Source organism: Vanessa atalanta, chromosome 29, assembly GCF_905147765.1.
Source record: "Vanessa atalanta chromosome 29, ilVanAtal1.2, whole genome shotgun sequence".
Classification (NCBI taxonomy): Eukaryota; Metazoa; Arthropoda; class Insecta; order Lepidoptera; family Nymphalidae; genus Vanessa; species Vanessa atalanta.
Genome location: NC_061899.1, coordinates 5,255,111 through 5,374,056, shown reverse-complemented (window position 1 = coordinate 5,374,056; position 118,946 = coordinate 5,255,111). Strand labels below are relative to the sequence as shown.

At 34.9% G+C, this 118,946-nt stretch overlaps 6 protein-coding genes across 11 annotated transcripts in view; 4 read left to right on the top strand and 2 right to left on the bottom strand.

Moving 5' to 3' along the window:
- Nucleotides 1-5,518: 5,518 nt before the first annotated feature.
- On the bottom strand, nucleotides 5,519-16,389 carry LOC125075101 (tRNA pseudouridine(38/39) synthase). The gene is made up of 9 exons (XM_047686716.1): nucleotides 16,116-16,389; nucleotides 15,912-16,039; nucleotides 14,282-14,483; nucleotides 11,598-11,767; nucleotides 10,707-10,915; nucleotides 9,994-10,141; nucleotides 8,995-9,141; nucleotides 6,894-7,075; nucleotides 5,519-6,370 (listed from the first exon to the last, which is right to left on the bottom strand). The coding sequence occupies exons 1-9, from the start codon at nucleotides 16,200-16,202 to the stop codon at nucleotides 6,285-6,287; spliced, it is 1,359 nt and encodes a 452-aa protein (XP_047542672.1). The 5' UTR covers nucleotides 16,203-16,389; the 3' UTR covers nucleotides 5,519-6,284.
- An 11,344-nt stretch (nucleotides 16,390-27,733) lies between these two features.
- LOC125075084 (anoctamin-4-like) lies at nucleotides 27,734-69,753 on the top strand. 2 transcript variants are annotated; one of them, XM_047686689.1, is made up of 25 exons: nucleotides 27,734-27,884; nucleotides 45,633-45,914; nucleotides 47,586-47,710; nucleotides 48,768-48,911; nucleotides 51,652-51,807; nucleotides 52,312-52,497; nucleotides 53,220-53,354; nucleotides 53,590-53,766; nucleotides 54,106-54,257; nucleotides 54,510-54,612; nucleotides 55,162-55,269; nucleotides 55,789-55,994; nucleotides 56,503-56,669; nucleotides 57,242-57,318; nucleotides 57,980-58,120; nucleotides 59,138-59,302; nucleotides 61,162-61,305; nucleotides 62,033-62,202; nucleotides 63,124-63,263; nucleotides 64,584-64,743; nucleotides 65,299-65,344; nucleotides 66,065-66,170; nucleotides 67,557-67,732; nucleotides 67,807-67,984; nucleotides 69,469-69,753. In XM_047686689.1, exons 2-25 carry the CDS (start codon nucleotides 45,641-45,643, stop codon nucleotides 69,567-69,569), a joined length of 3,537 nt encoding a protein of 1,178 aa, XP_047542645.1. In that variant the 5' UTR covers nucleotides 27,734-27,884; nucleotides 45,633-45,640; the 3' UTR covers nucleotides 69,570-69,753. The 2 variants fall into 2 exon arrangements, with proteins under 2 accessions (XP_047542645.1, XP_047542646.1); XM_047686690.1 differs by having other exon boundaries at nucleotides 69,445-69,563.
- Nucleotides 69,754-73,932: 4,179 nt separating this feature from the next.
- On the top strand, nucleotides 73,933-84,931 carry LOC125075089 (cullin-2). Of its 2 annotated transcripts, none has more exons than XM_047686696.1 (14): nucleotides 73,933-74,079; nucleotides 74,869-74,951; nucleotides 76,323-76,447; nucleotides 76,891-76,986; nucleotides 77,808-77,901; nucleotides 78,705-78,779; nucleotides 78,934-79,101; nucleotides 79,247-79,394; nucleotides 79,780-80,084; nucleotides 80,155-80,505; nucleotides 81,302-81,466; nucleotides 82,220-82,652; nucleotides 82,734-82,846; nucleotides 83,544-84,931. In XM_047686696.1, exons 2-14 carry the CDS (start codon nucleotides 74,889-74,891, stop codon nucleotides 83,703-83,705), a joined length of 2,298 nt encoding a protein of 765 aa, XP_047542652.1. In that variant the 5' UTR covers nucleotides 73,933-74,079; nucleotides 74,869-74,888; the 3' UTR covers nucleotides 83,706-84,931. The 2 variants fall into 2 exon arrangements, with proteins under 2 accessions (XP_047542652.1, XP_047542653.1); XM_047686697.1 differs by lacking the exon at nucleotides 73,933-74,079 and adding an exon at nucleotides 74,215-74,273.
- A 2,844-nt stretch (nucleotides 84,932-87,775) lies between these two features.
- Nucleotides 87,776-92,804, top strand: LOC125075085 (coatomer subunit gamma-2-like). The gene is made up of 2 exons (XM_047686691.1): nucleotides 87,776-88,413; nucleotides 90,274-92,804. Exons 1-2 carry the CDS (start codon nucleotides 87,868-87,870, stop codon nucleotides 92,320-92,322), a joined length of 2,595 nt encoding a protein of 864 aa, XP_047542647.1. The 5' UTR covers nucleotides 87,776-87,867; the 3' UTR covers nucleotides 92,323-92,804.
- Nucleotides 92,805-93,058: 254 nt separating this feature from the next.
- LOC125075083 (protein PFC0760c-like) lies at nucleotides 93,059-106,517 on the top strand. Of its 4 annotated transcripts, XM_047686686.1 has the most exons (16): nucleotides 93,059-93,131; nucleotides 93,210-93,350; nucleotides 94,941-95,721; nucleotides 96,680-96,771; nucleotides 97,441-97,576; nucleotides 98,214-98,348; nucleotides 98,898-98,983; nucleotides 99,761-100,636; nucleotides 101,141-101,282; nucleotides 102,063-102,142; nucleotides 102,475-102,625; nucleotides 103,110-103,201; nucleotides 103,623-104,215; nucleotides 105,020-105,139; nucleotides 105,444-105,539; nucleotides 106,328-106,517. In XM_047686686.1, exons 2-16 carry the CDS (start codon nucleotides 93,210-93,212, stop codon nucleotides 106,464-106,466), a joined length of 3,660 nt encoding a protein of 1,219 aa, XP_047542642.1. In that variant the 5' UTR covers nucleotides 93,059-93,131; the 3' UTR covers nucleotides 106,467-106,517. The 4 variants fall into 4 exon arrangements, with proteins under 4 accessions (XP_047542642.1, XP_047542643.1, XP_047542641.1 ...); XM_047686687.1 differs by having other exon boundaries at nucleotides 93,084-93,350; nucleotides 96,698-96,771; XM_047686685.1 differs by having other exon boundaries at nucleotides 93,084-93,350.
- A 2,114-nt stretch (nucleotides 106,518-108,631) lies between these two features.
- LOC125075091 (scavenger receptor class B member 1-like) overlaps nucleotides 108,632-118,946 on the bottom strand; it is a 23,427-nt gene continuing 13,112 nt past the window's right edge. Inside the window, exons 3-11 of the mRNA XM_047686699.1 lie at nucleotides 118,556-118,700; nucleotides 117,059-117,200; nucleotides 114,833-115,033; nucleotides 113,305-113,424; nucleotides 112,301-112,424; nucleotides 110,886-111,026; nucleotides 110,103-110,221; nucleotides 109,763-109,894; nucleotides 108,632-109,034 (exon numbers count right to left, since the gene is read on the bottom strand). Of these exons, the coding sequence (XP_047542655.1) occupies nucleotides 108,771-109,034; nucleotides 109,763-109,894; nucleotides 110,103-110,221; nucleotides 110,886-111,026; nucleotides 112,301-112,424; nucleotides 113,305-113,424; nucleotides 114,833-115,033; nucleotides 117,059-117,200; nucleotides 118,556-118,700 (1,388 nt within the window). The 3' untranslated portion in view covers nucleotides 108,632-108,770. The remainder of the gene's footprint in view (nucleotides 109,035-109,762; nucleotides 109,895-110,102; nucleotides 110,222-110,885; nucleotides 111,027-112,300; nucleotides 112,425-113,304; nucleotides 113,425-114,832; nucleotides 115,034-117,058; nucleotides 117,201-118,555; nucleotides 118,701-118,946) is intronic.

Below are 118,946 nucleotides of genomic sequence, written 5' to 3'. Positions count from 1 at the left end.
CGCATTCATTTTGCTTTTGTTTGACCTACCTTTTGTAAACCGCTCAACCTTTTCACATTGTAAAATTCAACAAGTAACGCTTGGATAATTTCTGCATTTCTAATGTGTTTACAAAACAAGTTTGATAAAATATACCCGTTGTTTTTATTAATCTGTAACAAAGCAATAATTTGGCACAACTGTTTTTTTTTTTTTTTAAATCGATAATAATCAACGTGGCTTTTAAACCACCTACCACCAGAGCGAGTGGTTACCACCGCCAATAGATATTGGAATCGTAAGAATTAATATTAATCATTCCTTGGCAATTCAAATGCTATGTCCCTTGTGCCTGTAGTAACAATAGCTCACTTCAAACCGGAACACAACAAACCTAAGTACCCAGACGTGCTTGTACAAAGGCCTACAAATTTTATCAATAAAATATAAATATTACAATGTTAGTTATTAACATATCACGATAGAACAGCCCTGTATTTGAATCAGATTGTCCTGTCAGAAGTTTGTAATTAAATTTAATTAATTACCTACTTAACCGATTACCGATTATAAATTATAAGCGCGAGTCAAATTATCGTATTTATTTGTAATTAATGCGTCAAATTTATTAAGTTTTTTAGAACTTAAGCCATCATTTTTTATAGCTCTTAAAAATAACCAGTCAACTGGAAAATTTATGTAATGGCGAGTATTATATTCTTTGTAATAACATAAATAAATCTTGTCTAAAATAGGTACATCTCTTGAAATTGTTTTGAAATATGTTTTTTTTTTTTTATTTATAATATAGACATCAGTAACAGTCTTGCCGACCGGCCTTCTTTGTGAAGAATTGCGTTTTTTTCAGAAAAGATATTTAAAATAAATAATCTTAAAAAAATATATCTAATTAAAAAATTTAAGCCAAACCGTCTCTTTCCAAGAGACATGAACTACATATATATAATATAAATATATATAAATTCATTGAAGCATACAGCGCCACCTAGTATCAAATAGCTAAAGTTATTATTTATATATGCATTTTCAAATATTATTTCGACAATATTCTTAATAATAAACTTACCTCACGTTAATTAAAACGATTCACAGAATCCGAATTACCTTCGTACATTTTAAATATGCATTTATTATATTCCAAATGTAAGGATGAAGCTAAATTTACGTTTCGATACAATAAAGTTAACATAGCAGTTTGAAGCGACAGTGAATCTCAACCGGCGCAAGGGACATAACATATTAGTTCCCAAGTTTCTTGTAGCAATGGCGATGTTATGTATGGTCAATATTTCTGATAATGCCAAGTTATGGGCAAAGATTCGGGTTTCTTCTTAATAATAAAATTGATCTATCCCTAACTGATATAAAATATCATCGTTCAAAATATCGAAAATTTTACGACTAATAGCCTGGAAATGATCCATGACTGTGCCGTAGTCTCATCTGAAAGTAGCCTTTAACTGCCTCGTTGCTGTAGTAGTAGATCTCAAGGTCGAGCAGATAAGAAGTCATTGGATTTTTCTGTCACAGAATTCTCAATAAAAGCCCTTAGTCTGGAAGTTGGAAGTGTGTACGCTCCCATGGCTCGGGATGCACGTGAAGTTAGACCTGAGTTTGAACTATTTCCGTTGAATTTGCAGTCTCATCGGATTATGAGAGCGTGAGTGTACAGAGTGGACCTGCATTTGCACACGTACCTGTGAGCTACATGTCCTGCGCTGGTTGGTCTCGCTCGAGATTCGGGAATTCGGTCAGGAAGAAATGTTCAACATTATAACAACATTAACAGCCTGTAAATTTCCCACTGCTTGGCTAAGGCCTCCTCTCTTCTTGAGGATAAGGTTTGGAGCATATTCCACCACGCGGTGGATATATATGTGGCAGAGTTTGCAGGTTTCGTCACGATATTTTCCATCACCGCCTCATTCGCTTCGAATGATAAACACAAATTGAGCACATGAAAATTTTTAGGTTTGAATCCGTAATCATCGGTTAAGATGCACGCGTTCTAATCACTGGGCTATCTTGGTTATCGAGATGTTCATCATGGTTTAAGGGTTTAGGAATTATTCCACCAAACTCCTTGAATGCGGATTAAGATACTTTAACCTGACTTGCACCCCACACATACAGGACTCGGTCGCTGTACGTCGTAAAGGTCACAAACATTATTGAACCTTTACGATTGCGTCGAGAGATACCGCTAAGCGTTTTCCTTCGAGTGAGTGCTCTGACGATTTATTTTCTCTAATTCCTGCTTTCCCTTCTAACCATGACATCGAAACCATGGCGCTCGAATGAATTTGACAACTATTTCCTTTGTCACACCGCCAAACAATTAATTCTCTACCAACACACGTGTTCCCCACCTCAAATAACCTGGGTTCTCTTAAACGAGGGAAGAAATCTTGCGGCCCGGCGAATTCAATAGCAGTTCATTCTGCACTCCATGTGGATTGGAGTGGATTAGGATTGATATTATTGTTTGGAATATATTTTATTAGCATAATGTCTACGTCTAAATCTCATTGCCTTTGATGAGATCATATTTTAATATTATTTCTTACATCGCTAATGCGCTACCAACCTTGAGAACTGAGATCTTATGTCCTTTGTGCCTGTAGTTACAGTGACTAAATCACCCTTCAAAATCGGAACACCGTATTGGGTGCCGTCTTGGCGGTAGAATATTTGAAGAGTGGATGATACCTACCCAGACTTGCTTGCACAAAGTCGTATCACCAAGGAGTTTTTGCTGTATCTTTATATTATAATACAAGGACAGAATTTGCATTAAAGACCGTTAGAAAATATTAAAAAAACTTATTTACAAATAAACGATCCCTCAATTTTACTTACAAACTGTTAAATAATTATAAACACGATGGATTTTTTTTTAGTGTTTTAGGATTTTCTCAAGTTTACATAAGGCTAAAAGTGTAAGATCACAGATAACAATAAAAGACCGATGGGGCGCGGAAACGACGCGTCTTTTTGTTAATACGTCAAAAGTACTGTCACTTTAATCATTGACATATTCAAGTTAGCTCGATCTTTTTGACAGACGGGCGAGTGATGAGAAACAGAAAATATAACATATATAAGTCGATGGAACGTGTAATTTAAATTCAATTTTTTTTAACTTATTTTTCTAAAAAGAGTTATACCAGCTAAAGAGACACCAACCACTAGCCAAAGAGACCCTAATCAAAAGGAACAATAACTTAATATGGATTGCCTGTTATTCGCGTCCCTACCGTCCGACCGATTTAACATTGTACAAGCGTCTATTATTTTCAGTGTTTCTATTTAAATTTTACTTTGAAGCAATAATATAATAATAGAAGTCTTAATATTTTCGGATAACGCTTGAATCTTTAGAATCTTTCGTATTTTATGTATTTTTCTAAATATTTTTACAATTTTTAAAATCATTAAATTAAGAAAATAATATGTAATAAGTTATGTCGATCAGAAAAAAATACATCTGTCAAAAAGATCAAGCTATCTTGTACGGGGTATACCAGGAACATGCATGTAACAATAATTGGGTTTTGACGTTTAACTATAATGTTCCGTGCGTTCTATCCTCCTTTTATAATCTGAGTTAATCGATACATATTACAATTAGTATATTTTTTTAACTATCTTTTTAATTAGAAAATATATAAACATTAGAAAATGGGTAATAAAAAACATAACACAATCAAATGGTTTATTAATTAAATGCATTTAATACATTAATCATATCTTATATAATATAGTAAAATATGTTCTTTTAATCTGTATGTACAGGCTGTTTTTTAATACGATTTTCCGCTAATCCGATTTTATCTTTCGTTGAAATGTTGCTCACAGGCCCGATTTAGCACAATAAGTACCAGGACGCAAGCAGTATTACGATACCTAACTCCTGGAGCACTTCACAAATGGTGCACATGCTTACATGAAACCGAATCGATCAATATTAAAAGTGAAGTGAAGATTTGAAGATCGCTTTTGTATATTATTAAAATAAATCATAATTAAATAAAAAAAAAAAACAAAAAAAAAATCGTAATAAATGTAAAAATATAAAACACAACGAAGGATATAGTATACGCGCCACGCACACACAAGAGGCACACCGCAGCGACATGCTTAAGAGAACGTCACACCGTTTTCCCCCACAGCAAACGAGTCAGTCTGAACGCGCCAATCAAGAACATAGCCTCTGAATCTTGCAGTTCAAAAAACAGCCTCCATATTTATATCAGATTATCGAACATCGACACTGAGACCGGTCACGAATATAGACGAATATACCTTAAAATTACTATGACTGAAAATATCGATAAGATAAATAAAATATTTACCATGATACTGATATACTTCATAGACACACACACACACACAAACAGACACAGAAGATTACATTTGTTGATCTAAATTCTATTAATGTAGTACTGAGCAGGATATTAAAACTACAGGAGTAAAGACAGATGAAGAACTTTGACCTTGATTTGACGCGATGTCATTGGTCGAGATCTTGCATAGTCTGTGGTATACAATCGCGAAGATCTTTGGGAGTGAAATTGATATAAGTAGTTTAGTAGAATAGTTAAATAAATATATATTAAACAAGAACTGTTTTAGTGCTTAATATAGCAGCACTATTTTTTTTTCTTCACTCCTTCGATTAAACCTGTTTTCTTTGTATAATAGATTAAGAAAATACATATGTCAATAAGAGCCGAGATGGCCCAGTGGTTAGAACGCGTGCATCTTAACCGATGATTTCGGGTTCAAACCCAGGCAGGCACCACTGAAATTTCATGTGCTTAATTTGTGTTTATAATTCATCTCGTGCAAGGCGGTGAAGGAAAACATCGTGAGGAAACCTGCATGTGTCTAATTTCAACGAAATTCAGCCACATGTGTATTCCGCCAACCCGCATTGGAGCAGCGTGGTGGAATATGCTCCAAACCTTCTCCTCAAAGGGAGAGGAGGCCTTTATCCCAGCAGTGGGACATTTACGGGCTGCTTATGTTTATGCTTATGTATATGTCAATATATGAAAGGATCACGTCCCATCAAAAGATACTCGCTTAAAAGCCGACCTCGACCACAAATACTGTTGCACCAAAACTGTTTTTTCTTTATGCCATATAAAGAATTTTCACTGAGCGAAAACTAATTAATATCAATTACTATTATGTCTAAAATTTGACACATATTTTGTTATTTTTATAGAATAGAACAGGCGCTGTAAGAAATATTAACCATTCCTTACATCGCCAATGTGCTATCAACCTCGGGAGCCAAGTCCCTTGCGGGTTTAGTTACACTGATTCACACGTCAAACCAGAACACAACAATACTAAATATTTCTGATTGACGGATGAATATCTGATGCTTTTGTGGTACCCAGACGGGGCTGCATGAAGCCCCACCACCAAGCGATATTTAGTTTCTCATGTAGGAAATTGAGATTTAAAAACTATACAAGATTCGATATATAGATGATAAAAAACTTTCAGACAGGATTTATTATATATAATTGTATTTAACTGACATAACTCTATACATCCAATGTTAGAAAAGAGTTACTATAGAGTTTCTTGCCGGTTCCTCTCGGTAGAATCTACATTCCGAACAGGCATTTTAACGTTCAATGCGTCTGTAAAATGACGATTCAAACGTGCTTGTAAAAGCCTATGTGAATAAAGTATTTTTTGGTTGGAACTGGCCACTAGATGGCGCTGTAAGACATCAACTTTGTACTAGACGAATAGGGAAGGGAAGCGCGCCACTTATCAACAGATTTTGGCGACAACTACTACGTCACACGTCGCGCGATGTCGGGTGTGCTTCGACAAAGTCGTGGAGCTATAGGTCGGTTGAGTTCTACACACCAATCTGCTATAAGCGTACCAAGATTGTCTTGAAGTTTATTGGAGGGCGAACGGGTCCCTGGGGTCTCATAAAACGACGTGTTAACAATTTTAATGTAATATATGTTTAGATATCTAGATATAGTCAAACTATTAAAGTCTATTGTATTAATCATTACTTGTACAAAGAGTACACATATTTTTGACAATCCTGAATAGTAAAAATGACAGTTAGCAAATTAGTTCATAAAATAATAATTAGGGCTGCCACCCTCCACTCCTTTACGGCCCCAGAGCCTCATAACCATATAATACCCAGTAGAGGCCACAACCCTCATGTCTCTAGATAAAGATGATGCGAGACCCCCCCCCCCCCTTCATATACATACAAAAAGGTTATAAAAATCCATTTAAGTCTTCATTTCAACATCTGCATCTTCGACTGGAGTTAATTTTTGCTTCTTCGTGTAATGATCGATTCTATTCTCTATACTTGCTGTAAAGGAAATGTTTAAATCAATAAAAGGTCGTGCTTAATTTACATACTAGTGGTCGCGCGCGAAACTTCGCGTTATTCAAAAGATCATTTTGGATTTTCGAAATATATGGGTAGTACAGGTTTACAGTGTAATACAGGTTTTATTTTGATTTTATTTCATTGTAAACTGCAAGTTACTCATTTAAACACTTGGCGCCAAAATAATAAAAAAATCTTTTAAATGAATTTTTTTATATATCAAATAATATAAATTAGAGTTCATATAGAATATTTACATTAGCTTACTTAAGCTAGCTAGCTAAGCATTACTTAAGCAATTGTAGTACCGCTCTCTAACTCTATAAAATTAATTCTTTGTTAAATTGTAACATTTTTATAAATTTCAATCAAGAATCCTCTTTTATTCTCTGCGCATACGGCTGGAGCTCCTCAAAATGAGAGCATAACCGTTTTATTATGTGCAGCTATCGTCCCATAAACACTATAACACTACACAGAAGATAGCAAGAGGAATACTTACAGCACAGTTGCCTCTTCATCAAGGGCTTGTATACCTTAGCTTTAGACCCTTGGAGCAGACTGTCTATGTACGCGCTAACGACTTTATCGCTCTTCACGTATATCGAATCGTCCGTCGGTCCCTCCACGAATTTTTCATACATACCCTCCAAGTTTCGAATAAAATCCCTTATTATTGTTGTTCTGGAAGCAAAAAGTTGTTAGAAAAATAGTAGGTGGGGGGGTTAAGTTTTTGCTTATAAAGTAACTATAACCTATTCCAATCGAACTTATATTGGCGGCGACGTCAAGACATATAATGATACTCATTAAAATAAGGCTGACAATATTATCGAAAAAACAAAAGACGACACTAAAAAAAGTGAAATTATCAAACAAAATATTTTACGCAAAATTAGTACCCACTCGCCCGCTCCCCGCGCAGTCCCCTTTGACGTCAGCCGACATTAATTTATGTTCATAAATTTGTGAACGAATAATTCGGAACGGCAACGTTTGACCCATTTTAGCCGTAAGTTTTTGACCCTCTAGTATATCCATGTAAAAATATCTCTGACAGTTCTGAGTATACGTTTGGCTGCCAGTTTGTTAATCATAGAATAAGTCTCATCTGATTGGTTTGTCAAATTGGACCAGCTTGAATATTGGCTTCCCACGAGGAGGTTGGCCCAGTGGTTCGAACGCGTGCATCTTAACCGATGATTGCTATTTCAAACCCAGACAAGCACCACTGAATTTTCATGTGCTTAATTTGTGTTTATAATTCATCTCGTGCTCGGCGGTGTAGGAAAACATCGCGAGGAAACCTGTTTGTGTCTAATTTCAACGAAATTCTGCCACATTTGTATCTACAAACTTTTGCTCAGCGTGGTGGAATATGCTCCAAAACTTCTCCTCCAAAGGAGAGGAGGCCTCAGTGCAGCAGTGGGAAATTTACAGGCTGTTTTTGTAAAAATATCTCTGATAATGTTATAGGGTGTTTTAAATAAGTGAAATGAAAAAAAATAATGTCCTGTGGGTTAAATAATGAACGTATTCGATTGGTTTTTATGTTTGGTCTTAAAACTACATATATTATTAAGGGGTATCATTTAATTCGTTGACGTCACAGGAACATTGTATATAGATATTACGTATATCAAACGATTTGGTAATATAAGATTTTAAATTAACATGGTTATTCTCATTACTACAAGTATTTAAAACGGGATATTTATCATGTTTTAAGTTTTTATTTTGTGGAGATCGATATTTCGACATTATCTACGAATGTCTTGTTCACGAACAAGTTTAAATTGCTTGTAGATTTGTTGATAGCTCAGCTATGTAATGTTATTTTGTTGAATGTCAATTTTAAAGCATTAAGAAGTTTAATTGGGATTAATTTTGATAATTTATTGTGTTCAGCTGGCAACGTTAAGCTGGAAGCTAGATAGAGGACGCCACTATGTCAGTCTGACGTAACAAACAAGTCTCGTACAGATTTTGGTGACATCGGTCGTAAAACGGATATTTGGATTAAATATCGATGTTGATATCCGATTCCAGATATCATCCCGTCTTTGTTCAACATTACGGTAACCCACCTGTGAGAAAGAGATGAAACGGTTTTTATAACGAAATCAGTTTCCTATTCGCTTCATCTCCTTCCCACAGATAAGTTACCGTAAAGTTAAAGAGAGACAGGACGAATGTGTCATGACATAACGATGTGTTTCAATATTTTCACAATTGAATCGTCCTCCATCTTGTTAATCGTGAAATATTTTAAGGTTATTCTGATTTAATATTATAAATACATTACTAACGTCAACGACTAGAGTTTTATTTCGAAGGTCACCATGTCTGATGACTTGACGCCGAGTTGACGGCGGACCCCCATTCAAAATCAAAACATACTTTATTCAAGTAGGCTTTTACAAACACTTTTGAATCGTCATTTAACAAAGTATATTAACTGAAGCTACCACCGGTTCAGAATGCAGATTCAACCGAGAACGACCGGCAAGAAACTTATATGACGACCTCCGTGGTCATGTTATATATGTATGTAATACAAATTACATTTATATTAAAAGCCGAATTAATATATTTTGACTTACTTCACGTTGTATTCCGTCCAAAGTTTCTGAGCGTTTATGATAACGTTCTTTATTTCGTACTCATCATAAACCCAGAGATCCTCAATGTCATACGTGCACTTATTGAAGTTCAGAGGAGTATCCAGAGCAATATTGTATTGAGGTTTCCTGTAAATTAATTGTTTTATTCGTAACAGGAAAGAGGATTGTCAATTAGGTCAATTTTTATGGTATCGGTTGGCGGACGTCAAATGTGCCATTTGATGGTCAAGGCCAAGCGGTCACCGCCCATACACAATGGCGCTGTAAGAAATATTAACCATTCCTTACATCACCTATGCGCCACCAACCTTGGGAACTAAGATGTTATGTCCCTTGTGCCTGTAGTTACACTGGCTCACTCACCCTTCAAACCTGAACACAACAATACTGAATACTGCTGTTGGCGGTAGATATCTGATGAGTGGGTGGTACCTACCCAAACGGGCTTGCCCTACCACCAAATAATTTGGCAATAAATTAATCATACCTTAAATTGGTGCAATTGCAATAAAAAATAAAGCTATAAATCTACTTAAACTAAATATGTGCTGACAATAAATAAGAACAGTATCTTAAATTTGATTATAAATCATCACAACGATTTGATTTCATTTCCACGTGATTTCCGCCAGTTCATTCAACAGTAAACATTCGTCCAAACCATGGAAACTAGGATGTTATATCTCTCGTACCAGTTACGCTGCCTCGCCTATCAAACCGGAACACAGGAATACGAAGAATTTCTGTTTGGCGGTATAACATCTGATGAGTTGGGTTACTTGACCAGATAAGCTTGCACAAAGCCCTACCACCAAGACGCATATAAAGATTCTTTCCGGTTACGTTTGCTGTCCTACAGAATAATGAGAATTCGTTGTGTTTTTACACACACATGTGCACTATATATCCCGCACAGTTGTCTTTGAGATGGTATCTAACGAAGTCAACAAGATATTCAATCTATTAACTTAAACTTACCGTGGATTACCGTCAACGTCTAGGAGATACTGTACGATGCCAGGCGATTCTAGACCTTGCCCCACTAACAATAAAATACTCATAATGCATCTTATTTGATGCCAGAGGAAAGCGTTGCCCTCTATTACGAAAACGTACATCGATGTTCCTATAATAGAAAACGTACCATTATTATGAATTAGCTATTTAGATATTTATACATAATTAGTAGTAGCACGCGACTCTGCTCGCGTTTTATGGGTTCGAAGTCAGATGTTAGGTATAAGAAAGTATAGTTCTGCGCTCGGTTAAAATAAATAAAAGTAAACAAATAAAAATACAAACATACTAACTACTGTACACGAAAAACGTCAATTTGAATTTCATGGATATCGAAATATCTCGACTATACGAATTTCGCAGATATATGTCTTCGACTAAAAAATCAATAATTTTTTTTGGTCTATCGTTGACCTGTACAAAATTATTAATCACCTCCGAGGCACGGGAGTGTACACAAAAATTTCTAGAGTCCGGGTTGTTACTTATAACTTTTTTCAGTATCTGCGGCCTTATATCTATCACTTATTAATTATTTTAAGCATTAAACAAAAAAATATTGTTAGTGACGTTATTTTTCAAACGGTACTAGTAATTCCCTATGACGTCAATGTGACCGGGTTGTACTGTCAGAAAAAAAACACCTTCAGCCAGTTATGATTATAATAACTTACGTTCATCGGTATCCTTTTCATTAAATGGTACAATACACGCAGAAAATACTTCACGCATGTGGACCATGACGCCATTGCCGACGTCCATTTTACAAAAATTGCGGAAATCGTGAACGCCGATCAATTGTCCGCACGCTTCGGTCATCGCTTTCAAGTCCAGCGTCGATTTGGGAAAATAATATTTATATTGACGTAGTTTGCAATCGAATCTAAAATTTAAAAAAAGGTTTTAAGTTGGGTATGACATAAAATAAAGACGTCAAAAATCTTTATTAAACACCGAAGCGATCACACTTGCTTATTGATATTCAAAAATCTACCACCGGTTCGGAAATTAGTACCTCGGACCTGAGAAGAACCGGCGAAAGAAACTCAGCGAGATTTTATTATTTTTTTTTTCATCTTCACATGTATAGAAGTCATGTTTTCATGTACAATAATAACAAAAATATTATCGTCATTTGAAACAGCCTAGAACAATCAACTAAAGTCATTGGTGTTATAATATCCTTTAGCACACCAACGCTCTAACAATTAATGCGATTAGAGACCTTTTTTTTCCAAACTTGTATTAGACACCCCTTGGATGCAGTTTAAGGTCAGTTTCAAACGCTGTTTGCAAAACCAGCTCATTTGGTTGACTGTCATTTAATAACTATTTTAATATGCTGTCATAACGACTGACGACCTCCGTGGTCGAGTAGTGTGTACACCGGTTATCAAGGATACGCAACTTCCGGGATGTAGAAAAAGTTCATTAATTTTCTATGTTGTCTCGGGTCTGGGTGTTTGTGTTACCGTCGTTACTTCTAATTTCCATAACACAAGTGCTTTAGCTACTTACATTGGAATCAGAGTTATGTATGTGATGTTGTCCAATATATTTATTACCTTGCGCTTAATCGAAGATGGTCGTCGGGGAGAGGCAACCAGGTTATAGCCCTGATTTGCTTCGGCAGCAACCGGTTCAACATCTTACAATATGGTAACTCAACCGATAAGGCGCTGGGATGATTTTGATCGGATGGTGGATGCCTGCTGCGGACTGTTATTGATATAACCTGGAAGTTATACATATATATTATTTGGTTTCTATAAAAATATATGTCTATATATACATATTTATGGAGTGATATAAATAAACGATGTTCTTATCCTTATCTTCTATACATATAATAAAATTGCAGTGTCTGTTTGTAATATTAAAATAAACGCTTTTTACTAAATTCATATTAATGTATACACGGTATATATACCAAAATAACATCTTTATCAATTTTTGTATGTTTGTTCTGTTTTTTGTAATCTCTGGAACGGCTGGACTGATTTTGACGGGACTTTCGCTGTTAGATAGCTGATGTGATAAGGAGTAACTAATGCTACAACAATAAACAAATAAATTCGACAAATATATTGAATTTCTAATACAATTCAATTCTTAGTTAAATAGTTTTTAATAGTGCCACAGATTATTTCGCCAATGTCACGTAGGATTTAATTTCTAACATAAATTATTGGATGTCATCTGTCAACTGACTTTGACAACTATTTCTAAGGTTATGTTTACAGTCCGTTCACAGTTATTTTACCTCTGACGTTTATCAAAGAGGCTGCGCCAACGCTCTTTGGCTAGTGATTGGGGTCTCTATACATGGTATAACTCTTTTCAGAAAAATAAGTTAAAAAAAAATAATAATTTTGATTTGAATTATGCATTCCATCGTTCCATCGACTGTTACATATGTTATATTATCTTTTTCTCATCACTAACCCGTCTTACAAAAAAATCAAGCTAACTTGAACAGGGTATAGTGTGTGTAGTATTCAAAATATATTTAATATGTCAATGATTAAAGTGACAGTACTTTTGACGTATGAACAAAAAGACTACAGTCCGTTGACAGTTATTTTACCTCTGACATCTATCAAAAAGGCTGCGCGTTGGATTGGCATTACTGACCGTCTAATTGTTCAGAGCTTCTCAAGTTATATCATATATAAATTCAGTGATTAATTAAATTTAATCATACTAAAAAGAATTATTACAGAGTAGTGGGAGAAAGATCATGCTAGCTGTGCGTGAATTTTGCGAAAAGGAAGAAGCTAGTAAAGGTCCTGTAATTCCGTTTGAAACGGGTAGCTGCCATGACAGGTATGTAAAATAATGTTACCTGCTATTAAACATTTCCCGTATGTTGAAAAATAATTCTCTACTTTAGTGAAATGTTATATTAATGATAATTACATAAAATTACAATTTTTACAAATAGATTTGTACCTATATTGGTCATGGTATTATTCGCCTTCCATCCACGGCACGCACTATATGTAGTAAAAGTATTTTCTAAGTGCGTACAAGTGAAATCATTAATTTAATATTAAACGTTACATTTGTGTGTGAGTGTAAATTAAATGTTATAAGTTTATAAAAGCTTTTTAAATTACAGGTTTTTCTGAGAAAACCATCAGCACCATTACTAAAGAAGGTGAAATAGCTTCCACGTCTCGAAAAATCTCTACACCGAGGAAAAATCACATTTAATATAAAGTAAAACAGATAAACGATTTTGAATCAATCAAAGTCAATCCGTACTTGTTTTTATTTGTTACCAAAAAACATTATACAACATTATGTAGTTAATATATATGAGCATTCGTATAGATATAATTATATAAGTATATGTATAACACGCCACGCCATGCCTACATCCATCTATAGCCCAGCCCAGCAGAACCCAGCTATAGCAACACATTGCACAAGTTAGCCAACTTAATAGCCAGAGGTAAAATAACTGTGTACGGACTATATGCACAATTTAAAATTACCGCTTTTTGATTTTGACGTTTGAATTAAAAATATATGCATTATAGAACTAATTGTGATTTATTATATTTATATCTTTCAGATGATCTTTCAACATTACACGATGCAAGACAACAGACAGGTAACCGAGAGGTACTACGGCTGTTTATGAAAAAAGAAAAATCTTAAACAACATTAAAGTACTTTCCACAAACTCCAATTCTAATTGTACTAATGCATACTATTTGATATTAAAAAAAAAAAATTTAAAAGAGGTTTCATCATTTTGGCGCCAAATATTGACTTGCAGTTTACAATTAAATTAAATCAAAACAAAACCTGTCATAAGTTTTGAAATTCTATAAAATCTTTCTTTTATGTTATCGGTAGGCGGACTAGCAAATGGGCCAACTGGTGGTAAGTGGTCACCACCGCCCATAGGCAATGGCGCTGTAAGAAATATTAACCATTCCTTACATCACCAATGCGCCACCACCACCTTAGGAATACCTTTAATTGGTATACCTTTAATCAGTCACTCTAACGAACTGACTGACAGTATCTGACACAACCAAAACAAGACCATCACCTAGAGCTAGAAGACCGGCAGTAGCTCTGAGCAATAGAACTCCAATGAACCGCTCCGCATGACAGTATCACAGAACAGATTTTCTCATAGCTTTAGAACCGATTGCACATTACGCAGAGAACATCACAACAATAATTCTTCACCAACATTGACTAAATAATCTTATTAAAATACATTTAATACCTGTCCATATGAACTGACGCCTCTGTCTGTACGTCCGCATCTATTATAATTTGCTTTCTCCCTCGATTCGATCAGGCAAGCTTTGATCAATGCTTGAAAAAGATGGTTTTCAATGGTGTTAGGCGAGTCATCCTGGACAACATAACCGTGATAATCCCAGCCGAAGTAGGATATTTGTAGGAAAATCTTACGATAGTAACATCTGTAAACATTTATTTATCGATATACATTTTTATTGGGCTGTCGTTGAGCTTAAACAATCAAAGTAAATTTTTGAGTGGAATGTATGTTTTTGCTATTTCCTACATCATTTTAAATATACTACACTTATTGAGCTTAAACAGTACAAGCATAATATTTTTAATACAGACAATTTTATGCAAAAAGGTGTAAAGGTAGGTAAAATGAACATCCATTTTGCTGTTTCTATCCTGACTATATCAACCTCCTGCCCTTATCCCAATTTTATCTGGGCTCGGCGCGTCATGTCTCATGTCTTGCGCACGGTGGAAATTGCTCCAAAAAGCTTCTCCTCAAAGAAAGAGGAGGCCTTAGCCCAGCAGTGGAAATTTACAGGTTGTTAATGTGCAGCATGTTTTCTTCTATACTTCTCTGTCTGATGTCTCACAAGTAACATTCTTTATAGGCATGTCTTTCACACAATCTTAGACTATACAGTATAAATTATATACTAAGATACTAAGGGTTAAGGGCCAATATCATTGGCCGTTTTAGCATCAGGATTTAAGAATTATTGACAAATATTATACAAGCATATGACTGGCCATTTCAGTTTCAAAAGTAAAAGGTTGTATATACTCCACTGCTGGGCTAAGGCTACTTATTTTGAGGAGGTTTGGACCTTCTTACACCAACATACGTAAACATAGTGCATACACAAGTAGCAGATTTTCATTAAACACGTCAAGTTTCATCGATAATTCACGACCATCAAGCATGAATTTATTTATAAACACAAATCAAGCATATGCAATTTTTAAGGTGCATAATCTTGTAACCTTCCATTAAGATTCACTTGTTTGTAGTCATCTCGGCTCACATTTAGTATAATTTTACAATATATGTATGAATTCATATTTAACAATGTCTATACTACAATGTCACATACAACAATCCAATATAAATAATGTTGGATGGTGGAATAATGGAAGATTTATTTTAATTTAAAATCTACAGACACTAGAATTTGAATCCTTGTGATAAAATTTTACAAAGTGTTAGATCTATATAAAGGTGTCGAATTTTTTTTTCGATGATGCAATTTTGCTTTCTGCTTAACTTCACTATCTAATAGCAAATTCAAAATAAACTTCATTCAAGTAGGTTCTTATATGAGAACCTACAGAACTAAAAGGAATAAATATAGTCTACATAAATCATTTAAAGACATATATGTAATCTTTCACTCAGTAGCTTTTAATAAGACATCGCCAGCTAAGAGAAAATCCCATATCTAGAACATATGCCAATGAAAAAAGAACAAAAGAATTTATTTACTTATTATATAGCTGCAAGCAAGTTAAGTCAAAAGAAATAATTTAGTTTTTTATTTAATCGGTGGAATTATATTTTTGTTTCTTAGTCTTAAGACGAGAAAAAAATGTCTTACTTTGAAAAGTCGAATTCTCTCTTTTTTACATTCGTAGGTACCACATTTGAAGTGCCGGTTGTTTTATTGATAATATTCTTTAACTGTGTATTTTGGGCGTCTAGTGATATTATTTTATCAATTAATTCCTGTAATTATACCAAAGAGGTTAGAAAATCAATATCAATTTTTTTTTTTTTTTTCATGTATTTTTTTATAAATTACATTTTTATCCAATAGTGAGAGTTGCTCTCTTGTCAGGACTATTTTGGTTTTTCTTTTTAAAAAGGTTTTGCTTAATTTTTCTGTCATAATTTACAATTTAATATTTGTTTTTTTAAAAAAAAATATTTGTTGACCACTTGTAAAATATGTACTTCTAATGTTATGAAGGATATACTAAAGATGATTATCGGTAAATGATATGACTTTGCTGATCAGTAAGTAAGTATCAATAAAAGTTAGATATTTATAACAATACGAAGAGAATCAACATGTTATTCAGAAATGTGAACATTTTTAAATGACATTTGTCAAATACAAAATCACAAATTATTGATTTCGTTCAAATGTCAAAAGCTGTGTGTATCAATACATCAATTTATTTAGTAATATCGATTTTTTAAATTATATCACAATTAAAAACATACGAATGACGTCTTTAATACATTTATTAATTTCTTCTAAATTTTCATCGTTCAATCAAAGTTAATTTCTTAATAGATTTACATTATTATATATATTCATAAATATATGATTCTTTCTTTAAATAATAAATGAAATTTTTTAATCGATCAAATGAATACTCGATTATCTCGCAATATTTGACTGCTATTTAATTGCAAAATCTATTAAATATCGTGATTTGCTGTGCTATATTCGTGCCATCAACCGATATAAAGACTAACATCGATTTTATCGTCAATCACTTCAAAACACGTAATTAATGAAAGCCAGACAACGTAATAATTCGCTGATAGCACCAGCCTCTGACTGACTGAGCGTCCTATGTACGCCCTGATAGACAAAGATGAGAATACTACCTGTTCCTGTCGTTAACTCGTGGTGTAACTAACAGAAGCGCTGCCATCCCACTAATAACATTATCCTAAGTCGAAGTGGAATCTTTTATTTTTTTTTTATTCTGGCTTTTATTTGTGCCAAGAGGGCACAGATTATTTCGCCAATGTCACGTGCGAGTGGAATCTTTTACGAGATACCCCCGTTATGGATGTCACTCAGAGCAATAGTAGACTCAAATGTCAAAGCGGAGTTGTGGCGCTGTAAAGGTCATTATGGCTAACCGCATTATAACAATCAAACAAAAAAGGATTCTGTACTAAAAAAAAATAATCAGTAAAATTTTCTAAAGATAAAGAGAAACTGATGGGGCTTGGACTTTGGTAATCTTATCCACTTAAGCCCTAGCGGTGGCCGTCCTCGACATGGATCGGAGAGGTTGCGGGATCTTTTTCACACAGACATCCACTGCCTCTGATGTGGTGTGCTCAACTTGTGGTTCAGCTGAGTTCGTCTCTTCAGTTGTCCTCCTCGCTCATATCTTCGGCAGATGAGGAAATAACGTTTACTTCCCTCCTTAGGGCTACTTGAAATAGGAAATCCAAGAAAAGCTATATTGTTATCATTTCGGCTACCAATATTCGGCAGAACAACCGACGCACGTCATTACCTGCATAAGTCGGAAAGGGACAGGTCATTATCATCATAATCCATGCTTCAGAAGCCAGCGCGATGGTTTCGACTCATCCATGTCGACAGTCTTAAAGGACTTTGTACTCGCTCGCAAAATACAGGCATAAAGGCGGCGAACTTGTCCCCCTTGTCTTTTAACTGCGCAATTGATTTGCAGCTTTTGTTAAGCATTGCGGCAATAGTTTGCCAGTAGAACACCTACATCAGCGTATAAGAGACCTGCGGGTGTGATGAAGCTCAGTTTTGAGGCTGTAGTTTTTCTTCCAAGACCATATTTATAAATAGTATAAAATAAATCCGTTGTCTGCCTTTGTCTTTATCTCCGTCGACTTCTTCTAAGCAGAACGGATTTTGATATAATGTTGTCTTAGATTTTCGCGATTATTACACATTGAAATAAAACTAGTTTTTAACGGATTTAATCGCTTAAATTAATTATTTTAACATCCCGACGTTTCGAGCACTTTGCAGTGTTCGTGGTCACGGGCAGACTAAGGTGACATTTGTCTGTTCGAATTAAAAAGAAATATTATTTACAACTACCGCCAACGATTTCTTAATTGGTATCTTGAGTAGCGTTCCGGTTGCACGCATATATACATAGGCCAAACAAAGAGGAGTATCGGTACTAGGGTCAAGGAACATATAGGAGATGTCAAAAATAGGCGTTCTTCAAAGTCTGCAGTCTGCAGACTTTGAAGCATTTTTTTTTTTTTTTTAAAATGCTCAGCTTTATCAGTCCTCATACTTAAATTACTTACTTGTTTCTTAATATGTCTAGATTTTTTATAAGCTAATGATCCTTATGATTTTATCGTGACATATGACGTATAACTTATGTAGAAATTGTTGTATTATTTTATCGCACGGGATATTGGCAAAATAGTCTGTGCTCTCTCGGCACAAATAAAAGCCTCAATTAAAGAAAAAAACGGTTTTTGCGAGTTTGACTCGCGCACGAGTGGTTTCGTACCATTGACGAGGTAAACAACATTTATTGATATCGAGCAAAAATAGGTAAAAATATCGCATTTGTTTTATGGGAACGACCCTTAATTTTTTTTAGTGTTTGTTGTCATAGTGGCAACAGAAATGCATGATTTGTGAAAATTTCAATTTAGCTGTTGCGATTCTTGAGATACAGCCTGGTGACAGACAGACGGACGGGCAGACAGCGAAGTCTTAGTAATAGGGTTCCGTTTTTATCCTTTGGGTACGGAACCGTAAGAAAGAAGTACTGTTTTATCTTGTCAAATATCATATATTGTCACTTAATGGCTTTAATGAGTACAGTTCTTTAAGTTCATTAAAGGCAGGTTCTCTTATGATTTTGACATTTATTTATCAACATAAGTACTATTTACATAATAACTAGCCAGCAGCTTCACACCTTTTAGATTGAAGAACAAATAAAAAGTCCGAGGAAGTTAAAAATTCTCGGCTTTTCTCGGCTATAATGTATTTGTACCACACATATAAACCTTTCTCTTGAATCACTACTTATTGATGAAAACCGCATTAAAATCGGTCGCGTAGTTTAAAAACTCTAAACGTATAGACGGCAGGAAACGACATTGTTTACCATGTAGATATATATATACTAACTGTTGCCGGCCGTTGTTCATACGAAATTTGTACCCGTATTTCACCCCTTTAGGGATAGAAATTTCAAAACAAGGAAATAAGGATACTTGGTGGGTGTCTTCTCAATAAGACGACCCTACTCACTAAATTTCATGGCTCTAATCAAATCAAATCAAAATATACTTTATTCAAGTATGCTTTTACAAGCACTTTTGCATAGTCATATTTAACAAACTATTTAAAGTAAAGCTACCACCGGTTCGGAATGACATTGAGTATTCAAAACTAAATTATTTACTGTAAACCAATCATGTATCTGTGATAATGCACCGTTTACATCATCATAGGCAGTTTTTTTCTTGTCTACCTTAAAAATCCGTGAAGTATCGTCAGCAAACAACGCTATATCACAAAAACCTTTAACATAGAAAGGAAGATCATTTATATATACTAGAAATAGAAAAGGACCCAAAATTAATCCCTGTGGAACACCCATTTTTAACGTAGATCCAGAAGACTTTATACCATTAATGAAAACTTGCTGGACTCTAACCTAACTTTAATAGTTTACACTCGGCGATGATGAATCAGTCAGTCAGGACATGCTATTTTATAAGATAAATATATAAAAACGCAGGGCCTTTTATATGACCAGAGTCGGCCAGGGAAGGTCAAAGACGACTCTTCGAAAAAACACATGGAACGACCTCTTTTTTTGACCTTTCGTAGCGATTGCAATTGCAGTGTGATAGAGGACCGACTCCAACAATATACGTATGGTATTGAGGGTATGTAGGATGGGTGCAGGAAACTCCAGATCTCGCCCCCCCATAATTTGGCACCCTGGGCCGTCGCCCCATCACGCCTCCCCACGCCGGCACTATAAAAGAATACATATATCACGATATCTTTGTCTCATTTATAATCTAAGTTTATTTTTAACCTTTCAACAGTATATCCATCGATTTATACAACCACAAATAGGTTGTTCGTAATTAGTAATTAAAATTTCACCCCGAGCGTGTGACGCCATCGCGTATTACTAAATATTGATGAAATAAGCCGCGTAGGCGATGGAATTGCCTTATTGGGGTTCACTGAAGTGTATTACTTTTAAAAGTATTTGAAATTCGAATGTCAGAACATTAGTAATGTTGCCATTATTTAGTTATTGTAAAAATATGGATTATTTATTTTAAAATTAAAAAGTTCGTCCATAACAATAAAAAAAATGTATTTAAATCTGCAGAAGTAGTGTCAGAACCAAATCGATAACGGATTCAAAGCCAGAAGCCAGAAGTGTTTATATTCCATCTGGTACTCCATGAAGGAAAACATCGTGAGGTAACCTGCATTGAGGCAGCGTGTTATAAGCCCGTAACTTTATCATCAAAATAAAAGATAACCATACTCCAATACTGGAGCACACGCCTTTACTTTAGTAGTAAAATAAAAAATAAAAAACTGTGAGAAAATAAATCATAAGTTTTTTTTTTAAATTATAAATAAACGAACCAAAGAGAAAGTATACGCAACCAAACAACTTTACCTTTTTTGTTTAGTAGCGTATATTTTCTCTTATATTAAATAATAAAAAAAAACAACAACCGATTAGAGAACCTCTTTTTTTTCCTTCCATTTGAAGTCGTTTAAATAATCACGGTGAGCCGAGATGGCCCAGTGGTTAAAACGCGTTCATCTTAACCGATTATTTCTCGTTCAAGCACAGGCAAGCCCCACTGAATTTCATGTGCTTAATATGTGTTTATAATTCATCTCGTGATCGGCGGTGAAGGAAACCATCGTGAGAAAACCTGCATGTGTCTTATTTCAACGAAATTCTGTATTTCACCAACCCGCATTGGAGCAGCTTGGTGGAATATGCTCCAAACCTTCTCCTCAAAGGGAGAGGAGTCCTTTAGCCCAGCAGTGGGAAATTTACAGGCTGCTAATGTAAAATGTAAAAAAAAATTACGTATGTAGGCAGCCTTAACGTAAATTAGTCTAATGACTCGCTCTACACATCTATAAACTCGAGTGATATCATCAAACGATTCATATGGATATCATTTTAATTTTAGCAATTTTGTTTCGTATCATAATAAAATACAAACGTAAATTGCTCGTCGATTACATATTTAAAGTTGTATTAATACGTTGATCGAAATTGTTAAATTTTAGGGTTCCGTAACCGAAGGTGACCGTAATCAATATCAAAATATTCTTTATCCAAGTAGTCTTAAAAAAGCACTTTTGTATGGTACACTGTTAAATTAAATGCAATGTTACCACCGGTTCGGAAAGTAGATTCTACCGAGAAGGTCTGTCGAGAGACATGAACGTTTTTGTTGAATAAGGGGGAAAGTGGGCAAGAGAAACCAAGCTTTTTGCCGCCTCAACATAAATAAAGACAAAATATAAATTCAAACTGTCTATCTTTAGAACTTCTAACAATTTGATGTATATGTACGATTTGAGGAGGCGGTTCGTGACCCCTACGACGCCCCCTCGGACCACACCTCCTATTTATAATAACAAAATATTAATCAAACTTTATTGATTGAGGCAAAGATATCTTATTTATTAATAGCGTAAGCCGATTTTTGTCCCAGTGATTGTGGGACTATAGCTGCTAATAAAAAATCAGTTATGGTCTCATTTTGAAGAGCTCCAGCCGAAGACGTGCAGAAAATTAAAGAGGAACCATCATTGCAATTTACTAAATTGTTACGATTTAACAAAGAATTAATTTTAGAGAGCGGATAAAATATTCTGGATGGTTAAACAGCAGTGTTACGGCTGAAAAAATCATTTAAAAGAGCATTCATCATTTTGGCGCCAAATGTAGGTGAGTTACTAGCAATTAACAATGGAATGAAATCAAAATAACACCTATCAAAAGTTTCGAAATTCCTAAAAAATCTTTTGAGTAAACGCTAAGTTTTCCGGGAGACCCACTAGTTATTTTATAATGTGGGACTTTCAGTAAAATCACTAGAAACATAGAATAATATCCAGCGAAACTTTACAACATTTCAACGAATTTAAAATTAATATCCCGATGACGAGCGAAGACGTCGCTGGTATTGAATTAATAATAGGATTCATAAGGTCAGTTGTGTGCTATCAGTTTGTTCGTCACTTTTAACATCATTGAAACTTATTACACTGAACTGGCCCAGTGGTTAGAACGCGTGCATCTTAACCGATGATTTCGGGTTCAGACCCTGGCAGGCACCACTAAATTTTCATGTGCTTTATTTGTGTTTATAATTCATCCACCCCATATGTGTATTCCACCAACCCGCATTGGAGCAGCTTGTTGGAATATGCTCCAAACCTTCTCTCCAAAGGGAGAGAAGGCCTTAGCCCAGCAGTGAGAAATTTACAGGCTGCTTAATAATGACACTGAAATTGATACAACTTTTATGTCGTTTTACAAGAATCAGTCATTCAAAGAGGACTAGTGGATCGATTCGAAACTTATTCAACAGATTTTTAGGAATTTCGAAATCAATGACAGTTTTTGTCTTGACTTAATTTCATTGTACGATTGCGACGTCTGTTCACACGTATCATTAGTTTTTTCAATACAGACATAGCGCCGCTCTATACCCGGCCAGTAACTTATTTCCGCTCCCAAAATTTTTTTTTTTTTTTTATCGTAACAATTTAGTATATTACAATCAAGAATCTGAAGAGTTCTTTAAAATGAGACCATAACCGATCTTCTTTGTGCAGCTATCGTCCCATAATAACTGGAACAAAAATCGGCTTACGCTGTTAATATACGGGTGTAAGATTTGAACCATCGGAAAAGACTTTCTATCACTTTGAAGCAACAGAAATTGAAATAGAAAAGTGTAGGAATTAACCTACACTTTACTTGCTTCAAATTACCTAAATGCAGTTTTTTTATGATATCGGTAGGTGGACGAGCAAATAGGCCACCACCGCCCAAAGACAATGGCGCTGTCAGAAATATTAACCATTCCTTACATCACCAATGCGCCACCAACCTTGGGAAATAAGATGTTATCCCTTGTGCCTGTAGTTACACTGACTCACTCACCCTCCAAACCAGAGAACAACAATTTCGCCAATCCATAATGAATATCATAGATTATTCAAGGCTCTACGATTTGTCTATTACCGAAGAAATTTCATACACCACCACATCCCAAAACTCAATTTTTTTTAGTAAAAATGAGTTTCGGATTTAAAGTAAACGAAGTACATAGTACGTGTACCTACGTGTCACGCTGTCAAAGTAGAGGCCGGTGTCGGAGTGGCAACACGCCGGAATGAGTATCATATTGCGTGGTCTGTTCATGGCTTTGCGCAGCTGGAGAGATATCTCGAGACCGGAGAGAAACCAGTGGGGTTATTACCGCTATAGCATAGCAACTGTTGATATCAAATCCAAGACTTATATATCAGTATTATGGACCTTTGATAGCAACAGTTGCTATGTTCTAACCGTAAAAGCGCCACTGGGCTGCTGCCGAGCCAACAATAACCCTAGTGACCTTAGAATCCACAGTCATATTAGGCATTATTAATATCAGAGCCGTCTCAAGTTATGCTGGGGCCCTTGGGCACCCATGAATTTGGGTTTGATATTTACTACCATGTACAAATAATTTGCTTATAGCCAGACCTTATGTATAGTTTCAAATAAACGGTGAGGTACTTTTCGTAAATTCGTAGGAATCTGATTGGTTGTACAATCTTTTGGCTATAGTATACTCTTTCAATCATGAAGAGCACGTCTATAGCTTTAAATTTTTAATATCGACTATCGTCACTAGCCTTTTGATAAATATGTTAGTTATTTCTTACTAATATGACAATTTCGAAAATATAATGTATAGCAGTCAACGTGAGCATAAACGTGTGAAACAAAATTGTTGGTTCTTCGGGGCCCTCTCAGGATGGGGGCCCTGGGCACGTGCCGTATGGTAAAGACGGTAATGATTAATATACTATTGTATTATAAGCATATAATACCAGCTATCCTCCCAGGTTCACTTGAAAACAATAAGGGTCTACATAAAACTTTTTTATTGAAGATCAAAAAGAGTAAGTAATTCCGGTATTATTTTGGGCCAGGAGCTTCATCGCAGAGGCTCGCCATATAACACACGCAAACGTACGAACCTTCATATTTATTAAAATTGAAATCAAAATTATACTTTATTCAAGTAGGCTTCTACAAGCACTTTTGAATCGTTATTTAACAAACTATATTAAATAGAGCTACCACCGGTTCGGAACGTAGATTCTACCGAGAAGAACCGGGAAGAACCGGTTTGTTGAAATTGGTCGTTAATATTTCATTTGCAATAGATTTAAGTACATAGTAAAAACTATTAATGTGTTCCTATTACATAATACCGTGACAATAGGATCTACCATATAGCTTTTTGGGCTTCAGCCCAGGGCCCCGTGGATTCAAGGGGGCCCCAACTAGGTCAAGTCAAAGTCAAAAATAGATAATGCGAAAGATTTCATAACTTTATTAAATGAAACAGATCGTATGGTTTGCAGCCCTGCGAGTTGCAATTAATCAAACCCATTCAATTTATTGGATTCGAATCTACGTTCAGATATGTCTTAGGTGGGCCCCTAAGTAGTGTTAGCTCAAGGCCCCCTAAAGTTACAGTCCGGCCCTGGACAATAGTAAATAATATTAATGACATTTAAGTTATACAAAGCGTGTTAAAATTATATATAGTTTTTATCAAGATTTAACAACCCTTACATCGCCAATGCGCCATTCTTGGGAACTAAGATCTTAATCCCTCGTGCCTTTAGTTACACTGACTCACCTTTCAAACCGGAACACAACAAGTACTACTGTTTGACGGAGATATGTATGGGTTGTACCACATGGTCTTTCACAAAGCTACACGCCCCTCCCCCCACCTCTAATTTGCTACTATTTGTACTGGAATGTTATATGTAATTAAAAAAAAAAAACAGTTTTTAAATATATATTGTCACTGGCTTTTATTGAGGGAAATACAGTGTGTTATAGTTGTAACATGTTCTAAATTACACGCTTGTCCGCGAAGAAAATCGCTAATTGCAATTTATCGATATCGATAAAATTATTTTATTAATATATTATGTTTATTAAGTAAACTTAAATATATTAAATAAATATACGTATTAAGTAAATTGTTTAATTAGATATGTTGATATTATTATTATTTTTTTCTGGCTTTTATTTGTGCCAAAAAGGCACAGATTATTTCTATCATTCTATTATATATATATATTCTATTCTATCATTTCTATCAGATGGAGAAGACACGGTAGAGATTGATCGGTGCGGTCGAGATTACAGGCTCAATTTAATTTTGAAGGCATAATAGTAGTAGACGGAATATATTTTTTATTTATAACATTTGAATCTATTAATCTTCAGTAATGTCCACCTTAAGTAGGGTTAGACTTAATTGCTCTAAGCTTTGGTGGCCGTCTGTGAATACATTGTAATCTGTGTTTTTATTAATTTAAATAAATTTCCCTTAAATATATAGATGTATATCTTAGCAGTGATCACTAGAAAACTATTAGTGCACCCTTTTCAGATTACTTTGACATAACAAGATATAAAAAACGCTACCAACATTCGCAACAAAAAACAAATTAAGTCCTTATTTAAATTGCAATTGAAAAACTTGGAATTATAATGCAAAATAGCAAATGAATTTCTAAAAATATGTAACACTGGTTCAACAAGAAACCTTATCGCTCCACTGATAATTGATTGGTTAATTTTTCGGCCAGAAAATCTAAATAGCGATTCAGTGGCTCAACGCTGCACACATCCTTGTTACCACGCAGTCGTACTTAGCGCGGTGGCTATTTTTAATTATTATCTGTTTATACTTATTTAAATCTTCAATGTAAATATACGTTCAATATTTTAAAGTTTTATTTAATATATTTCAACACTTACACAAATACTGAACATATAAACACATATTTCATCGCATAAACAAGGATAATGCGTTTTCAATTTTTAAAAATAAATATGATTGTTGATGTTGCGAATAAAATGTAACACTCAATTCATTTAATCTTAATTCAATAACATCAATGCACCAGCAGTAAACTATACGGATATCTGGGAGGAGATACGTAATAGAATTCAAACAATAAAGTATAAACTGTTGGACTAGAACTTGAAGCTTTACACCTCGATATTTGGAAATCCCTAACAGCACGATTTTAAGGCATATTTTGTCTCGAGCAACCATTCTGTGGAACCAACTCTCGTCGGCGATTTTTGTATACCTACTCATTATTAAACCAGCGCCTGCAAGCCGACAGAATTGCAGATGTCCATGGGCGGTGGTAGCCACGTTACATCAGGTGAGCCTCCTGCTAGTTTGCTCCCTGTGCCTAAAAAAAAGCAAAAGAAGTGGCGCAATTCAAAGGTTACTTGTTTATAATACATAAGGTAAACAGTTTAAGTTATTACAAACTAATTGTCGCTCGCGGCTTCATTTTAAGGGGTTGGTTGTCATGTGTTACGCAAAAAAGTAGCCTGTGTCCTTCCTTGAAGTTGCTTCATATCAAATTTCATCAAATTCGGTTCATTGTTTTGGCAGTGAAATAGTAACAGACAGACAGACAGACAGAGTTACTTTCACATTTATAATATTAGTATATTTTGGAAGTATAGATTATAACTTAAGTCCATGTCGATATGATTTCGCGTATCGTTCTAATCGTGACGATCGTTTTCTGTGGTGAGTTTCGAGTTTGTTCGTATTATCTAATATAGTCCTAATCCGGGAAGTTCGCTACGACGTATCTTTTTATTTTTATAAATTGTTAATTAATACACACACTACCTTTTGTTTATTTATCTGTGTTTAAGATCATATTACTTGTAAATCTATCGAGAAGCACTCACAATAAACAAAACATATTTCAATCAATTGTATGAAAAACGTGATTCAATAAAATACTTTTTTATCATCTATATTTTTTATATACATAGTTCTTATAATAATTTGCTTATTTGACTAAAGTCACCAAACATTTTTAATCTTTCATACGAGCGTCGAGTAACTAATCTTTAAATTTGGAATTTTGGCAGCCATCAATTATTCCCCCCGTTTTCTTTCACCTGCCAATACTACAACATTTTAATAATAATCACCTACAACGTAAAGGCACACTTATTTTTTTTATTAAAAAGTTATCGACTTAACAAAGCAAAGCGTAGAATACCATAATGCCTAATACAAAATTAACAAAAAAAAACATAAAATTAATTATTATTATAATCACATATGAAACATATAAATATATTACATTTAAAGTAGTACAAGTAGTTTTCAGGAAGTATGTTAAATAAATAAAAGCTATGTATCACGAATAATGTTTACATTACAGAATAAAAATAAAAAATAAATTATAAAACAAAATGATCGCAAGTCGATATTTTCAGGCAGCATTACATCACTTCGTTGTCATTCAGCGGCCATCTTGGATAGTTATTTGAAAATCGAAAGCCGGCGGAAACGCGCGCGATTACAGCGCGGGAAATATTCAATAAAAATAAATACATTCCATACGTGAACGTTTGAACAATGACACGATGATGTTCTATTAAAGAGTTTAATGTGATTGTGATTATTTTTTTTTAAATTAATGGCTGTATAATTAATTCGGGTGAGTTTTCCGATTTCACGGTACGATTTCGACGTGATTTTAAATCTAAATTCGTGACGACACGTATGTATGTAGTTTATTTTTAAAACGTACACTATCGAACAGATGTTTTATTGAACACCAATATTATTGATGTGTGCTTATGTAAATAATATGTACTTATTCTTAATGAACAATAGGGAGGGAGTGTAAACATTGCATGAATTTTGATTTGCTTGTCAGTTTTATTATTGTATGTATTTTAATGTGGTATTTAATTTATGTTGAGTGACAGCGTCCTTTGTTAATATTGGTATCGTGATTTAAAAAGTTATGATTCTTAATTTAAATATTGACGTATTTTCACATAATGGGTACGCTTTTTATATCACACTAGATTCGTCCCGGCTTTGCACGGGTAGAATATCTACGTAAAATAAAATGAAATGAAAATGAATTAACAATTTTACATCGCAAATAATACGTGTATTAAATTTGATAATTTTAATTAATAAAAATTAACGTGTCTATGTGTGTCCTCAGTGCGTTGTTAAAACTTTAATCGATTATGACAATACTTTAGTTGAAGTTCTGTGCCCGTAAAGGTTCAATAAAAAAAAACAGTTCATAGTTTATATTGATAAACGTTTTATTTATTGTGTGAAACCGGAACGTATTCACTATATTTGTAATATTAAAAAAATCGAATAAAACTATGTTTATTATTAATGTTAACAATGCAATTTGTTTTAATAAAATCCGGTCACAGATTATTATTGCATTTATCGTTTTGAATTATTGTTTTCTCGGTCACAATAAATATGTAAGGCGTGTGGACAATTAACATTCCAAGCGCCATTAATTCCGCAATGAAAAACTATGAATTATATCTATAACCTAGAACTTTTATAAATACTAGTTCGCTCTGTTATCAAACCATTGAAATGTAGTCTTTGATTATTTAAAAGAGGTAATAACTCTTTTGTGTGACAATGTACTTACTTAACATCTTGGTTTCAAGCCTCAGGTCGGGCCAACAAAAAGTTATGGGGTTTCTCTATCAAAAAATTCTCAGTAACAGCAGTGGCTTGGCTCTCGTAAGGCCAGGTGGTGCAGTGCACCAGGGCCCCGGAGCTCATGGGGCGCTTTAACCTAAGCTTTGAAAAGAGCTGGTCAGCCAAGTCACCAACTCCTGAAGCTAGAAAACCTCGACCCTGTTCACAAGATTTTTATTCCTATCTGTAATTTTGAAGGGCAATAAAAGTTAAAGAGGGGATGAAGGCCCGATTCTTTTCCTATGCACCGGGGCATTTTCTCACCTAGCTACGCCGCTGAGTAACAGTCCGGAGTCTGGAAATTGGATTTGTGTACAGCGCCGTGTCTTGGTAACGTAAAGCCGTCGGTCACACGCTTGAACTTTTGCCGGCTGTGTTGGATTTGTGGTACCACCGGATTAGGAGCGTGGGAATAGAGAGTGATGTGTTTGCGCAGACATTTTTTTATGGTACGGTTGGGGGCGAGCATATAGGCCTTATTACCGGATGGTAAGTGTGACTACCGCCAATAGACAACGGTGCTGTAAGAAACATTAACCATTCCTTACTTCGCCAATGCGCCACCAATTTAGGGAACTAAGATGTTATGCCCCTTGTGCCTGTTACACTGGCTCACTCACCCTTCAAACCGGAACACAACAATACTGAGTACTGTTATTTGGCGGTAGTATATCTGATGAGTGGGTGGTACTTGCCCAAAGCCCTGCCACCACTGTTTTGCTTAATTGGTTCGTCCGTTGTGATTGGACTCCGTGACTGAAATCGGTCAGGACAACATCGCGTTTTTACAACAGGATCCCAAAACACGTTCAAAAATATTCAATTGGAAAAGTTAAAAGAATCACTATAGAGCGTTTGTGACTTGTGTGTTAAAAGATATTACATAACGAATGGTTTTTTTTTTAAGTGATTGCAAACCTTATAAATGTAACCATCGCCGGGTTATGTCAAATAAGTAAAAAATGAATATTGTTATTGTAATTTAAAATTGTTCAATTTGATATTAAAAAAAAATGTTATCGGACTTTTGGATTGGATAGTCATCTTAAATTAAATACAAATTTATAAAATTAATTTTTAATTTTTTTTTTAATTTTGGCTTTTATTTCTGCCAAGAGAGCGCAGATTATTTCGCCAATAAGGAAATTAATATTAGCATGTTTTTTTTTCTTTAACTTAATATGTCAAAGTCATATATTCCGAATCGTTTGTCAGACTAAAAAAAATATACTGAACTGTTTCGTTTGTTTTTGCCTACTTTTATATAGATGTTAAAACAATAGATAATTAATTTTGATTCACACGCAAACATCTTAAAGAATTTTTTTTTTAATCTCCACAGACTAATGTCATGTCCTTGTTTTTTTTTGATTACTCACTGTCATTTAAAAACAAAGATGATTCTAATATTATATCTGACCATCGTAAAATTTTCAATAAACGTTTTCAGGGGTACAGGAAATACGCGAGCGACGCCTCGGGCGACTAGTTACCGTCAATTATATATCGGTACTTAATTTGAACGTTGATTTTTATACAGGATGTATAAATATAATTGTATACGATTATTACATGTAGGTATTTTTTGAATAATTTAAATCACAATCAAAATATTCGATATTCATGTACATAAACCCATAAAAACAATTTTAAATGTTGCATTGACAAGTTACAGTATAGAAAACTTTACACAAATCACTAATTATTATAAAAAAAAAATTAACGCACCGATCATATTGTTTAAATTTTTCTTGGAAGTCGTTATATGCAATACGTCATATGTACGTCATAAGTTATATAAAAACTAGACAAAGTATCAAAACGAAATTGTAAACATCATTATGAAATCTTAGGACCTCATTATTAGAAGCTCTGGCAAAATGGAGCGATTTGTGTTCCAAACGTGAAATAGTATAAACAAGGGCATGGGCATTGGTCCAGCTAGCTTATGATGCTGCGGACCCCGAAGAGCTAGACTTAAAACCCGACTTGGGCACCTAAACATTTAATTGGATGTTTCTGCCGATGTTTCCTTAATAGCTATAGATTCCTGCGTACAGATCTGTACAGATCGGATCTCATTTGCCATCGGATTATAAGACCCTTCTCAGATAAGGAGGGATTAAAATATATCGCTGATTGGTAGTCTCCCTCGAGAATAGCGGAAAAAACCTTCCCAAAAATAGTCACAAATACGTCTAAGAATCGACGTAAAAGGTATATTATTATCGGCGGCATAATTTTTTCATCCTTATAGTGTGTATTATATGTATGAGGTAGGGTTTTTATTTAATTTAACAGGGACTAAACAAAAAGTATATCCTGAATCATAAAGCAATAATTTTCCAAATCAGTTCATAAATGATAGAGCTATAACAGACACAAACGCCGAAATTGTCCTCTGCTTAGGGCGCTCCCAAGTTCTCAAAGGAGAAGACTTTAACACAGCAGACTACAATAAAAAAAAAAAACAAAATCCAATCGAATTTCGAACGTCATTTTTTAAATCGTTTAAAAAAAGAAAGCCGTTGTTGGTTCGACTTTTAACCTGACATGAAGAGATGAGCTGCAATCGTCGAAGTCTATTGACTGTCGGTCTTGATTAACATTTAACGTGCATTACAAAACCCTACACACAAAGGCATGACATGATGTTTTATAAAGGGATAATAAATCTATCGAATAGTTCAAGGAACATAATTATCCCATCAGATACTATAAATATAAACGTAATTTTTCATTTATATCAACTACAATCCCTTTCAACTTAGTATTTGATCGATTGAAATTGACTCGCGCTATGTTGATTTTAGTTTTACAAATATTGGAGTGAGCTGTGTTTCAAACGTCAGTTTTACTTCGTATAAATCGCAAAGGTCACTTAACTAAACGATGATCTCGTTTATTTGAGCTTATAATTGTAGGTAATTTAATAAAGGAAGAGCCGAGATGGCCCAGTGGCTAGTACGCGTGCATCTTAACCGATGATTTCGGGTTCAAACCCAGGCAGACACCACTGAAATTTCATGTGCTTAATTTGTGTTTATAATTCATCTCGTGCTCGGCGGTGAAGGAAAACATCGTGAGGAAACCTGCTTGTGTCTAATTTCAACGAAATTCTGCCACATGTGTATTCCGCCAACCCGCATTGGAGCAGCGTGGTGGAATATGCTCCAAACCTTCTCCTCAAAGGGAGAGGAGGCCTTTATCCCAGCAGTGGGACATTTACGGGCTGCTAATGCTAATAATAAAGGACGAAAAACTAGAAAATCAACTATTTATACTAATACACCAGATATTTACAAAACGTCAAAGACTTGGTAATGGTTTTCGGAGTACTAATATCTTGAAGATCAGTCTTCGAGAATTAAATAATATAATACATAAATAATGTAATATAATTAGTACCTATTAATGATATATATAACATGGTTCATTAGTATTCATCGTATTATTTGTACCCGTTTCAAATGCCCTCAATCGCTGTTTCAATGGGGACCGTTGAACCAAAACGTAAACTTAAATTTCATATATTTATAAAAATAATAATCCGTCAACCATAACGATACAACCATATTGTATCTAAATGTATACCTTTGAATTTCACGTGTCGTAATCGTCATTTGGTTACTAAAGACCAAAATTATAAGCTAAATTGTTTCAACCGTACCCGGTCTACCTACAGGAAAGTTTTATCATATAACCAATTTCAATCGAAGACGGAATACAGATAAACAAACCATAGATTTAAATATTTCATGCGATTCGCTAATAGCTCTGCAATATAATTCACTACGCAATGAGCCGAGATGGTCCAGTGATTAGAACGCGTGCATTTTAACCGATGATTTCGTGTTCAAACCCAAACAAGCACCACTGAATTTTCATGTGCTTAATTTGTGTTTATAATTCATCCCGGCGGTAAGGAAAACGTCGTGAGGAAACATGAAACGTGCATGTGTCTAATTTCAACGAAATTCTGCCACATGTGTATTCCACCAACCTGCGCTGGAGCAGCGTGAATATGCTCCAAACCTTCTCCTCAAAGGGAGAGGAGGTCTTAGCCCATCAGTGGAAAATTTACTAATGTAATGTAATATTATTCACTACAAACAGTTCTTGATGAATATATCTGTATTAAGAATACACTACTATTGCACTAAAAAAATATATATAAAGTTTAATTTTACTTCCAAAGTACACATAATAACATCGCTGACATTCAAGGCGTCATGTTTTCGCGCCTCATAAGTAATATCATAGACAATTCAAGACCTCGACCAATGATATCGCGTCATTTCAAGGTCAAGTTGTTTATTTGTCTTTACTCCTCTAGTGGTAGGACTCCTGAACCGATTTAGATGAAATTCGGTATGCAGATAGTTTGAGTTCCGTGGAAGGACACAGGCTACTTATTCGCCCCTTAGCCGATTTAAGCGCGAACAGTTAACAGAGTTACTTTCGCATTTATAATATCAGCATAGAGTCCATTGCCCAATAGTAATGCTTCGTTTTGATTCGTATCATTTTATGAAAACTGTCCGAGAATATCCGAACGTTTGGTAATTCCCCATTTGTACTATAAAGTACAAATTACAAAAATAGCTTGCTGCTAAATACCGACTGGAGACGGTGATGTAAACAGTCCAACAATGATTTCCACATATCGTCAGCGCCCGTTTATTTCTTTAAAGTTTCCCCCCGCGTGGTGGGGGTTAGGTGTTAGTTACTAATGTCTTTTTCGTCTGTGGAAAATTCCATGAAGGCCCGTTGGGTTAAGACGGAAAAACGTAAGAAACGATCTGAGTTTTTTTATTATTAGTTTAAAATAAGTTCTTATATAAGTGTTTATCCTGTCTGTCTGTTAACTAATAAGTGTAGAAACCTGTAATTTGTAATATAAGTTTAGTTTAAGGCAAGTATCCTCTAAGAAAGGATTTTTGAATATTGTTTTTTTATTTAAGGTTGGGTCTCTCTAGTGAGCGTGAGACATACTCTTGTCAGAGGGACTCTTCCATAACATCACGTGCTATATAAGCAACTAAATAATAAACAAACTTTTACTTAATATAAATAAATTAAAGAGAAAAAAAAATAAAGATAACTGATATTAATAATTATTACAAAGTGCATGTGTGTTTGTGTGAGGCGAGTGTGAAGTGGGTGTGTGTGTGTGTGTGTGTATAAATCATTGATGTGCATGTAGTGTGTTTTGGTTTATAAAATTTTAACTTCAAGGAGGTATGTACAATAGGCAAGGGAGGGAAAGAATGACGTCCGACAGAGAAGTATGGAAGAAGAAGACATGTTACGCCGACCCCAAGTAAAACTGGGATTAGGGCAGGAGGATGATGATGACAGTTCTTGATTAATATATAATTATTTATAATGCAACACTTTTCCACTTAACTACTTATATACACTATAATTTAACTTCCAATACCCAAAGTTTCGGTGACAGTTGCGTGAAAATTTTTTTTTTTTTGCAAATCCATAATGAATATCATAGAATATCCTCTCTCATAGATTAGCTCTCGACCAATGATATCGCGTCAATACGATGTCAAACGTTGCCAAATGTCAAATATTTGCCGTTTATCCCCTTGTGATTTGAATAGACTATATAGAATTTAATTAGTAAAAAGGTCTGATATATTTATAATTGTAAATTGATTCAATTTTTTTTATTGTGTATAGTAATATATTTATTAACATAAGAATTGATAACATTGGGTGCTTAAATGTTTATACAAATATGAGTTAAAAAATACATCTTGACCGCGTGGAATGGTGGCAAGAATGCTAGCAGCATTTTTCCGTTGTCCCGAACCAGCCCTCCTGTCAAAAATTGGAACAGCCTATTACTCAAGCTGAGCCTAGCTAATATTATATTTTATTGTTACGCCTTCATTATTTAAATTACTCAAACTTCACAACACTTAACTTTACACTATAACCCTCTAATTATCAACGTTAGGATTTTAATTAGGTATAGTAAAAAAAAACACTTAATATTTATTAGTTAACGCTTCTTTCTCGTTTGTGTCCAGTCAAACGAATGGCTGGTTGTCCAACTCTAATTATAAGCTTAATTTCTAGTCAAAATAAAAACCGTATTATTAATCAAAATAAATATTTAAATTAAACGGAAAGAATCAATTGAAATACTAAAATATTTTAAGGATATAGTTTGTGATCTATTAAAGTATCGTATATTTCCGCAATGTATTTAAATCTAAATACCTAAAGTCGGTAACGTTATTATATTTAATTTTTCATATAAGGTTTAGGTTATTTTAGAAACTATATTAAAGCTTAAAATGTTTAATTATTCCAAAAGAATGTTACAATCATTCACTAAAAGGAACTTACCGGTTAGCTTACCGGTTAGCTACCGGTTAGTTATAAGCGTACAGAGAAATCCAAACATACATAGATCAGTTTCCTCTATAAGATGGTAGCATTATTAACAATAACATATTTCTCTAAAGTGGGTAGTTTTATTTTACATTGAAGCACTAGCATACCAAACTAAGTACCAACCTAATGAGAGAAAACGTAAAGATGCGTCATATTAGTAATTTTTCATATAATATATTAAGTCTAAAGTCTTAACATAGATCATATAATTAATCATACAGTCGTGCTATTTGCATCTCTTATTATGAATACGGCAACGTTCCTATACGTAACGTTTGAATGAAAATTATCTGTGTCATGGTTCCATTGTGGTCACTTACACTAATTTGAACTATACCAAATTTTTACATATATTTTTAAAGTAAACATGAAAGTGGTTTGATCGAAGTTTATCAGCAGACGTACAGTTCCAATTGTTCCAGTTCCAATTGTTGTTTTATTGGCAGACCAATACCAATTTTATTAAATCTATATGCTATTTATTACCATACAATTTATAATAGGGATTTCTGCAAGCCCGTCTGGGTAGGTAGGCCCTACTCATCAGATATTTTATTACATTACACTTATTTTTTGGCTTCCGGTTTGCCAGAGCATTCTAGTATCCGAAGTTGATATCGGACTTACAATGTAAGAGACCATTAATATTAACATAGACCATTATAAAACTTATTGCTATATGTTTACTTAAACTGGCTATCGCCTGGCAGACGCAAGAAACCAATCCGTTAATGCCAATGTAATAATATACATAAAAAAACAACACCAAGTGATTATATACTTGTCCTGACTTAAATATAAATGTATGGTAACCCTACACGTAACAGTTTAAGTAGAACCTTGCGTGACCAATCGGCTGTTAGATTAGGCTTCTGATTGGTTTTGTGTATAATCCGTTAGTTCACTTGCTCAGGTTACCATTAATATGTTATGGTGTCCGTCTGTTTGTAGCAAAACGTATAACTCCAATCAAAAATACTACGAATTTCTCAAATGTTTTGTTATTATTGTTAGTAATTTTTTCCTCTTTTCTACAACATATAAGAAAAAAATTTTGTTAGGTTAATAGATACAACTGTCATTTTCCTTGCCGTGATAACTTTTAATTGAAACAACACTCAGCTAAAAGTTCAATAACCTTTATTTTAAAACCTATAAATGGTGTGTTTTGCAAGTAGCCCTTAATAAAAAATAAAAAAAATGTCTTAAGTGATAAATATGACGATGCTGATGACGTAAACAGCAGGCTGGTAATTGGGTTACCTGATGGTGAATGGTCGTCAACGTTCATTTACATCGGCACTAAAGGAAATTACCAGATCCCGGGGCAACAAAAGATTGAGGGCCACGAATTATTTCCAAAAATTTTTTAACAATTTCTATGAATGGAGTTTTTAAAAAACGTACATCGGTACAATTTAAAAACCAATAAATATTAGCTACATATAGAGTTGTATTTTTATTTTAATATTTCGTCATATATATACATATATATGTATATATTAAAATTGTTAACTCGTCGGTGGGTCTCGGTATTTTGTTCTTCTAAAACATCAGTCTTGTTAACTAAGATGGCGATAGAGTAAATATACATTGGCGCTGTAGGAAATATTAACCATTCCTTACTTCGCCAATGCGCCACCAACCTTGGGAACTAAGATGTTATGTCCCTTGTGCCTGTGATTACACTGGCTCACTCACCCTTCATATTGGAACAGAATATTACTAAATATTGCTATTTAATATAATATAAATATTTGAAAATAATACCTACCCTTAATGTGTTCCTAGACCACACATGGAATCTTTATGAAACTAGTCCATGAAAACATATTTTTTGTATGTCCATCAAATCAAATCAAATCAATTTTATTTAAGTAAACTTCACAATGAAGCGTTTTTGAATCGTCGATATTAAAACACTACCACCGTTTCGGAAAGCAGCCTCCAGCGAGAAGAAACGGCAAGAAACTCGCATAGTTGCTCTTTTCGAATAAACAGATGTACAATGTTGTTTTTTTTTCAATAATTAGTGTCCTGTGATGGAACCCGAGCCTAAATCCAGGCGTTTTTTTTTTCTAAAATGTACTCTTTTAATGAATAATAAGATTTATTCATTAATTGAAGTCTTAATAAACTTTTTAAATATAAATGTCCTATGTAAAGCCTTATTCTTCACGTGCGAAGCCGGGACGCGTAACTAATATGAAATAAAATACACATAATCCGTTGGGAAGGCAACGTGACACGCATGAAAGAGTTAAGGGACTGACTGACGAGGCAATCACTATAAACATATAAAAGCTACCCCCCGACTTCCCTTGAGTAAAATTAAGATTATATATTTCAAAAAATGACCTATAAACGTACGCCTACCACCATTTTTTCACGCAGTTACCTTCGGAAAATACTGGGAGGGAGGCCCTGGGGGGAACCAGGGTATTTGGGATTTTTAACCAATGCGATTGCCGTCTTTGACACGGATCAGAGAGGCTACGATATAATTCATCCGTGGCCTCTCTCGTGTTGTGCTCCACACGTGGCTCGGTGGAGCTCTCCCCAAGGGATAAAGCTAATATCATTCAGCCAGACACGTGAGATCCTCACCTCACGCGTTCACGGGCCCAGGATCACGCCCTATCTTTTAACCCCGTCGCCAACCTATCGATTTCAACACTATCAAGTATCAACACTGCTCGCGTCTTATATTCAATTTAATTAAATATTTTGTTCTACAATTAAAGCGATTTTAATATCGAACTACGAAGTGTAAAAGGCAATATTAATCTACATAAAACATTTTTAATTAATTGTTTTTGTGACAATTAAGTTAAATTATAGCCGCCATTTGTTTACCATTTACTTAAAAATAATATTTATTCTGAATCTATTTAAAAGATAAGTCTGTATCACTTTTCCGTAGCCATTATGGAGATATACAAAACTCTAATACAAAGTGTGTACGAATCGATCGTATTTGTTTTGGCAACGTTCGCTTGGAAAGCTCGACTCTCTCATCGACTACGTCGCTAGGAAAACATCAAATCAGTTCAACGAAAAAATAATGAAAAATTTAACAAAAAAAAAACAACGACACCTCGTTGGATAGTTGGAACGAAGTTGCTTTCGTTTAATATTATTTATTAACACTGACAACACATAAAAATGTTATCAAAAGTTCCGTGTGAATTAAAATAAATAACAAAAAATAAATCCATAGTATGTATGTATATACTCTATTCCAACCAAAAGAGGAGAAAAGTCAAATAAACAACATTTGACAGGAAATTGACGCGATATCATTGGTCGAGAGCTCGATTAGTCTATGATATTCACTATGGTTTTGCGAAATATTGCGTTTTGAACGTCTACGAAACTGTTATGGGAATTTCGGAAGTAAAATTAAAGTGGGTATAAGTAGTTAAGTGTAATAAATAAATATATATTAATCATAAACTCTTAGTAGTGCACAATATAGCTGAGTTATTAGCGAATCGCATGAAATACGTAAATCTAAGGTTTGTTTAACTTTATTCCTACTTCGAATGGAATAGGCTATACATTTCGATTCACGGCTCGATTCCCGGCCGAGTCGATGTAGAAAAAGTTCATTAGTTGTCTTGTGTCTGGGTGTTTGTGGTACCGTCGTTACTTCTGATTTTACATGACACAAGTACTTTAGCTACTTACATTGGGATCAGAGTAATGTATGTAATGTTGTCCAATATTTATTTAATATTATTATAAGTGAAACAGAAAGAGTGGGAGATATTGTCTAGATCATTACACTTCTTATTGACGTGACGATTTCTGCCAGTACACTCTATTGTGTGCCGCGATAGAACTAAAAAACGGGCAGCTTACGCAAGACATACTATTCAACTTAAGGGCTTTATGCAAGCCACGGTACCACCAGGTACCACCAGCTCATCATATTCTACCACCAAGCATCAATCAAAGTATTATTGTGTTTCGGTTTGACATGTGATTGATCCAACGTAAAGGCACAAGGGTCATAACATCTCAGTTCCCAAGGTTGTCGGCACATTTGATGGATATAATGTCTTCGGGTAGTGGTGACCACTTACCACCAGATGGTTTGCAAAACCGCCTACCAATGACATCATTACAATAAACGACTAGTATTATGTACACGTGGATCATGAAAGTTTGATTTCCGAAGAAACCGTGGACTCATTGTGTATTAATATGAATTGTTAATATTTCTTCGAGGTTCGTTTAACAATAATTGTCTACAATCAAGCTCTACATGGAAGTCAACGAATATATTACTTTAGAGAAGGCTAGCAAATCTACCCGTCACGTTCGTTCAAAGAAACTTGAAACGCAACATATTTTTATAACAATTGACTGTTAATACTAGATAGGTTTTTGTGCAAACCCATCTGGGTAGGCACCATTCACTTTTAATTCTGCCGACAAAGAGCAAAGTTTTTACTATTGTGTTCCGGTTTAAATTGTCAGCCAATGTAACTACAGGCACAATGGACATAACACCTTAGCTACTAAACATAGAGTCGCATTTTCGGTGTAAAAAAATTATATTACAGCTCCAATGTCCATAATGACCATTTAGCATCAGGTGGCCCATGTCCCCTTCAGCCAAAATCAAAATCATCAAAATCAAAATATACTTTATTCAAGTAGGATTTTACAAGCACTTATGGATCGTCATTTAACAAACTATACTAAGTGTAGCTACCGCCGGTTCGAAATGTAGATTCTACCGAGAAGAATCGGCAAGAAACTCAGTAGTTACTCCTTTTCAACATCTATATAATCTTGTACCGATTAATATGCCTTCTTTACAAATGTATCTTTTACAAATAATTTGAATTTATGAAACGGCAAAGTTAAAAATGTCTGCGGAATTTTATTATAGAAACCACTGAAAATCTCGCGACAAAACCAAATAACTGTTAATGAATTAAGCTGGGGCTATAGGACAGGACTTCGGGATCTAACCGCAAGAACAAGGAGGCGGTATGTCAGGATATATGACCTTATATAAAAGATTTTAAATCGTAAAGCGCAATGTAATTTTATACAAACGCCTATCAAAGAAAGAGCCACAGGACTATGATCGATACGACATCATTAATTCAGGCGCCCCGCGTGTATCCACGTTGCTATTTTCACACGGACACAATTTTATAGATATACATAAATATTTAAGTCAAGTTTCTTGGCGGTTCTTCTCGGTATCTACTTTCCGAAACAGTGTTACCATTACATTCAAATCAAGAGTGTAACATGACGATTCAAAATTGCTTTTATGACCAAAATCGAAATCAATTTTACAAGCACTTTTGAATCGTCATCTAACAAACTATATTAAGTAAAGCTATCGCCTGTTCGGAATGTAGATTCTACCGAGAAGTACCGGCAAGAAACTCAGTAGTTATTCTTTTTCAACATCTAAAAATACAGTCATGTTAGTTAAATACAATTATATATGCATGTTATGTCTCCTGCCTGGAAGTCAACAAGCATTAACTCCACGCTTTTTTATCATCTATATAATCTTGTATCGAATGATGTGCCTTCTTTACCAATGTATTTTTCATAGATGAATTTATGAAACGGCGAAGTTTAAAATGTGACCCTACTTGAATAAAGAACATTTTGATTGTGATTTATTTTGATTTTGCCAAAATCCGTTGTCCTGCTCTTAAAAAAAATCCAGTCAAAGTCTTTTTCCGTCCCATCGGATTATAAAAATGAGAGCTTAGAGTTCTTGAATTTGCACAACCTTGTAAATTATAATATGCTTTGCACAGTTGGCTGATATTTTTAGGGTTCCGTTCCGTTTCTGTGGATATATATTTATATGATAGATTATCGTCCAAGACATGCAAATGACGACCTCCGTGGTCGAGTAGTGTGTACACCGGTTTTCATGGGTACGCCACTCCGAGGTCCCGGGTTCGATTCCCGGCCGAGTCGATGTAGAAAAAGTTCATTAGTTTTCTATGTTGTCTTGGGTCTGGGTGTTTGTGGTACCGTCGTTACTTCTGATTTCCATAACACAAGTGCTTTAGCTACTTACATTGGGATCAGAGTAATGTATGTGATGTTGTCCAATATTTATTTATTATTTATAAGTGTCCTCACGACGTTTAGCTTCACCACTAAGCACGAAATGAATTTTAAACTCCATAAAGCACATGAAAATTCAGCGCACTTTGAACCATAATCTTTGGTCAAGAAGGAGGGTGTTCTACCCACTGAGCCAGCTCATTATCACCGCTGATAACAAAGTTATATCATATATTTCACATCGATACAAAATTGGTCATGAATATTATGTAAACCTTTCACGCCATTCAGTAGCAGATTGTGGCATGTACCTACTACAGAAATTCAATCATTTTTATTAATAATTGAAGCGTTGCATTTATTTATTGATTGTCAACATTTTATCACCAGTTCGGAAACACCTCAGACTTGTGGAGAACCGACGAAATAAGCTAAGAGATTGAAGAAGCTTGATGAGATCTCTTCTTTCCATGATGTGTAATCTTACAAGTATCTAGTTTTGTAAAAGGCTTTCGAAAAATTGTAACATCATTGTAGTGTACACAGATATATGATAACATATTCACTAGCATTAGATTTATATTTTATAAAAATATATATTGTCTGTGTGTTTATGCATCTGTCATCTCGAGTGACACACGCGAAAGCGCGGGAAAAGAGGTTATATAAAATATGGGCGCGCGGTGAAGACGGTGTGTGTTCACAGCGAGCTGATATTTAAATATAATATGTATTCATTTTATTTAATTGGTAGATCGACTTTACATGTAAACATTACAATCATAATACAGTTCTGTAAAATGACAATTGAAAAGTACAACATAACAAAAGTACCCGTAAAATACTACACAGTGAAGACCCAGCTTCAAATAATCATTAACGTCAAATAATTAACAATATTTAATATCGTTTACAATATTTATTTTCCACAGTTTTTGTTACAATCATCCGTTATCTTCCGCTTACCCAGTTCAACGATTCCCTTGTCAAATTCAAAAATATACTTCTACGACTTTTATTTATAAAAAGGCCAAACCAAAAAGTATTCATTACATTTATATAATTATGTGATTGAATATAACTCAATAGTTAGAAGCTATATAACCTTTAATGATTATTTATAAATAATTTATATGCTTACAATTATTTATAGAGATTCGGTAATAAGCACGCACTGAAGTAAGTTCGTTTATAATAATAAATAAGATATAACACTCAATGCATGTCTGTAATGTATATGTCTTAGGATGATTTCATTGATAAGATTTTTAATTAACATGGGTACATCGTTTTAATACTTGTAGATTTACGAGATTATTCACGAGACTGAGTCTCGTGAACAAGACATTCGTAGATAATGTCGAAATATCGAGCTCCGCCAATTAAAAATAAAAAACATGGTAAATATCCCGTTTTAAATACTGTTAGTAATAAAAATAACCATGTCCATTTAAAAACTTGTAGATTTTATTAATAGCGAGAATCCTAGGCGACCTAAGCGAAAGTACTAGTTATTACGAGTGGATACTAGTGAAAACATATGATTCTGCAAAAAAGACTCAAAACCGACTTTCAAATCATGAAATTTCGCATACATACAGACAAAGTCTACCTAACACCTGATCCCCGTCACATCAAGCGGCGGAAACTGGTGAAATTTATTTTGATATAATTATGCAAGTCTGATCTCTTATAAATGTTAGTGTCTTGCGTGGTTATATTGAATTGGAGCCTTTGAGAATTAATCGCCTTCAGACTCGAATGAAAAAGTATCCTGCCGAGTTTTTATCGCCCGTCTTCACAAGTCTGACGTGTTACATTACTTTAATGGTAGATGTTTTATAAACAATATGCTAGTATGATTCTTATTGTATAAATATTTAGACATTTTATTTAACGGGCGCATCGAGCCTGTTACCTTATTCTATGTGGTCAACGACGCCCATTGAAATTGCCAGTGTAGGAAACTTTTCCTTACATCGCTAATGATACACCAACCTTAGGTGCTGAGATGTTATGTCCCTTGTGCCTGTAGTTACACTGGCTCACTCACCCTTTAAACCGGAACACAAAAATACTGAGTATTGCAGTTTGGCAGTACAATATCTGATGAGGAGCCTCCTCCTCCTCATCTACTAACACAGTTGTAATATCATACAGTGATAATGTCATGTTATTTATTATTGTTTGTTATACATAACGGACTTTATTGAACTTTTTTTAAATAACTGGACCAATTTTGATTAATTTTGTGTGTCAGGAGTCAGTAGGTAGTAGTGTGACCGATCTCCAGGATAATTTTTAACGAATTTCATAATAGTAAAAAATATAACATCCAAAAGACACCATAAGTCGTCTACATATCGAAAGTGAGATACTTAGTGAGTAATGTCACTAGGTTTTCGATATAAGAACATGCTTACTCGTTGATTTAATGACATAAATATTGCTAGCTGTTCTAGCGACGTACGGTATTGATTGGGCCATCGTGACATCGGTCAATATGTCCCAACCTATCATTTCAAATGCCCTATTAATATTATACAATCCAATTCACCCTACTTCGCTTGAGATTATCACAATATTACTGTTGCGTAAGTTACTCTGTCTGTTTGTCTTGGTCAAACTTTTATGTGTTTCGGTATGAAGTTTGAACTCCAATGACAGGTTACATTTTTATGTCTAGCACATCGAACGCGAGTAAAGCCGCCGGTGACAACTAGGTTTTATATATTACTTTAAACAGTTTGTTAAATGACGATTCAAAAGTGCTTGTAAAAGCCTACTTGAATAAAGTATATTTTCATTTTGATTTTTCGATATATACATTGAAGTGGCTTCCGGTTACGAGGCTTATGATGGGAAGTGACTACGTCCGCAACATCAGAGGACTTGTTGAATAGCTGTTTTATTATTATGTAAAATATATGTTTTTTTTACAAACATTCATATTTAATATCACTTTAGTTTCGATATGGAACTCTTATAAATTCGTCATGTCTGTCTGTCCGTCTGTATATCACAGAGAGACACTTCCAAATTTGGAAAATGTGCCCCCTGAATATGAGAATGATAAAATTAAAAAAAAAACATATCATGTACATTACCATGCAAACCTCCACCGAAAATTGGTTTGAACGAGATTTAAGAAGTAGATTTAAGAAAAATAAAAATAAATAAATATTGGCCAACATCACATACATTACTCTGATCCCAATGTAAGTAGCTAAAGCACTTGTGTTGTGGAAAATCAGAAGTAACGACTGTACCAGAACACCCAGACCCGAGACAACATAGAAAACTAATGAACTTTTTCTACATCGACTCGACCGGGAATCGAACCCGGGACCTCGGAGTGGCGTACCCATGAAAACCGGTATACACACTGACCACGGAGATTGTCAAATACACAAATACACTATTTTAAAAAAAATCTATCGAAGTTACAAGGAACTACAACAACTTTTATAGTATTTTACGTGCTGCTACGTTAAAATCGTTTCGTAAATAAGCCACTATTTCTCGTAAAAAGTAAAGGATAAAAATTGGTTATTGTGGGTTATCCCTAACAGATAGACATATACTATCGTTGAAATCTTTTAAAAGGGTCTTAATAAAACTTTTTTGAAGTACAAGATAAAAATAAAAGTTCCTATGTATTATAAGACGCATGTATTATACATATAAACCTCCCTCTTGAACTCTGATTATAACTTTTTTAACTTTGCCGTTTCATAGATTCAAGTCAATTGTAAAAAATACATTGGTAAAGAAGGCATATTATTCGATACAAGATTATATAGATGATAAAAAGCGTGGAGTTAATGCTTGTTGACTTCCAGGCAGGATGTATTACATACATATATAATTGTATTTAACTAACATGACTTTGTATTTTTAAATATTGAAAAAGAGTAACTATTAAGTTTTTGCCGGCTCTTCTCGGTAGAATCTTCACTTGATATATTTTGTTAAATTATATTCTTATAAAAGCCTACTTGAATAAAGTATATTTTGATGTGATTCGATAAGTAAAGGTTCTAAACGTACAGACGGTGGAAAGAGAATTTCTATTATACAATGTAGAGGTACTAATAATGTTTCAAATCTGTCGTGCTGTTATGGTATTTTTTTAGAAACATATTTTTAAGTGTTGTGTTCTTTTAAAAGTTAAAATAACTTTAAAGTTATTTTGTACAGTAAAAAATAGTAAAAATTCCACTATTCGTTTCAGAAAAGACGATGGACGATGGCCGAGAAATAAACGAAGAAATAACAGTCAAGAAAATTATATCAAAACTCAATCAGCGAGCACCAAAACAGTTCGACCTCTTAACCAGAAACCGTCATAAAACCGGACAAACAGCTGGCTCCGTGCCAACACGAAATCTTTTGGATCGAATTACGTTCGAAAGTGAAAATTTAAAAGGGAGTCACAGTGAAAACTCTTCCAGAAGGAACAGCGACGATGGTGGACGAGCTAAGAAGGAAAAGTGCATATATGACGGACTCCCAGGTACCATATTGTTTTAAAAAATAATGACGTCAGAATTGCTGACGTAAACTTTCCATAGTAAGTAAAACTTCTTTAAAATAATTGCTTTATTTAGATAAAATAGACAGTAGAGAGGTCTGTCCTGTTCGGCTACTCATGACAGACCACTTTGAGACATCACACATTCAGAGTATGAGGCAATCTTATGATAATTGTTTTAATAACCCTACTGTTTACATCCGAAATACTTATTCATAATAATTACAATTAAACTTAACTAATTTTAATAATAATTAGATAAATTAATAAACAAAGCAATCACTTTATGAGAATATGATTTTAAAACGTAATTGAAATGATTTATAACACATTAACAAAAGTATATATGCTGTTGCGCCGATATTGAGATGGGCCAGTGGTTAGAAAGCGTGCATCTTAACCGATGATTGCGGGTTCAAACCCAGACAAGCATCACTGAATTTTCACGTGCTTAATTTGTGTTTATAATTCATCTTGTGCTCGGTGGCGACGAAAAACATCGTGAGGAAACCTGCATGTGTCTAATTTCAACGAAATACTGCCATATGTGTATCCATCAAACGGAATTGGAGCAGTTTGTTGGAATATTCTACAAACCTTCTTCTCAAAGGGAAAGGAAGGCCTTAGTCCAGCGGTGGGAAATTTACAGATTGTTAATGTATGTATGTTATGCCGATATACATGTATAATTCATCTCGTTGGTGGTGGTGAATGTAAATTACATGTACAGAAAAATCTATCACATCTGCAAATACTGAAAATTATCGAACACAACCTCCACAAGTAGAGCACGTTTGAGGATGATTAAAGCCTTCGCCCAGCTGTGGGTTTGACAAATACTGCTAATTTATTATAACAATATATGATGACTTTAAAGGATATATATATAGAAAAAGGATATCACCGTGAGACAGTTGTTAAATGGTTTATTTTGGCAACTAATTAAATCAGTAGTTTATCTTAAGACATTTAATATAAACGCATAAAATTCGCCTCAAATATTTCAATGAAATTTTATTACATGAAAGTTAATTAATTAGTCAGTATTTAGTACATATTTAAATATATTAGAATTGATCAAGAAAATATATTTTGTTATTTTGTATCGAAATAATAAAATCAAAATTTGCCAAGTTGAATACTAATTAGATCGGCCTGGAAAACCAGCATCTAATTAAACAATAACCTTGAAGGAGTCAAGGATGAACTGGCACTTAGCTATTAAATAATAACTTTAATACAGCATGGGAAAGTACATGCAGGCACATCAAACTACTAAGCTCAATCAAAATACCACACGCGTCACGTCTAGAGCCGAGATGGCCCAGTGGTTAGAACGCGTGCATCTTAACCGATGATTGCAAGTTCAAACACGGAGCACCGCTGAATGTTCATGTGCTTAATTTGTTTTTATAATAAACACATCTTGTGTTTATGTTATATCTGGTGAAGGTGAACATCGCGAGGAAACATCCACGTGTCTAATTCTAATAAAAATCTGCCACATCAACCAATTTGCATTGAAACAATAATGATCTGATCCCAATAATGGGACATTTAAAGGCTGTTGCGTTACATTACGTCTATGAAGATTTAAAAGCTAAATTTAAATAAAAATTCCCTGCTAGTATTATTTTGTTCTTGTAATTCCAGATGGTACCAGCTCAGAGCCACCAACAGCTGGCATAACTAACTACAACGCGTGGAACGACATAGCCAGTTCATCTTCAACTACTAGAACGGAGCTCAGTACATCTGATGAAGCTGTCAACGATCACGTAAGCTTTGTCCTTGGAATTATTGCTTTAGAAAAATACAAAAGGTTATATCATGTAGATGTACGAATTTGTGATTCCAAAAAGGTAGGTAACATCAACTCATCATACTTTACCAAGTAGCAATGTTTAGTATTCCAGTTTGAAGGGTGAGGGTCAGTGTAAGGCAGAAGGGATATAGCATCATCAGTTCCCAAGGTTAATAGCGCATTAGCGATGAAGTTGTTGGTGCAAATCTTACGGTTTCAATGTTTATGGATAGTACCCACTGACTAGGTAGTCAATTTTTCCGACTTTTTTATATTGTTTTTTTTTTTTATATCTTACAGCATCAATGTGCTGATAATGGCACACCAACATCGAACTATCTGAGAATTTCTTGAACAAAAGAATACTTAACAATTTTAACGAGCCTGACCTAGACATTTGAAACCAGGATATACCTAATAGGCTATTTGACAATACGAAGAATAAAGTGTCCATTATTGTAATCAGTATATATTTCGAGTTTAAAAATGGTTATTTATTAACGAAAATTGAAAATAATAATTAGTTTATTCAAAAATCCATAAAGAAAATGCATTTTTTTAGCCGTTTGTCACGTGATACAAAACGCTCTTGATTGGTCGGGCTTATGATGACGTGACTTGCTTGTTAACCTCGTTTGCCTACTGTATGTGGATTATATGGGCCACAAATTACAATACAGGCAAGTGACGTCACCGACCAAATTGCAGCGCCATATTGTCAAAGTAGCGTTCGCGCGCTATTTAAATATGGATTTTTTTATTTTATATTTTTCAGCAAATATGTAATAGAATTAAAAAAAAAACAACTTTTACTGGGTTCCTTAACCTCTACTAAATAATATAAAATTGATTGAAAAACCAGTCAAATAGCCTATTACATAGCCACTAAACTAAAGACGCAGTTCTGTAATAATTATTATGTTGTATTTTCTTACACCATTCAGATTCTGCTCCTGGTCTGAGCTGACCATTAGGTGAATAGGAACTCCTTACAGTCCAACCTACAATTTTCCGTTTCGTTTCGGGTGTAGATACGAACACGTCGCCAAAGCCACGACTCCGCTCTACCCAGCACCCCAACCGACCGATCAGCTTGGAGATCTACTGACAGTCTCGCTCCGGATTCAGCTTTTGGAACATCTCTTGCAGATATCATGGAGAGTCCCGCTAACAAGGTATCAAGTGTTTTAAGCAAAGTATTTTAGTAAATCCGCTTAAGTTTTACATTTAAGATTAAATTAAGATTTCGATAAATTGTAATTATTTGTTTTTTTTTTATTGTTGGTTTTACATTAATTCATCGAACGAGCTAATCAACCTATCAACCCAATCTGAAAAAAATATTTGCAATGGGTTTGGTAGCTATTTTATTACAAAAGGGTTTAAGTCTATACCATCAGATCTCTTTACGTCGTTACATACGGGGGCGGAGTACCGTAAGGAAAAGAGAACTTTTACTGTTCCTGAAACTTTTGCTAACTATATTTCAGTTATACATTTAGTATATATATTATAAAGCTTAGCCTTTTGTATACCGAAAAAAATATGACCCGTCTATGACCTTTGATTTGAAAATTTATTATTTTACCACGTGGATTCCAATAAGTACTTTATCAGGGAAAGTTAAAATATTCCTATTGCGAAATGTTATATTAGCAGAACATTGTTAGGTTTTAGTTAATGGCTAAAGAAACCATTGACTGTGTTTGTTTGTTTGTGTATAATATCAGAGGATATGAACTGCCACTAACTCGATAGAAATGAGTCAAAGTGAAAACACTGACTACGTAACTAGGTATCTTATTGGGATATATCTGCTTCCGTACACTTCATATAGTTAATTTTACGGCTTGAGTCCGGCTACAGTTGCCGTTTCCAAAGAAGATTAGCCGTCTGCACAAGTCATAGTACAGGCGTTTGTGCGCAAACACAAATTGACTCTGTACCTCACTCTCATAATCCGATGGGACGGGAAAGAGTTCCAATAATCTCTGTACTTTCCGAGGCATGGAACTGTAAAAGCCTATCAAACTTCGGGATATTACTGAGAAATTCTCGACGGAAAAACGAAATAGCTTTCAAATTGGTCTGGCTTCAATTTTTCAACCCAGGACTATATGTACAGAGGTTTATAACAACAAATAAATAACAATAATAAAAATACGTATCGAAAACTCAATCGGACCAAAACATTTAACCTATTTATTGAATACTGATGGAGATGTCTTTTATAATAACCTTTTATTGCTATTTTCAGAATGTCCGTTTAAAGAAGACCAATAATCAGGTTTAATATTTTAAAATCCTATTGCTGTTTTGTGATCGTTCTATAGCCGAGATGGCCCTATGGTTATAACGCGACAACAAGCGCCACTGAATTTTCATGTGCTTAATTTGTGTTTATAATTCATCTTGATCTCGGCGGTGAAGGAAAACATCGTGAGGAAACCTGCATGTGTCTAATTTCAACGAAATTCTGCCACATGTGTATCCGCGTGGTGGAATATGCTCCAAACCTTCTCCTAAAAGAGAGAAGAGGCCTTAGCCCAGCTGTGCGAAATTTACAGTAATTAAATTTGTATGTATGGTTGTATGTATGATCCTTCTATAAATTAATTATATAAATGTAGCCGGAATGATGTCTAAGGAGATTTTACACAATATATTTTTATAAGTATTGGTTATACAACAGCACAGCACATGGTCAGATTTACTATCAGTGCACTGTGCACCAAGCGTGCTCTCTCTCTGTCTAAGGGTCAACAAAGATCCGTGCCTCTGTTTTACTTCATTGCTATTTATTTGTTTATTTTTTTTTTATTTATGATTTTTACCATTATCATTCTAACATGGACATACAATTATATACATCCATAAATAATCTTTTAAAATATATAATAAAATCATTTAAAAGCAAACACTACATCCTAGTTGAACGATTAATTACTTTTGCTTGAAACGACAACAAAAGATTTAAAAAAAAAATACAAAACACAAACGAAAAATGAGCAAAACGAAAAAAAACAAAGTTTGTACATCTTTCAATTTAAATATGACTGTAATACACACACACACAACTAAATAAGCAGTAAATGTATTCAAGCAAACTTTAACTATCATTGCTTAAGTGTTATTCGATGATCTTCACGGTTCAAATCTCCTCCACCACGTAATCGATTCCACAGTCCATCACTCTACGTATTGCCATTTTGAAGATGTAATTCTCTTTACTTGTTGATGCTATCTCCTCTTCAAATAAAAGGTTCCTCATTCCTGTTCTCATTACCCTGGCTTATCTCTGATCTTCACGGTTCAAATCTCCTCCACCATGTAATCGATTCCACAGTCCATCACTCTACGTATTGCGGTTTTGAAGATGTAATTTTCCTTACTTGTTGATGCTATCTCCTCTTCAAATAAAAGGTTCCTCATTCCTGTAATTACACTGGCTTATCTCTGGTTCTTATATTTAAGGATTTTTTATAGTACACCATTAATTGATCGCTTTTGAGTAGCGTGTAACGACCATTAAAGTCGTATTCAGAAGGTTTTACGTCACATACTCGTACATGCGACTTTGAACCTTAAGAAACCTTTTTTATATATATATCCGATGGTGCTCTCTAAACAAATCCCTCATCATCCTTCAATACGTATAAACTATTATTCTTATTTGTTCCAAGGGATTCTTTCTTATTGAAATTGTAATAGATACTTACCTTAAGTACTATTCGACTAATGACCTTATTTTCCAATGATAAATATTAAATTTTTTTAGTATTGTATCTTGTTAAGTCATCACAGCACAAAACCACATTAAAATGTAAATCAACTTAAAAAACTGAGTCAATTTCATCAATTTTATTTGATCGTAAATAAGATTCTTTTTTTCTTAAACGGATTGATGATCTCCAGATACATCTACGAGAAGACTTAAGATCTAGAGACAGTTCAGAAGAACGGAGAGCCAGAATGAGTTGGAGGTTAGTGAGAAACGTCACGTCTGCGGCTGGGGCTTTCAATAAACGAGAAACGCTCGCCTTACCTGGCACGCCGTTACCCAGTTTTCAGGTAAGTAACGATTATAATTATTTTGTAAAAATATTAATTTTGAAGTTTATTTATTGTATATTTTTTATTTTATGTTTTGTGACAAGTTTTAACTTAAGGCTTTAACTTAAATAATTTGAAAAGAATATAATGGTTAGAACGCGTGCATCTTAACCGATGATTTCGGGTTCAAACCCAGACAAGTACCACTGAATTTTCATGTGCTTAATTTGTGTTTATAATTCATCTCGTGCTCGGCGGTGAAGGAAAACATCGTGAACCTGCATGTGTCTAATTTCAACGAAATTCTGCCACATATGTGTTCCACCAAGCCGCATTAGAGAAGCGTAGTGAAATATGCTCCAAAAATCTTCTCCTCAAAGGGAGAGGAGGCCTTAGCCCAGCAGTGGGAAATTTACAGGCTGTTAATGTATGCTCAATTTCGCATAACGTCAAATCCATCGTGAGAAAAACGTAAATTCTATTGCGTGTAAATAATCTTTAACTTCCTTTTTTTATTTACAGTCAACATCGAACAGCCAAAACTCAAATTACCCAGAAGAAAGGAAACCTTCTGTTCCAAACTCCGTGCCGAACAATTCTGCGCACAACTCAACTGCGCACAGCTCGGCGCATGATTCGTTTACCCAGAACCCTTCTGAACCAAATAATAATAATGAAAAGGATAATATCGGTGAAACGAGTGCAGAGGTATTTATCGTATTTTTCATATTTATAATTTAAGCAAAAACTGGCAGGCTTCCTGCCTACGTGTAAATACAAATTGTCATATCGTATACGTATTAGTATCGAAGTCTAGTCATTTTCTATGTATTTAAGAATATTTACTAACAGTCAAAAATACACAGACGAAACTTTTGGAATAAGAATTCTTTATCAAAGCTGTTGACTTTGTGAAGGGCTTAAGAGGAACCGTCACGGTAGCATGCGAAAGCGATCCCGTGGCGCCCGGCATATTCGGTGTACTAGTCATCTTGGAAATCCACACAGTCACAGGCGAATCCCACATACTCACCCACTTCACGTGGGAGAAACGCGTAATGCGTTCTTCCAACGCAAAAAAGGGGTTTATTCTAGTTTGAATAGACACAATCAAGGGACATGACATCTTAGCTCCCAACGTTGGTGACACTTTGACGATTTAAGGAATGGTTAATATTTCTTACATCACCAATGTCTATTTGTAGTCGTGATCACTTACCATCAGGTCCAACAATATATATTTAAAAAAAAGGTTAAGTACTTAATAGCTTACAACTTTTTTACTAAATTAATCATCACACTAATATTTGCTTCTATAATATAGGCCTCCCCATTATTCCCCCTTCTATTTCTTTCCACTTCTCCCAGTCTGGTCCTCTCAGTCATCAGGCATTAGTTAGCTATCAATCAATATATTTTTTACCTTCAAGGGCTTAGATCCTGACTCACTCATGTTCCGAGATGGTAGACGTCGCATAGATATGGTTCTGGCGTACGAGGAAGAGGACTTCGGGGTGATGACCGAAGCAGAAGCCAAGAAGAGAGATCACAGGAGAACTTTTCAGGTACGTTATCGGAAATAAAAAACATTTTTAATAACTAAAATTTACTCAATGTAAGTAGCCTCTTACAAGATTTTGAATCTACATTTTCCAAGATTATAGGTATCACCAGTTTCGATGTATAGTAATGTTCTAGTGACCAGAAATAACAAGAAGATCAGTCAGAATATTTTCCGTCATTCACGACTCCAAATTCAAAGGTTTAAAAAGGAGTTCCTTCATCACGATATTTTTCCAGGAAAATTTAGTAAAGGAAGGACTGGAATTAGAATTAGAAAACAAATGCCTATCCTTCGACGGGAAGACTTGGTTCCTTAAGATCCACATACCGTGGAAGACTGAAATGAGGCTGGCTGAAGTGATTGGAATGAAATTGCCGACGAAGAGATTCATCACCATTTCGGTTAGAGCGTGGGTGAGTTGTGATACATGAGATTTTATTTATTAAGTAAATAATATATATCTCTTATATTGAATGATAATTTTGGTATCAATAAAGTAGATAGATGTATCTACGATCCACGTGTTCTATACTAGGCCATTGCTCATATATCTAGAAAATAGGTATTTTAAATATTAGTATTAATACTAAACTATATTAAGTGAAGCTACCACCGGTTCGGAATGCAAATACTACCGAGAAGAACCAGCAAAAAACTCAGTAGTTACTCTCTTTTAACATTTCACAAAAATACAAAATCATGTTAGCTAAATATATTTTATGTGGATAAATGTTTGGTATTCTACTCCTCAGAGCGACGAAGCACAAGCCGAAAGAGACAAAACATGGTACACAAAATGGCGAAGAAAATGGAAGGACCTCTACGAATATGAGCACACGAGAATCGAACCGGAACCCTCGTTTTACACGTCCACTGAAAAGCAAGGTGTGAAGAGGGAAGAACAGTAAGTATACTTAAATGACCTTCAGACTTTTAAGTTCTATCCATGCTTCCCCCGGTATCCGGTATCCGGTAAGTTTGATGGAATAAACTAGTTGATTTGAAATTTCTATTAACTTTTAAGGTATTTTTCATTGATATATTTTAGTAAATACAAGATATAGCTGACAATATAATATTATTAACATTTTAAAATAATTGTATGTAATTAATTATGTCTTATGTTACAAAAATTGTACTAAAAATTTTCTTCCAGATTTTTAGTAAAAGACAGATACACGCAGTTCTCGCCCGCGCAGCGCAGTTACCTCGTTATGCAAATACTCCTCAGGGTTCGATACGACAACAACGAGATTAAGGTAGGTTAATTTTCGGGAAGCAAACACTAAAAAAAGAGCCTAGACCTTTCTTAAAGGCCGGCAACGCACTTGCAAGTCCCTCGGTGTTGCAGATGTCCATGGGCGGTGGTAGTCACTTTCCATCAGGTGAGCCTCCTGCCCGTTGGCGTAATATTAAAAGACAATAATATATAAACTAATCAAGTTCCCACCAATATTAATAACACTTACCTTACCCTACCTAACGTAAGGGTTGAACTCGCCATGGAAATGTATTATCAATGAACTTTTTTTATTTATTAAATATGAATGATTAAATCTTTGTATATCTATTTTATGAGATCATGGCTCCTATTTGTTGCTTAGTGCCTTTAAACTGTTTTGACGCTACCCAGAATATCTTTATATTATATTTTTGTTATAAAATCGTTGATACTTTTGCTTGCACAGTTTAAATTGTATATATAATTTTGTCTTTTTAGTGAAATACTGTAATTCGTATGAGAATAAAGTTTATTTGGCAAAAAGAAAGTTTTTGACGTTCATAATATTGTTTTGATAATTTTACAGATGGGTATCCGAAGGCTACTTAATGACGGAACATATTTAGCTTGTTTTCCTCTACACGAAGGCAGATACGACTTGGATATGGAAGACAAGATGCAGACGGATCGAAGGGTGAGTTGATTTCTGACTACAATGACAAAACTTGACAAAGAAACGTTGTTCCACGACATCATCTACTTCTAAAGCAGCTTCTAATTCTGGGAATATTTCACTACCGGACAAATATATCATCTTAATTTGATTTGAATAGAGATGCTCTATCCAACACGACCTTGTTCAGGCGCAGAATTCAATGTCAATTTTACATTAAAATATTTTTATGCAGTTTGTAAATATCTTCATCGCGTGCTCGCATCTTGACAAAACCTGCGTGTGGCAATATTCACAAAAAATAACACCTGTGGAATAAGGTCCAAAGCTAAAACCAAAAAAAGAAGACTAAGCTTTAATCCATAAGTTGCAAATTCATGGGCTGTTAATTTTTAAATGTCTGTTTAAGAGATGCCCTGTTAAAAAGCAGAATTATACGTACAATTATACATAAAATATGTAAACGATAAACTAATAACACTAAAGTGTAGTATGGTCTTTTTAGATCGTTTTTAGATCTGTGTTTTATTCTTTTCTCAGTTACTATACTTAGAGTGGGCACGTCCTTGCAAATGGTATAAAAAGCAACCGCTATGGCTTATCAGACGATACTTCGGCGAGAAAATCGCGTTATACTTCTGTTGGCTCGGCTTTTATACGAAGATGTTGTACGCGCCGGCGATCGTCGGTACCCTGTGCTTTTTATACGGCCTGGCCAGCATGAACTCCAGCGATAACATTCCCAGGTAAGTTTCATTTATGTATAATATAATTGACTCACCAGTCTCCCTTCCCTCCTTTATTTCATTTCATATTAACAATAGATAAAAGAACTAACAGTTAATTTACATATTGATTTTCGTAACAGGTCACAAAACTTATTAAAAATTATATATTCAATGATATAATATTGGTAAAATCAAATGTCAACATGAAGTATACAGGTAACTGGTAAATTATAGGAGACTCAGAAAGCCTAAAAAATAACTTAAGTAAAAATTGACAAAAAATACTCTATTTTAAAAAATCGGTACTACAATCGCAATCTACTACAACTAGGAACCTCAATTTAATATTTCCAACGTTTGGTTCTAAATATTAGTTCACAGATCATTAGCAGATAATATCAATCTAGATTCATTATCTATTAAGCAGAGGTATCGTGTACAGACTTTTGAGCCCTAACTGTCCACACTTCACGTCACTGAAACTTACCAAAGGTAAGGTAAAAGTCAATTACGATTTAATTTTTAGCAAAGAAATATGTGATATAACCGGCCCAGGGAACACGACACTGTGTCCGCTCTGCGACAAGGCGTGCCAGTACCAAAGCCTCTCCGACTCTTGTCTCTTTGCCAAACTGACGTACTTATTCGACAATCCAGCGACCGTGTTCTTTGCAATATTTATGTCGTTTTGGGGTAAGTATACATTATATTGTTTTTATCGTAATTATTTTGTGGCATACGTTACATATCAATAAAGTAGACTATGTCAAACTAAATATAGTATGTTTTTTTGTCTTAAGTTTAATGTGCAGGACCGGATTTGGAGACTCTGGAGACCCTGGGCAACTGAGGAGTGGAGGCCCCTGATTATTATTTTACCATTAAATTAATTTGATTAATAATTTATTTAATCTTTGTATCAGTGTCTTTTAAAACAATAATAATTAATATTATTATAATTTGAGTATATCCAGATATCTAAACATATATTAAATTAAAATTCTTAACTCGTCGGAACTTTTATTATGGAGGCACCAGGCGAGTTGCCCTGGTTGCCCACCCTTAAATCCGGCCGTGCACACACAACCTGCATGCACAGTAGATTTTTCACCTAAATAGTGAATTTCAGTTTCTGAAATAATAAGAAAACTCGTCTTACTAATCTGTTTAATATAGTATTTCGTTATAAGAAGTATTTTTTCATCTTGCCTTTTCTCCATCGTTATCTGTATTGTATATTTAATCTATATGTCCAAATTTTGCAGCAACAACGTTTCTTGAACTTTGGAAAAGGAAACAATCGATTTTGCGTTGGGAGTGGGATTTGGGAGGCGTCGATCAAGTGAGTATCATTCAGCATCGCTGAACTCCGGCCGCTGACAGAATACATGTCTGTCACCTGGCAGTTGGTAATGGACTAGACTACAGCAATAAACAGTTGACAATAAACAACACCTTAAAAGCGCTGTGTGCATTTAAATTGATTTGTCTGTTTTCCAAAAGTCATAGATCAATTTAAATACGCAGATTTCCTTTAAAAAATCAATTCGAATAACAATGATGGTAAATATTTGTTTTCGTGTTTACCTTTCATTTTTTCACTTATGGTCTGGATTCTGATATCCCTGTACGTTAAGTCGTAGCGTTTTTTAAAAAGTGTCCCGTAGATTTTTTTTTCACCGGCTTATATAAGGTGCGTGGTGGTTCTTTCCAAGAAAGTGGTAAATATTTTTGACAGTTAATAAGTAAGTCTAATGCTTCTATATTGAACCACTTACTGATTTTCAACCACTAATCAAACAGCATAGTTAACAGGGTAGTTTACAAACCCCGTAAGCGTTGCGAAGACAAGGTAACCTCTCTGTGACCTTTTTCCAACGAGATTAAAAAAGGGTAGTTTGAAGTTTAGATAAAACCATATCCAATTTCAATTAAAAAGTCATTAAACAGAACTTACATATTAATTACATGATAACATAAAGTCATACGTAATATAATTACAGGATGAAGATCCACGTCCAGAATTCGAGACATCAGTGAAGACATTCCGAACTAACCCAGTGACCAGGGAAAAGGAACCCTATCTCCCCGCTTGGCAGAAGACCATGAGATATGTCGCGACAAGTTCAGCTGTTCTGTTTATGGTATTCTTTATTTATTAATCTATTAATTAATTAAGTATATTCTATTCCAATCATAACAGAAAAACGCCAAATAAACAACATCTGACAGCAAATTGACGCGATATCATTGGTCGAGAGCTTCATTAATCTGTGATATTCACTATGGATTTGCGAAATTTTTTGAACGTTGACGAAACTGTTATCGGAATTTTGGAAGGAAAATTAGAGTGGACATAAGTAGTTAAGTGTAATAGTTAAGTATAGTAGTTGTATTATAAATAAAGATATATTAATCATAAACTCTCAGTAGTGCACAATATAGCTGAGTTATTAGCGAATCGCATGAAATACGTAAATCTAAGGTTTGTTTATCTTTATTCCTACTTTCATTGGAATAGGTTATACAATAAATATGTAAAATGTGTCTGTTTGTATGTCTGTTATTCAGTCATGCTAAAATGGCTAAGCGAATAATGACTTAACAAATACGCTGTACACCTGACCCTCCCATAACACGTGATCGAAGAACAGTAGTAGACGAGAGGGTACACTGCAAAGAAAAAGCGAATCTATACTAAAGGGCACAAAGTCCAAAATGCTAGACCACTGAGATTTGGACTATAGAAGAAATCTGCTAGTATTGAAAAAAAAAAAACTAACATAATATGTTTTTAATAAACAAGTAAGGAGTAGCGTCATGGTATATGCTCCTAATCCTTTAAGAAGAAAAGGAGTCTTAAAACGAGATTACGTAACGTAACAGCTTGTAAATGGTCTGATCTTTTCCTCTTGATAATAATGGATTCTTATACGACCACGTCGATCCAGTGGGGTGTCCAATCCGATGATTTCCTTACGATGTTTTCCTTCACCGCAAGCAAGAAAGAGAGCAAGTAATCTCGACTGTAACGTACTCGTAGAACATAATAGTTATCGCCCGCGGCTTTATTTACGTCTTAGAGGTTGGTCTTTAAGTGTAAAATGAACATAGGTCCTTTCTAAACATTAAAGCTTGCTTAATATATAATACTCTTATAGATAACCATAGTGATGGGAGCGGTGCTGGGTACGATCATATATAGAATATCGATGGTATCAGTTATCTACGGTGGCAGCGGCTTCTTCTTAAAGAGGCACGCGAAAATATTCACCGCCATGACAGCGGCGCTCATCAACTTGATCATTATTATGATTCTGACTCGGGTAAGTTCAAATTTTATTCGCATACATATAATATTTATTCCCTTGGTGGTAGCGTTTTGTGCAAACCCGTCTGGGTAGGTACTCATCATATAATCTAACGCCAAGCAGCAACAATTAGTATTGTTTATTTCCGGTTTGAAGGGTGAGTGAGCCAGTGTAACTACATGCACAGGGGACATAACATCTTAGTTCCCTAGGTTGATGGCTCTTTGGTGATCTGAGGAATGTCTATGAGCGATGGTGTCTACTTACCAAGGTAGATGGCCCATTTGCGCGTCCCCCTACCGATATCATAATAAATAAACATATAATACTCGCTTGTCTACTACATTAAAAGTCTAAATTTAAAGTAAATGAAACTGAGAACCACTGCTCTTTATATAGTTATATTATGTACTAAAACCGTCTCCGAAACGCCTTGCATCTCCTGCTGTAAGTTTTATGTAAATAAGCTTAGTAGTTTTTTTTTTTCAATTAGATTTTTAGCTGATCTGTTCAAAATCAAAATATACTTTATTCAAGTAGGCTTTTAGAATCACTTCGTCGTCGTCATTTTGCAGAACTATATTAGGTAAAGCTACCACCGGTTCGGAATGTAGATTCTACTGATAATAACCAACAAGAACTCAGTAGTTAATCATTTCCAACATTTAAAATACAACGTTATCTTGGTTAAATAGACCAAGATTTTTATTTATAATATATCCTGGCTGAAGTCAACAAGTATTAGCTCCACGCTAGTATTCCACTAGTGAATTATTTTACTAACTAACCAATCAACTGCAAAACTTTGCAATACTCTGTGAGTTAGTAAGTTACCGGAACAAGGCATATACAAACACAGTTCTCGTGTATATTTATGTAACGTTCTACGAGCCACTTAGTCCCAATAACATCGACCAATCTGCCTTCCTGTTAGAAATTAATAACATTTATATTTGTCTAAGTAGTAAGTTTAATTGAATAACCAAATTGTTGTTATAAGTAAATTCATTACAAAAATTAAAATCAAAATATACTTTATTCAAGTAGGCTTTTACAGGCACTTTTGAATCGTCATTAAACAAATTATATTAAGTAAAGCTACAACCGGTTCGGAATGTAGATTCTACCGAGAAGATCCGCAAAGAAAGTCAGTAGTTACTCTTTTTCAACATATAAAAATACAGTCGTGTTAGTTAAACACAATTATATATGTATGTAATATATCCTGCCTGGAAGTCAACAAGCATTATCCTGTCTGTGTACAATGTACATGTACCAATAGTCATAATGATTTTAAATATCATAATTAATATTAGAATTGTCAAAGTTTGTTTGTTTGTTCGTTCACAAGGACAAAGGGTACTTAACATAACATCGTTCTGAACGACTTCGGTTGCGACCAAATGGAGACCAGCCAACTACAAAGGCCATATTATCGTGCACAAACACAGGCGTACTCTCTAATTCCTCACTCTAATAATCCGATGAGATGACACGCGCAGGACCAAAATCTTTACGTGTTTCTTAAAGCACACTTACTAGTTAGTATACAGACTTCCAACTTCCAGACTGTTACTGAGATTTTTCCGACAGTAAAAACCCAATTTTGACACAAGAATCTCGAGATAGTCTTAAATCTAGCCACAAGACCAACAAGATAGTCTTAACAAATAGAAAATGATATAGGATGTTTAGATTTTTGTCGGTTCATCTGGATAGAATATTCTTGGTACTGGTCGAAGCTTTGCATTTGATTTAACACTAATATCGAGACGATTCATAAGTGCTTTTATGAGCCTATTTTTATAAACAATATTTTGATTTTGAAAGAAAGTCCCTTGAGGAATTATCATATAGATAATGTATTTTTTCAGATCTACTCTAAAGTAGCAGTTTATTTAACAAATGTGGAGAATCCGAGAACACAGACGGAGTACGAGGACTCGTACACGTTTAAAATATTCTTCTTCGAATTTATTAACTTCTATTCCTCCTTGATTTACATCGCCTTTTTTAAGGTAAGTAATAAACTGTTGATATCCCACTTCTGGGCTGAAATCTTATATTAGGAACTTATTTCATACTGCACTAATACGGGTTGTGAAGTATGTCGCATACATTAACTCATATATTGCTTACGGTGTTTCCAACGCCAAGCTCACATCAAATCACAATCACACTGAGAACTACAGGCACAAGGGACATAACATTTGACACCCAAGATTGGTAATGGTGGTGCATTGGTAGTGTAAGGGATGGTTAATGTTTCTTAAAATGCCAATGTCGATGGGCGATGACCATCAGGTGGGCCAAGTACTTTAAAAATAACGAAAACTTATCTCCAGTTTTGGTTCCGCAATCAACGTTTATGTTTCTCGCTTAGTAATCTCATGACTCCTCTCTTCTTTAAATATTATGCGTTATGGTAAATGAGCTATAATGTTGAAAATAATAAAAAAGTCATGGCAGACCTGTACATCGTTTGTTGAGGAGCTTCGGGAGTTATTTCACCACGCGAGTCCAATGCAAGTGGAGATAACATCCGACACGTTCAGCTTCCTTTACGATATTTTCCACCACTGAGTACTAGACGAATAAAAAGGAAGTAAGCACATGAAAATTCAAAGGCTGTCACCAAAGCGGTGTCGAACCTCCAATCCTCGGTCATACCAGCCATCTTGGCTTTTCAAAGTATATGGAGTAAGAACTATATATTAAGGAATGGTGATATAAATATGATTCCAGGGTCGCTTCTTCGACTATCCAGGTGACGATCAAGCGAGGAAGTCAGAGTTTTTCAAACTTAAGGGCGACATATGCGATCCAGCCGGATGTCTCTCCGAGCTCTGCATCCAACTCGCGATCATCATGATTGGGAAACAGTGTTTCAATAACTTCGTCGAGCTGGGCTACCCGTACGTATACTGATATCAAAATATCTTTGATTTACCAAATATTTATTGAAATCTTAGAAACATCATCGGCAGATTCGGCACTCGGTTGGAAAGAATTTGTTTTCGCTATATTACCTATATACGTATTAAATAAAAGACACATTGAAAAAAGTTAACAACGACAATATTATGAAAATCCTTTGTGAATTAAAACGGTAACCATGAATGAGCTTAAATAATCTCATATAAAGCCATATTAAATAGAAAGAGACAAGAGATAGAGAGAGAAAAGTCGCGTGGAGGAGGAGTAGTTTTTCCTTTCATGACGACATTTGGCAGTTCACACCACTGTGCCGCGTAAAAGTACCAAAATTCATCGTTCCAAAAATTACAACAATAGTAGGCTAGTGCAGTGTGATACACCATTAAATGCATATTGCAACAAAACAATTTATTGTTGAATGACAAATTAGTGAAAGGAGAAGAATAATAAGAGTTCAAATTCCATATTATCACCTCTACGAATGTTGCTATAAAATTATGCGTCTCCGAGACATATTCTAGAATAAGCTAATAATAAAACAGTTCTCCTGATGTTCTCCGATCAGTCAGACCAGACAACACATAATATATGGTACAGGGGTGTGTGACCAACACAGTTGAACTCTCTCTTCACTCGTATAATCCGATGGGACGGCAATCCACCACAACCGCAAAGAGTTTACGTGCAGATCCTCCGGCCTTACGCGTTGAGACCGACAGCTACCAAGTTTTGGCACTTTTTCGCAACTCGACATGCAGCTTTAGTAGTCAGCCAATTGACGAGGCAATCAAATAATAGAAATACGAGTGTGGTAGCGTGGTAGGTAGTGTGTGGTGGTGTGGTGGTGTGGTGAGTAGCGTGAGTAGCGTGCGTACTGAGCGGAGTCGTGGCGTGCGCAGCAAGTTCCACAACTGGTGGCGGCGGCGCTCGCACCGCGCCGTGACGCGCGACCGCAGCAAGCCGCACATGGCGTGGGAGCAGGACTACCACCTGCAGGACCCCGGCCGCCTCGCGCTCTTCGACGAGTACCTCGAGATGAGTGAGTGCCCGACCCCCGACCTCCGACCTCCGACCTCCTCACTCCTCACTCCTCACTCTAACCCACCGAAGTCGTCATTTCCAAGTCTTTGTCTAAATAGGCCCCTTTGGAAAATTTTTAATTGTAATATTATTGAAATATTATTGGAGTCTTGAATTATTTAAAGCCCACTGGTTCGGAATATAGATCTTATATTTAAAATTTGCCATTAAATAAAATTTAACTCGTATTAAATAAAATAATAAATAAATATTGCTCTACATTACTCTGATCCCAATGTAAGTAGCTAAAGCACTTGTGTTATGGAAAATCAGAAGTAACGACGGTACCACAAACACCCAGAACCGAGACAACATAGAAAACTAATGATCTTTTTCTACATCGACATTACGGCATTACGGCATTACATTGGCAACAAACAAACAAAATTAAAGTAAATTGTTATCGACAAACTCCAATTCTAAAAAAAAAGCATATAAATTAGGTTTCATTATTTTCGCGCCAAATATAGATGATAGATTTACAATGACATTAAATCAAAACAAAAAAAGTTTCGCGCAAAACCGATTTGTTGATTGATAAAAACTAATAAGTACTGACTTTGTTGACATTTTACTATGTATAAGCCTTAGTCCAGTCATTAATATTAATAAGAAGGCATATTATTCGATACAAGATTATACAGATGATAAAAAAGCATGGAGTTAATGCTTGTTGACTTCCCGGCAGGATACTGAATTTCTTGCTGGTTCTTCTCGGTAGAATCTACATTCCGAAACATGGTAGCTTTACTTAAAGTAGTTTTTTAAATGACGATTCAAAAGTGCTTGTAAAAACCTACTTGAATAAAGTATATTTTGATTTTACTTAGTATATACATTTGGAAATTCAAAAGAAACAGCAGGCTAAATTTGGATATGGAATATGTGTGCGTTCACCGCTATCTAGAATATAGGGTTGATTTTCATTTTTTTGCGAAAACTCTGCCGTGCGTTGTGATACAAGAATTATGATAAGATACTTTTTGCTTCATTTACGTTCTAAAATTTAGATCCTAAACATTTTTAACTTACCGTTCTCAATAACCATCAACGGTTCTTCTCGTTAGAATAGATATTCCGAACCGGTGGTATACTTTGGTATATTAAGTTTTTGGTATATTGGTAGAAAAGCCTTTGTCTAAAAATAAGTAAATTTTTAGACACTTAATTTTTTTTTCACATAAAAAAACTGTTTGTGTATTGAATTAAATTTCAATTGCTTTTCATAGTAGTCAAAAAAGGATGACAATTTCTAAGTATTTCTTTTCTAACCTTCTAGTCCTGCAATACGGTTTCGTGACGTTATTCGTAGCTGCCTTCCCCCTCGCCCCACTCTTCGCCTTGTTAAACAACATCGCGGAAATCAGACTCGATGCCTACAAGATGGTCACTCAGGCGAGACGGCCTCTCGCGGAACGAGTCGAGGACATTGGTGCTTGGTAAGTACCAAGTTTTAATTTTATAGATTCGCGGACTGGTCTTACATAGTCCAAAATACTACTAATTTTGCCAACATAAATGTTTTAAGTAACACTTGTAACCGCAACACAATAATACTAAGTATTGCTGTGTTTAGGTAGAATATGTGATAAGTGGGTAGTACTTCCTGAGAAGTTACCGTTAGAACGCGTGCATCTTAACCGATGATTTCGGGTTCAAACCCAGGCAGGCACCGCTGAATTTTCATGTGCTTAATTTGTGTTTATAATTCATCTCGTGCTCGGCGGTGAAGGAAAACATCGTTAGGAAACCTACATGTGTCTAATTTCAACCCGCATTGGAGCAGCGTGGTGGAATATGCCCCGAACCTTCTCCTCAAAGGGAGAGGAGGCCTTAGCCCAGCAGAGGGAAATTTACAGGCTGTTAATGTATGTAATATACCGTCAAGCCTTCTCATATAATATATTTAACTATACAAAATAAATTCATCAGATTTGTTGAAGCATAATGAACACACAAATTAGTGCATTTGATTTAGACATCTTTTTTTTCAGGTACGGAATATTACGCGGTATAACGTACGCGGCGGTCGTTTCAAACGTAAGTTTTATGTGATCTAAATTATTTGCGAAGTGAATAACTTTACGATGACTTTAGTTAGTATGGAAAGCTTTATTCAATTTAAATAGAACTAAATATAAACATTTTTTTTATGGCATTGGTTGGCAGACGAGCACATGGGCCACCTGATGGTAAGTGGTCACCACCGCCCATAGACAAAGGCGCTGTAAGAAATATTAACCATTCCTTATATCACCTATGCGCCACCAACCTTGGGAACCAGGATGTTATGTCCCTTGTGCCTGTGATTACACTGGCTCACTCACCCTTCTAACCGGAACACAACAATACAGAGTACTGTTATTTGGCGGTAGAATATCTGATGAGTGGGTGGTACCTACCCAGACGGGCTTGCACAAAGCCCTACCACCAAGTAAAAGTACAAACCTTAGATAAAAATATTTCATGCGATTTGCTAATGGCTCTGATATGTGATGCACTACAAACAGTTCTTCATTAATATATCTTTATTTATAATACAACACACAACTTTAATTATACTTTCAAAGTACCAATAAATACATCGTAAAGTTACTTAAAGTAATTCACGAATACCACAGAATATTCAAAACATCGACCAATGACATCGCGTTATGAATATCATAGATTCTTCTCGACCAATGATATCGCGTCAATTCAAGGTCAAATTTGTTTATCTGTCTTTACAGCGATTTCTATTGATATATTTGTATTTTTCAGGCTTTTGTGATAGCGTACACTAGCGACTTCATACCACGTATGGTATACAAGTACGTTTATTCCCCTGACAACACGTTGGCTGGTTACATTGACCATTCTTTGTCATGTAAGTAAAGGCAATAACACTATTTATTTGCAAGCACTTATCCCATGTCCTGAGCTGTCATTCAAACTATATGTGTCCGATGTATCGAAACCAATCTAAAACCGAATATCCGATGTCATCGATTTGATGTTGACGAGTAACCGTTTTCACCGCATCTAAAAACTATAATGTCGTTTTGAATAATAACATGAAACACATGATATATTCGCCCTGTCTCTCTTTAGCTTTACAGTAACCCATCTGTGGGAAAGAGATGAAGCGAATGTTAAACCGATTTCGATATCACATCCGTTTCATCTCTTTCTCACATATCGTACAATATTAAGTTGAACAAAGACAGCGACATCTGAAATGCCTATATACTGTTCCCAGTGATCGTAATGTTACCATAATCGTTGTTGAAAATTTAAAGATAATATTCACAGGTCTGTTCTCTCGCGAACTCGCTCTTTATGGGTCGTTGTAAACATGACTTTATATTATGTTCACGTTTAACTAATTCTATATTAATCTCCGCTTACTGATTATTTTTAAAAACTAGATTATAACCCGTATTCATTCAAGTGAAATAAATAAACCTAAACAAATACGGTTTATCATTTATTAATAATTTACTATGGACAAGTTTACATTGAGTTTACTGTAACATACGAAATTATTATTTGGAACATACTGAACGCACCCATAAACGTCAAACATGGCCGCCCGTTGAACTTCATGTCATTGAATTTTATGGATTTAATATCGATATATCTCATTTCATCAAAAATAATTATTTTTTAACGATCTATAATTGTGGAAAGCTTCCGATCGAGTCTAACATAGACAGCGAAATAATTATTATAGATAAGGATTCGTTTTGTATTGTCAATCACAATGCACGCCAGTAACTTAAAGGAGAGGGCGTTGATGAGGGCAAAGGTGCCACCTGATGATGTGGCTTCGCTAACTTAGGTACTAAGATGTTAAGACAAACCGGAACACTAAAATACTAAGTATTGCTGTTTAATGGATATGGGGCGAGTTTTGGGCACCTACCCAAACGGGCTTGTACAAAGTCCAGCCGCCATGTTTTGGTGATTTAAAGAAAAGTTAAATTTTCTTACGGCGCGAATGTCCAAGACATTTACGAAAACTAAAACAATTTCCACAATTTTGGTATTATAGACATATTTTACAAGCACAAACCCGATACTAGTCGCAGGACACATTCGTGGAACGTCAAGAATTGATACGCGATATTGACTATAATAATTGCTATATTTAAAGGATCTTAAGATCAAAATAGCGTATCACTCTAAGTCGGCTTACTACATTTTTCGATTGAGATGCGAAGCGACAATGACATTTATTATTATTATTTTAACAAATGTGATATGATTACAGTATTCAACACATCCGATTATCGTGAAGAGTGGGGCGCTGATGAGAACGAAGTTGACCCCCCCGTCTGCGCATATCGGGGCTACCGCAACCCCCCACACCACACCGACCCCTACGGCCTCTCACCACACTACTGGCACGTATTCGCCGCGAGATTAGCTTTTGTAGTCGTCTTTGAGGTAAGTTTTCGATTCATTACGGGATGTGACCAATCACGAAACAGTTCGTATATAAATTTAAATTCTTCAATCAGCACGTGGTATTCGGTCTGACGGGCTTGATGCAGCTGTTCATTCCTGACGTACCCACGGAACTGAAGATACAAATGCAAAGGGAGACCTTATTGGCCAAGGAAGCTAAATACGAGCATGGCAGGCGACGCCTGTCCACCGAGTACAGACAGCTCATCAGCCAAAATAACGAAAATAACGGTAAGATAGCGTACAAATTATTATTCCATTCTAATGGCATCTCTCTCAAGCGCAGATGATCTTTTGAATCTGTAGAATACCTAACATGTTCCAAGAAGGTTCTAGAAAATAAAGTCTCGGCACTTTCCCAAGCAGTGATATAACGATGTTAACCAATATGGCCAAGTGTCCCCTACACTTTGTGGTCATCATGTCCAAAATCACCTTGGGATTTGTTTAATCTATCTATATAATAGCTTGGTTTAAGCTCCCATTGAAGGAGTAGAAACAAACATAATATAAACTGCTGTAGTATGAACTATAAAAAGTTCTTGATTACCATATCTATATTTATAAATTTATAATACAACACTATTCCAATTTTTTAATGATATTAAATTTATTTTATTTCTAACTTTGCCGATTTTTTAAAATGTCATTTTTCGCAAATGCATAACGACTACCATATTATGTTGCGTCAATTAAATGTCATTGTTTTTTTTTTTTCTCTACTCATCCTCTAGTTGAAAATAGGCACGAAAATTTTTTTAAATCATAGAAAACAAAGTCTTTTTATTTCTTATCTATGACATATAGCCAAATTAAAAGGCAAATCTCCATCTCTAATAGGATAAGCGATTTGTTTATTATTTTCTTAAGAATTTACAATATAAAAATTATGAGGAACAAAAGCGATTCGTCGCAGACGTGGTAGCTCTTGCAGTTGACTACCCCACAATAATGGCGGCGTTCAAAATTCCCGCCAACCATCGATACGACGCTACACCAGACCGACTGATTGTCAAATCTTATTTCCTCGTAATTTAAAAGATGGCGCTAGCTTTGCGCCGTATTTTTTAACTGATAATATATTGGCTCCACTAATAAACATACAATAAACATTCACATAAGAACGTAGAAGATATTCAATGTTGAGTAGTAAGGGAAATTGATTTTTAGGATGCTTACATATAATAATAAAACAACACTCGCATACGTGTTCGCCCGCACACACAGTCACGCACGCATACATGCACATACACTATAAATATGAGAAAATTTTAAATTGGAATTTTCATTAGTAAATCGTACTTGGTGTAATTGATGACGTCATAAATCTACAGCCAAGCATCAATACTTATCGTGAATAATATAGGGTTCTGGTTTTATGGGTGAGTGAGTCAGTGTAACAACAGGCACAAGGGACATAACATCTTAGCTACCAAGCTTGGTGTCGATTTGGCGGTATATGAAAATGAATTAAATTTCTTAAGTCTATGAGCAGTGCTGATCACTTACCATTTGCCGTCCACCCACCAAGAAACATTTAAATTAAATTAAATGTGTAATAGCTTTCATAGACAATTTCAAATAAAGGAAACTATATTCACAATAGAATTTCACGATTGTTTAACCATATAGCAGCAGTGAGTATTTTTGGCACGTTTGGCAATTCCTTGGCATTTTTCTGGCATTTCAAGGTTAACAGTTGCTCCTCTTCCCAGCGGACTCGAGAGCTGGCAGCCTGCCACCTCGCTGGCATCGACGCACTTCTCGCGCCTCTGACGCCCTTGATGCACACGTGCCTCTCACACCAACTACTTAAAGTTGTAAAAACATTTATAAATTATTTATTTTGATTTATGTTAAATATAAAGAGCCGGGCTTAAAAATCTAGACTACAAAGGACAGTCTTGAATTTTATATTTAATTATTGATGTACAGACGGCCTTTTTTTTAATATATAATAATTGATAAACGTAAAAATATAACATTCTTTGCCAATAAAAACGCTGAAAATTTACACAAAAATAATAGAATTATTTAGTAAAATTTTTCGATTTAATATAAAAATAGGGTCCAATTTTTACTCTTAAGCTTGTATTCTCTACATCCGTCTTATCAATAAAAGCTTGTCACTCAAAACATAGTTTGAGAGACTAGGAAAGAAGATAACATATTATATGTCAGATTATTGTATTTAAACAAAAATACGTCTTAAGTGTTTATTAATAAGGCGGTATTTTCTAGTCAATGTGAAATAGTTAATAAATATTATAATTTAAGTTGTAAATAAGATATAATATTAATACTAATGTTAGATTCGATATTTAATCAAAAGTTCGACCGTTGAGAGAACGCGTTTATGTCATCGCCGACTGTCACTGTCAGTTTGACGGCTAATGTATTGACCACAGATTTAGAATACGCTAGATACCGCATGTTGTTTAGATAGAATGACAACCGTGTGTATCATATTTTTAATGCCTACGATGACGTCTCCCCAGCCTTGAACATCATAAAATTATTAGTGCTATTTTAGCAACAAATTTACTAATCGATCGTAGCTAATACATTGAATTTGAATTTAATTTACTATCCTAAAATATTTTTCCAATTTATAACAGCAAAAATAATACAAACTTAGTGCACGGTTGCTCGGCTTGTGGTATCTAACCTACTTGAAATCTGTAGTAGCGTCGCATAACAATAAATATTGAAAGAGCGCGGCGTAGGTTGTAAAATATTTTATTTTTAATAGTGTTATCTTCTCGCTTTTCTGCAATATAGGAATGATTTCGTTAATATGGACGGAAGTGTGTAACAGAAAGCGCGCTATTTAAATTGGCCTAAACCGCGCGTGGTTTTGGCCGTCAGATGATACCAACCCATATTCCGAGAGTATATAAGGTTAATGTTCCTTATTACTAAGGTAAGATGTTAGATGTTATACCTACGCGACTACTACGATGGCTTACTCGTTTAATTTTTAATTAAAAATTTAACACATATTATAAGTTGACATAATAATAAAGTTTTTAATTACATAATTCTTTAGTGAGGCATTCTCTGTTTTAAATTACACTGTCGATTTCAAGAACGCGTTCACTCAGCTTGCAGACTTTAATTACTGTTAAATTAACTCCTATCGCTGCATGAACTCACCTTAAATCACAAAATATATAATTTTGTATGTTATTCGGAAAAATAGATATTAAATCATTACATACTCATTGAAATAAATGTTAATATTATCATTAATTTAAAGAAAACATTCCATTCCGTTTCGGTTTTTTTAGTTCTGTATTTAGTTTTCTTTTTTTTTAACATTAAACCGCTCTGGATGCGTATTTTTTTCAGCCTTTTAGTCGTACCAGTGTAGAGATTTGTTTAATAAGGAACTAAATATGTATTTATATATCATGAATACAATTTATAAAGGTGATTTTAATTACTGTAAGTAAGTAATATTAATTATTAACCAACTTCACTCTGAATCTGAAACGACCGGCGAGGTATCCGGCGCAGGGCACGTGGCTCGTGTTATCAACCTAGGACCTTAGGATCTACAATATTATATCTTCGCCACTAAGCCAAGGAGACTGTTAAGAGAGATTAAATATTATGAATTGACAACACATATTGTTTTAATTGCAACATAAAATACGTTTCCTAAATATTTGATCTTTCGTCACATGATTCGGAATTCAAATATTTAAGAGAACTGACTGGTGACACTTAGTGGTACAATCCCACCTTCACCACTAACTACCATTCACAAACAGTAATTCTTTATATAGCAGTATACGTGAAGGATGAGTGAGCCACATCATTTAGCCAAGCTTGTAATATATGTTTCTTATATGATTTTATTTATTCCACTTACCAATAATATACCCACTTACCTGAGTGCCTGTTATACTAGAGTAAATATAATATAGAGCTATTCTGTGTATTTTTGAAATACACAAAAAAAAAGAAATATATCAATGAATTTATGTCACTTAGTCATAGAAAATAATCCTAGTAAAAATAATTGTAGTAAAAACTCCACCATGTCCAAATGGTTTTCATATCCACAAAAAGCTTGAAAGCGCATCACTCAAAAAACGCTGAATTTTAACATGATTTTGGTAACATATATACAGCGTGTTTTAGAAAAGGTGATTAGACAAACATAACATCACAATATCATTTCACTTATTGTCTTTTCTTTGGACAACCAAAAAATTTGATCGAATTTATTAATATCTAAATAAACTGTAATGTATGCAATTTGCCTTAAACCGTTTACAGATTTTTATTTATGACATTAAAATCTCTACTCGATCGTATATATTAAAAACCTTATGTTACGCTATTCTAATACATGTATTCATTGGATATTTTTATTATTGTAATAATTACCCCATAATATTACATTCTGAAATTTCACGGCCGAATTCTACGTCATCTGATAATTGTATAAGTATTAATGTCATCGCTAAATTAAAATAATCCTTAGTATAGTTTATTCAAGTGTATTTGTGTACAAGTATGATCTTGTTTTTCTTATTGTGATACTCGGATGTTATAATAAAATGTGTCGATTAATAAATGTGTTTAATTTGAAATTAACAAATATAAAGTTCCACTAACCCATAACGGCCACAGCGGCTGTTCTCAACGGACAGACTGCAAAGAAAACCGTCCTGCTAACCGATTTTGGGTACAGTGTCAATTCTCAAGAGTGGTTATTATTGTCTATTGTACTGTTACTTAAATTATAAATAAATTAATGAATAATGCATAGGTGCGTTTCGTTGCACAAATACAGGTACAGTATTTCCTCGCTCCAATAATTTTGTGAGACGGCAAATCCAATACTACCTACCTACAATAGTTCATGTCCAGGAACAAAGTCTTTGTGTGCTCTCCGAGTCAAGAGCGTGTAGACTCTGCAACCATATAAAACTGTCTCAGTCAGCCCTTTCACCATAATAACTATTTAAACAGCCCTATATCTAGAAAAATAGGGGAGATACTTACATTTTTTTTTGTTAAGAAAATAAAAGGTACAAAAAGAAACTTTATTTCCTTTTTGTTCAAATTTTTAAATACCAATATTTAGAAGTAAAGTATTTCAGTTATTGGCGTAGCTATCGTCATATCGCCCTGGCCTCGGAGCTCAGAGGGCCCTCTAACCTATGCTTTGAAAGAGCGGATCAGTCAACTCGTCAGGTCCTGAAACCCTCAACCCTGCTCATAAGATTTTTTTAATATCTAAAATTTTGAAGGGCAATATAAGTTGAATTGAAAAAAGGAAGTCAGGGTTCGATTCTTTTCCTTTGCAACGGGGCTTTGCCCACCTAGCTACGCCACTGATTTTAGAAGAATATTTAAATGAGACGAAAACAGATACGTCTGTTTTTTTTTTATGGCTTAGGTGGCAAACGAGCACGAAGCTCACCTGATGGAAAGTGACTACCACCGCCCATGGACATCTGCAACACCGGGGGGCTTGCAGGTGCGTTGCCTGCCTTTCAGGAAAGAGTACGCTCTTTTCTTAAAGGTTCCCAAGTCGTATCGGTTCGGAAAAACCGCCGGCGAAAGCTGGTTCCACAGAGTGGTTGTGCGAGGCAGAAAATATCTTAAAAATCGCGCTGTTGTGGATTTTGTTATATTTTTAATTGTTACTATATGCGTATACTTTTAGGTGAAGGTTTTGTTTGTTTTAAGATGGTTTGAAAGGTATTAGACAGGTATAATTCATACCATGAATCTAAAAATTATTTTTGGGTACAGAGAACCTAATTCTTGAGAAAGGCAGGAATTATATTTATTTAATTTCACACTACGACCCCCAAGCACTTAATGAGTACAAAATCAGGCTGAGCAGCTAATAAATTAATGAATCAGTTATTGAATAATACAAACATCACTTATTATATTAATTATTGAATAAGATTATTTCGTATTAATTATTTTACAACGATTTCATGTTTACAACGAAGGTTTTTTAACTTAAATATTTAAAATAAATAGTAACATTAATATTATATGTGATATTCATATTATTCAATTATTTATTTATTAGCTGCATATATTGAGAATAATTAAATGATTACACAATATTTTGTCTATCGATATTTTTTTTAATAGAAAAATAACCGGAATCAAAGCCGAACATCTGTCAAAGTTCGAATCCGATTAAAAAATCAAAATGTCAAACCTAAATTATCTCGAACTCACAAACTTCACTAATTATTTTCATTTGATTATGTTTTACATATAACGAGAATAAGATATATTGGAGATCCTATTAGAGCTGCTGAATTTAAGAAAACAGCAATAGAGTGAGTAATTACTTTTACGATAGTGTGAATTTTATAAATGGCGTAGTTTTATTGATGCGAGATGATTTCGCTGAGTAATTTCGATCTGGTCACTGTGTAGCTTTGTTCGTTGTTGTCACGCTGCCAAGTTTGTTTCGAGACGCAAGCCGGACTGCGTGACCCTCGAGCTAACTCTGAAATCTTCATACAACTAAGTATATTGCTATTAAACTACCTTACGTAGGCCTACACATCTTCCATGCAATCCAGTTAGAATGCTCCAATTTAAAGCAATGCACCGCTTGTATATGACCTATTTCGTGTTTGTTATTGTTTTTAAGTCGGTATTTATTGTCAGTACCATTTGGCTGCTTATTAAAATATATGTAAATGTGTTCTGTCCCCTTTTCAACAGAACAATCATCATGAGCTTTTTGCAGTCTATATATATTTGAAAATATATTAATTATCTACTATATTTTGTTGTCTGTTAATATTTCAACTTATGTGAAATAATTCTTCTGTAAAACTTCTGTTTACATATAAAATCTTGTCAATTTTGTTTCAATAAAAATGAAAACCTAAAACTTTTGTCTATTTAATGGTATTTCTTATATTAAACCAATGCTAACTGTAATATTATTTAATTTGTTTTGTTTTTTCAATGAATTATAATAAAACATGTTAATAGATATCAAATATTTAATTAAAATACTATATAACCATTAAAATAAAACCTTTTTATAAGCTGATCTTTAGGTAAGCCGAGATTTTCATTCTTCATGCATATTTTCATTTTTATAATTTCAGGTACATGAAGTGTTCCCCAAATGATGTCTCTTAAGCCTAGGAATGTGGACTTTCAGGAGACTTGGGCCAACCTTAAGGAAACTGTTAGTAAAATAGCCTGAGAATACTATTTTGAGACAATATTTATCCATATATTTATGGATAAATATTGTCGTTGGGTTGTGGAGTGGGTTGGGGAGCGCAAGATTTACTTCTATATCCTTTTTCTTTAACCCTGACAATGAGTATGCAAAATCATAATCAGAGAAAAGCATGGGTTACAAACCTTTTTTCACATTTATAATATTAATTAGGATTTAATTACTCTTGTGAATCATTATCTTATAGGATTAACTTAATTCAAGCAAAAAATGGTTAGAAATGTCGATTCTAGATAGAATTTGTAGTCTATATTACTAGTAATATAGTGTTTTCTGCTTGATAATCTCTTATACACGAGCAATTTTTAAATCTTAAAAGAAATGACAACTAGGTTAAGAAAAAGTTCTGTAAACATTTCTGTGTGAGAGAAGAATGATAAAGTTATTGTTCTTGTATAATATAATATATATATGTGTGTCACTTTTTATATGTGAAAAAGTATAAATGACAAATTCATGTTTCTTATGGCACAAACATTAGAAATTTCACATTGAAACACCAATTAGTTAGCGGACTGGTCGAGATTATTGTGACTTGTAGCCCATTACCAACTACCACACTATTTAAACAAATTGCTTAGTTCTCATCTCATATTCTTATTTTGTATAGTGCGTGATTACCAAATTAATGTTGTTAAATTAACACACAAAGTTACTCAAAGAGATTTACGCAAGATAATAAAATTTGACTTCCATTCGTTCCAAATATCAATGAAATTGGGACCACCTTTGAGCTATACCGAACCCAAAAACATATCAAAACGTACAGTTCTGTTCATAGACAAATATCAATACTAGAACATACTTAGATATATAAAAACGAGGGAACATGTTCAATATAAAATGTTAATTAAATATTCACTGGTTATTGTTAGAAATATCTTTTAAAGTTTAAGATGAACTTTTAGTTAGTTTCCTTTCAATTTTATAATTAATTTGTTCTACCATTGAGTGAAGGGTGCTCAAGTATTAGGTACCCTATTTTTTTCTGTACTCTAGCAATGTTTACTTCACAATGATCAGTTGAGTAGTTAAGTCTTGAAACGAAAAGAAACAAAATAACTATTGCATTTATAATATTACTAGCTGAACCTGAGGCTTTACTCACACAAACTATCTCCCTCCATTTTACCCCTAGAGCTGATATAAAAAACTAGCCTATGTTCCCTAATCACTCAATCTATCTCCTTAAAAAATTTCATCCAAATCGATTCAGCTTAAGCGTGAAGTAACAGACAGAGTTAACTTCGCAATTATAATAATTAGTATAGATTAATAAAGTTGTTGAAAGTCAAATCAACGATATGATTCCAGGTGGCGGGAGTAGTAGCTCTCCGTGCGGTTGAACGAGCGGTGTGGAACACTCGTTTTTCTGACGTCTATGCACTCTGCGTCGCTCATCCGGAACCACTTGCAGACCGACTGTATGATGAAACAAAGTAAAGTATTAAGCACTTCGTATATTTATAAAATAAGTTTTCAGTACTATATTAAATACATCAGTAGAGCAGATATAGCTCGGTGAATGTAAAACATACAGCTGATTCTAATTGCAAGAGTAAAGAATAACTTTGATCCTGAATTAACAGGACATAACTGAGAGATCATAATTATTAATCCGTGTTTATCATGTAAAATTAAAGTGTATATCAATTATATTGTATTATGAAAGATATATTATTCAAGTAAGTGTAATATTTAACAATAGTCATACTTATTTTGTAAACTTATATATATAAGCTTCTTTTGTAATATTAACTTCTGCACCAATAGATTATAAATGCAAATGTTATAAATAAAAATATGTAGATCTTAGATTTGTTTATCTCTGCCCCTTCAATTGGAATTAGATGAGCACGCCATACTTGCTTTTTTATTCTAGAAATTTCTTGGAGGAACATGTCGGTGGTCTTCTACAAAGAGTCAAAGGATCATCTGTGCTTGAGAGCAGTGATTACAATGATGGGCTTCTTACAAGGTAAGTTATTAACTGTCAATCAATTAAATATATTCATGTCTATCTGACGTGCACGCAGCGATCATATGGAGTTTGTAGTTTCTCCTTAACAGAGATGGGTATTTGTCCAGAAGTGGGACACTACTGGCACTGATGACTGGTTATAACTGGAATAATGTTCGGGTTTATAAGGAAGAATCATATGAAATATTAATTTGAAGGCTTGAAATTGGTTATGTAAATGATAATTTAAATACTTCCATTGCTCATAAATATAGTTAAAATTATCATAACTTGTAGCTTTATTGTAAAATTATAAATCCTGCTCGAAGGACCAATTTTTTGCAAACGGTCATAACTCTTCTATGTTAAGTTACATTATAACTTATAACTTTTTTGATGGTTAAATAGTCATTGCATGTGAAAAATTTGATCATTAGCGAAATAAGGAAGATTTCAACCCCGTTTGTATACACGTAGCGGGTGCTAAAACAGTACACACTAATTATTATCTTTACCACTATGTCATGATATAATTAATATATGTACTCAACTTTCGAGGTAAGCAAAGTGATCCATTTCACGGTCCCAAAATGTATTAATCTTAATTACCTACATTTATATGTATATATAAAATGTTTTTTGTTGTCGCCCGCGTTTTACCCTTTAGTCGTCAGGTTAGGTTAGGTATATAAAAGTTCCATAGCCAAAAAGGCCACGGGGTTCAAGTTTACTTCTTTACAAATTCGGCTTGATGGTGTGTCATTGAAAGATTAACTCACAGATACACAGAGTTAAGTACGCATTTATAGTATTCTTGAAACCGTTCAATGTTTGCACAGATACGTGACGGCTTGGCACGAGTTCAGTCAGGGCGTGGCGTACCTCAACTCCCTCTACTCCTACCTCAACCTGCAGCATGTCAAGAGACAAAAGGTAATCTTTATTATATGCACAACCATACATAATCTTTTTTTTATGTTACAACATAATATCTATAATAACATATATAATTGTATTTTTTATGATATAGGTAGGTGGACAAGCAAATAGGCCGGCCACCTGATGGTAAGTGGTCACAACTGCCCGTAGACAATGGTGCTGTGAGAAATATTAACCATTCCTTACATCGCCAATGCGTCACCAATCTTGGGACCTAAGACACAAGCATAAGAAACATAACGTTCCTTGTGCGTGTTATTACACTAGCTCACTCACCCTTCAAACATATAAAGTATTGTAACGCCAACCATGGCGTTACAATATGTGGTGAATGTGTAGTACCTACCTAGACGGGCTATCCCTACCACCAAAAGAATGTATGTATGCTATACATATATTCTGAATTTATGTTCTAAAAGAAACTCAGTAGTTACTCATTTATCATTGATTAAAGTGGACACACAAAAAAATTGTCACAAATAAAATTAAATAAATACTTGTTAAGGGATTATGTTAGTTGCAAATGATCATATTAACTTTAAATATGGGAATATATTTTTAAATCATAGATAAACATGTTGATTTTATTTATTTATACGGTCTGTGAGTAGAAGTTACAATCACACTATGTAAAAAGTCACAGGATCGATCCTGACCCCTTGGGCTAATATCGTCCCCACTCCTGACACAAGTGATAAGTTTAAAGGGAGGGATAAATAGGAATATTAGTTATTCCTTAATTCGTTTGGGGTATCGCTACTATTATTTAAAAAAATATATATAATTTTTTTCTTCAGGTATCAGACGCAGAGATAATATATGGATCAGCTGCCACCGTCAGCTGTCCAGAACACGACACAAGACAGCTGGAGGTACGTTTCTAATGAGTGTCACTAGATGGCGTTGATTTATTTTATGGTGTTCCTAAAATGCATGTCTAGATTTTTTATTAAGATATTTGTAGAAGATTATTAAAATCTATAACATAGATACATATGCAATGAACTAATGTAATGTCCGGTCTAGGTCGGCGAGCTGGGCCTGCTGACGTGGGAGCGCGTGCTGGTCCGGCCGCTATCGGGTGCGCTCAGCTCGAGGCTGGTGGCGGCCCTCAGCGCGGCGCGGGACTCCGCACCCGACCCCGCCGCCGCCGACGCGCTACGCAGCGCCGTGCACAGCGCCGTGCACGTGCAGGTACCGATACACACTTACAAGTACCCCCACATACGAGTAGGTACTGACTCACAATTGCCAGTATTGACACAGGGGCAGTTACCTCACACACTATATTGCTGTTCAAAAGATGTTTATGTCATTGACTTCTGTGTTCTGTTTGCAGGCGTTTCGCGTGCGAGCTCCACTATCATTGTACCAGCAGCTGGTTCTGGAGCCGTTTCTGGCAGCGGCGACCACCTACCACTCGCGTCGAGCCGCGCGCCTGCTGGCCGAGGGGGACGTGTCTCACTTCATGAAGCACGTGCTCGATGGTACACATGATTGTGACGCTCATGACACCCTGTCCTCAGATATTAGACCGCTATGACTGTCTCAACATTAGTAATTTGAGAGACAAGCTATCAAGCTTAATATTTAAGCCGGGGTATCCTGGTAAAATACGAGGTTATATTTTAAAGTAAACTAAGCGTGTGAAAAATGGCTATTTAGTGCCATAGTTGATGCAAATTGTATTCATAACAGAACAAATAGTCAGCCATGACGAAGTTATGGACAAACCATTGGGTATTGACGCTTGAAATTGATTCTTGGTCAACTATTATTCACAATCTGGCCAGTACGTTTAAATGCTAATCGATTTATATGAACTATCAAATTTGACTCCCTCGCACCAACTGCCTCACTGGCCTCCCCCAGGGCTGGAGCGCGAGGTGTCGCTGGCGCAGCGCTTCCTGCACTCGTCGTCGCTGGAGAGCGTGCGCGCGTGCTACGAGCGCGCCTGCGTGGCGGCGCACCTGCCGGCGCTGCACGCCGACGTGGAGCGCCTGCTGCGCGAGGCCAGCGCGGGGGGGGGCGCGGCGCGGCGCGACGACCTGCGCCGCATGTACGCGCTGCTGCGCCCGCTGGGGGGGCCCGCGCTGCGCCCGCTCGTCGACGCCGCGCACCAGCAGGCCGTGCGCGACGGGCTGGCGCTGCTGGACGCCGAGCACCCGCGCGACGAGGTGCGGCCTCCCCCGACCCGAGCGTATTATCATGACATTCCCGCCCTGAGACGAGCCCTCCCGCCGGCAGGCGCACGCGCACTTCGTGCAAGCGATGCTGTCGCTGCACAGCAAGTACAGCGCGCTGTACGGCGACGTGTTCGGCGGCGCGCAGGCCTTCGTGGGCGCGCTGGACAAGGCGTGCAGCGCGGTGGTGAACCGGCGGCGCGCGGGGGAGGCGTGCGCGCGCGCGCCCGAGCTGGTGGCGCGCTACTGCGACGCGCTGCTGCGCCGCCGCGCCGCCGACGCCGACGCCGACGACAAGCTGGCCGCCGCCATCGTCGTCTTCAAGTACGTCGACGACAAGGACGTCTTCCAGAAGCACTACGCGCGCGCGCTGGCCCGCCGCCTCATCCACCAGCTCTCCGCCTCCATGGAACAGGTCCGCCACGTAGTCCGCCGCGATGCTTGAACGTTGCATGAATTATAAACTAACTCCCTACACGTGTCAAAGTAAATTAGCAAGTTGTCATTAAGTAAATGTCTGACATAACGTTAGATGCCCAAAGGCTCTGAGCGCATTCACGATGTGAGAAACATTAAAATTTCTCGAGAGCTTTCTACAAGATACGGTGACCAATTACCATCAGGTGGTACCATCAGTTGGTTTGGTGGTAGGGCTTTGTGCATGCCCGTCTGGGTAGGTACCACCTACTCATCAGACATTCTACCGCCAAAAAACAATGCTTAGTATCATTGTGTTGCGGTTTGAAGGGTGAGTGAGCCAGTGTAACTACAGGCACAAGCGACATAACATCTTAGTTCCTAAGGTTGGTGGCGCATAGGTGATGTAAGGAATGGTTAATATTTCTTACAGCGCCTTTGTCTATGGGTAGTGAACCACTTACCATCAGGTGGCCCATATGCTCGTCCGCCAACCAATGCCATAAAAAAAAACTCATTAGAAACGAACCTCCAGCTGTCTTGTGTCGTGTTCTGGACAGCTGACGGTGGCAGCTGATCCATATATTATCTCTGCGTCTGATACCTGAAGAAAAAAATTATATATATTTTTTTAAATAATAGTAGCGATACCCCAAACGAATTAAGGAATTACTAATATTCCTATTTATCCCTCCCTTTAAACTTATCACTTGGGTCAGGAGTGGGGACGACATTAGCCCAAGGGGACCTATTTTATAAAAACGTAACCGATATTAAAATAAAGCTAATTACAGGAGGAGGCGATGATAAACCGTCTGAAAGCGGCCTGCGGGTACGAGTTCACGAACAAACTCCACCGGATGTTCACCGACGTGGCGGTCTCGGCTGACCTAAACGCAAAGTTTCAGCAATACTTGCGAGATAATAATTTAAGTACAAACACAGGATTTTTCATACAGGTAACACTTTAATAGCGTGCACCAATCACAGGACGAGTAAAGGCAAACAAACAACTTTGACCTTGAGATCTTGATTAATATAAGAAAATCATTATGGATGAATAAAATAAGTTTTTATCGAAACTTGAAGTTAAATTAAAGTCGATTAGAGTCTGTCTGGGTAGGTACCACCCACTTATCAGATATTCTACCGTCAAACAGCAATGCTTGTTGTGTTGCGACCAGAACTACAGGCATAAGGGATATAACATCTTAGCTCCAAAAGTTGGTGGCGTATGGCTAATGTCTGGCTCATGGCCCATTTGCTGGTCCATGTAGCTATACTATATAAAAAGCACCTATGTGGAATATTGTTGTATTATAAATGAAGATGTTATATTAATCAAGAACTGTTTGTAATGTACAATGCAATACGTACATCCAAGGTTTGTTTATCTTTACTAATTCTTTGATATGAATAGAGCTTACAAATATTATAAATGATATGATAGCAATAATTTGTGTGCTGATGAGAGATGAGATTAGCTAACTGTACTGTTACTAGCCTAACTTTAAACCGAGGCCAACGTGGTTTTTTTTATTTATTAATAAATACGTAATAATCAAATATATATATATTATAACTTGGACGAAGTATCGAGGAGAATGTTCATTCAAGTGATCCGTCGGTTCAGCATATTCACTACGCGGTTGTATCGCCGTGTCGGTGGACGCGCACAGCCGACGCACGTAGCCACTCCCACCCCGCCGCAGGTGCTGCAGGCCGGCGCGTGGCCGCTGGGGGGCGCCATGGCCCCGCTGGCGCCGCCCGCGCAGCTGGAGCGGCCGGCGCGGCTGTTCGAGGCGTTCTACCGCGCGTCGTTCAGCGGGCGGCGGCTGGCGTGGCTGCACCACCTGTGCACGGGCGAGCTGCGCACGCGCTACACGGCGCGCGTGTACCACGTGAGCGCCAGCACGCCGCAGTGCGCGCTGCTGCTGCTGTTCGAGGAGGCGGACGAGCTCAGCGCGCGGGAGGCGCGCGACGCGCTGCAGCTGGCGGGCGAGGCCTGGGCGCGCCACGTGCGCCCGCTGCTGGACGCCGGCCTGCTCACCGGCGACGCCGACGGCACGCTGCGCCTCAACCTCGCCTTCTCCTGCAAACGCACGCGCCTGCGCCTCACGTGCGCCGCCGCGCCGCCCGGCCAGGGTGCGTCTCGCTCCGCTGCCCGTTGACCGTTGTCGATGGCGAATCCGATCCGACGTATAAATACTGTGCACTCGCTTGCAGGGGGCGGGAGCGGGTCGGGGTCGGCGTCGGGGGGCTCGGAGTCCACGCACTGTGACGACGACCGCAAAATGTACCTACAGGCGGCGCTCGTGCGCATCATGAAGCAGAGGAAGGTGAGCGAGCATAAACACAAACGTATAGTCGATTCCAATGGCAGGAGGAGTAACCATAAACAAACATTTTTACACTCTGAATTAACCGAAGTTAACAGTATGAAGTAGTCAGTGATTTGTGAAATGATGATGTTTTTAATGTCGGCGAGGTTGTTATTGAACTTTGGAGGTAAAATTAAATTGGATAGAACCAGTTAAGTGGAATAGTAGTGTATTATAATAGCTGATATATTAATCAAGAACTGTTTGTTTCGTATAATATATCAGAGCTATTAGCAAATCGCATGGAATATGTTAATCTAAGTTTTGTTTATCTTTACTTGTCCTACCATTGAAATGTACAATACGCTTACGCCACACGCAAAATGAAAACGCACGAACGAATGAGCACGCACCTACATATATTACGTTCGTACAAATTCATATAAATTACAATAGCACAAGAATCTATACTAATATTACAAATGAGAAAGTTGAATCTGTCTGTCTGTCTGTTACGCCTTAAGAGCTAAACAGATCGGAAATTAACCAAGCTTAGTTTGATTCAAGCTTGAACCCCAAGCATTTAGATTCCCAACATCTACGACGGCATAGGAAAACCGAAGCAAGCGAAGCCGCGTGATACTAATTTCTCACATACAAGTAAAGCGTGTATAAAGTAACACCCTGTAAATGTCTCTGTTGTTTTGTGAAACAGGTGCTACGTCACACGGAACTAATACAGGAGGTAGTATCTCAAGCGAGGGGTTCGTTCGCGCCCTCTGTAGCTATGATAAAAAAATGTATCGAAGCACTAATAGACAAGCAATACCTGGAGCGAGCTCCGGGCACCCTCGACACGTACTCGTACCTCGCGTAGGGCGCACGACCCGGCCCGTCTCGGCACGTCCCGGCACGACCCGGCACGTCTCGACACGTCCCGGCTCGTCTCGCCACGTCTCGGCCTCGCGTCACGATACTGGAAATATTTTTTTAAAAACATATTGTAAATAAATATTAAAAACAAATAATATAAAAACAATGTGCTTTATTATGATTTCGCTTCCATTTTAATATTGTCGAAGTATAAACGTCACGCTGTCGAAAATCGTTATACGATGTTAAGGAATTAGACATTTGGAATAAAACGGAAGATTAAAAAAACGGTGTCGGTAATGATGGTGTTTCAAATAAATATCAGCAATCTTGAAAAGAATGGCTTCATAATAATATTTTAAAGTAGATTTAAGTTTAAGAGTTCTTATTTTGAATTTGAATACACACAAAGTATTGCCAGTTAAAATAATATTACGTGTGAAAATGTAATTTTTCGAATGTGTTTTTTATAATACAAAGGTGATGACTAATTTAATCGACTTCAAATAAAGAAAGATATCAATGCGGTTATATTTTTTAAGTTTTTTAAGAACTCAGTAATTTATAAAACATTTGAAGTATTCTTGATTTGATTTTTTTTTTACAAAATCGACCGCGATTAAGCGATCTAAAAATAAAATGAATTTCCGATCTTTAATATGTTAGTATAGATTAAGCAAAATGTTACCAATATGTTGAATTCAAAATTTATTTGTCGCAAAAACTAATTAGTACAACTAACGACCAACAGGAACGTATAAAAAACACCATCTTTGTTAACAACTTAGCGTAGTTTAACTTTGTTGAGAGTTGAGACGAAACAACGAAAAATTACATTTTCACGGCTAGCTCTGTTATATAAATAATAATCGAGCTCATAATATTTCTACTTTTATTAAAAAAAAATTCTTTAACCTTTTTTTATTTTAAAATTTTATATCATCTGTGGTCTAAACTCTGTGACGTCACTTTTGTCTAAATAATTGTTTCTAAGAATAACTACTTTGTGAAATCAATGAAAAATTAAGTAAGGCATATCACAGACAGATTGTATATTCAAAATAGATTGAAAAGTGTTTCATTCGACATATATTTGAATACATAGTTGGCAATATTTTAAAAAAACTATATGTTGCCATTATATATCTTGATTAACGTCACGCTAGATCGAGTCAGAGATAAAATATGAACACACATTTTCACTGTTTCTTAAGAAATATTAGATTGAGATAAAAAAAATAATGAACATAAGTATCTCTTTTTCTAGATAATACGAAGTCTAGTCAATAAAAACCCTACCAATACTGAGCGTCCAAGCGAAGTTGCATTAGAGTCTTGTCAAATATGGCCCATTCCACTAGTAAAACTCCTAGGGAAGTAAATACTCGCACCTCATTGGTAGATGCGTTTTGCTAAAGGTGAGCGAGACCAATCCGTAGACATGAAATGATTTAACAATTAAAAGTTATCCAATGAACGCACAAAGCCAATTTCTTTTAGCATTAAGGTAAATTTTGTACAGTAACGTCAGTAATACACATTTTGGATTTTAAAAAAAAAGATATAATTGTCGTTATTATTTGTATGTTTTCATCGCTGTCTAATTATTTTATAATTTAAACAGCATACTTTAGAAATGATCTAGATATTCATCTCCTTTGATGCAACGCAAGCCCGAGCCATAACTTCGCTTGGTCGTATTGCCATTTTTATAAACACGTATAACGGTTTGGAATCTATTAAATAGTGAGCTAAATAGAGTTTTGACTTAAATATATAAAATGACACAAACTACAAGCAATAATTATACATAATTGATATGAATATCAATATTATAAGAAATTCCGCAGCACGCAGGATATTTTTATATGTTTTGTAACGATACCGTCACGCTCTAGAAAACATTTCAATCTTAAAATATTTTTTCTAATTTCCCTTTTCTTTTAACTGTCATATTTAATTTCTTAATTGTTAAAGATTATTCTTAATCATAAAACATTATATATATATTTTGTATTTTATTTATTTAATTAAAAAATATTATAAATTTATGTAACTAAAAATAAAAACTTTGGTGTTCGTTCATTTGTGGTATTAACTTAATAAAATAAAAAAAAAAACGATATAAGTGAAGTGCAATTGTTACACGATTATTTTTTTTTTAATTTATCATTTTTTTTCAAATTCCGCACAAAAGCGAAAATCATATTTAAAAAATGTAACTTTCAAAATGACAGTACAACATGTTTCTTAAGTATTAATTTAATATATTAATATTCATTGTTCATTTTCGACATGACTTTATTTCGATTCTTAGTCATATTATTTTTTTTTTTAAATAAAAATAAAATGCAGTGTTCTCAATTTAAGCTTTCGCAAGTTTAAATTGAAAAAAATGTTGTATATTTTAGGTTATAAGTAAAGTTAGTTGTAATTATTGTTACGTCATTGTCGATACACAATATTTTTAATAGTTGAATCTTAAATTAAAAAAATTGTTTTGAATTGTGTTATTAAAAAAAAAAAAGATTTAATTAATGAAAGAACGGTTTTGTTTTAGTTTATCGAAATTTTTTATCTGTGAATTGTTAATCGTGTGTCGGTAAGTGTGGTGAACGCTACGGTAACTTAAATGAATTATTATCAATAAACATTGTACGGATGCCGTTAATCGTTGTTTTATTTGAAATATTTATCCGAATCTCTAAAAATCATACAAATGTTAATATCATTTATGACGTCATTTGATCTGTAAGATATATTTAAGTATATATTTTTTAATTACCATTTCTAAGCTAAATTAGCATTGGCTTCTTTCAAGATTGAGTTTAAAATTTTTCAGTAATACATAATTTCTTTAACTTCACCTAGTCACTGGTTCGCTCACTGAACGACGATTCATTATCCAGCGCTGAAATGCCAGTACCACCAATGGAATTATGTAAGTCGGCGCCTCACAGGTTCAACAGGTCAATAGTCAGCTTTCACGTGGCTATTATAATGAAATATGACCTTTCCGACTTAACGATAATAGCACTTGTCATTTACAAACTACAAATGTTACATCCATAGAAGATATAAGCTAAATACCTGGAATGCAACTATTAAAAATATATATAAAAAAATGAAATACAATGAATATTTTTGGTATTTTTCCATAAAACATTTTAATGGATACCTAGGTAAATTTTAACCATAATATTTACACTTATTTCATTCCTCCCTTATTCAAAAAAAACACCTAACTACCCGTCATTCAACTTTTGTCTAATATTTTAAAATAGATAATTTATGTGTTAGTATATAAATTTAAAATATATGAGTACACAAACATCGAATTACAAAGATGAACTATATACAACTTAAAAGACTCATGCTATATAAAAAGTGCACGGAAGTAACCGTCAATATAAAGGTTTACTTGTTTTTCAGAATAATGCAATATATACAAATAAATAGTCAAAATAATAATTTAAAAAAAGAACTATATATTTTTAATAATAATATTTTCTATCAAATAGTAGTAGTAGTAATAGTAGTTATTAAATGTAAAAAAGCTGCGTTGAATTTTTTTAATTGGAGTTACATGTCCTTATAGAATTACAAGATTTGTTGAACGCGTATTTAGTCAAACACTGATTTCTCTTTCTGACATCATTGTTTTGACATTCGAGATAAGGAGACAGATTTGTTTAAAAAAACTTACATATATACATTAATATAACATTTCACATTAGAAACGGGTTTAGGCCAAAAACATTTTTTTTAAATACATCAAATGTAACGTTGCCTACAAAACGGGCATTAAAAAACAAAAGTTTCGTCGTCTTATATTCGTTCGTAAGGCAACCGTAGCCGTATTATTGTAACAGCTAGGTATCAAAATACCCAAAACTTATACCAAAAATATGACTCGAATAATAAGAATATTTTTTATAAGGCAAATGCAAACTTTTCATCTGTTGTATAAATTATATTTTTGTTTGCTATTAATAATTTGTATTGCTTACAGTTTAATCTTGTATACACATAATAAAATTTCCGAACAGAATTAATTTGACATCTGACAACTAAACTGATGTGACGTGTACGATGTAAATTTAAGTCGAAAGCTGTATTCATCGGCTCCTCACAATTTCCTAATATCATCGAAAAAGAAGCTCAAAATGAGCTCTTTTAAGCGCGATAAGAAAGAAGAAGAAGATACCGGCGGTAATCCATATTTGAATTTGGATAAGACAATCGTCTTGCAAGAGGCGCGTTATTTTAACGAAACACCAGTGAATCCGAGAAAATGTTCTCATATTTTATCGAAAATCCTCTTCTTGCTGAACCAGGGCGAGAAGTTATCAACACAGGAGGCTACGGACGCGTTTTTTGCTACTACCAAGCTGTTTCAATCGAAGGATGTTATGTTACGTCGAATGGTTTATTTATGTATAAAAGAGTTAAGTAGTCTTGCTCAGGATGTAATTATCGTGACATCGTCATTGACAAAAGATATGACCGGTAAGGAGGATATGTATCGGGCTGCAGCGATACGGGCTCTATGCAGCATCACAGACAGTACCATGATACAGGCTATAGAAAGATACATGAAACAGGCCATAGTGGATAAAAACCCAGCAGTCAGTTCAGCGGCATTGGTTTCCGCTCTGCACTTGTCATCGACAGCACCGGATTTGGTGAAGCGTTGGGCTAATGAAGCTCAGGTACGTAACATTGTTTATTACTGGTTGTCCTTTCTGTACCAATTACAATCTGTAAAATTCTATGATGGTTGATTGTGTAGTAAAAATGTGATGTGAATAAATAATCAGTTTCCTATTTATAATATTAGGATAGGTAGGCTAACAAGCTATATAGCCTATGAAGCTATTTACTCATGAAGGTCCTCCCTAACTTTAATTTATTATTGGCTTACTGGATGTCTTAATGTGTGTGAGCATTCCTAAGAGTAAATCCTGTAAAAAATATGTTAGATTATATTTGTTAAGTTTATTTCTTTTTAGATTATGCCATGTACAGACAGAACACATAAATACCATAAAATGATCTCTCAAATAAAACCTGTTGTCTGCCTGTCAAAAGTTTTATAGGAATTGAGACATTCTTTTTTGTTTTTTATTTCAATTTAAATTACACCGACACTAAAAAAGCTTCTTATAAATTGTTTAGGCAGTCTGACTTAAGCTTAGTGATTTTTTTAATTAGCATAAATTTAAATATGTTGAAAAGTAGGTCTCGTCAAGTAAAATAGATAATAATGTAAATCTTATCAATATATCAATTGATCGTATCTATAGTAAAAATGTTAATGTTTTTTACTTATTTACAAACAGATAGCGCATGTGTAATAGACAGACTTAATGCCATGTAGGCAATCTTTGTACAGCTTTGTTTAATCAAACTCAAATTCCTTTATTAAATATAGAAGCATTACACTTTCTTATTGATGGTCAAATTAAACACTACCACCGGTTCGGAAAAGGAAACACCCCAACCTGAGAAGAACCGGCGAAAGAAACTCAGTCGGTCTCTTTTTTTTCGTCAAATTAATTATATACATAATTGTATATGAATAGAAACAGCCAGGAGGAGATCGTTTCATTCCCAAGGTGTGCTATCAAACATAAACTCATTAATTGTATAGTAACCTTTCGCAAACAAGTGTTCCTTAACAATTTTTTAAAATTTCGCAACAGAAGCATTTTTAACGCTTTCTGGGATCCTGTTGTAGAAGCCTATACATAGCCCCATAAAAGAGTTACTGACTCTATGCAGTCGAGTAACAGGAGTAACAAGATTGTGTTTGTTCCTTGTACCAACGTTATGAGAATCACATTTCCTCATAAAAACATTAATATTTTTCCGTACATACAAAACATTACAGAATATATATTGAGAAGCAACAGTCAATATCTTAATTTCTTTAAATTTATACCTTAATAATTCCTTGGCTCCTAGGTTATAGATTGTAAAAGAATTGTGAATCAACAGATAATTATAAAAAAAATATTTATTTGTACCAACGAATTATTGCATGTTGTAAAAGGTCTCTGACCAGTAGGACCTTAACCATAATAAATATTAAATTTATCAAATAGGCATATCATATTCGCATATCACTGTAAGTTGTCCACATTTCACAAATGAGATACTCAAATGTATTATTATAGAATCGCACTGCTGGCACTCTGATGCTGGCAACACCTTTGTGAGAGGAAGACCTATCAAATGGTTCTATTTTTTTGCAGTTTGGCTTATGTTGTTATATCTCAGAATTTGTTCTATTTCTATAATAAAAGTACTAAAATTTGTATGAGATTGGTACTGTAATTCAATTTACTTATGAAAATTATACCAATTTAATAAAATATATGGACAAAGACAAAACAATCAATATAAATACATTTATTATGTCTTTAAGACATAATACTGATAATCAAAATACTCTCAAAATTAATTTTGTGACAAATTACATATACAAAGGCAGAGGCCCTTAGAAATAATCCCCAACTAATTAAAATGTAATTTAAATTTTTGATAAGATATATTTTGTTTTCTTACAGGAAGCAATCAACTCTGATAATGCCATGGTTTCCTATCACGCCCTGGGCATCTTGGCGAGTACGCGTAAAAACGACAAACTTTCTACCGTAAAATTGGTGACTCGTTTGGCTAAGTCGCCTCTAAAATCGCCTTATGCGCTGTGCCTCTTGATCCGTTTAGCCGCTCAGCTAGTCGAGAATGATGACTCAGATGCGTCTCAACCCTACATCGACTTCATAGAATGTTGCTTGCGTCATAAATCGGAAATGGTCATCTATGAAGCAGCCCATGCTATTGTCAATTTAAGAAAAACTGCAAGAGATTTGGCACCAGCTGTGTCAGTCTTACAGCTATTCTGCGGATCATCTAAAGCTGCTCTCAGATTGGCTGGAGCAAGGACGTTAGCTAGATTGACTACCAAGCACCCAACGGCCGTAGCAGCGTGTGCTGTTGATCTGGAAAACCTAATTTCCGATCCAAATAGATCCGTAGCTACTTTAGCAGTAACCACGCTATTGGCTACTGGTGCTGAAAGTTCGGTTGATAGATTAATGAAGCAGATATCGAGTTTCGTCTCTGAAATATCGGATGAGTTTAAGATTGTTGTTGTCAAAGCAATTCGTCGCCTTTGCCAAAAATTCCCGAGAAAACATCAGTCATTGGCCGCTTTCTTAGCTGGCATGCTCCGAGATGAAGGTGGCCTTGAATACAAAGCAGCGATAGCTGATGCTATCATAACACTGGTGGAAGAAAACCCAGAAGCGAAAGAGACAGGGCTGGCACACTTATGCGAATTTATCGAAGATTGTGAACACACGACTCTGGCTGTCCGTATCTTACATTTATTGGGCCGCGAAGGGCCCAAATCACGCCAACCATCGCGATACATTCGCTTTATTTACAACAGGGTTATACTAGAATCTGGTCCGGTTAGAGCCGCTGCGGTTTCCGCTGTGGCACAATTTGGAGCTCAAAGACCAGAATTGCTCCCAAATATAAGAGTTCTCCTTGCCAGATGTGAACTAGATGATGAAGATGAAGTTAGGGACCGTGCTATTTATTACAATGCTATTCTGGACTCAGGAGATCAACAATTGATCAACGATTTCATTATAGATGTGCCTAAACCAAATCCAGTATTATTGGAAAAAGCCCTGCGAGACCATATCGCTACAAATCCAGATGAGCCATTCGATATTATGACAGTTCCAATGGAAGAAGAGAAGAAGGAGGAGAAAGAAGACATTGCCGCGATAGAAGTGCGTAAACCGAAGCAGATGACTATCGAGGAAATTTATTCAGAGCAACTAGCACAAGTACCAGGCATCGAGAAACTTGGCTCGATCTTCAAAACCAATATGCCGTTAGAACTAACGGAGGCTGAAACGGAATACAGGGTGCGTCTGCTGAAACATGTATACGTACGCCACATCGTATTACAATTCGAATGTATCAATACCTTAAATGATCAGATTTTGGAGGAAGTTCACGTAAGATTGGAATGCCCGCCCGAATACGAGATAAAGTCAATCGTACCATGCCAAAAACTTATATACAATCAGCCAGGCAGCGTTTTCGTAGTTCTCGAATACCCCTCATCCTATTTAGACAGCTTGGGCACATTCGGGGCAACACTAGAGTTCGTAGTTCGTGATTGTGATCCTAATACAGGAAACCCTGACCCGGGAGAAGGTTATGCTGATACTTATCCCCTGGAAGAATTTTACATGGGCTGCTCAGATCAGATAAGGGCTAGAGGTATGGGTGAAGATTGGGAAACGACTTGGGATAGGGCTGCAAATGTACCAGAAATATCAGATACATACGCGCTTCCAGAACAAGATCCCGCTGCAGCAGCGAAGTCCGTATGCGAATATTTGGGTTTACCAAAAGCTACAATAGTTGGTGAGGCTGTGAAAGAAATTAGAGGGGGCGGTGTTTTCAGAGGTGGAGCTCCATTTTTGGTAAGAGCTAGAATAGCTTCAAGTAATGTAGGTGTGACTATGCTGATTGCTGCTCGGTCGCCACGGGAGGACGTCGCACAGCTCTTATTGGCTGCAGTCGGGTAAATCCCTTATTTGTAGCAATTTTCGTCGTAGTATCACTTTTTAAAATTATATTACGTAAAATCGATGTTTGATCTTTTTCAAATAGTAATATATTATAAACATTACGATATATAATTATATAAAAATGACATTTAATGATTATCAAAATCAAAATATATATCAACGTAAATTTTAATGTGTTTAGTGTCAAACACATCAAAGACTACAAGAAGGTACAGCGATCTTTGAAAAATGTTTATTGTCTTCAAAATAAATGTGACATTATAACAGCGATTAAAATCTTTTCGAAGTAAAACTTCATTTGGAACGTTGAATAAATAAATTTAAACTCGTATTTAAGTGTAGCATTTCTTGTAATACTTCAAGATTAACATTTCTATTCATATTGTTTCGTTGATTAAAACTATTAAAAAACGAATGATTTAACTATTTTGATGCATTTATTACAGTATAATCGATATTGTATGCCAAATCGTAAGAATCAATGTCTATAAAATAATAGTAATTCTGTATCTTATGAAAAACTGTAATTGAAGAAAATAAAGAAAATTTAAAACAATACTTTTGTTTTGTTATTCATTTTTCTAAAGCTCATTAAGAGCTAAAAAATTAATTAATTAATCGCTAAACATTGTATGACGTTTGTTGATACAAAAATTCAAATATTTTTAATCTATCTAACAAATAATAGTTTATTGAAACTTGAAACTTCGTTGTATAGTTTTCGCGGGTGTATGCAAAACTTTGGAGTTTGAATAAACAAAAGCTTACATCGCTTATAATTACAACTAGAACGTCTTAAACAATTGGTAATCTAAATGACTTTTCTATAAACAAAACGAGCCTTGGCTCATGATACTCGTACTAACGAAATTTGGTTTTAAAAGATGGAGCCAAATGCAAAAATGAATATTAATAAGAAAGGCGATAGCGATTGGATATTATGTCCCTCCAAAAGTATACCAGGGAAATATTATTATTTTAATGTGCGGACCGGGGAAGCTGTTTGGAGTGTGACCGAAACTGAGGTATGTCAATATTATTTTAAGTACGATATCTTACTTAGGACCGTCCTTAATAAGATAAATACTTGTTTATATTTATATGTATTCTGATATATTTGAAATATAATGTTAAGGGTTAGGTACTATCCAACTAACAAGTGCAGTTATGTGCATGCAAATAAGCACAAATAACACTCAAAATTAATACTGGGCATTCTACACTCCAATAGGGCTGGAAAGAGTTAGGCTAGACTATCATTTACGAGACGTCTAGAGGAGTATAAACACGAGCCACTCCATTTTCCGGAGAGCTATTGAAAGTTTCTTCATAGTATCAAGCTTATTTTTACAATTACATTCCATTCACTTGACTCAGGGATGAATCCAGGTCCATAACATATGCAACCAGATAAGCCAGCCACTAGACTAACGAGGTAGTTAATTTATTGATTGTGATTAAAGATATATTAACTTAAATTTGATTGTGTATTTAGTATTAACATAAATCCTATAGATTTTTATTCTTCTTAATCCAACTTCGAAATTCATACAAAGCTATTTAATAATATTAATGAAATTCTATTCAATAATATAAAATTAACCTTATGTATAACTAGCAACTCGGCCTGAATTTGCACTGATGCAATTTATTAACGAAGAAGATGATATCATATAAATATAATTCATACCCTATAACACTTAGAAGTGATGTAGCATCTACTTGTGAAAAAATTACTGGAGATTACCCCCCTACCCCCACTACTACTTACTACCCCTACTTACAGTCATAAAATTTAACTCTTTACAATATTAATAGACTTATATTGTCAATATATTTTAGTATTATATGTTACTTGGTGGTAGAGGTATGTCTGGTATGCATGTCCATATGGGAGCAATTTTTCCCAGACACTCCTAAGGTAGATGGTAAATAGGAAAGGGGTGTACAATTAACTTATAAAAATAATAATAAACATTTATGTCCGAACAAGTCCATATCGTATTAGTACCAATTGTCTTAAATAGGAATCATAGGAGGCATGCAATATTTTCATTGAAGCTATATTATAAGTAATATATAAGTAACTTAATCCAATGTACCAGCATTGGAGATTCCCATTCATCTGCAAAAGTCTTCAAGATATTGTTTGGTCTGATGCGGACATGTTCTAGCGCACAGGCTGCACATTAATAATGTTTTTTTTTTTTATAAAAATGTTATATTTATTATAAGTGAATGTAATTTTTGTAATTGTTAATTTTTTTCTTTGTATATGTGGTTGTTTAATTTTTCATGTAAGTATTAATAATAATATTACATATAATAATGTATTTAGTACGTTTATTTTATATTATATTGATTTATTTATGGTTGCAACTATCTGTTATCCTGATAATGAAGGCAGTCACTGAAAATCAGCGTTGAACTTTGGAGGTTTCAACATAAGTCGAGTGACCTTGGTTTTTGGGTTTTCGGGTCGGTACACTGCTGTGCAGATATCTTATTGTTACAATATAGTGTTACCTTTTTTTTATTTTTTAATAAATTTTTCTGTATCGTTGTGTGTCATAAATAAAGTTATGCTATTATAAAATTTTATATACTGTTTTTAGACTAAAACTGCTAAAGATATAAATAAGAATTATGACCCTCTAAAACCAGTTAGTCCACCTGAAGAAAAACAAACAATATCAAATATATATTTTCCTAGAAATTGTCTTGTAAACGAATTGCAGCAAATACATTCATTCGGTCAAGCGACGTTTCCTAAATACATATCAAATGTACCAAATATCATTTGGACACCAATACAGCTGCCAATGTGTGTGGCCAATTTAACAGAAATTAAGAAACAAACATTGGACCAAATTACCCAAACATCTGAACCTGATCGAGATATGTTTGTACAAACATGTGCAATGCCTTTGACCCAACGTTTTGCTTTATTTGATAACATTAAAACAAATTTGGCCCTTAATTCCAATATAAATAAATACAACAATTGTTCAAACGATATGAGATCTCGATGTTCGACGCCAAAGAAAAATTGGTGGAACATAGAAAAGATTAATTCAGATACTAGTATATGCAAATCACAAATTAAAAGAAAACACGATGACTTTAAATTCTTGTTAAGAGAACCACGATTGAAACGAACAAGAACATTATCGGGAAGTCATTTTGAACATCGATTTTCAAATAATCTTAATTCATCATTCGACACCATTGAAAATGCGAACTTCGATACACAACATAAGGTTAAAAATTCAACGACGAATCCAGAAATTGACGGTGCTGTCAAAGAATTGGACCGAGGAGATTTGCGAATTTTGTTGCAAATGAAGCGACGAAGATCGATTGATGTCGGTACGATGTATAATTTAAATAGGCAAGGTAAGTTTAATTTTTATATTTATTAAGTAACACCCTGTGTATATCTCACTGGTGGGCTGAAAACTCCTCACACTTTGACCGCTCCCTTGTCTTTCACTGCTCCAACACGTGTGGCAGTTTTTTCCTTCAAATGACAGACACATGCAGGGTTCCTCACGATGTTTTCCACGCTTGGTCACGAGATGAATTTCAAACAATAAAGCACTTGAAAATTCAGTAATGCTTGCTTGGTTTCGATCGCAATCGTCGGTTAAGATGCACGCGTTCTAACCACTGGTCCATCTCAACTCAGCAGGCTATTATATATGAACCACTAGTTGGTGTATTATTGTGTTATGGCTTAGTCCAAGATGATTGTTTTTTTATTTGGAATTTGTTTGTGACTGTATATAGCTATGCTTGAAGAAATATTGTGTATCTAGTTTTGACGTTATAAGTTCTGTTATGTTGTGGAGAATCTGGAGGGCGCTTTGCTTAAACTTCAATGAAATTCTGTCCCATATGTGTTTGTCGCTGTTGGAGCAGCGTGGTGGAATATGTTCTCCTTAGCCCAGCAGTGGGAAATTTACAAGCTGTTAATGTTGTAAGGTCTATTGATCACGTACCATCAGGTGGCACATTTACCCGTCCGCCTAAAGTGTATATATATAAAAGGGCCCCTAATACATCACTTGCCCAGGGTGCCTAGATGATTAAGGCCGACCCTTACATCTAATTGGAATATTTCTACTTTATGAGACGGAAAATCGGGCTCCTGATTGTAACTTATGATAGACATAGCCTTATACACTGGTAATTAATATCTTACTCTTTGTGCCATCAAAGCCTCCTCACACCCCTACCACAGGATCTAAAATTGTATGTCCGCTGCGCCTGGCTGACTGGTTTAAGCCGGAACGCAGCAAATCTTAGTATTAAGGATAGGCAGAAGACTAATTTTTCCCTTTTTTTTTGTCAGAGAATAATGTATCTACAGTGTCGTCGCAGAAAAAAGTGACATTTAATCTTGATAATAGTAACGACGACGATTCCTTTACTGATACTAATAAGGTAAGTTGAAAGTTTCTCTATAAACATTGTTATCATTATTTGTTTATAAATCAATATTCGTTTTCATTCTTCCATTCAATATGTAAGGGTATTGGTGATTATGAACTCATTATCTAGCGTAGAAATGTTGGCAAAGTCAAAGTTTATTAAATACCTTTATTGATTCTGAAAAATATACCACCGGTTAGGAAATAAACACTAATCTGAGAAGAACCGGCGAATTAAACTCAGCGGCTTTTTTATAAATAATTTTGGCAATTATTAAAATGGGCATTGTCGTATTTTTTCGAAAGCAAAGTCTAAACTTCCAGTAACATAATCATTGGAATAGAAAGATTCTCGTAGCTAAATACGAATATAGATAGCGAATTGTCACGACGTTCCGCTATAGAACTAATAACAGGGCACTCTTAACATAGACGCGCCGTCATATATAGACTTCACAATTTTTAATCAAGGAGTTTAATACACTGTTTAAAATTGACAATTGATATTATTTTTCTTATATGATTTGTCCTGTCCGGCTCGAAGGACCAATTTTAAATATAAGTGGAATATGCTCCAAACCTTGTCCTCAAATGGAGAGGAGGCCTTAGGCCAGCGGTGGGAAATTTATAGGCTGCTAATGTTACTAAAAAAAATATGTGTAAACTGTAATACATATTTTAGGAGCAAAGCAGAACAGCAATACCGATTGAATCATTAAAAGATTTGATGAAAGACGATATCGAAGTATGGTATGTTGCCGTGGACGAAGATGTTCTGATAGATGACTTCAACTTTATAATGGATTATATTAATGGAGGTGAGTTCATTTAATGCCTTATTTAGTTAATGCTGGGCCCTTGGAAACACATGAATTTGGGGTATTTACTAAAACTAAATATCTAGCAAAATATTGAACAAAATAACAATTTAAATAAAAATAAAAATGTAAATAATAAAAATAAAAATGGGGTTGTAATACGAAACACAAGAAATAAAAAAAATGCTTTAACAGTTTTTTCCATGTGTAATACACACCACATATAATATACAACATTTAATAGAAAAACTGAATTAAAATGGCTAGTGATGTCGAAATGTTTTTTTTTTTTTATAAAGAATAGTCTGGATCTTTTGGGTCATGGTATTCAATTTCAAAATCCAACTGCGCTGTAAATTTTAGGACAATATTAAAACGAGCGAATTTAAAATAAATTCAAATTAAATTAGTCTATCCAAGAGAAGAAAAGACTGCAAAATACGTTAAAAATGGCGTCTTGAAAAATTCGTGTTATTTGTTTTTCAGAACGTTTACACCCTAAACTAACGTAAGTGATTATCACCGCCCATAGATATTGGCGATTTAAGAAATATAAAACATCTCTTTTCTCGCCAACGCGCTACTAACCTTGGAGTTATTAATAATGGCCTATAATTTTCCATTAATTCTATTTCAGATGACCACTGCAAGTTATTGATACCAGAATCTATGGTTAAATACATAGAGTCGTTAGGTAAAGGCGAGCATGGTGGTCGTGATCGTGTGATCGTTGCGCGGCAGGTCTATCGGCAACTTGTGACTTCGAGACAGAGTAAGAGTCGTTAGAACTTCAAATAAAATTGAGAGAAAACCGGAAAAAACAATTCTTCTGGCATTTTTGACTTGATTGAGTATTTATTTGGTGACTGGTACTGTAGATTCTAATCGAGATGACCTTGTGGTTAGGACGCATACATCAAAACCGATGATTGTGAATTCAATCCCAGGCAAGCCACTATTTCCTTGAGCTTAAATTTTACCAAATATGTATCCAATATACCTAATTGGAACAGCGTGGTGTTATAAGCTACAAATTTCCTCTAACGGTGAGAAGTCATTAGCCCAGCAGTAGGATATATACAGGCTGTTACTACTATTGTAGTTTCTATCAACAAGAAATAAGATTGGCAAGAAACTCAAGCGTTTGCGCTTAAGAAAAGCGAGACCTTGGACCGGCTTGCACAAAGCCCTACCACCAAGTTAACAAAACTCTTTTACAAATGAAACAAAAACAATTTTATGTCAGAGACGAATATTTTCGCTTGTGTTTCGTTTTGCTAATCTTTGTAAAGTTTATTTTAAAACGATTTTCGTCTTACAGTACAAATAGTTGAAGCGGAGGGCACGTCGCTTATGGATGATATAGTCAAATGCTGTTTGCAAGTTTTGGACGAAGATAAACATATAGTAAGTAATGGAGGGCGAATCAAAACGCATATACTATTACTAGCTGAACATACGGCTTTTCCTGCGCGAAATTTATAAAACACAAACTTCCAAGCCGCGTTTTACCCCGTTGGGGTGACGTTTCGTAAAATCCAAAAATATCTACACCCTATAAGGAACCTACCTGCAAAATTTCAAGTTTGTAGATGTTATAGTTTCTGAGGTCTATTTATTAATCAGTGTGTGGTATTTCGCTTTTATATATATATAGATTATATTCACTGGCATCAATTTTTAAGGTAGCTCATTCGCAAGAAGGGTTACCAGGTCCGCAAGTTTAGTCGGACATATGTGTAGAAAGGTCGGACTGTCTCTATTTTTAAGGTCTTTTTTTGTCATAGTAATCATATGTCAATCTTAAAAGTTCTTTTAGCAAATGCTCAAATTAAATTCGACAATGAACATTTGAGGTTTAATGTCTGATGAAATTTAGAAAGTCTATCTAAATTTAGTAAATCATGTAGAAACTACTAAACGTATCAAATAAAATCAATTTTATTCAAGTAAACTTCACAATGAAGCGTTTTTGAATCGTCGATATTTAAATACTACCACCGTTTCGGAAAGCAGCTTCCAGTGAGAAGAAACGATATGAGACTGACCAATCGATGCGGATTCGTCCGTAGTTGGTTATTATTTGAGTTCCGTCAACCCTTCCCTCCCCCTTTTTAATATTCAGCAAAGAGGGCGCGTTTCACCTAATATTCTTGTATTATATAAGTTACATTAATTTTACAGGTACTTATAACGGAAAATTTAGACTTGGAAAATGTAGCGAAAGTGTATGGAATCGATGTTTATTCCTTGGATGATATCAAAAATTACATAACTAATTCTAATACAAGAGATCCCACCGGAAATAATACCATAGATAATCTTTTCCTACAAAATATAAATGATTTTGATCCTTTTGTTTTAAGCAAGAGCGTTAATAATGAGAATATACCCAAAAATAATCAATTTAGCTATAATAAGAATATAAGTATTAATTTTGGCGATGAAACAGACAGACGAGAAATAAATAACGATGTTAAGGATACTTGTAATCGTAGACATATATTTGATACAATAAATAATATAAATACAGAAAATAATTCGTCAGACGTTTGCAATCGTATTGAAAAATTAAAAATAAATGATGGAAAATTGAAAGACATAAGGAGAGTTATTAACAATTCTATATTTATAGATAATTCAGATAGAAAGATAAGTCCCATAACAATGAACAGACAGACGGACAGACAGAGAGTATGTGATGAAAATAACGATGACCAAATTGGTCTGATAAATAATATAAACAGAGATAATGAACATAAATCTAAAACTCAACCAGAAACTGATCAAAGGAAACAAAATTACTTGTCAAATTTAATCGTAAATCTTAAACAAAATGAGACACATACAGATCTACATCAGAATTCAGTGACCATAGACAATGGAAAGAATTTAAATAAACAAAACGGGTCAGCTGTATCAATAGACAATAATTTAGATTATGAACAAAGGTTGATTGTTGATGATGAAGATATCAAATGTAATATCGTCGTTAGATTGGACGAATGGGTTTGTTGTTACGTTCAGATAATGGAGGAATTTATTCAGAATGTTTTGCAGGTTAGTACTTTGTATTCCGAGTCAGTGTGGGGGAAGAAGGGTTCTGGAACCACCCACTCATCAGAGACCGCCAAACAGTTTATCGCCCTGATGACGAGCGGGACATGAGTGGCATGACGGGTGGCAGCCTCTCCGATCCCTAAAAGCAATATCACCGCTATTCAAAAACTCAAATAAAATAAAAAATTGGGTATTTTTTTTACACAATTCTTAGTACCGGTCCCAAACTTTTTAAACACGTTTAGTCTTTCGCCCTGCATCAGAACTCTTTCCGATCGAGTCGGTTTATGACTTGAGCATTTGAATAGTATCATTAATAGTCTGATGATGATTTGGCGAATTCGGTCAGCACGACATCATCACCACGGTGGGCAATGTGAAGGGAGACCAGCCAACTTGGGACATGAAGTGCATGAGTGCGGGCCTAGAATCTGACTCGACCGGAAAGAGATCAAGCGCAGGATTAACGACAAGAGCTTAAAACAATTCGTTTTTTTTTTACAGAGACATTTTAGCGAAGAAAGTGATATGCCGTATTTTCTACACGAAGGTTTGGAATTCTTAAAGGAAATATATGCTAGCAATGAAACGATTACAGCAATCATTGATAAGTTGTTAGCGCTTAATCGACTTTTTACAACGAAAGGTAAGCCCACTTTGAACCTTATGTTTAAGTGCAATAGTGTTGTACGTATTATAAATGAAGATATATTAATCAAGAACTGTTTGTAGTGTATAATATAGCAGAGCTATTAGCGAATCGCATGGAATATGTTCATTTAAGGTCTGTTTATCTTTACTCTTTGTTATATAGGTTACTGGTTCGGTATACTGGTTTTTTAGCGGGTATTCCGGTGTACTAAGACGCGCTAACCAACCTTGTGACGAGTTCTTCCTGTGAGATACTGGAATTATTACTATTTTGGGAGTGGAGATTATAATAATAATAATAATATTAAAGCCCTTATATTTTCTTAAAATATATAGAAAAGTAAAAACATAAGAAGATGCTTAGGTATTGGTCCCCCTGGTGTACCCCCCGACGGTATTCATGTTTTCCTTATCTGCGTTTTCTTTGTCCAGTCTTCTCCAGCTATTTTTTTTTATTTTCATCTACCGTTCGTTAGGTCCTCTGCTTCTCTTGCTACTTGAACCTGTCCAATTAGTGATTCATTATGTCCACTTTCCATCCGTCGATCTTGCTATGTGACCAGCCCATTTCCACTTCAATCGTTTCATATGCTGGAGAGCATCTATCACTTTGGTTTATCATACCTGAGGATGATATAATTATAAATACATTTTCAAAAATAACAAAAAAATCCAATGGAGTTCCTCAGGGTGCAACACTAAGACCAAAGTTACTCATATGATCTATGTATCTTGATAGTAATGAATTCTAAAGATTTCTAGTATTTGTTTTCAGATATTAATAAAATTAATATCGAACCGAATGATTACATGAAGATGTTAGAATATGGATTCTTGTTGGTTGAAGCTTTCAAGGTAAGTGGTAATTAATATATTACTAAGTCCAAATTTCGACTTAAAGATATCTGCAATTGGAAACAAATTTTCGATATATTAATTAAATATTTATTTTGTTACGATCGAAACGTGAGGATGGAAAATAATAATGTTTTATTTTTAAATACATTACGATACTTACTAATACAAGGATGAAGGCATTAAAATAATTTTAAAAAAAAAGTCATACATTAATTCACACAGTCGTTCTTAAACCTAAAATATAAGTAAGTAGTTGTCGTTCGCGGCTTTGCCTGACTTATCATCAAGTTGACCATTCATTACATATGTCAATAAAATCTTTTTTCTAGAACGTTCTCACAGAAGATTTCTCAGAAACAGAGGAATTGTTGGTGAAATTGCTGGAAAGTATAGAAAATTCAACGCTTATCGAAGAATTTGAACAAATTGAAACGCCTTTACGGAGGAGCGATGAGGATATATGTTTGTTCAGGTGTAATTGTGAGTATCTTTTAATTAATTTAAAGGAAAATAAACCTAAACATCTAAGCTATAAGGTATAATTACAATAGTTGTTAAGTAATATTGGAATCATTTATTGATTAGGAATATTGTATTGATATCAACAGCCCACTACTGGGCTATGCCTCGTCTGTTCAAGGACGTTCTGCTACGTTTGGAGTTTATTCCACCACACTCCTGTGTACAGATGTAACATCACTTATAATTTATTATCATCGTTTATGGGAAATATCTTAATGCTTGATTGATGATGATAATTTACTGTAGGTCCGTGCTTAATGGAGCATGTTGTCCAAAGTGTTTTTCTGAACCATAAATGTTTGAATCAATGTCATATATACGCATGGCCACTGACACGCATTGGAGCAGCTTGGTGGAATGAGCTCTTAACGTTTCCTTCAAAATGGGATAACGCCTTTGACCAGAATTTAAAGACAGTTAAACAGGAGTATTTTAATTCCAGTCGTCAAGAAACGAAGTGACATTATACGTTATCTGAAAAATCATTTCGTTGAATGGAAAAACTATGATGAAGTTGACGAAGACACGATACAGGTAAGTTTTTTTTTTAATTGTCTTTAAAGTTGTAGAATGCGGAGGTTAGGAAGACCTCGGGTTGCTGAATGCGCTACTGAGGAGTAAGGAGACGTGTGTCAGAAAACCTCGCCGAGTCAACTTTACTGAAAAATCTTTTTATCAAAATCAAAATATTCTTTATTCAAGTAGGCTCATAAATACAATTTCGAATCGTTATGTTACAGTGTTGAATTAAATGTAAAGCCTCCACCGGTTCGGAATGTAGATTCTACTGTAACGGACCGGCAACAAACTCAGTAGTTACTTTTTTCCACCATTTTAATTACAGTGTTGATTATTGATAATTAAAAATTCTAATCAGAATAATATGTAATTATAATTTAATGTCTGTTTATAGTTTCATTGTCTCATCACGGCAAACATTTATAACATTTTTCAGGATGAAAACACAAATCCAAATGTGAAAATATTCCGGACATCCGGTAGAAATCTGAATACGTTCAAAATTGACAACCAGAAACGAATATCATTCGAAAACCCATTAAAAGATAATAATTTGAAATCACACGATAACACTTTCGATAGAGATAAAAATCAAAGCGATGGAGAACCAGAATTAAACATACCATTACACCACGGGAATACCTTTAGTGATGGTAATGAAAAAGATGGTCCGAAAGTGATAAGAAATATAAAAATAATAGATAAATTTGAAAGAAAAGTCAATAAATCAACACAATTGGATCTAGACGCTCTAGATTATTCAGAAATTGTTGATTCTTTATCGTCGATCAGTGAAACTAAACATAACGGAACAAATATTGAGACTGTTCCACTTTATAATTTTAATGACGATGATTTTATGAAAGATTTTAATGATAGCCTTTCATTGATTAATGACGTAAACTATAATGATGCAAGGAATGATTCAACTGTCGACAGTGGTTTCGGGAATGAGGTACACGCTTGTACATTGATAAGGAGCTTCTTGTCGGAGCTGAGTACTTCGTTTAAGTTGATTTATAGCTTTGTGTGAGTATCTTTCATCTTGGTCTAGTAGCTAATAGGGATGAAAGAAAACTGACTTGATTTGCTACCTCGTTGGTCTAATGACCATAATATAAGGCCCTAGATCTGAAGATTATGAGTTCTCCCAGATTGGGGCGATAAAAAGTTATTGAGTTTTCTGAAAAAAATTCTCAGCAACAGCCTGAATTCTGGAAGGTAGAAGTGTATCTCTTGCCTCGGAAAGCACGTTAAGCTGTTGGTTCTACGCTTGAACTCTTTCCAGTTATGTCAGATTGGTTGTCTCACGCACTACGAGATTTTGGTGAATAGACAGTACATCTGTTTTTGCGCACAGCACAGACTTGTGCGTATATATATTTGCCCTGCGTAGTTGGCTGGTCTCCCTTGAGATTTTGAAAGCCGTGACCGAAATCAGACGGAATCATCATCATCAGTTAACGGGTTCCAAGATTTACCCAGTGAGGCTGGGATCTTAGGTCGATGTAATAGGTAGCCCCGAGTAAGGAGCTTGTTGTTTACATTAAAAGCCGTTGCTTCCCCTTGTATTATTATAAATATGAACGTCGTGATTAGAAAGTCGCTTCAAAAATTTAAATTTTCCGTTAATTAGAGAAATACTGAATAACACTCCCCCCCCCACTATTATTATACTGTCCCAACATACTATGACAGTTAATTTGTATTTGTACATACATTTTTACATTGTTATGTTTCCTACGTTGGCTGGTCCCTCTAGAGAATGGTCGCCGTTATCGAAATCGGTCAGGACGACCATTACAACATTCAATAATATAACTGTATTTACAGAGACAAATGCATTAAAGAGTTCCAAGAAGACGAATTGTCGGATGAAACGAAAAATCTACTTCTATATAAAGCGAACCAGACGCACACACACATTGCTGACGTCATCGAGAAGTTGAAGAGGTTAGTTTATTTTATGATCATATATAAAATGTATAGGTATCAATTACTTTTGATGAGTGTAGTCATTGACACTATATTGACGTTTTGTTTGTTGTTTTGTTGGGGGGGGGGGGGGGTGTCAAAAACACCTTCGCCCCGTGAGGGCGCGGATGCGTTGGATCGACACGATCCCACAGCCTTTCCGATCCGAATCACACATAACCCGGGTATCACCATCAGGGGGATAAAAGGTTATAATAATCAATAAATACCTTAGATAGAAATTAAACAATACTAAGAACTCAATAGTGATGATTGTTTTCAGTATTATCGAGAGGGAGTCGGCGGATAGTACATTGAAAACTATGTTCATAAAGGCCGGAAATGACGTCACAGAGGACAAGAGAATGACCAGATACAGGTAAATTTAGTATGAAATAGAGAAGACATCAAATGGTGTTACAGCTCTATGCGAGCTTGTCTCTTGTTGTCAACTCATGACATTCTACCGCCAAACAGCAATACTTAGTATTATTGTGTTCCTGTCTAAATTATGAGTGAGCCAGTGTAACTACAGGCACGCGACAAACCATCTCAGTTACCTAGGTTTGTAGCGTATTGACCGTAAGGTGTCCTTAGGCACACGGCAAAACTAAGTCTGGGTAGGTATCACCCACTCATTCTACCTCTAAACAGTAATACTTAGTATTATTAGCTGAAGGATGACCGATCGCATTGGCGATGTAACTGATGGAGAAATATTTTAGTACCCATGACTATAAGTGATCGTAACCCCTCTCATAAGGTGATCCATATGATACTAAGCCTACCTATTGACAATTTAAAAAATGTATGATTTCTTCTTGAGCCGAGATGGCGCAGTGGTTAGAACACGTGCATCTTAACCGATGATTTCGGGTTCTAGCCCAGGCAGCACCACTGAATTTTCATGTGCTTATTTTGTGTTTATAATTCATCTCGTGCTCGGCGGTGAAGGAAAACATCGTGAGGAATCCTGCATGTGTCGAATTTCAACGAAATTCTGCCACATGTGTATTCCACTAACCCGCATTGGAGCCGTGTAGTGGAATATGCTCCAAATCTTCTCCTCAAAGGTAGATGAGGCCTTAGCCCAGCAGTGGGAAATTTACAGGGTGCTAATGTATGATTTCTTCATCATGTGTGACGCACTCGTTATAAACTTTTCAGACAAACGGTTACCAAATGTCTGGAACAGGCGCAAGTTCTAGAAATTTCTCTGAAGATAATGCTGAATATTACAAGCAATGACTGCGATATCTCTTTAAGCAGTAGACACGGTATAACTCATTTTAATATATTTGAATAAATATATAATATATAAAAAATTGGAACAATAATATATTATATTATATTGTAGTAGAGCTATATACAAGTATTATTTGTGTGATTTAAGTGTAATTGTTTAAAAATCATTTACTTAAGATTAAAATTGGTCGATCCAAAATTTGATGTTTAACAAGAGTTTTGATCTTTCTAAATTCCATTGCATGTCCACCTATACATCGTTTAAAAATGCCAGGGAAAGCATTGACGCAATAAACGCCCCCCCCCCCTTCCATTTTTCCTAAGATTTGAGACTAAAATAAGGTGGAAATGCATAATCATCTGCCTTATTAACTAAACAAGTTAGATTTAGATTAAGTGATCGTTATTTGTGTATTTTTGTTTTTTTTTTGTTATTAGAAGAGATATATTTTTTTTTTCTTAAATTGTTATTACTGTTAATGAAGTAATTGTTATCTTCAATTTGATTAATTTTAATAAATATATTTAACGGACGGATCATTGTTTTATTTACTTAAAATAAAGGTACCCATCAAATATACTACCGCTAAACAGCAACAGTTAGTATTTGTATGTTAGGATGTGAAGGGTGAGTGAGCCAGTGTAACAGGCAGAAGGAATATATGTTATATACCTGCTGCGTTTCTTTCGCTGTTTCTTTCTCGGGTCAGTGTAATCCTTCTATATTGAAAAAAAAAGCGACCAAGGTTGGCGCATTGATGGTGCAAAAATAAATAAAAAATAAACAAAATTTCTTATTGACTTTATTCCATTTAAAATAGAGTTGCTTAATAATAATTAAAATGATAGGAACAATTCTTATTAATAATAATAAAAGTAAATAATATAATTCTTTTTAATCGGTCTCAAACTGAACCAAGAAATATTCATAGTAAACTATATAAAAAAGAGGTATATCATTTATTTTTCATAAATCTTGAAAACATCAGGATATTTATTTATATTCTGTTGTACAGCGTGTAACACAATTTAAAAAAATAATTGAAAACTTTTAACACGGATAGAAGGCAAAGCTAAATGCTGCCTGCAGTAATCAGCGCGAAATACACGCAAAAGTACACAAATTTAATAATTACCAATTTTGATTCAACATCAGCCTTTTATGTTGACGTTAAATTCATTACACTCGACATATTATGTGTAAATAAAAAAATATATATTATAAATACTTTAAAAGACATACTATATACATAAACATAGCAATTTTAAAATGGAACGCATCTATATTAAGTTCCCGCCAGTAAAAAACGGATACAAATGTCAACGCGTTTCAAATAAGGTTTTAGTGTATAATATGAAAATATATAGAGCTAATATTTCGAATATTGTGTAATTAAAAAGAATATTCGTTACAAATTTGTACGATAGATTTGGCACTAATGTCACGTAGGAAAAAACAGATTACATCAAAATGACATCTGTTACTTAAATGTCAAACTTATATAAATATAATTAAAGAAAATAATTTGTTCTAAATACATCTATTAACGTGAAACATAAACCCTGCTCGATATTAAATTTATAAAATCCCCTAAAATACTTTCAACCCTTTACTTAACCTATATATTTCTTTGATGTGATACAAAATCAGTCTTAACTTAAAACTATCTTAATTATTATTTATTTATGTATATTTTATATTTTAAATACTTTGATTATTTTTATGTTTAGATAGACTGTTCAAGCTCATTAAAAATGGTGGCCCCTAAGTATACGCACGTTTGAAATGTGTCGAGCGTAGCACCAAGATAATTAAGTTGTTCCCTTTTTTTTTAATGCGACAATCTATCCAGTTAGATAAATAATTTAAGATTAAATACATCACTGATATATTGAATATTTTCGAAAATTTTACAACAGATTTTCATACATATAATAATAATTTCACATTTGTGACGTTTAATGTTTTGTAACTCAGCCACATAAATACATGCCAACTTATAAAAGAGCAATTAACAACGTTTTGATTTAACAATAAAAAAAAAAAATTAGTCCAGATAATTAACTACTAAAGCTTTAATTTCGATTTCCTTGTAAAAAAAAATTGTTATAGACAAACATCGATTGTCAATATGAATATTTGTTAAAATTTAAGGTTTATATTGTTTAACACATTTAAAATATAATACAACAAAAATAAACCATCAAAATATACTTTTTTTATAAATCCTAATAATATATATTGTCACAAAATATGTTGAAGAAGTATGAATGATTATATTACTAGCCGTTAATGAAGAATTAACGTCAAATATTTTTTATACCCTGCTAATAACGGCAGACAAATAACTTGTGTGGCGGAACCTTAACTTTTAGAAATTCTACTTAAAAACGCTTCTTTTTCGTAAGTCAACATTTTATTATTTTCCAAATTATCTACAATTGATTTATTATATTGAAAAATTGATGATAATGACTCTCTTTTGACTCTACGTCGATAAATTTGTTTTGCTATCAGGTACGTCCCTAAAATTAATGTCATTATGAATATGACAGTTGACAGCGGAGGTAGGATGACCAACATGAAGTACACCATGTACAGGACGTATGTAGGAAGGCCTTCCTGATTCTGAAAATAAGTTGAAATTATAAAATTATTAGTTTAAATATGTATGTATTAGGATCTGTAACAAATGTTTGAAGATTCATGATTATAGATATATACATACTTTGTTACTTAAGTTCTCGCCGTCTGTACGTTTAGATCTTTTAAGTTAAGCAAAAGAAGGGAAGGTTTATATGTACAATATTAGCATTTTATAGTTGAGAAAAGCCGAGTTTTTCAACTTTCCTAGACGGAAAAATATATTAATTTTTCTTTGTATGTTTGATCTTCAATCAAAAAGTTGTATTTAGATATTTATTGTATTCGTGTAAAGTCAGGACTGTAGCATATAATATAAATAATGTATATAACGACCTCCGTGGTCGAGTAGTGTGTACACCGGTTTTCATGGGTATGCCACTCCGAGATCCCGGGTTCGATTCCCGGCCGAGTCGATGTAGAAAAAGTTCATTAGTTTTCTATGTTGTCTCGGGTCTGGGTGTTTATGGTACCGTCGTTACTTCTGATTTTCCATAACACGAGTGCTTTAGCTACTTACATTGTGATCAGAGTAATGTATGTGACGTCCAATATTTATTATTATTATTATTTACGATCGATATTGGCCTACATAGACACTATTTTAAATTTTATATAGAAATATGGCCATAGAATATTCAGAGCAATTAATCTTGCCAAAATACAATGTTTAAGAACTCGTACAGTTGAAATAAAATCATATAATAACTTACATACTCAATCCATCCTATTGGTAAAACCATATTGGAGAATTTATCGAGCTCTGGCGAATAGAAACTGGACAAATTGTGTATTCTTAAATTACACTGCATTCTGGCAACGGCCTTAAAAGGGATGCCAGTTACCTAAAAAAAAAAATATGTAAGATTTATTTACAGAAAATTGTCTAAATATAACATTGATTTTTGACGTTTGTTTGTAATTGTTTTTTTATTCTACTTATGCATTTTATATGTTTTGTGTTTTTTTTTTTTGATAATTATTCTAATTAAATTTAGATAGTCATTGTACGTAACAGCTAATGTATAACTTATTTGTTATGTAAAAGTTTACCGGTTCAACATAAACATAGGAATTGTGTTTTGCCGGATCCGGTTTCAATCCTGTGACGTATTTGTCCTTAGGGGGTGATCCGGTATAGAAGTGGGGGTAAGACGCCACCATTGGAAAATCTGAAAGACGAATCGCATTATGTTTAGGAATCGTTAATTCGTGACATTGTTTTATTAATAATAGATAGGACTATATCATAATAGTAACAGGCAGTAAAATTGTCTATGCCTAAATCTTATTGTCTTTGATTAGACATTTGACAGTACGCCAGAGTATGTTAGAGTGGACTTTGTATATATTGTAAATAGTAAATAAACAAGAGCAAGAACTCAATTGTGATAATTGTACAATAGTATTAAATTCCCAAACATTGAGAAGAAACATGTTATGTCCCCTGTGCCTGTAGTCACACTGACGTGATGATGATACCGTCCTGAACGACTTCGGTCACGGGGGAGATCGGACTCAACCGGAAAGATTTTTAGGTTCTACGTGCTTTCTGAGGCACGGGAGAGCACCCACTTCCAACTACCAGAATCCAAATTGTTTTAATAGAAAAACCCAATAAGTTTTTATCGGATCGACCTAGAGTTTGAATCAAGGAACTCAGGATCTGCGGCCATATACCTAGCCACTAGACCAACGAGACAACATTGGCGTACACGTCCAACAAATCACAATGAAAAAAACACAAAGTTTTGTTTGATAGTAGAATATTTGATAAGTGGATGTTACAAAGCCTTGCTAACATACAAATATATAATATAAAAAAATGAAGCTTACCTGAAAAACACTTAGACGCATCACTGACCCCGTCAGGGAGTGGAACATCGGATGCGTAACAGTCCGTCCTGTTGACGCGATCAAACACGTTCTCCGGTAGATTGTACCGGTAGACTTTAACACCGTCCATCATTGCTTCCTCTGTGATATAAAAAAAAAACATCATTATCCTTCAAAGCCAAATGCCATTGCCCTACTTTTAGTACTATTGGTTAACTGATGATTATTTTAGTTTATACGACTAGTTGGTGCTCGCGGCTTAAGGAGCCGAGATGGCCCAGTGGTTAGAACGCGTGCATCTTAACCGATGATTTCGGGTTCAAGCCCAGGCAGGCACCGCTGAATTTTCATGTGCTTAATTTGTGTTTATAATTCATCTCGCGCGGCGAAGGAAAACATTGTAAGGCTTGCATGTGTCTAATTTCAACGAAATTCTGCCACATGCGTATTCCACCAACCCGCACTGGAGCAGCGTGGTGGAATATGCTCCAAACCTTCTCCTCGAACGGAGAGGACGCCTTAGCCCAGCAGTAGGAAATTTAGTCTGTTAATGTAAAATGTAAAATGACTGGTTGGCGCTCGCGGCTTTGTTTGCGTTATACACACGAAATACCCTATGTCATAACAAATTTCATCAAAAATGGTTATGTGACCGTAAAAGAGAAACAGACATACAAACTAAAGTTACTTTTGTATTTGTACTACATATTACATAAAAACATGTGTGGCTACTGCCTAGGATCTTGCGAATCCATATATAATAACTATTTAGAATATACTAGCGACCCGCCCCGGTTTCGCACGGGTACAATGCTGCCAATAAATATATTACAGTATGTCTTACAAAGTTCACAGTTTTTCCGTCATTAGACAATACAAACCGCTATGGCACTTTTTTTTAAATTTAAAACAAACCGTTTTAAATCTTTAATATCTTTGAAATGTTCATTTAAATTACACGCTGTAAAGAGCCATATTTATCTTAATTAAAAGCACAATGTATTTAATTTACTGAATTGGATAAGGATTAATGCTTGCTTAAAATCGCTTCGAAAATAAGCCAATATTTCTCGTAAAAAGTAAAGGATAAGAAATAGTTATTATGGGCTACCCCTAAGAGATAGATATATACCCTCCCGAACTTTTTTGAAGACCTTTTAAAGGTGTACAATACTGTACATTATTTTAATCTATCTCGTAGGGTTCAGCCCACGTTTGCAATGTAAGCGCAAAAAATGTGTTTATTTACGACATCACATTTGATACCTCTAAAAATTTCAGTGTTTCTCTACTATATTGTGCATGTATTATACATATAAACTTTCCTCTTGAATCAATCTATCTAAGAAACCGCATCAAAATCCGTTGTGTAATTTTGAAGGTCTTCGTTACATCTATTATAATATATTACTTACTTTCAAAATATAAAGGCATGACTTTGCAGACAGTTTTCCTGAGGCAAATGAGAGCTTCATCTTTCGAGAGATGCTGGTGGTACAGCACGCCTTCCGTTGAACCTGCTAGTGTGTCTGGACATTTCTGAAATGAAGCTTGACTTACTTTTTTTTTTAAAGGCATTTGTTAATGACACTTGCACACATTATTCAACCAAAAAAATACTATGTACAGAATGTCGCCGACGGCATCGCTCGTGTTTTACGGGTTGTCAGTTTAGGTACCTATAAAAAGTATCCTTGTCCGTCTAAAATCAAATTCGTTTCAAAAGTTTGAAAGAGCAACAGACAGTCATACAGAGTTTCTTTCGCATTTATAATATTAATAGATATTTACGAGCTCATACTTTTGTATCGTATTTTATTATATTTCATGAAAGATTATATATCAGATTCAACAAAGAAGGACCGAATAGAAATTTTATAGTAATAATTTTTTTTTAATATAATATTACTTTCAGTACATTAAATATATTTATACAGTGGCGTAGCTAGTTGGGTAAGGGCCCCGGTGCATAGAAAAAGAATCGGGCCCTCGCCCCCTCTTTAAAGTATATAGGCATTCAAAATTATAGATAGTAATAAGAATGGGATACAAGATACAGTGAGCTGAACATATCATTAGTAAGTTAAATTTATACTTCATCTCTAATCAAAGTTCTTTTCTTAGCTTAGGTTAGAAGGGCCCCCAGAGCTCAGGGGCCCTGGTGCACTGCACCACCTGGCCCTACGATAGCTACGCCACTGTATTTATATGGTTTTTATATATGGCAATAGTCCATAGTTTGAACGGTGCAGTCGACATTACAAGCTTAGTTTAATTTTAAAGTTAATTTTAAAGGCATAATTACGCATGTCAATTCAAGCACTACGTCAATGTTTCCCGCGTTAAGTCAAAACAAAACGACTATTGTATAAATGTATTAAGAAGGTCCTACACGTAATTCTAAAACGCCGTAACTTACATTAGGATCGTATCCAGTAAGGTGTGGGAGTCCCCTAAGTTTATCGATTTGGAAGAAGTTCTCGTGTCCCCACTGTGGGCCAATTTTAACTGTCACTTCGTCCGTAAAGTCTGCGTATATCTGTAACAATAAAAAAAAAACAAAGTGGCTTTATATATAATTTTTTTTATGTCTTTATAATAGAATATTTAGTTCATCTTCAATTTTTTAGTAACTTTTGTTTTGTTTGTATAATTTTTACAAAAATGAGAATTGAGCGCGAAATTTTACTTCTTCGGCGTAATTAAAATAAATTAATTTTAATTACATGCAAATAATTAATTACCATAAGATAATAATATTCTACTAATTATTATTATTATAATGATAGATGTCATTTCTTATTTTTAATCAATACTTATAATACACACTCACAATTTTGTTTTTTAATAAAAAAAATATTCCCAAAAAAGAAAGGTGTGAAGTTGTCATTTCGAGCGATTTGACATTTAATTGGCGGTATAGGGAGCAACTTCATTATGTCGTTTTAAAGTCAAATCACTGTCATATTTTTTTCATAACGCGTCAAAAGAAGTAAAACTTCAATAATAGAACAATTTCTAATAGGTGTTAGGCCTTGTAAGACTTTTATTATGAGGTATGACTTTTGTATGTATCTTTGGTAGGTGATACATGTACCTGGTGTGTTACTTGTGTAAGGTTTTTTTTAAAATAATTATTCTAAATTTAAAGTAGCTTTACTGGGTAAATGTATTTTTTTTATCAACTGGGCACACTGGTGGCCGCTCGATGAGGCGGGGCACCAAAATAAGATGGCGGTTGGTTACCAAGCGCGGGAAGCGATATTTTAAATGTTACCGAATTGTATTTCAAGAAATACAGTCATTGTCAGCTAAATATTTGCGTTTAACTATAACCTTTGTCGACACGTTCAGTGACATAAAGGGGATTTATTTTTACACTTGTAAAGGTTCAACTGATGCAAAGCTCTATGCTTGTTTAGAAGAGTAGATTTCCAAAAAAAAAATGAGAATTTGGTAACGCTGGTTAAATCGAGGTTGTTAGATTTTGTAGCAGAATTTTCATTAGGTTTTCACACGATGTTTTCTTTCCACTGCCGCAAGACATTTACATAAAAAATATGTATATGTCTTCCGGTTATATGAAAACTCGTTGGTAAAAAACTTTTCCGGATTTCAACGCGATCCACTAAGATTTACGTGTCCTGTCCTTAGAGCACTGCAGAGGCTTTGACGTAGTTATAAAATCATTAATTATTTTTTAGTCCGTATATTTTTTACGCCAAGAGTATTTGTTAAAATGCTTAAAATAAACATTAAAATTCGTCATAAACCAAATATTCATTGAAAACACACATTATGTCTCGCCTCCTTCTGACGCACGGTTACCAGATCATAAGTCAGGGTTGCACTAATATAATGTTTAACAAATCAAAGTAATATTATAGACATTTATTTTTGACGCAGGTAACACTATGAATGGTATCGTATATTCTCAGATGACTTACTTTACTCAGCATGCCCATGTTCGTCGAAGGCACGATGGCTGGTGCCAAATTTCTAGACGTTTCCAGGAGAGCGTCCCTGTAGTCCCAGAGATATTCATAAATAGTTCTCTTGAGAAAGAATTCACTTCCATGTGTGTTTACTAATAATTTGAAACCGGTGCGGACGAAATAGTTAGCGTCGTGAAGATAGGACGAAATACCCTGGAACCAAAATGAATTATTTTTATATATTTTTTTCTAATAGATCCTGTTTGGAAATAACTGTTTTTGCCGATACTAGAACTGCCTGTGATAGTAAACTGTGTGTGTGTGACACAGGTTTATACTTATTCTTACTTATTCTTATACTGTTTACTGGCGCAAATTTAATTAAACTTATTAAAATAACTTACCAACCTGGCTTACTAAATAACTAATCTTGAGAAAGTAATACCTACTATCGAAAAATAACTGGCTATCGATAGCACAAAACTATGGATAATATCGATAGTTTTAGGGTTAAAATTAATTGATTTTTGCAATAGTATCGATAGTATCAGTAGTATTGACACGTGACTAAACTATCGATAGACTATCGATATGCAACAGTACTTCCAGTAAAACGATGTATCTTTCCTCTGGTTAGTCTTAATCGAAGATTATAAACTCCTTCAAGCACGTGAATTCGAATATTAAATTATTAATTACCATCTCGTGCTCGGCGGTGAAGGAAAACATCGTGAGGAAACCTGCATGTGTCTAATTTCAACGAAATTCTGCCACATGTGTATCCACCAACCCGCATTGGAGCAGCGTGGTGGAATATGCTCCAAAACCTTCTCCTCAAAGGGAGAGGAGGCCTTAGCCCAGCAGTGGGGGGAAATTTACAGGCTGTTAATGTAATGTTTATCTACAAAATGCATCCCTAGCATATCAATATTACCATAAATTTAAGGAGAAACCTTTCAGTTGGCCTTACTGATGCTATATTATATAATCAACATTAATAAAATCATAACAATACAAATTAAAAGAAAAAAAAAGCTTATTTATTTAAATGCTCTAAAAAAATATAAAATAAAATTTTAACTATCAACTTAGACACAATTTATATGACCATAAAAGCTATCATAGATTATAGAAACATAAAAAAAAATATCAGCGCCATCTAGCGACATCAATAAGAAACTTATTTGAATCTTAAGTTCTTAACACTAATACGTACTTGGTACACGCTCGTTTGATGATTACCTTAAACACCGTGATTACCTTGAATTCGCTTCTTTTGTGAACTATTTATCGTAACATAAACATGAGTACACTTAATGACGCTATAGCCTTGACACTGTTTTTTTTTGATAATAGAATATCCGCAAAATGAAACGGATTTTGAAAATGTTATTAACCTTGGAGCGCCGTAACCAGTGATTACGGCGAACGAAAGGGAATTTTGTAAAAGAAAACCGCATCATTTAAGAGGTTCTAATCATCGAAAAGTTGTGTTCGGCGCATTCAGGGGCGAATCTACGAATTTATAACGATTACGATATCTTAACGATTCTATTCCGATACGATCTAAATTCGATCGAACGCAACTAGATCGTTGTATTAGTAGAATTAGAATACTGAAACAGCACCGATCATCTTTCCATTTGATCACGATACAGTGATTTGTTAATAGAATTGGCCTGCCGAATGATTTTATTTGTAATAAATAGTTAGAAATTACTTATATATTCTTAATTTTTGGTGTGTGATTGGAAGCCCTCATATGCCGGCAACCTCAACATCATCGAACATCAACCGGCAGGTTGTCCATAATTATTATTATTTTTATCACCTTCTTTTCATTACTTTGAAGTCCATACAATATGACGTCTTAAAGATAAGGGACATATATTAGACCCGCGGAGGCTTAAGCCGGCCCTCCGCAAAGACCGGTATCCCGAGTAGCATGGGACTACCCAAGCGGACTAGCGCAAGCGATCCCGAAGAGACGTACAGAGTTACACCGCTGCACTCGGCCCCGGTGAGTGACACCGTTAACCGTAAATGATTTCTCCAGCGAATTAAAATGAAAGCTTAGTGTATTTATAATATACACTAAGCTATCAACTAAACGCCCGGGGCTTACTTATTAGAATAAAGATACAAGTGGTATATTTAAAATCCCAATATCGATTTTTTTTAAATGATTGCGGGGCAGCCCTATTTTTTAATATTTCTATATTATTTATCCTCACTTACCAGCAACGCCAGATTCGGAACGATCACTGTGTCGTTTAGATTGATGGTGTTCTCATCCGGAAGGTAAATCAGATATCTCTCTGCCGTGTACGTCAATGTGCCGTTTTCGTTGAATTTCATATTGGAATGTTTAAGTTTTTCTCTGTAATAAAATTAAAAATAATTATTTAATGAAGTTGACAGATTTTTTTTTAAGTAGTTAATTGTTTAATTACGAAATTTAATACGACGTATACTACATAAAGTCAATTTCAACGGCAGGAGGACTAAAGATATGGAAACAACTTTGACCTTGAATTGACATGACATCATTGATTGCTACATTATATATAATCTGTGGTGTTGAGGATATGTCATTTTTTTTCACCGATACCATTAGAAAAAATGTTTTAATTTTGCACGTAAAGAAAGTCGCTAGTCAAACTAATCATAAATGCGAAAGTAACTCTGTCTGTATGTTACGCTTTCACGACTAAGATCCTGAACCGATATTGATAAAATTTGGTACGGAATAAACTTAGAAAGGATAGGCTACTTTGTTTTAATCCAACTCTCGAGGGGTTAAATTGGGAATAAAGTTATGTGTGCTATTAAGTTTTATAAATGTCGCATGGGTAAAACCGTGGGTTCAGCTAGTAATATATTGGTTTCTAAATGCCGCTCTCACATTTTTTAGCAATTTGTTGAGGTACATAATAACATAAGCAGCCCGTAAATGTCCCACTGCTGGGATAAAGGCCTCCTCTCCCTTTGAGAAAGTTTGGAGCATATTCCACCACGCTGCTCCAATGCGGGTTGGCGGAATACACATGTGGCTGAATTTAGTTGAAATTAGACACATGCAGGTTTCCTCACGATGTTTTCCTTCACCGCCGAGCACGAGATGAATTATAAACACAAATTAAGCACATGAAATTTCAGTGGTGCCTGCCTGGGTTTGAACCCGAAATCATCGGTTAAGATGCACGCGTTCTAACCACTGGGCCATCTCGGCTCGGCCAATTTGTTGAGGTATCAATTACTAAATATTAATACAAATACTAATGGTGCTTTGAATTTGTCAATAAGAGAGGATAATATACCCTTTTTTTAAATAAGAAAGCGATTTTGGGTGTACATTAATTTGATTGTTGCGGTTTCACTTCTTAACTCCATACTTAAAACCTCTCAAGCTCAAGCACAAAAATATGCGGTCGAAACTGCAGACACAGATAAACTATAATAATAATGACTTGCTCTATTTGAGGTTAATGCTCAAAATCCTTAATCCTGGGTTATTAATTTTTTGGTTTAGACACCCGCGTGAAAGTAAATAGGTTCGAAATCGATTATGAATTAATATCGTATTGTATACAAATGTATGGAATTAGGGGAGGACTTGGGGATGAGGTTTTCTGCAATTCTAATGTCTTAAGGCAACGAGTCGTATACATAAATATTGAATATATATAGTATATATTATTATGAAGGATTATTAAACAACTTTGTCATACTCACAAGTATACTATTGGACCGATTTCCTGAACATTCATCTTGGCATCCAACCCATTCATAAACCTCTCGTGGTTTGTGATGTTGAAAATGTGGGCCCTCATTTTCACCTCATCTGGGGGATCCGCCCACCATTCGAAAGGGGGGAAACCTGGAAAGAGAATTTATTTGAATAAAAAATACGATTGTTTTTTAATGTGCAGAATTTTTTGGCCTACAACTGTTACCGAGTCGTAGAAGACTCTGCCGGATGGTAATTTTATTTAATGTTTATGGACAGATATGTAACAACGCTATAAAAATTTCAAAGCAAAAGGTTCAAAGCAGCTCTTAATTACCACGTGTGTATAACTCATCACGTGTTCAGTATATTAATCAAGGACTGTTTGTATTTATT

Excerpts from the sequence above, each read along its gene's own strand:
- LOC125075101 (XM_047686716.1), bottom strand. The coding sequence starts at position 16,202 with ATGACAGAAAAATTAAGCAAAACCTTTTTAAAAAGAAAAACCAAAATA. Across the intron at positions 16,040-16,115 it reads TCTCACTATTGGATAAAAAT|GAATTAATTGATAAAATAAT; the intron begins GTAATTTATAAA and ends GTATAATTACAG. Across the intron at positions 10,916-11,597 it reads CATCTTCGATTAAGCGCAAG|ATTCGATTGCAAACTACGTC; the intron begins GTAATAAATATA and ends TTTAAATTTTAG.
- LOC125075085 (XM_047686691.1), top strand. The coding sequence starts at position 87,868 with ATGAGCTCTTTTAAGCGCGATAAGAAAGAAGAAGAAGATACCGGCGGT. Across the intron at positions 88,414-90,273 it reads GTTGGGCTAATGAAGCTCAG|GAAGCAATCAACTCTGATAA; the intron begins GTACGTAACATT and ends GTTTTCTTACAG.
- LOC125075089 (XM_047686696.1), top strand. The coding sequence starts at position 74,889 with ATGATGTCTCTTAAGCCTAGGAATGTGGACTTTCAGGAGACTTGGGCC. Across the intron at positions 74,952-76,322 it reads GGGCCAACCTTAAGGAAACT|GTGGCGGGAGTAGTAGCTCT; the intron begins GTTAGTAAAATA and ends ATATGATTCCAG. Across the intron at positions 79,395-79,779 it reads CATGAAGCACGTGCTCGATG|GGCTGGAGCGCGAGGTGTCG; the intron begins GTACACATGATT and ends GGCCTCCCCCAG.
- LOC125075084 (XM_047686689.1), top strand. The coding sequence starts at position 45,641 with ATGGACGATGGCCGAGAAATAAACGAAGAAATAACAGTCAAGAAAATT. Across the intron at positions 48,912-51,651 it reads TGGAGAGTCCCGCTAACAAG|ATACATCTACGAGAAGACTT; the intron begins GTATCAAGTGTT and ends GATGATCTCCAG. Across the intron at positions 55,995-56,502 it reads TCCAGCGATAACATTCCCAG|CAAAGAAATATGTGATATAA; the intron begins GTAAGTTTCATT and ends TTTAATTTTTAG.
- LOC125075083 (XM_047686686.1), top strand. The coding sequence starts at position 93,210 with ATGGAGCCAAATGCAAAAATGAATATTAATAAGAAAGGCGATAGCGAT. Across the intron at positions 96,772-97,440 it reads CCTTTACTGATACTAATAAG|GAGCAAAGCAGAACAGCAAT; the intron begins GTAAGTTGAAAG and ends TACATATTTTAG. Across the intron at positions 98,349-98,897 it reads ACTTGTGACTTCGAGACAGA|TACAAATAGTTGAAGCGGAG; the intron begins GTAAGAGTCGTT and ends TTCGTCTTACAG.